Source organism: Pelodiscus sinensis, chromosome 1, assembly GCF_049634645.1.
Source record: "Pelodiscus sinensis isolate JC-2024 chromosome 1, ASM4963464v1, whole genome shotgun sequence".
Taxonomy (NCBI): Eukaryota; Metazoa; Chordata; order Testudines; family Trionychidae; genus Pelodiscus; species Pelodiscus sinensis.
Window position 1 is genome coordinate 149,301,436 of NC_134711.1, and position 125,858 is coordinate 149,427,293.

The 125,858-nt window shown below is 47.1% G+C and overlaps 1 protein-coding gene and 2 non-coding genes across 5 annotated transcripts; 1 reads left to right on the forward strand and 2 right to left on the reverse strand.

Moving 5' to 3' along the window:
- Positions 1-60,055: 60,055 nt before the first annotated feature.
- TRNAS-AGA (transfer RNA serine (anticodon AGA)) lies at positions 60,056-60,137 on the forward strand. The gene has a single exon. It is a non-coding gene; the product is annotated as a tRNA-Ser (tRNA).
- A 3,379-nt stretch (positions 60,138-63,516) lies between these two features.
- On the reverse strand, positions 63,517-63,599 carry TRNAL-CAG (transfer RNA leucine (anticodon CAG)). Its single transcript has one exon. It is a non-coding gene; the product is annotated as a tRNA-Leu (tRNA).
- A 7,091-nt stretch (positions 63,600-70,690) lies between these two features.
- On the reverse strand, positions 70,691-119,864 carry TTF2 (transcription termination factor 2). Of its 3 annotated transcripts, none has more exons than XM_075907078.1 (23): positions 119,721-119,864; positions 119,461-119,572; positions 113,543-113,629; positions 111,722-111,788; positions 110,252-111,172; positions 108,083-108,209; positions 106,893-107,090; positions 104,708-104,865; positions 100,602-100,683; positions 99,732-99,848; positions 97,916-98,066; positions 95,139-95,244; positions 93,526-93,716; positions 91,888-92,041; positions 89,640-89,731; positions 86,214-86,299; positions 84,738-84,880; positions 80,444-80,614; positions 78,593-78,651; positions 76,518-76,671; positions 75,382-75,464; positions 72,425-72,499; positions 70,691-71,075 (listed from the first exon to the last, which is right to left on the reverse strand). In XM_075907078.1, exons 1-23 carry the CDS (start codon positions 119,746-119,748, stop codon positions 70,931-70,933), a joined length of 3,507 nt encoding a protein of 1,168 aa, XP_075763193.1. In that variant the 5' UTR covers positions 119,749-119,864; the 3' UTR covers positions 70,691-70,930. The 3 variants fall into 3 exon arrangements, with proteins under 3 accessions (XP_075763193.1, XP_075763187.1, XP_075763199.1); XM_075907072.1 differs by having other exon boundaries at positions 119,740-119,848; XM_075907084.1 differs by lacking the exons at positions 119,461-119,572; positions 119,721-119,864 and adding an exon at positions 113,982-114,034.
- Between the last annotated feature and the right edge of the window lie 5,994 nt (positions 119,865-125,858).

Genomic DNA, 125,858 nt, shown 5'->3' on the forward strand with positions numbered 1-125,858 from the left:
GAAGCTTGATTTTTAAGGGCTAGGTTACGAAACCCAGCTTAATACTTGTGCAGTTTCACATCTGACTTCTTTCAGAACTCTTGGGTGGTGAATGGCGTCCGGTCCCGCTGACTTGTTACTGTGAAGTTTTCTCGCTTTGCTCCCAAACCTCCTCTAGGGACACCTCAGTCTGGGACGATGCCTCAGCTTTGTCAGCTACAAAGAATTGCTCGAGTTGGGGAATCTCCCTAACGCCATCGTCAGCCGTGAAGAGGAAAGCAAAGAATTCATGTGGTTTCTGCAACAACGACCTCATCGCCTTGCAGTGCTCCTTTAGCATTTCGATGGTCAAGCGGCCCCGCTGGTGGTTTAGCGGGCTTCCCGCTTCTGATGTACTGAGCCGAATGGCTTTTCTTAATTACTTTTTTGACTGTTTGGCTGGCTGTTCTTCAAACTCCTTTTGGCGGCGGCGGCGGCAGCTGCTTCTATTTTGACACTGAATTGGACCGTTTCTGCTCCTTTCTGTCTTCCCCACTTCTTTTTAAATGGTGCGCCTCTCTTCTCTCTCTGTCTCGCTGCTTCGGTTACTTGGGGGTTCTCTTACACTGTGTGTGTGTGTGTGTGTTTGGGGTGTACATTTCAGTTGGGCCTCTCTTACGGTGTCTTGGAAAAGTGTCCATGCAGCTGGCAGGGTTTTTCCTTTTGGCACTGTACCTTTTTGACCAACCTCCTCACTTTTGTCTAGTTCCCCTTTCTGAAATTGAGTGCGTGCCACAGTGTTGGGCGGCTGAGGTGCCTTTTCCCACCACAGGGAAATGTTCTATGTTATGGCCTTATGGTCGCCGTTTCCCAGCGCTCCACTTGTATTTATCCCTCGGACCACCAGATCCCGTGCTCGGCTTAGGACTGAGTCAAGAATTGCCTCTCCCCTTGCGGGTTCCAGAACCGCTTGCTCCAAGAAGCAATCATTTTAAAGTCTCAAGAAATGTTACCTGTGCATCCCGTCCTGAGGTGAGGTGTTGTTACCCAGTCAATATGGGGATAGTTGAAATCCCCCACTATTATTACTGAGGCTTTAATTTTGATGGCCTCGCTAATCTCCCTTAGCATTTCATAGTCACTATCGCTGTCCTGGTCAGGTGGTGGGTAATAGTTCCCTGCGGCCGCCGCCTTCTTCTTCTTCTTCTTCTTCTTCGAGCATGGATTTACTACCCCGCCCGCCCCCACCTCTTTTCCCCCCCACTGAGATTCTGGGGAACCTTTTGGTTCGTTCAAGATGTTTTTTTACTTCACTTGACTCTGCATTTTCTTTCGCGGCTAGTGCCGCCGCTCCCCCACCAGCACGACCTGTTGTGTCCTTCCGAGACGTACCCTGGTATGACACTGTCCCGTTGGTCGTCCTCCTTCTAGAGGCCTCCTTCCTCTCAGACTCTCTTGTCTCCGTGTGTATCCGTCTTCCCTGTGCCGTGTGAGTACGGGAGCCGTCTGGGGACTGACTGACCATGGGGCTCGAGTCCCCGCGGCCTGTGTGATTGGAATCTGCCCAATCGCAGCCGCACCACGCCTTGGATAAAATCCTTGGAGTGAACGCAAGGGCGATTGACGCAGTAGCCTGTGGCCTTCTTTTGCGTGTTGCACCCTGCACCGCTCTGACAAATCTGAGTCCTGTGTGTCTGACTTTGACAGTACCCTGGTATGACACTGTCCCGTGGGTCGTCCTCCTTCGGCCAAGTTTCCGTGGTGCCTATTGTATCGGTAGCCTCCTTTTGATACGAGGCGTTCTGGTTCACCCACTTAATATTTAGAGGTCTAGAAGCCCTTGCAAAATGTCACTTTGTCTGTCTGCCGTTTCCAGACACGTTAGACCCTTTTTCATGTGACTGTTTCTCGTCTGCTCGTACCCAGCCTCTCCCTTAATAGAGATGTCCCCTAAGAGATGTCTCTGTCCGATGCAGGTGCCCCTCCGCACCCGTCGGCTTTCCTTTAGCCTCCAGTTTAAAAACGGCTCTCCGCCCTTTTTAATGCTAAGTGCCGGCAGCCGGGTTCCCTTTTTGGTTTAGGTGGAGCCCATCCTTCCCGTACAGGCTCCCCCTTCCTCTAAAGTTTCCCCCAGTTGCTTTCACAGCTTGAAATCCCTCCTCTCCGCTCCATCGTCTCCTCCGTGCATGGAGACTCTGAAGGGCTGCCTGCCTGCCTACCTGGGCCTGCTCGTGGAACTGGAAGCGTTTCGGCGTTAGCCTGGGAAACGTCCGAGAGGAGCTGTGGGGTAAGTGTGGCTCTTTGGTGGGGGGGGAAGGTGGTGTTGGGGTGAGGGGGCTGTGCTGTGGGCTGGTGGGATGAGTGTGTGTGTGTGTGTGTGTGTGTGTGTGTGTGTTTCTGAGGATTTGTCTGACTGGCGCTAGTTGCGGGGACTGAGAGACCGTGTGTTTGGCCGTCGAGAGTGCTTTGATGCAGGTGGGGGCCTTCAGGGGCTGACTGGGTTGGAAGCAAGGCGCTTGGAGCCAGCAGCCTTATCCCGGAGGCAGCCAGAGCGAACTGAGTGAGCAGCCAACAGGGGACTTGCCCTGGGAAACGTCCAAGTGGAGCTCGGGTAAGCGTGGCTTTTTGGGGGGGGGCTGTGTTAAGATTGTAAGAACGGCCATGGGTCCGTCTAGCCCAGTCTCCTGTCTTCCAACAGCGGCCAGTGCCTGATGCCCCAGAGGGAGCCAACAGACGGGACTCGAGCGATCCCTCTCCTGTCGTCGGTTTCCAGGCTCTGACTGACAAACCAGAGGCTAGGGACGCCGCTGATGGCCCTGACCTCCGTGAATGTATCTAGTTCTGTTTTTGAACCCATGTAGAGTCCTGGTCGTCTCAACCTCCTGTGGCAAGGAGTTCCGCGGGCTGAGAGCACGCTGCGTGAAGGAGAAACTGCCTTTTTGTGTTCAGCCTCTGCTACCTGTTCGTTTCATGTGGCGACCCTTAGTTCTTAAGGGAACGCGTACATAACTTTTTGTTTCCTTGTTCCCCTTTTCCACCCCAGTCATGATTTTATAGGCCTCTATCGTATCGCCCCTGAGTCTCCTCTTTTTCTAAGCTTGAAAAGTCCCAGGCTTTTTAATCTCTCTTCCTATGGGACCCGCTCCAAACCCCTCATCGTTTCTGCTGCCCTTTTCTGAAGCCCTTCCAAAGCCAGTTGGTCTCTTTGGCGCGGAGGCGACGCCGTGTGCAAGATGTGGACGTACCGTGGCTTTATAGAGAGGCGATGAGAGATTCTCTGCGGTCTTCTCCTCTGTCCCATTTTTAAAGGATTCCTGACGTTATGCGCGCGTTTTTGGCTGCTGCTGCACGTTGAGTGGATGTTTTCAGGGAACGCTCCTCAGTGACTCCAAGATCTCCTCCTCTCCTGAGTGGTTAGAGCTTAAATTAGTCCCCGTCGTTTTGTATGTAGAGTCGGGGATGATTTTCTCTCCCCCTTCCCCCGCCCGCCCCCGTGTAGGTTACTCTCCATTCATCGACATCGTTAGCTTTCATTTGCCACTTTGTTGCCCACTGACTTAGTTTTGTGAGATCTCTTGGAAGCGCTTCACAGTTAAGAACAAAGCAGACCATCTCGAGCATCACCTGCAAATGTTGCCACCTGACTGTTTCCCCCTTTCTCCAGATGACTTACAAATAGGATGGGTCCCAGTACGGACCCTTTGGGGTGGCCCCTCTCTCCGTTCTGAAAACTGACCATTTATTCCTACCCTTAGTTTCCTGTCTCTCTCTAGCCAGTTGTCAGTCCATGGGAGGACCTTCCCTCTTCTCCCTTGACGACAACGTACTTGACGTGAGAGCCTTTGGTGAGGGAGCTTGTCAAAGGCTTTCTGGAAATCTAAGTACGCTGTAGCCACTGGCTCCCCCCTTGGCCGCATGTCTGTTGTCCCCCGTCACAGAACTCTCTAGTAGTAAGACGTGACTTCCCTTTAGAGAAGCCATGTTGGTTGGCTTCCCCCACACCCAACAAATTATGTTGAGCTGTGTGTCGGACAATTTTAGGCATGACCGTAGTTCCAAGTAACTTGGCGGGTGCTGCCGTTCGACTTACCGGTCTGTAATTGCCGGGAGGATGGCCTCTAGAGCCCTTTTGAAAAATCTTGGCGTCCCGTTAGCTGTCTTTCCGGTCATTAGCTAGGGAAGCTTGATTTTTAAGGGCTAGGTTACGAAACCCAGCTTAATACTTGTGCAGTTTCACATCTGACTTCTTTCAGAACTCTTGGGTGGTGAATGGCGTCCGGTCCCGCTGACTTGTTACTGTGAAGTTTTCTCGCTTTGCTCCCAAACCTCCTCTAGGGACACCTCAGTCTGGGACGATGCCTCAGCTTTGTCAGCTACAAAGAATTGCTCGAGTTGGGGAATCTCCCTAACGCCATCGTCAGCCGTGAAGAGGAAAGCAAAGAATTCATGTGGTTTCTGCAACAACGACCTCATCGCCTTGGAGTGCTCCTTTAGCATTTCGATGGTCAAGCGGCCCCGCTGGTGGTTTAGCGGGCTTCCCGCTTCTGATGTACTGAGCCGAATGGCTTTTTTTAATTACTTTTTTGACTGTTTGGCTGGCTGTTCTTCAAACTCCTTTTGGCGGCGGCGGCGGCGGCTGCTTCTATTTTGACACTGAATTGGACCGTTTCTGCTCCTTTCTGTCTTCCCCACTTCTTTTTAAATGGTGCGCCTCTCTTCTCTCTCTGTCTCGCTGCTTCGGTTACTTGGGGGTTTTCTTACTCTGTGTGTGTGTGTGTGTGTGTGTGTGTGTGTGTGTGTGTGTGTGTTTGGGGTGTACATTTCAGTTGGGCCTCTCTTACGGTGTCTTGGAAAAGTGTCCATGCAGCTGGCAGGGTTTTTCCTTTTGGCACTGTACCTTTTTGACCAACCTCCTCACTTTTGTCTAGTTCCCCTTTCTGAAATTGAGTGCGTGCCACAGTGTTGGGCGGCTGAGGTGCCTTTTCCCACCACAGGGAAATGTTCTATGTTATGGCCTTACGGTCGCCGTTTCCCAGCGCTCCACTTGTATTTACCCCTCGGACCACCAGATCCCGTGCTCGGCTTAGGACTGAGTCAAGAATTGCCTCTCCCCTTGCGGGTTCCAGAACCGCTTGCTCCAAGAAGCAATCATTTTAAAGTCTCAAGAAATGTTACCTGTGCATCCCGTCCTGAGGTGAGGTGTTGTTACCCAGTCAATATGGGGATAGTTGAAATCCCCCACTATTATTACTGAGGCTTTAATTTTGATGGCCTCGCTAATCTCCCTTAGCATTTCATAGTCACTATCGCTGTCCTGGTCAGGTGGTGGGTAATAGTTCCCTGCGGCCGCCGCCTTCTTCTTCTTCTTCTTCTTCGAGCATGGATTTACTACCCCGCCCGCCCCCACCTCTTTTCCCCCCCACTGAGATTCTGGGGAACCTTTTGGTTCGTTCAAGATGTTTTTTTACTTCACTTGACTCTGCATTTTCTTTCGCGGCTAGTGCCGCCGCTCCCCCACCAGCACGACCTGTTGTGTCCTTCCGAGACGTACCCTGGTATGACACTGTCCCGTTGGTCGTCCTCCTTCTAGAGGCCTCCTTCCTCTCAGACTCTCTTGTCTCCGTGTGTATCCGTCTTCCCTGTCCCGTGTGAGTACGGGAGCCGTCGCTGTCTGGGGACTGACTGACCATGGGGCTCGAGTCCCCGCGGCCTGTGTGATTGGAATCTGCCCAATCGCAGCCGCACCACGCCTTGGATAAAATCCTTGGAGTGAACGCAAGGGCGATTGACGCAGTAGCCTGTGGCCTTCTTTTGCGTGTTGCACCCTGCACCGCTCTGACAAATCTGAGTCCTGTGTGTCGGACTTTGACAGTACCCTGGTATGACACTGTCCCGTGGGTCGTCCTCCTTCGGCCAAGTTTCCGTGGTGCCTATTGTATCGGTAGCCTCCTTTTGATACGAGGCGTTCTGGTTCACCCACTTACTATTTAGAGGTCTAGAAGCCCTTGCAAAATGTCACTCTTTGTCTGTCTGCCGTTTCCAGACACGTTAGACCCTTTTTCATGTGACTGTTTCTCGTCTGCTCGTACCCAGCCTCTCCCTTAATAGAGATGTCCCCTAAGAGATGTCTCTGTCCGATGCAGGTGCCCCTCCGCACCCGTCGGCTTTCCTTTAGCCTCCAGTTTAAAAACGGCTCTCCACCCTTTTTAATGCTAAGTGCCGGCAGCCGGGTTCCCTTTTTGGTTTAGGTGGAGCCCATCCTTCCCGTACAGGCTCCCCCTTCCTCTAAAGTTTCCCCCAGTTGCTTTCACAGCTTGAAATCCCTCCTCTCCGCTCCATCGTCTCCTCCGTGCATGGAGACTCTGAAGGGCTGCCTGCCTGCCTACCTGGGCCTGCTCGTGGAACTGGAAGCGTTTCGGCGTTAGCCTGGGAAACGTCCGAGAGGAGCTGTGGGGTAAGTGTGGCTCTTTGGTGGGGGGGGAAGGTGGTGTTGGGGTGAGGGGGCTGTGCTGTGGGCTGGTGGGATGAGTGTCTGTGTGTGTGTGTGTGTGTGTGTGTGTGTGTGTGTGTGTGTGTGTGTGTGTGTTTCTGAGGATTTGTCTGACTGGCGCTAGTTGCGGGGACTGAGAGACCGTGTGTTTGGCCGTCGAGAGTGCTTTGATGCAGGTGGGGGCCTTCAGGGGCTGACTGGGTTGGAAGCAAGGCGCTTGGAGCCAGCAGCCTTATCCCGGAGGCAGCCAGAGCGAACTGAGTGAGCAGCCAACAGGGGACTTGCCCTGGGAAACGTCCAAGTGGAGCTCGGGTAAGCGTGGCTTTTTGGGGGGGGGGGGCTGTGTTAAGATTGTAAGAACGGCCATGGGTCCATCTAGCCCAGTCTCCTGTCTTCCGACAGCGGCCGGTGCCTGATGCCCCAGAGGGAGCCAACAGACGGGACTCGAGCGATCCCTCTCCTGTCGTCGGTTTCCAGGCTCTGACTGACAAACCAGAGGCTAGGGACGCCGCTGATGGCCCTGACCTCCGTGAATGTATCTAGTTCTGTTTTTGAACCCATGTAGAGTCCTGGTCGTCTCAACCTCCTGTGGCAAGGAGTTCCGCGGGCTGAGAGCACGCTGCGTGAAGGAGAAACTGCCTTTTTGTGTTCAGCCTCTGCTACCTGTTCGTTTCATGTGGCGACCCTTAGTTCTTAAGGGAACGCGTACATAACTTTTTGTTTCCTTGTTCCCCTTTTCCACCCCAGTCATGATTTTATAGGCCTCTATCGTATCGCCCCTGAGTCTCCTCTTTTTCTAAGCTTGAAAAGTCCCAGGCTTTTTAATCTCTCTTCCTATGGGACCCGCTCCAAACCCCTCATCGTTTCTGCTGCCCTTTTCTGAAGCCCTTCCAAAGCCAGTTGGTCTCTTTGGCGCGGAGGCGACGCCGTGTGCAAGATGTGGACGTACCGTGGCTTTATAGAGAGGCGATGAGAGATTCTCTGCGGTCTTCTCCTCTGTCCCATTTTTAAAGGATTCCTGACGTTATGCGCGCGTTTTTGGCTGCTGCTGCACGTTGAGTGGATGTTTTCAGGGAACGCTCCTCAGTGACTCCAAGATCTCCTCCTCTCCTGAGTGGTTAGAGCTTAAATTAGTCCCCGTCGTTTTGTATGTAGAGTCGGGGATGATTTTCTCTCCCCCTTCCCCCGCCCGCCCCCGTGTAGGTTACTCTCCATTCATCGACATCGTTAGCTTTCATTTGCCACTTTGTTGCCCACTGACTTAGTTTTGTGAGATCTCTTGGAAGCGCTTCACAGTTAAGAACAAAGCAGACCATCTCGAGCATCACCTGCAAATGTTGCCACCTGACTGTTTCCCCCTTTCTCCAGATGACTTACAAATAGGATGGGTCCCAGTACGGACCCTTTGGGGTGGCCCCTCTCTCCGTTCTGAAAACTGACCATTTATTCCTACCCTTAGTTTCCTGTCTCTCTCTAGCCAGTTGTCAGTCCATGGGAGGACCTTCCCTCTTCTCCCTTGACGACAACGTACTTGACGTGAGAGCCTTTGGTGAGGGAGCTTGTCAAAGGCTTTCTGGAAATCTAAGTACGCTGTAGCCACTGGCTCCCCCCTTGGCCGCATGTCTGTTGTCCCCCGTCACAGAACTCTCTAGTAGTAAGACGTGACTTCCCTTTAGAGAAGCCATGTTGGTTGGCTTCCCCCACACCCAACAAATTATGTTGAGCTGTGTGTCGGACAATTTTAGGCATGACCGTAGTTCCAAGTAACTTGGCGGGTGCTGCCGTTCGACTTACCGGTCTGTAATTGCCGGGAGGATGGCCTCTAGAGCCCTTTTGAAAAATCTTGGCGTCCCGTTAGCTGTCTTTCCGGTCATTAGCTAGGGAAGCTTGATTTTTAAGGGCTAGGTTACGAAACCCAGCTTAATACTTGTGCAGTTTCACATCTGACTTCTTTCAGAACTCTTGGGTGGTGAATGGCGTCCGGTCCCGCTGACTTGTTACTGTGAAGTTTTCTCGCTTTGCTCCCAAACCTCCTCTAGGGACACCTCAGTCTGGGACGATGCCTCAGCTTTGTCAGCTACAAAGAATTGCTCGAGTTGGGGAATCTCCCTAACGCCATCGTCAGCCGTGAAGAGGAAAGCAAAGAATTCATGTGGTTTCTGCAACAACGACCTCATCGCCTTGGAGTGCTCCTTTAGCATTTCGATGGTCAAGCGGCCCCGCTGGTGGTTTAGCGGGCTTCCCGCTTCTGATGTACTGAGCCGAATGGCTTTTTTTAATTACTTTTTTGACTGTTTGGCTGGCTGTTCTTCAAACTCCTTTTGGCGGCGGCGGCGGCTGCTTCTATTTTGACACTGAATTGGACCGTTTCTGCTCCTTTCTGTCTTCCCCACTTCTTTTTAAATGGTGCGCCTCTCTTCTCTCTGTCTCGCTGCTTCGGTTACTTGGGGGTTTTCTTACTGTGTGTGTGTGTGTGTGTGTGTGTGTGTGTGTGTGTGTGTGTGTTTAGGGTGTACATTTCAGTTGGGCCTCTCTTACGGTGTCTTGGAAAAGTGTCCATGCAGCTGGCAGGGTTTTTCCTTTTGGCACTGTACCTTTTTGACCAACCTCCTCACTTTTGTCTAGTTCCCCTTTCTGAAATTGAGTGCGTGCCACAGTGTTGGGCGGCTGAGGTGCCTTTTCCCACCACAGGGAAATGTTCTATGTTACGGCCTTACGGTCGCCGTTTCCCAGCGCTCCACTTGTATTTACCCCTCGGACCACCAGATCCCGTGCTCGGCTTAGGACTGAGTCAAGAATTGCCTCTCCCCTTGCGGGTTCCAGAACCGCTTGCTCCAAGAAGCAATCATTTTAAAGTCTCAAGAAATGTTACCTGTGCATCCCGTCCTGAGGTGAGGTGTTGTTACCCAGTCAATATGGGGATAGTTGAAATCCCCCACTATTATTACTGAGGCTTTAATTTTGATGGCCTCGCTAATCTCCCTTAGCATTTCATAGTCACTATCGCTGTCCTGGTCAGGTGGTGGGTAATAGTTCCCTGCGGCCGCCGCCTTCTTCTTCTTCTTCTTCGAGCATGGATTTACTACCCCGCCCGCCCCCACCTCTTTTCCCCCCCACTGAGATTCTGGGGAACCTTTTGGTTCGTTCAAGATGTTTTTTTACTTCACTTGACTCTGCATTTTCTTTCGCGGCTAGTGCCGCCGCTCCCCCACCAGCACGACCTGTTGTGTCCTTCCGAGACGTACCCTGGTATGACACTGTCCCGTTGGTCGTCCTCCTTCTAGAGGCCTCCTTCCTCTCAGACTCTCTTGTCTCCGTGTGTATCCGTCTTCCCTGTCCCGTGTGAGTACGGGAGCCGTCGCTGTCTGGGGACTGACTGACCATGGGGCTCGAGTCCCCGCGGCCTGTGTGATTGGAATCTGCCCAATCGCAGCCGCACCACGCCTTGGATAAAATCCTTGGAGTGAACGCAAGGGCGATTGACGCAGTAGCCTGTGGCCTTCTTTTGCGTGTTGCACCCTGCACCGCTCTGACAAATCTGAGTCCTGTGTGTCTGACTTTGACAGTACCCTGGTATGACACTGTCCCGTGGGTCGTCCTCCTTCGGCCAAGTTTCCGTGGTGCCTATTGTATCGGTAGCCTCCTTTTGATACGAGGCGTTCTGGTTCACCCACTTAATATTTAGAGGTCTAGAAGCCCTTGCAAAATGTCACTCTTTGTCTGTCTGCCGTTTCCAGACACGTTAGACCCTTTTTCATGTGACTGTTTCTCGTCTGCTCGTACCCAGCCTCTCCCTTAATAGAGATGTCCCCTAAGAGATGTCTCTGTCCGATGCAGGTGCCCCTCCGCACCCGTCGGCTTTCCTTTAGCCTCCAGTTTAAAAACGGCTCTCCGCCCTTTTTAATGCTAAGTGCCGGCAGCCGGGTTCCCTTTTTGGTTTAGGTGGAGCCCATCCTTCCCGTACAGGCTCCCCCTTCCTCTAAAGTTTCCCCCAGTTGCTTTCACAGCTTGAAATCCCTCCTCTCCGCTCCATCGTCTCCTCCGTGCATGGAGACTCTGAAGGGCTGCCTGCCTGCCTACCTGGGCCTGCTCGTGGAACTGGAAGCGTTTCGGCGTTAGCCTGGGAAACGTCCGAGAGGAGCTGTGGGGTAAGTGTGGCTCTTTGGTGGGGGGGGAAGGTGGTGTTGGGGTGAGGGGGCTGTGCTGTGGGCTGGTGGGATGAGTGTCTGTGTGTGTGTGTGTGTTTCTGAGGATTTGTCTGACTGGCGCTAGTTGCGGGGACTGAGAGACCGTGTGTTTGGCCGTCGAGAGTGCTTTGATGCAGGTGGGGGCCTTCAGGGGCTGACTGGGTTGGAAGCAAGGCGCTTGGAGCCAGCAGCCTTATCCCGGAGGCAGCCAGAGCGAACTGAGTGAGCAGCCAACAGGGGACTTGCCCTGGGAAACGTCCAAGTGGAGCTCGGGTAAGCGTGGCTTTTTGGGGGGGGGGGCTGTGTTAAGATTATAAGAACGGCCATGGGTCCGTCTAGCCCAGTCTCCTGTCTTCCGACAGCGGCCGGTGCCTGATGCCCCAGAGGGAGCCAACAGACGGGACTCGAGCGATCCCTCTCCTGTCGTCGGTTTCCAGGCTCTGACTGACAAACCAGAGGCTAGGGACGCCGCTGATGGCCCTGACCTCCGTGAATGTATCTAGTTCTGTTTTTGAACCCATGTAGAGTCCTGGTCGTCTCAACCTCCTGTGGCAAGGAGTTCCGCGGGCTGAGAGCACGCTGCGTGAAGGAGAAACTGCCTTTTTGTGTTCAGCCTCTGCTACCTGTTCGTTTCATGTGGCGACCCTTAGTTCTTAAGGGAACGCGTACATAACTTTTTGTTTCCTTGTTCCCCTTTTCCACCCCAGTCATGATTTTATAGGCCTCTATCGTATCGCCCCTGAGTCTCCTCTTTTTCTAAGCTTGAAAAGTCCCAGGCTTTTTAATCTCTCTTCCTATGGGACCTGCTCCAAACCCCTCATCGTTTCTGCTGCCCTTTTCTGAAGCCCTTCCAAAGCCAGTTGGTCTCTTTGGCGCGGAGGCGACGCCGTGTGCAAGATGTGGACGTACCGTGGCTTTATAGAGAGGCGATGAGAGATTCTCTGCGGTCTTCTCCTCTGTCCCATTTTTAAAGGATTCCTGACGTTATGCGCGCGTTTTTGGCTGCTGCTGCACGTTGAGTGGATGTTTTCAGGGAACGCTCCTCAGTGACTCCAAGATCTCCTCCTCTCCTGAGTGGTTAGAGCTTAAATTAGTCCCCGTCGTTTTGTATGTAGAGTCGGGGATGATTTTCTCTCCCCCTTCCCCCGCCCGCCCCCGTGTAGGTTACTCTCCATTCATCGACATCGTTAGCTTTCATTTGCCACTTTGTTGCCCACTGACTTAGTTTTGTGAGATCTCTTGGAAGCGCTTCACAGTTAAGAACAAAGCAGACCATCTCGAGCATCACCTGCAAATGTTGCCACCTGACTGTTTCCCCCTTTCTCCAGATGACTTACAAATAGGATGGGTCCCAGTACGGACCCTTTGGGGTGGCCCCTCTCTCCGTTCTGAAAACTGACCATTTATTCCTACCCTTAGTTTCCTGTCTCTCTCTAGCCAGTTGTCAGTCCATGGGAGGACCTTCCCTCTTCTCCCTTGACGACAACGTACTTGACGTGAGAGCCTTTGGTGAGGGAGCTTGTCAAAGGCTTTCTGGAAATCTAAGTACGCTGTAGCCACTGGCTCCCCCCTTGGCCGCATGTCTGTTGTCCCCCGTCACAGAACTCTCTAGTAGTAAGACGTGACTTCCCTTTAGAGAAGCCATGTTGGTTGGCTTCCCCCACACCCAACAAATTATGTTGAGCTGTGTGTCGGACAATTTTAGGCATGACCGTAGTTCCAAGTAACTTGGCGGGTGCTGCCGTTCGACTTACCGGTCTGTAATTGCCGGGAGGATGGCCTCTAGAGCCCTTTTGAAAAATCTTGGCGTCCCGTTAGCTGTCTTTCCGGTCATTAGCTAGGGAAGCTTGATTTTTAAGGGCTAGGTTACGAAACCCAGCTTAATACTTGTGCAGTTTCACATCTGACTTCTTTCAGAACTCTTGGGTGGTGAATGGCGTCCGGTCCCGCTGACTTGTTACTGTGAAGTTTTCTCGCTTTGCTCCCAAACCTCCTCTAGGGACACCTCAGTCTGGGACGATGCCTCAGCTTTGTCAGCTACAAAGAATTGCTCGAGTCGGGGAATCTCCCTAACGCCATCGTCAGCCGTGAAGAGGAAAGCAAAGAATTCATGTGGTTTCTGCAACAACGACCTCATCGCCTTGGAGTGCTCCTTTAGCATTTCGATGGTCAAGCGGCCCCGCTGGTGGTTTAGCGGGCTTCCCGCTTCTGATGTACTGAGCCGAATGGCTTTTTTTAATTACTTTTTTGACTGTTTGGCTGGCTGTTCTTCAAACTCCTTTTGGCGGCGGCGGCGGCTGCTTCTATTTTGACACTGAATTGGACCGTTTCTGCTCCTTTCTGTCTTCCCCACTTCTTTTTAAATGGTGCGCCTCTCTTCTCTCTGTCTCGCTGCTTCGGTTACTTGGGGGTTTTCTTACTGTGTGTGTGTGTGTGTGTGTGTGTGTGTGTGTGTGTGTTTAGGGTGTACATTTCAGTTGGGCCTCTCTTACGGTGTCTTGGAAAAGTGTCCATGCAGCTGGCAGGGTTTTTCCTTTTGGCACTGTACCTTTTTGACCAACCTCCTCACTTTTGTCTAGTTCCCCTTTCTGAAATTGAGTGCGTGCCACAGTGTTGGGCGGCTGAGGTGCCTTTTCCCACCACAGGGAAATGTTCTATGTTACGGCCTTACGGTCGCCGTTTCCCAGCGCTCCACTTGTATTTACCCCTCGGACCACCAGATCCCGTGCTCGGCTTAGGACTGAGTCAAGAATTGCCTCTCCCCTTGCGGGTTCCAGAACCGCTTGCTCCAAGAAGCAATCATTTTAAAGTCTCAAGAAATGTTACCTGTGCATCCCGTCCTGAGGTGAGGTGTTGTTACCCAGTCAATATGGGGATAGTTGAAATCCCCCACTATTATTACTGAGGCTTTAATTTTGATGGCCTCGCTAATCTCCCTTAGCATTTCATAGTCACTATCGCTGTCCTGGTCAGGTGGTGGGTAATAGTTCCCTGCGGCCGCCGCCTTCTTCTTCTTCTTCTTCTTCTTCGAGCATGGATTTACTACCCCGCCCGCCCCCACCTCTTTTCCCCCCCACTGAGATTCTGGGGAACCTTTTGGTTCGTTCAAGATGTTTTTTTACTTCACTTGACTCTGCATTTTCTTTCGCGGCTAGTGCCGCCGCTCCCCCACCAGCACGACCTGTTGTGTCCTTCCGAGACGTACCCTGGTATGACACTGTCCCGTTGGTCGTCCTCCTTCTAGAGGCCTCCTTCCTCTCAGACTCTCTTGTCTCCGTGTGTATCCGTCTTCCCTGTGCCGTGTGAGTACGGGAGCCGTCTGGGGACTGACTGACCATGGGGCTCGAGTCCCCGCGGCCTGTGTGATTGGAATCTGCCCAATCGCAGCCGCACCACGCCTTGGATAAAATCCTTGGAGTGAACGCAAGGGCGATTGACGCAGTAGCCTGTGGCCTTCTTTTGCGTGTTGCACCCTGCACCGCTCTGACAAATCTGAGTCCTGTGTGTCTGACTGACAGTACCCTGGTATGACACTGTCCCGTGGGTCGTCCTCCTTCGGCCAAGTTTCCGTGGTGCCTATTGTATCGGTAGCCTCCTTTTGATACGAGGCGTTCTGGTTCACCCACTTAATATTTAGAGGTCTAGAAGCCCTTGCAAAATGTCACTTTGTCTGTCTGCCGTTTCCAGACACGTTAGACCCTTTTTCATGTGACTGTTTCTCGTCTGCTCGTACCCAGCCTCTCCCTTAATAGAGATGTCCCCTAAGAGATGTCTCTGTCCGTTGCAGGTGCCCCTCCGCACCCGTCGGCTTTCCTTTAGCCTCCAGTTTAAAAACGGCTCTCCGCCCTTTTTAATGCTAAGTGCCGGCAGCCGGGTTCCCTTTTTGGTTTAGGTGGAGCCCATCCTTCCCGTACAGGCTCCCCCTTCCTCTAAAGTTTCCCCCAGTTGCTTTCACAGCTTGAAATCCCTCCTCTCCGCTCCATCGTCTCCTCCGTGCATGGAGACTCTGAAGGGCTGCCTGCCTGCCTACCTGGGCCTGCTCGTGGAACTGGAAGCGTTTCGGCGTTAGCCTGGGAAACGTCCGAGAGGAGCTGTGGGGTAAGTGTGGCTCTTTGGTGGGGGGGGAAGGTGGTGTTGGGGTGAGGGGGCTGTGCTGTGGGCTGGTGGGATGAGTGTCTGTGTGTGTGTGTGTGTTTCTGAGGATTTGTCTGACTGGCGCTAGTTGCGGGGACTGAGAGACCGTGTGTTTGGCCGTCGAGAGTGCTTTGATGCAGGTGGGGGCCTTCAGGGGCTGACTGGGTTGGAAGCAAGGCGCTTGGAGCCAGCAGCCTTATCCCGGAGGCAGCCAGAGCGAACTGAGTGAGCAGCCAACAGGGGACTTGCCCTGGGAAACGTCCAAGTGGAGCTCGGGTAAGCGTGGCTTTTTGGGGGGGGGGGGCTGTGTTAAGATTGTAAGAACGGCCATGGGTCCGTCTAGCCCAGTCTCCTGTCTTCCGACAGCGGCCGGTGCCTGATGCCCCAGAGGGAGCCAACAGACGGGACTCGAGCGATCCCTCTCCTGTCGTCGGTTTCCAGGCTCTGACTGACAAACCAGAGGCTAGGGACGCCGCTGATGGCCCTGACCTCCGTGAATGTATCTAGTTCTGTTTTTGAACCCATGTAGAGTCCTGGTCGTCTCAACCTCCTGTGGCAAGGAGTTCCGCGGGCTGAGAGCACGCTGCGTGAAGGAGAAACTGCCTTTTTGTGTTCAGCCTCTGCTACCTGTTCGTTTCATGTGGCGACCCTTAGTTCTTAAGGGAACGCGTACATAACTTTTTGTTTCCTTGTTCCCCTTTTCCACCCCAGTCATGATTTTATAGGCCTCTATCGTATCGCCCCTGAGTCTCCTCTTTTTCTAAGCTTGAAAAGTCCCAGGCTTTTTAATCTCTCTTCCTATGGGACCCGCTCCAAACCCCTCATCGTTTCTGCTGCCCTTTTCTGAAGCCCTTCCAAAGCCAGTTGGTCTCTTTGGCGCGGAGGCGACGCCGTGTGCAAGATGTGGACGTACCGTGGCTTTATAGAGAGGCGATGAGAGATTCTCTGCGGTCTTCTCCTCTGTCCCATTTTTAAAGGATTCCTGACGTTATGCGCGCGTTTTTGGCTGCTGCTGCACGTTGAGTGGATGTTTTCAGGGAACGCTCCTCAGTGACTCCAAGATCTCCTCCTCTCCTGAGTGGTTAGAGCTTAAATTAGTCCCCGTCGTTTTGTATGTAGAGTCGGGGATGATTTTCTCTCCCCCTTCCCCCGCCCGCCCCCGTGTAGGTTACTCTCCATTCATCGACATCGTTAGCTTTCATTTGCCACTTTGTTGCCCACTGACTTAGTTTTGTGAGATCTCTTGGAAGCGCTTCACAGTTAAGAACAAAGCAGACCATCTCGAGCATCACCTGCAAATGTTGCCACCTGACTGTTTCCCCCTTTCTCCAGATGACTTACAAATAGGATGGGTCCCAGTACGGACCCTTTGGGGTGGCCCCTCTCTCCGTTCTGAAAACTGACCATTTATTCCTACCCTTAGTTTCCTGTCTCTCTCTAGCCAGTTGTCAGTCCATGGGAGGACCTTCCCTCTTCTCCCTTGACGACAACGTACTTGACGTGAGAGCCTTTGGTGAGGGAGCTTGTCAAAGGCTTTCTGGAAATCTAAGTACGCTGTAGCCACTGGCTCCCCCCTTGGCCGCATGTCTGTTGTCCCCCGTCACAGAACTCTCTAGTAGTAAGACGTGACTTCCCTTTAGAGAAGCCATGTTGGTTGGCTTCCCCCACACCCAACAAATTATGTTGAGCTGTGTGTCGGACAATTTTAGGCATGACCGTAGTTCCAAGTAACTTGGCGGGTGCTGCCGTTCGACTTACCGGTCTGTAATTGCCGGGAGGATGGCCTCTAGAGCCCTTTTGAAAAATCTTGGCGTCCCGTTAGCTGTCTTTCCGGTCATTAGCTAGGGAAGCTTGATTTTTAAGGGCTAGGTTACGAAACCCAGCTTAATACTTGTGCAGTTTCACATCTGACTTCTTTCAGAACTCTTGGGTGGTGAATGGCGTCCGGTCCCGCTGACTTGTTACTGTGAAGTTTTCTCGCTTTGCTCCCAAACCTCCTCTAGGGACACCTCAGTCTGGGACGATGCCTCAGCTTTGTCAGCTACAAAGAATTGCTCGAGTTGGGGAATCTCCCTAACGCCATCGTCAGCCGTGAAGAGGAAAGCAAAGAATTCATGTGGTTTCTGCAACAACGACCTCATCGCCTTGGAGTGCTCCTTTAGCATTTCGATGGTCAAGCGGCCCCGCTGGTGGTTTAGCGGGCTTCCCGCTTCTGATGTACTGAGCCGAATGGCTTTTTTTAATTACTTTTTTGACTGTTTGGCTGGCTGTTCTTCAAACTCCTTTTGGCGGCGGCGGCGGCGGCTGCTTCTATTTTGACACTGAATTGGACCGTTTCTGCTCCTTTCTGTCTTCCCCACTTCTTTTTAAATGGTGCGCCTCTCTTCTCTCTCTGTCTCGCTGCTTCGGTTACTTGGGGGTTCTCTTACACTGTGTGTGTGTGTGTGTTTGGGGTGTACATTTCAGTTGGGCCTCTCTTACGGTGTCTTGGAAAAGTGTCCATGCAGCTGGCAGGGTTTTTCCTTTTGGCACTGTACCTTTTTGACCAACCTCCTCACTTTTGTCTAGTTCCCCTTTCTGAAATTGAGTGCGTGCCACAGTGTTGGGCGGCTGAGGTGCCTTTTCCCACCACAGGGAAATGTTCTATGTTATGGCCTTATGGTCGCCGTTTCCCAGCGCTCCACTTGTATTTACCCCTCGGACCACCAGATCCCGTGCTCGGCTTAGGACTGAGTCAAGAATTGCCTCTCCCCTTGCGGGTTCCAGAACCGCTTGCTCCAAGAAGCAATCATTTTAAAGTCTCAAGAAATGTTACCTGTGCATCCCGTCCTGAGGTGAGGTGTTGTTACCCAGTCAATATGGGGATAGTTGAAATCCCCCACTATTATTACTGAGGCTTTAATTTTGATGGCCTCGCTAATCTCCCTTAGCATTTCATAGTCACTATCGCTGTCCTGGTCAGGTGGTGGGTAATAGTTCCCTGCGGCCGCCGCCTTCTTCTTCTTCTTCTTCTTCTTCGAGCATGGATTTACTACCCCGCCCGCCCCCACCTCTTTTCCCCCCCACTGAGATTCTGGGGAACCTTTTGGTTCGTTCAAGATGTTTTTTTACTTCACTTGACTCTGCATTTTCTTTCGCGGCTAGTGCCGCCGCTCCCCCACCAGCACGACCTGTTGTGTCCTTCCGAGACGTACCCTGGTATGACACTGTCCCGTTGGTCGTCCTCCTTCTAGAGGCCTCCTTCCTCTCAGACTCTCTTGTCTCCGTGTGTATCCGTCTTCCCTGTGCCGTGTGAGTACGGGAGCCGTCGCTGTCTGGGGACTGACTGACCAAGGGGCTCGAGTCCCCGCGGTCTGTGTGATTGGAATCTGCCCAATCGCAGCCGCACCACGCCTTGGATAAAATCCTTGGAGTGAACGCAAGGGCGATTGACGCAGTAGCCTGTGGCCTTCTTTTGCGTGTTGCACCCTGCACCGCTCTGACAAATCTGAGTCCTGTGTGTCTGACTTTGACAGTACCCTGGTATGACACTGTCCCGTGGGTCGTCCTCCTTCGGCCAAATTTCCGTGGTGCCTATTGTATCGGTAGCCTCCTTTTGATACGAGGCGTTCTGGTTCACCCACTTACTATTTAGAGGTCTAGAAGCCCTTGCAAAATGTCACTCTTTGTCTGTCTGCCGTTTCCAGACACGTTAGACCCTTTTTCATGTGACTGTTTCTCGTCTGCTCGTACCCAGCCTCTCCCTTAATAGAGCTGTCCCCTAAGAGATGTCTCTGTCCGATGCAGGTGCCCCTCCGCACCCGTCGGGTTTCCTTTAGCCTCCAGTTTAAAAACGGCTCTCCGCCCTTTTTAATGCTAAGTGCCGGCAGCCGGGTTCCCTTTTTGGTTTAGGTGGAGCCCATCCTTCCCGTACAGGCTCCCCCTTCCTCTAAAGTTTCCCCCAGTTGCTTTCACAGCTTGAAATCCCTCCTCTCCGCTCCATCGTCTCCTCCGTGCATGGAGACTCTGAAGGGCTGCCTGCCTGCCTACCTGGGCCTGCTCGTGGAACTGGAAGCGTTTCGGCGTTAGCCTGGGAAACGTCCGAGAGGAGCTGTGGGGTAAGTGTGGCTCTTTGGTGGGGGAGGGGAGGGGGCGAGGTGGTGTTGGGGTGAGGGGGCTGTGCTGTGGGCTGGTGGGATGAGTGTGTGTGTGTGTGTGTGTGTGTGTGTGTGTGTGTGTGTGTGTGTTTCTGAGGATTTGTCTTACTGGCGCTAGTTGCGGGGACTGAGAGACCGTGTGTTTGGCCGTCGAGAGTGCTTTGATGCAGGTGGGGGCCTTCAGGGGCTGACTGGGTTGGAAGCAAGGCGCTTGGAGCCAGCAGCCTTATCCCGGAGGCAGCCAGAGCGAACTGAGTGAGCAGCCAACAGGGGACTTGCCCTGGGAAACGTCCAAGTGGAGCTCGGGTAAGCGTGGCTTTTTGGGGGGGGGGCTGTGTTAAGATTGTAAGAACGGCCATGGGTCCGTCTAGCCCAGTCTCCTGTCTTCCGACAGCGGCCGGTGCCTGATGCCCCAGAGGGAGCCAACAGACGGGACTCGAGCGATCCCTCTCCTGTCGTCGGTTTCCAGGCTCTGACTGACAAACCAGAGGCTAGGGACGCCGCTGATGGCCCTGACCTCCGTGAATGTATCTAGTTCTGTTTTTGAACCCATGTAGAGTCCTGGTCGTCTCAACCTCCTGTGGCAAGGAGTTCCGCGGGCTGAGAGCACGCTGCGTGAAGGAGAAACTGCCTTTTTGTGTTCAGCCTCTGCTACCTGTTCGTTTCATGTGGCGACCCTTAGTTCTTAAGGGAACGCGTACATAACTTTTTGTTTCCTTGTTCCCCTTTTCCACCCCAGTCATGATTTTATAGGCCTCTATCGTATCGCCCCTGAGTCTCCTCTTTTTCTAAGCTTGAAAAGTCCCAGGCTTTTTAATCTCTCTTCCTATGGGACCCGCTCCAAACCCCTCATCGTTTCTGCTGCCCTTTTCTGAAGCCCTTCCAAAGCCAGTTGGTCTCTTTGGCGCGGAGGCGACGCCGTGTGCAAGATGTGGACGTACCGTGGCTTTATAGAGAGGCGATGAGAGATTCTCTGCGGTCTTCTCCTCTGTCCCATTTTTAAAGGATTCCTGACGTTATGCGCGCGTTTTTGGCTGCTGCTGCACGTTGAGTGGATGTTTTCAGGGAACGCTCCTCAGTGACTCCAAGATCTCCTCCTCTCCTGAGTGGTTAGAGCTTAAATTAGTCCCCGTCGTTTTGTATGTAGAGTCGGGGATGATTTTCTCTCCCCCTTCCCCCGCCCGCCCCCGTGTAGGTTACTCTCCATTCATCGACATCGTTAGCTTTCATTTGCCACTTTGTTGCCCACTGACTTAGTTTTGTGAGATCTCTTGGAAGCGCTTCACAGTTAAGAACAAAGCAGACCATCTCGAGCATCACCTGCAAATGTTGCCACCTGACTGTTTCCCCCTTTCTCCAGATGACTTACAAATAGGATGGGTCCCAGTACGGACCCTTTGGGGTGGCCCCTCTCTCCGTTCTGAAAACTGACCATTTATTCCTACCCTTAGTTTCCTGTCTCTCTCTAGCCAGTTGTCAGTCCATGGGAGGACCTTCCCTCTTCTCCCTTGACGACAACGTACTTGACGTGAGAGCCTTTGGTGAGGGAGCTTGTCAAAGGCTTTCTGGAAATCTAAGTACGCTGTAGCCACTGGCTCCCCCCTTGGCCGCATGTCTGTTGTCCCCCGTCACAGAACTCTCTAGTAGTAAGACGTGACTTCCCTTTAGAGAAGCCATGTTGGTTGGCTTCCCCCACACCCAACAAATTATGTTGAGCTGTGTGTCGGACAATTTTAGGCATGACCGTAGTTCCAAGTAACTTGGCGGGTGCTGCCGTTCGACTTACCGGTCTGTAATTGCCGGGAGGATGGCCTCTAGAGCCCTTTTGAAAAATCTTGGCGTCCCGTTAGCTGTCTTTCCGGTCATTAGCTAGGGAAGCTTGATTTTTAAGGGCTAGGTTACGAAACCCAGCTTAATACTTGTGCAGTTTCACATCTGACTTCTTTCAGAACTCTTGGGTGGTGAATGGCGTCCGGTCCCGCTGACTTGTTACTGTGAAGTTTTCTCGCTTTGCTCCCAAACCTCCTCTAGGGACACCTCAGTCTGGGACGATGCCTCAGCTTTGTCAGCTACAAAGAATTGCTCGAGTCGGGGAATCTCCCTAACGCCATCGTCAGCCGTGAAGAGGAAAGCAAAGAATTCATGTGGTTTCTGCAACAACGACCTCATCGCCTTGGAGTGCTCCTTTAGCATTTCGATGGTCAAGCGGCCCCGCTGGTGGTTTAGCGGGCTTCCCGCTTCTGATGTACTGAGCCGAATGGCTTTTTTTAATTACTTTTTTGACTGTTTGGCTGGCTGTTCTTCAAACTCCTTTTGGCGGCGGCGGCGGCGGCTGCTTCTATTTTGACACTGAATTGGACCGTTTCTGCTCCTTTCTGTCTTCCCCACTTCTTTTTAAATGGTGCGCCTCTCTTCTCTCTGTCTCGCTGCTTCGGTTACTTGGGGGTTTTCTTACTGTGTGTGTGTGTGTGTGTGTGTGTGTGTGTGTGTGTGTTTAGGGTGTACATTTCAGTTGGGCCTCTCTTACGGTGTCTTGGAAAAGTGTCCATGCAGCTGGCAGGGTTTTTCCTTTTGGCACTGTACCTTTTTGACCAACCTCCTCACTTTTGTCTAGTTCCCCTTTCTGAAATTGAGTGCGTGCCACAGTGTTGGGCGGCTGAGGTGCCTTTTCCCACCACAGGGAAATGTTCTATGTTACGGCCTTACGGTCGCCGTTTCCCAGCGCTCCACTTGTATTTACCCCTCGGACCACCAGATCCCGTGCTCGGCTTAGGACTGAGTCAAGAATTGCCTCTCCCCTTGCGGGTTCCAGAACCGCTTGCTCCAAGAAGCAATCATTTTAAAGTCTCAAGAAATGTTACCTGTGCATCCCGTCCTGAGGTGAGGTGTTGTTACCCAGTCAATATGGGGATAGTTGAAATCCCCCACTATTATTACTGAGGCTTTAATTTTGATGGCCTCGCTAATCTCCCTTAGCATTTCATAGTCACTATCGCTGTCCTGGTCAGGTGGTGGGTAATAGTTCCCTGCGGCCGCCGCCTTCTTCTTCTTCTTCTTCTTCTTCGAGCATGGATTTACTACCCCGCCCGCCCCCACCTCTTTTCCCCCCCACTGAGATTCTGGGGAACCTTTTGGTTCGTTCAAGATGTTTTTTTACTTCACTTGACTCTGCATTTTCTTTCGCGGCTAGTGCCGCCGCTCCCCCACCAGCACGACCTGTTGTGTCCTTCCGAGACGTACCCTGGTATGACACTGTCCCGTTGGTCGTCCTCCTTCTAGAGGCCTCCTTCCTCTCAGACTCTCTTGTCTCCGTGTGTATCCGTCTTCCCTGTGCCGTGTGAGTACGGGAGCCGTCTGGGGACTGACTGACCATGGGGCTCGAGTCCCCGCGGCCTGTGTGATTGGAATCTGCCCAATCGCAGCCGCACCACGCCTTGGATAAAATCCTTGGAGTGAACGCAAGGGCGATTGACGCAGTAGCCTGTGGCCTTCTTTTGCGTGTTGCACCCTGCACCGCTCTGACAAATCTGAGTCCTGTGTGTCTGACTGACAGTACCCTGGTATGACACTGTCCCGTGGGTCGTCCTCCTTCGGCCAAGTTTCCGTGGTGCCTATTGTATCGGTAGCCTCCTTTTGATACGAGGCGTTCTGGTTCACCCACTTAATATTTAGAGGTCTAGAAGCCCTTGCAAAATGTCACTTTGTCTGTCTGCCGTTTCCAGACACGTTAGACCCTTTTTCATGTGACTGTTTCTCGTCTGCTCGTACCCAGCCTCTCCCTTAATAGAGATGTCCCCTAAGAGATGTCTCTGTCCGTTGCAGGTGCCCCTCCGCACCCGTCGGCTTTCCTTTAGCCTCCAGTTTAAAAACGGCTCTCCGCCCTTTTTAATGCTAAGTGCCGGCAGCCGGGTTCCCTTTTTGGTTTAGGTGGAGCCCATCCTTCCCGTACAGGCTCCCCCTTCCTCTAAAGTTTCCCCCAGTTGCTTTCACAGCTTGAAATCCCTCCTCTCCGCTCCATCGTCTCCTCCGTGCATGGAGACTCTGAAGGGCTGCCTGCCTGCCTACCTGGGCCTGCTCGTGGAACTGGAAGCGTTTCGGCGTTAGCCTGGGAAACGTCCGAGAGGAGCTGTGGGGTAAGTGTGGCTCTTTGGTGGGGGGGGAAGGTGGTGTTGGGGTGAGGGGGCTGTGCTGTGGGCTGGTGGGATGAGTGTCTGTGTGTGTGTGTGTGTTTCTGAGGATTTGTCTGACTGGCGCTAGTTGCGGGGACTGAGAGACCGTGTGTTTGGCCGTCGAGAGTGCTTTGATGCAGGTGGGGGCCTTCAGGGGCTGACTGGGTTGGAAGCAAGGCGCTTGGAGCCAGCAGCCTTATCCCGGAGGCAGCCAGAGCGAACTGAGTGAGCAGCCAACAGGGGACTTGCCCTGGGAAACGTCCAAGTGGAGCTCGGGTAAGCGTGGCTTTTTGGGGGGGGGGGGCTGTGTTAAGATTGTAAGAACGGCCATGGGTCCGTCTAGCCCAGTCTCCTGTCTTCCGACAGCGGCCGGTGCCTGATGCCCCAGAGGGAGCCAACAGACGGGACTCGAGCGATCCCTCTCCTGTCGTCGGTTTCCAGGCTCTGACTGACAAACCAGAGGCTAGGGACGCCGCTGATGGCCCTGACCTCCGTGAATGTATCTAGTTCTGTTTTTGAACCCATGTAGAGTCCTGGTCGTCTCAACCTCCTGTGGCAAGGAGTTCCGCGGGCTGAGAGCACGCTGCGTGAAGGAGAAACTGCCTTTTTGTGTTCAGCCTCTGCTACCTGTTCGTTTCATGTGGCGACCCTTAGTTCTTAAGGGAACGCGTACATAACTTTTTGTTTCCTTGTTCCCCTTTTCCACCCCAGTCATGATTTTATAGGCCTCTATCGTATCGCCCCTGAGTCTCCTCTTTTTCTAAGCTTGAAAAGTCCCAGGCTTTTTAATCTCTCTTCCTATGGGACCCGCTCCAAACCCCTCATCGTTTCTGCTGCCCTTTTCTGAAGCCCTTCCAAAGCCAGTTGGTCTCTTTGGCGCGGAGGCGACGCCGTGTGCAAGATGTGGACGTACCGTGGCTTTATAGAGAGGCGATGAGAGATTCTCTGCGGTCTTCTCCTCTGTCCCATTTTTAAAGGATTCCTGACGTTATGCGCGCGTTTTTGGCTGCTGCTGCACGTTGAGTGGATGTTTTCAGGGAACGCTCCTCAGTGACTCCAAGATCTCCTCCTCTCCTGAGTGGTTAGAGCTTAAATTAGTCCCCGTCGTTTTGTATGTAGAGTCGGGGATGATTTTCTCTCCCCCTTCCCCCGCCCGCCCCCGTGTAGGTTACTCTCCATTCATCGACATCGTTAGCTTTCATTTGCCACTTTGTTGCCCACTGACTTAGTTTTGTGAGATCTCTTGGAAGCGCTTCACAGTTAAGAACAAAGCAGACCATCTCGAGCATCACCTGCAAATGTTGCCACCTGACTGTTTCCCCCTTTCTCCAGATGACTTACAAATAGGATGGGTCCCAGTACGGACCCTTTGGGGTGGCCCCTCTCTCCGTTCTGAAAACTGACCATTTATTCCTACCCTTAGTTTCCTGTCTCTCTCTAGCCAGTTGTCAGTCCATGGGAGGACCTTCCCTCTTCTCCCTTGACGACAACGTACTTGACGTGAGAGCCTTTGGTGAGGGAGCTTGTCAAAGGCTTTCTGGAAATCTAAGTACGCTGTAGCCACTGGCTCCCCCCTTGGCCGCATGTCTGTTGTCCCCCGTCACAGAACTCTCTAGTAGTAAGACGTGACTTCCCTTTAGAGAAGCCATGTTGGTTGGCTTCCCCCACACCCAACAAATTATGTTGAGCTGTGTGTCGGACAATTTTAGGCATGACCGTAGTTCCAAGTAACTTGGCGGGTGCTGCCGTTCGACTTACCGGTCTGTAATTGCCGGGAGGATGGCCTCTAGAGCCCTTTTGAAAAATCTTGGCGTCCCGTTAGCTGTCTTTCCGGTCATTAGCTAGGGAAGCTTGATTTTTAAGGGCTAGGTTACGAAACCCAGCTTAATACTTGTGCAGTTTCACATCTGACTTCTTTCAGAACTCTTGGGTGGTGAATGGCGTCCGGTCCCGCTGACTTGTTACTGTGAAGTTTTCTCGCTTTGCTCCCAAACCTCCTCTAGGGACACCTCAGTCTGGGACGATGCCTCAGCTTTGTCAGCTACAAAGAATTGCTCGAGTTGGGGAATCTCCCTAACGCCATCGTCAGCCGTGAAGAGGAAAGCAAAGAATTCATGTGGTTTCTGCAACAACGACCTCATCGCCTTGGAGTGCTCCTTTAGCATTTCGATGGTCAAGCGGCCCCGCTGGTGGTTTAGCGGGCTTCCCGCTTCTGATGTACTGAGCCGAATGGCTTTTTTTAATTACTTTTTTGACTGTTTGGCTGGCTGTTCTTCAAACTCCTTTTGGCGGCGGCGGCGGCGGCTGCTTCTATTTTGACACTGAATTGGACCGTTTCTGCTCCTTTCTGTCTTCCCCACTTCTTTTTAAATGGTGCGCCTCTCTTCTCTCTCTGTCTCGCTGCTTCGGTTACTTGGGGGTTCTCTTACACTGTGTGTGTGTGTGTGTTTGGGGTGTACATTTCAGTTGGGCCTCTCTTACGGTGTCTTGGAAAAGTGTCCATGCAGCTGGCAGGGTTTTTCCTTTTGGCACTGTACCTTTTTGACCAACCTCCTCACTTTTGTCTAGTTCCCCTTTCTGAAATTGAGTGCGTGCCACAGTGTTGGGCGGCTGAGGTGCCTTTTCCCACCACAGGGAAATGTTCTATGTTATGGCCTTATGGTCGCCGTTTCCCAGCGCTCCACTTGTATTTACCCCTCGGACCACCAGATCCCGTGCTCGGCTTAGGACTGAGTCAAGAATTGCCTCTCCCCTTGCGGGTTCCAGAACCGCTTGCTCCAAGAAGCAATCATTTTAAAGTCTCAAGAAATGTTACCTGTGCATCCCGTCCTGAGGTGAGGTGTTGTTACCCAGTCAATATGGGGATAGTTGAAATCCCCCACTATTATTACTGAGGCTTTAATTTTGATGGCCTCGCTAATCTCCCTTAGCATTTCATAGTCACTATCGCTGTCCTGGTCAGGTGGTGGGTAATAGTTCCCTGCGGCCGCCGCCTTCTTCTTCTTCTTCTTCTTCTTCGAGCATGGATTTACTACCCCGCCCGCCCCCACCTCTTTTCCCCCCCACTGAGATTCTGGGGAACCTTTTGGTTCGTTCAAGATGTTTTTTTACTTCACTTGACTCTGCATTTTCTTTCGCGGCTAGTGCCGCCGCTCCCCCACCAGCACGACCTGTTGTGTCCTTCCGAGACGTACCCTGGTATGACACTGTCCCGTTGGTCGTCCTCCTTCTAGAGGCCTCCTTCCTCTCAGACTCTCTTGTCTCCGTGTGTATCCGTCTTCCCTGTGCCGTGTGAGTACGGGAGCCGTCGCTGTCTGGGGACTGACTGACCAAGGGGCTCGAGTCCCCGCGGTCTGTGTGATTGGAATCTGCCCAATCGCAGCCGCACCACGCCTTGGATAAAATCCTTGGAGTGAACGCAAGGGCGATTGACGCAGTAGCCTGTGGCCTTCTTTTGCGTGTTGCACCCTGCACCGCTCTGACAAATCTGAGTCCTGTGTGTCTGACTTTGACAGTACCCTGGTATGACACTGTCCCGTGGGTCGTCCTCCTTCGGCCAAATTTCCGTGGTGCCTATTGTATCGGTAGCCTCCTTTTGATACGAGGCGTTCTGGTTCACCCACTTACTATTTAGAGGTCTAGAAGCCCTTGCAAAATGTCACTCTTTGTCTGTCTGCCGTTTCCAGACACGTTAGACCCTTTTTCATGTGACTGTTTCTCGTCTGCTCGTACCCAGCCTCTCCCTTAATAGAGCTGTCCCCTAAGAGATGTCTCTGTCCGATGCAGGTGCCCCTCCGCACCCGTCGGGTTTCCTTTAGCCTCCAGTTTAAAAACGGCTCTCCGCCCTTTTTAATGCTAAGTGCCGGCAGCCGGGTTCCCTTTTTGGTTTAGGTGGAGCCCATCCTTCCCGTACAGGCTCCCCCTTCCTCTAAAGTTTCCCCCAGTTGCTTTCACAGCTTGAAATCCCTCCTCTCCGCTCCATCGTCTCCTCCGTGCATGGAGACTCTGAAGGGCTGCCTGCCTGCCTACCTGGGCCTGCTCGTGGAACTGGAAGCGTTTCGGCGTTAGCCTGGGAAACGTCCGAGAGGAGCTGTGGGGTAAGTGTGGCTCTTTGGTGGGGGAGGGGAGGGGGCGAGGTGGTGTTGGGGTGAGGGGGCTGTGCTGTGGGCTGGTGGGATGAGTGTGTGTGTGTGTGTGTGTGTGTGTGTGTGTGTGTGTGTGTGTGTTTCTGAGGATTTGTCTTACTGGCGCTAGTTGCGGGGACTGAGAGACCGTGTGTTTGGCCGTCGAGAGTGCTTTGATGCAGGTGGGGGCCTTCAGGGGCTGACTGGGTTGGAAGCAAGGCGCTTGGAGCCAGCAGCCTTATCCCGGAGGCAGCCAGAGCGAACTGAGTGAGCAGCCAACAGGGGACTTGCCCTGGGAAACGTCCAAGTGGAGCTCGGGTAAGCGTGGCTTTTTGGGGGGGGGGCTGTGTTAAGATTGTAAGAACGGCCATGGGTCCGTCTAGCCCAGTCTCCTGTCTTCCGACAGCGGCCGGTGCCTGATGCCCCAGAGGGAGCCAACAGACGGGACTCGAGCGATCCCTCTCCTGTCGTCGGTTTCCAGGCTCTGACTGACAAACCAGAGGCTAGGGACGCCGCTGATGGCCCTGACCTCCGTGAATGTATCTAGTTCTGTTTTTGAACCCATGTAGAGTCCTGGTCGTCTCAACCTCCTGTGGCAAGGAGTTCCGCGGGCTGAGAGCACGCTGCGTGAAGGAGAAACTGCCTTTTTGTGTTCAGCCTCTGCTACCTGTTCGTTTCATGTGGCGACCCTTAGTTCTTAAGGGAACGCGTACATAACTTTTTGTTTCCTTGTTCCCCTTTTCCACCCCAGTCATGATTTTATAGGCCTCTATCGTATCGCCCCTGAGTCTCCTCTTTTTCTAAGCTTGAAAAGTCCCAGGCTTTTTAATCTCTCTTCCTATGGGACCCGCTCCAAACCCCTCATCGTTTCTGCTGCCCTTTTCTGAAGCCCTTCCAAAGCCAGTTGGTCTCTTTGGCGCGGAGGCGACGCCGTGTGCAAGATGTGGACGTACCGTGGCTTTATAGAGAGGCGATGAGAGATTCTCTGCGGTCTTCTCCTCTGTCCCATTTTTAAAGGATTCCTGACGTTATGCGCGCGTTTTTGGCTGCTGCTGCACGTTGAGTGGATGTTTTCAGGGAACGCTCCTCAGTGACTCCAAGATCTCCTCCTCTCCTGAGTGGTTAGAGCTTAAATTAGTCCCCGTCGTTTTGTATGTAGAGTCGGGGATGATTTTCTCTCCCCCTTCCCCCGCCCGCCCCCGTGTAGGTTACTCTCCATTCATCGACATCGTTAGCTTTCATTTGCCACTTTGTTGCCCACTGACTTAGTTTTGTGAGATCTCTTGGAAGCGCTTCACAGTTAAGAACAAAGCAGACCATCTCGAGCATCACCTGCAAATGTTGCCACCTGACTGTTTCCCCCTTTCTCCAGATGACTTACAAATAGGATGGGTCCCAGTACGGACCCTTTGGGGTGGCCCCTCTCTCCGTTCTGAAAACTGACCATTTATTCCTACCCTTAGTTTCCTGTCTCTCTCTAGCCAGTTGTCAGTCCATGGGAGGACCTTCCCTCTTCTCCCTTGACGACAACGTACTTGACGTGAGAGCCTTTGGTGAGGGAGCTTGTCAAAGGCTTTCTGGAAATCTAAGTACGCTGTAGCCACTGGCTCCCCCCTTGGCCGCATGTCTGTTGTCCCCCGTCACAGAACTCTCTAGTAGTAAGACGTGACTTCCCTTTAGAGAAGCCATGTTGGTTGGCTTCCCCCACACCCAACAAATTATGTTGAGCTGTGTGTCGGACAATTTTAGGCATGACCGTAGTTCCAAGTAACTTGGCGGGTGCTGCCGTTCGACTTACCGGTCTGTAATTGCCGGGAGGATGGCCTCTAGAGCCCTTTTGAAAAATCTTGGCGTCCCGTTAGCTGTCTTTCCGGTCATTAGCTAGGGAAGCTTGATTTTTAAGGGCTAGGTTACGAAACCCAGCTTAATACTTGTGCAGTTTCACATCTGACTTCTTTCAGAACTCTTGGGTGGTGAATGGCGTCCGGTCCCGCTGACTTGTTACTGTGAAGTTTTCTCGCTTTGCTCCCAAACCTCCTCTAGGGACACCTCAGTCTGGGACGATGCCTCAGCTTTGTCAGCTACAAAGAATTGCTCGAGTTGGGGAATCTCCCTAACGCCATCGTCAGCCGTGAAGAGGAAAGCAAAGAATTCATGTGGTTTCTGCAACAACGACCTCATCGCCTTGGAGTGCTCCTTTAGCATTTCGATGGTCAAGCGGCCCCGCTGGTGGTTTAGCGGGCTTCCCGCTTCTGATGTACTGAGCCGAATGGCTTTTTTTAATTACTTTTTTGACTGTTTGGCTGGCTGTTCTTCAAACTCCTTTTGGCGGCGGCGGCGGCGGCTGCTTCTATTTTGACACTGAATTGGACCGTTTCTGCTCCTTTCTGTCTTCCCCACTTCTTTTTAAATGGTGCGCCTCTCTTCTCTCTCTGTCTCGCTGCTTCGGTTACTTGGGGGTTTTCTTACTGTGTGTGTGTGTGTGTGTGTGTGTGTGTGTGTGTGTGTTTGGGGTGTACATTTCAGTTGGGCCTCTCTTACGGTGTCTTGGAAAAGTGTCCATGCAGCTGGCAGGGTTTTTCCTTTTGGCACTGTACCTTTTTGACCAACCTCCTCACTTTTGTCTAGTTCCCCTTTCTGAAATTGAGTGCGTGCCACAGTGTTGGGCGGCTGAGGTGCCTTTTCCCACCACAGGGAAATGTTCTATGTTATGGCCTTATGGTCGCCGTTTCCCAGCGCTCCACTTGTATTTACCCCTCGGACCACCAGATCCCGTGCTCGGCTTAGGACTGAGTCAAGAATTGCCTCTCCCCTTGCGGGTTCCAGAACCGCTTGCTCCAAGAAGCAATCATTTTAAAGTCTCAAGAAATGTTACCTGTGCATCCCGTCCTGAGGTGAGGTGTTGTTACCCAGTCAATATGGGGATAGTTGAAATCCCCCACTATTATTACTGAGGCTTTAATTTTGATGGCCTCGCTAATCTCCCTTAGCATTTCATAGTCACTATCGCTGTCCTGGTCAGGTGGTGGGTAATAGTTCCCTGCGGCCGCCGCCTTCTTCTTCTTCTTCTTCTTCGAGCATGGATTTACTACCCCGCCCGCCCCCACCTCTTTTCCCCCCCACTGAGATTCTGGGGAACCTTTTGGTTCGTTCAAGATGTTTTTTTACTTCACTTGACTCTGCATTTTCTTTCGCGGCTAGTGCCGCCGCTCCCCCACCAGCACGACCTGTTGTGTCCTTCCGAGACGTACCCTGGTATGACACTGTCCCGTTGGTCGTCCTCCTTCTAGAGGCCTCCTTCCTCTCAGACTCTCTTGTCTCCGTGTGTATCCGTCTTCCCTGTGCCGTGTGAGTACGGGAGCCGTCGCTGTCTGGGGACTGACTGACCAAGGGGCTCGAGTCCCCGCGGTCTGTGTGATTGGAATCTGCCCAATCGCAGCCGCACCACGCCTTGGATAAAATCCTTGGAGTGAACGCAAGGGCGATTGACGCAGTAGCCTGTGGCCTTCTTTTGCGTGTTGCACCCTGCACCGCTCTGACAAATCTGAGTCCTGTGTGTCTGACTTTGACAGTACCCTGGTATGACACTGTCCCGTGGGTCGTCCTCCTTCGGCCAAATTTCCGTGGTGCCTATTGTATCGGTAGCCTCCTTTTGATACGAGGCGTTCTGGTTCACCCACTTACTATTTAGAGGTCTAGAAGCCCTTGCAAAATGTCACTCTTTGTCTGTCTGCCGTTTCCAGACACGTTAGACCCTTTTTCATGTGACTGTTTCTCGTCTGCTCGTACCCAGCCTCTCCCTTAATAGAGCTGTCCCCTAAGAGATGTCTCTGTCCGATGCAGGTGCCCCTCCGCACCCGTCGGGTTTCCTTTAGCCTCCAGTTTAAAAACGGCTCTCCGCCCTTTTTAATGCTAAGTGCCGGCAGCCGGGTTCCCTTTTTGGTTTAGGTGGAGCCCATCCTTCCCGTACAGGCTCCCCCTTCCTCTAAAGTTTCCCCCAGTTGCTTTCACAGCTTGAAATCCCTCCTCTCCGCTCCATCGTCTCCTCCGTGCATGGAGACTCTGAAGGGCTGCCTGCCTGCCTACCTGGGCCTGCTCGTGGAACTGGAAGCGTTTCGGCGTTAGCCTGGGAAACGTCCGAGAGGAGCTGTGGGGTAAGTGTGGCTCTTTGGTGGGGGAGGGGAGGGGGCGAGGTGGTGTTGGGGTGAGGGGGCTGTGCTGTGGGCTGGTGGGATGAGTGTGTGTGTGTGTGTGTGTGTGTGTGTGTGTGTGTGTGTTTCTGAGGATTTGTCTTACTGGCGCTAGTTGCGGGGACTGAGAGACCGTGTGTTTGGCCGTCGAGAGTGCTTTGATGCAGGTGGGGGCCTTCAGGGGCTGACTGGGTTGGAAGCAAGGCGCTTGGAGCCAGCAGCCTTATCCCGGAGGCAGCCAGAGCGAACTGAGTGAGCAGCCAACAGGGGACTTGCCCTGGGAAACGTCCAAGTGGAGCTCGGGTAAGCGTGGCTTTTTGGGGGGGGGGCTGTGTTAAGATTGTAAGAACGGCCATGGGTCCGTCTAGCCCAGTCTCCTGTCTTCCGACAGCGGCCGGTGCCTGATGCCCCAGAGGGAGCCAACAGACGGGACTCGAGCGATCCCTCTCCTGTCGTCGGTTTCCAGGCTCTGACTGACAAACCAGAGGCTAGGGACGCCGCTGATGGCCCTGACCTCCGTGAATGTATCTAGTTCTGTTTTTGAACCCATGTAGAGTCCTGGTCGTCTCAACCTCCTGTGGCAAGGAGTTCCGCGGGCTGAGAGCACGCTGCGTGAAGGAGAAACTGCCTTTTTGTGTTCAGCCTCTGCTACCTGTTCGTTTCATGTGGCGACCCTTAGTTCTTAAGGGAACGCGTACATAACTTTTTGTTTCCTTGTTCCCCTTTTCCACCCCAGTCATGATTTTATAGGCCTCTATCGTATCGCCCCTGAGTCTCCTCTTTTTCTAAGCTTGAAAAGTCCCAGGCTTTTTAATCTCTCTTCCTATGGGACCCGCTCCAAACCCCTCATCGTTTCTGCTGCCCTTTTCTGAAGCCCTTCCAAAGCCAGTTGGTCTCTTTGGCGCGGAGGCGACGCCGTGTGCAAGATGTGGACGTACCGTGGCTTTATAGAGAGGCGATGAGAGATTCTCTGCGGTCTTCTCCTCTGTCCCATTTTTAAAGGATTCCTGACGTTATGCGCGCGTTTTTGGCTGCTGCTGCACGTTGAGTGGATGTTTTCAGGGAACGCTCCTCAGTGACTCCAAGATCTCCTCCTCTCCTGAGTGGTTAGAGCTTAAATTAGTCCCCGTCGTTTTGTATGTAGAGTCGGGGATGATTTTCTCTCCCCCTTCCCCCGCCCGCCCCCGTGTAGGTTACTCTCCATTCATCGACATCGTTAGCTTTCATTTGCCACTTTGTTGCCCACTGACTTAGTTTTGTGAGATCTCTTGGAAGCGCTTCACAGTTAAGAACAAAGCAGACCATCTCGAGCATCACCTGCAAATGTTGCCACCTGACTGTTTCCCCCTTTCTCCAGATGACTTACAAATAGGATGGGTCCCAGTACGGACCCTTTGGGGTGGCCCCTCTCTCCGTTCTGAAAACTGACCATTTATTCCTACCCTTAGTTTCCTGTCTCTCTCTAGCCAGTTGTCAGTCCATGGGAGGACCTTCCCTCTTCTCCCTTGACGACAACGTACTTGACGTGAGAGCCTTTGGTGAGGGAGCTTGTCAAAGGCTTTCTGGAAATCTAAGTACGCTGTAGCCACTGGCTCCCCCCTTGGCCGCATGTCTGTTGTCCCCCGTCACAGAACTCTCTAGTAGTAAGACGTGACTTCCCTTTAGAGAAGCCATGTTGGTTGGCTTCCCCCACACCCAACAAATTATGTTGAGCTGTGTGTCGGACAATTTTAGGCATGACCGTAGTTCCAAGTAACTTGGCGGGTGCTGCCGTTCGACTTACCGGTCTGTAATTGCCGGGAGGATGGCCTCTAGAGCCCTTTTGAAAAATCTTGGCGTCCCGTTAGCTGTCTTTCCGGTCATTAGCTAGGGAAGCTTGATTTTTAAGGGCTAGGTTACGAAACCCAGCTTAATACTTGTGCAGTTTCACATCTGACTTCTTTCAGAACTCTTGGGTGGTGAATGGCGTCCGGTCCCGCTGACTTGTTACTGTGAAGTTTTCTCGCTTTGCTCCCAAACCTCCTCTAGGGACACCTCAGTCTGGGACGATGCCTCAGCTTTGTCAGCTACAAAGAATTGCTCGAGTTGGGGAATCTCCCTAACGCCATCGTCAGCCGTGAAGAGGAAAGCAAAGAATTCATGTGGTTTCTGCAACAACGACCTCATCGCCTTGGAGTGCTCCTTTAGCATTTCGATGGTCAAGCGGCCCCGCTGGTGGTTTAGCGGGCTTCCCGCTTCTGATGTACTGAGCCGAATGGCTTTTTTTAATTACTTTTTTGACTGTTTGGCTGGCTGTTCTTCAAACTCCTTTTGGCGGCGGCGGCGGCGGCTGCTTCTATTTTGACACTGAATTGGACCGTTTCTGCTCCTTTCTGTCTTCCCCACTTCTTTTTAAATGGTGCGCCTCTCTTCTCTCTCTGTCTCGCTGCTTCGGTTACTTGGGGGTTCTCTTACACTGTGTGTGTGTGTGTGTTTGGGGTGTACATTTCAGTTGGGCCTCTCTTACGGTGTCTTGGAAAAGTGTCCATGCAGCTGGCAGGGTTTTTCCTTTTGGCACTGTACCTTTTTGACCAACCTCCTCACTTTTGTCTAGTTCCCCTTTCTGAAATTGAGTGCGTGCCACAGTGTTGGGCGGCTGAGGTGCCTTTTCCCACCACAGGGAAATGTTCTATGTTATGGCCTTATGGTCGCCGTTTCCCAGCGCTCCACTTGTATTTACCCCTCGGACCACCAGATCCCGTGCTCGGCTTAGGACTGAGTCAAGAATTGCCTCTCCCCTTGCGGGTTCCAGAACCGCTTGCTCCAAGAAGCAATCATTTTAAAGTCTCAAGAAATGTTACCTGTGCATCCCGTCCTGAGGTGAGGTGTTACCCAGTCAATATGGGGATAGTTGAAATCCCCCACTATTATTACTGAGGCTTTAATTTTGATGGCCTCGCTAATCTCCCTTAGCATTTCATAGTCACTATCGCTGTCCTGGTCAGGTGGTGGGTAATAGTTCCCTGCGGCCGCCGCCTTCTTCTTCTTCGAGCATGGATTTACTACCCCGCCCGCCCCCACCTCTTTTCCCCCCCACTGAGATTCTGGGGAACCTTTTGGTTCGTTCAAGATGTTTTTTTACTTCACTTGACTCTGCATTTTCTTTCGCGGCTAGTGCCGCCGCTCCCCCACCAGCACGACCTGTTGTGTCCTTCCGAGACGTACCCTGGTATGACACTGTCCCATTGGTCGTCCTCCTTCTAGAGGCCTCCTTCCTCTCAGACTCTCTTGTCTCCGTGTGTATCCGTCTTCCCTGTGCCGTGTGAGTACGGGAGCCGTCGCTGTCTGGGGACTGACTGACCAAGGGGCTCGAGTCCCCGCGGTCTGTGTGATTGGAATCTGCCCAATCGCAGCCGCACCACGCCTTGGATAAAATCCTTGGAGTGAACGCAAGGGCGATTGACGCAGTAGCCTGTGGCCTTCTTTTGCGTGTTGCACCCTGCACCGCTCTGACAAATCTGAGTCCTGTGTGTCTGACTTTGACAGTACCCTGGTATGACACTGTCCCGTGGGTCGTCCTCCTTCGGCCAAATTTCCGTGGTGCCTATTGTATCGGTAGCCTCCTTTTGATACGAGGCGTTCTGGTTCACCCACTTACTATTTAGAGGTCTAGAAGCCCTTGCAAAATGTCACTCTTTGTCTGTCTGCCGTTTCCAGACACGTTAGACCCTTTTTCATGTGACTGTTTCTCGTCTGCTCGTACCCAGCCTCTCCCTTAATAGAGCTGTCCCCTAAGAGATGTCTCTGTCCGATGCAGGTGCCCCTCCGCACCCGTCGGGTTTCCTTTAGCCTCCAGTTTAAAAACGGCTCTCCGCCCTTTTTAATGCTAAGTGCCGGCAGCCGGGTTCCCTTTTTGGTTTAGGTGGAGCCCATCCTTCCCGTACAGGCTCCCCCTTCCTCTAAAGTTTCCCCCAGTTGCTTTCACAGCTTGAAATCCCTCCTCTCCGCTCCATCGTCTCCTCCATGCATGGAGACTCTGAAGGGCTGCCTGCCTGCCTACCTGGGCCTGCTCGTGGAACTGGAAGAGTTTCGGCGTTAGCCTGGGAAACGTCCGAGAGGAGCTGTGGGGTAAGTGTGGCTCTTTGGTGGGGGAGGGGGGCGAGGTGGTGTTGGGGTGAGGGGGCTGTGCTGTGGGCTGGTGGGATGAGTGTGTGTGTGTGTGTGTGTGTGTGTGTGTGTGTTTCTGAGGATTTGTCTTACTGGCGCTAGTTGCGGGGACTGAGAGACCGTGTGTTTGGCCGTCGAGAGTGCTTTGATGCAGGTGGGGGCCTTCAGGGGCTGACTGGGTTGGAAGCAAGGCGCTTGGAGCCAGCAGCCTTATCCCGGAGGCAGCCAGAGCGAACTGAGTGAGCAGCCAACAGGGGACTTGCCCTGGGAAACGTCCAAGTGGAGCTCGGGTAAGCGTGGCTTTTTGGGGGGGGGGCTGTGTTAAGATTGTAAGAACGGCCATGGGTCCGTCTAGCCCAGTCTCCTGTCTTCCGACAGCGGCCGGTGCCTGATGCCCCAGAGGGAGCCAACAGACGGGACTCGAGCGATCCCTCTCCTGTCGTCGGTTTCCAGGCTCTGACTGACAAACCAGAGGCTAGGGACGCCGCTGATGGCCCTGACCTCCGTGAATGTATCTAGTTCTGTTTTTGAACCCATGTAGAGTCCTGGTCGTCTCAACCTCCTGTGGCAAGGAGTTCCGCGGGCTGAGAGCACGCTGCGTGAAGGAGAAACTGCCTTTTTGTGTTCAGCCTCTGCTACCTGTTCGTTTCATGTGGCGACCCTTAGTTCTTAAGGGAACGCGTACATAACTTTTTGTTTCCTTGTTCCCCTTTTCCACCCCAGTCATGATTTTATAGGCCTCTATCGTATCGCCCCTGAGTCTCCTCTTTTTCTAAGCTTGAAAAGTCCCAGGCTTTTTAATCTCTCTTCCTATGGGACCCGCTCCAAACCCCTCATCGTTTCTGCTGCCCTTTTCTGAAGCCCTTCCAAAGCCAGTTGGTCTCTTTGGCGCGGAGGCGACGCCGTGTGCAAGATGTGGACGTACCGTGGCTTTATAGAGAGGCGATGAGAGATTCTCTGCGGTCTTCTCCTCTGTCCCATTTTTAAAGGATTCCTGACGTTATGCGCGCGTTTTTGGCTGCTGCTGCACGTTGAGTGGATGTTTTCAGGGAACGCTCCTCAGTGACTCCAAGATCTCCTCCTCTCCTGAGTGGTTAGAGCTTAAATTAGTCCCCGTCGTTTTGTATGTAGAGTCGGGGATGATTTTCTCTCCCCCTTCCCCCGCCCGCCCCCGTGTAGGTTACTCTCCATTCATCGACATCGTTAGCTTTCATTTGCCACTTTGTTGCCCACTGACTTAGTTTTGTGAGATCTCTTGGAAGCGCTTCACAGTTAAGAACAAAGCAGACCATCTCGAGCATCACCTGCAAATGTTGCCACCTGACTGTTTCCCCCTTTCTCCAGATGACTTACAAATAGGATGGGTCCCAGTACGGACCCTTTGGGGTGGCCCCTCTCTCCGTTCTGAAAACTGACCATTTATTCCTACCCTTAGTTTCCTGTCTCTCTCTAGCCAGTTGTCAGTCCATGGGAGGACCTTCCCTCTTCTCCCTTGACGACAACGTACTTGACGTGAGAGCCTTTGGTGAGGGAGCTTGTCAAAGGCTTTCTGGAAATCTAAGTACGCTGTAGCCACTGGCTCCCCCCTTGGCCGCATGTCTGTTGTCCCCCGTCACAGAACTCTCTAGTAGTAAGACGTGACTTCCCTTTAGAGAAGCCATGTTGGTTGGCTTCCCCCACACCCAACAAATTATGTTGAGCTGTGTGTCGGACAATTTTAGGCATGACCGTAGTTCCAAGTAACTTGGCGGGTGCTGCCGTTCGACTTACCGGTCTGTAATTGCCGGGAGGATGGCCTCTAGAGCCCTTTTGAAAAATCTTGGCGTCCCGTTAGCTGTCTTTCCGGTCATTAGCTAGGGAAGCTTGATTTTTAAGGGCTAGGTTACGAAACCCAGCTTAATACTTGTGCAGTTTCACATCTGACTTCTTTCAGAACTCTTGGGTGGTGAATGGCGTCCGGTCCCGCTGACTTGTTACTGTGAAGTTTTCTCGCTTTGCTCCCAAACCTCCTCTAGGGACACCTCAGTCTGGGACGATGCCTCAGCTTTGTCAGCTACAAAGAATTGCTCGAGTTGGGGAATCTCCCTAACGCCATCGTCAGCCGTGAAGAGGAAAGCAAAGAATTCATGTGGTTTCTGCAACAACGACCTCATCGCCTTGCAGTGCTCCTTTAGCATTTCGATGGTCAAGCGGCCCCGCTGGTGGTTTAGCGGGCTTCCCGCTTCTGATGTACTGAGCCGAATGGCTTTTCTTAATTACTTTTTTGACTGTTTGGCTGGCTGTTCTTCAAACTCCTTTTGGCGGCGGCGGCGGCAGCTGCTTCTATTTTGACACTGAATTGGACCGTTTCTGCTCCTTTCTGTCTTCCCCACTTCTTTTTAAATGGTGCGCCTCTCTTCTCTCTCTGTCTCGCTGCTTCGGTTACTTGGGGGTTCTCTTACACTGTGTGTGTGTGTGTGTGTTTGGGGTGTACATTTCAGTTGGGCCTCTCTTACGGTGTCTTGGAAAAGTGTCCATGCAGCTGGCAGGGTTTTTCCTTTTGGCACTGTACCTTTTTGACCAACCTCCTCACTTTTGTCTAGTTCCCCTTTCTGAAATTGAGTGCGTGCCACAGTGTTGGGCGGCTGAGGTGCCTTTTCCCACCACAGGGAAATGTTCTATGTTATGGCCTTATGGTCGCCGTTTCCCAGCGCTCCACTTGTATTTATCCCTCGGACCACCAGATCCCGTGCTCGGCTTAGGACTGAGTCAAGAATTGCCTCTCCCCTTGCGGGTTCCAGAACCGCTTGCTCCAAGAAGCAATCATTTTAAAGTCTCAAGAAATGTTACCTGTGCATCCCGTCCTGAGGTGAGGTGTTGTTACCCAGTCAATATGGGGATAGTTGAAATCCCCCACTATTATTACTGAGGCTTTAATTTTGATGGCCTCGCTAATCTCCCTTAGCATTTCATAGTCACTATCGCTGTCCTGGTCAGGTGGTGGGTAATAGTTCCCTGCGGCCGCCGCCTTCTTCTTCTTCTTCTTCTTCTTCGAGCATGGATTTACTACCCCGCCCGCCCCCACCTCTTTTCCCCCCCACTGAGATTCTGGGGAACCTTTTGGTTCGTTCAAGATGTTTTTTTACTTCACTTGACTCTGCATTTTCTTTCGCGGCTAGTGCCGCCGCTCCCCCACCAGCACGACCTGTTGTGTCCTTCCGAGACGTACCCTGGTATGACACTGTCCCGTTGGTCGTCCTCCTTCTAGAGGCCTCCTTCCTCTCAGACTCTCTTGTCTCCGTGTGTATCCGTCTTCCCTGTGCCGTGTGAGTACGGGAGCCGTCGCTGTCTGGGGACTGACTGACCAAGGGGCTCGAGTCCCCGCGGTCTGTGTGATTGGAATCTGCCCAATCGCAGCCGCACCACGCCTTGGATAAAATCCTTGGAGTGAACGCAAGGGCGATTGACGCAGTAGCCTGTGGCCTTCTTTTGCGTGTTGCACCCTGCACCGCTCTGACAAATCTGAGTCCTGTGTGTCTGACTTTGACAGTACCCTGGTATGACACTGTCCCGTGGGTCGTCCTCCTTCGGCCAAGTTTCCGTGGTGCCTATTGTATCGGTAGCCTCCTTTTGATACGAGGCGTTCTGGTTCACCCACTTACTATTTAGAGGTCTAGAAGCCCTTGCAAAATGTCACTCTTTGTCTGTCTGCCGTTTCCAGACACGTTAGACCCTTTTTCATGTGACTGTTTCTCGTCTGCTCGTACCCAGCCTCTCCCTTAATAGAGATGTCCCCTAAGAGATGTCTCTGTCCGATGCAGGTGCCCCTCCGCACCCGTCGGCTTTCCTTTAGCCTCCAGTTTAAAAACAGCTCTCCGCCCTTTTTAATGCTAAGTGCCGGCAGCCGGGTTCCCTTTTTGGTTTAGGTGGAGCCCATCCTTCCCGTACAGGCTCCCCCTTCCTCTAAAGTTTCCCCCAGTTGCTTTCAGAGTTTAAATCCCTCCTCTCCGGTCCATCGTGTCCTCCGTGCATCGAGACTTTGAAGAGCAGCCAACACTGAGTAGCGACCAGGGGAGTTTGCTTTGATGTAATCCTATAGCTGTTTCCTTTTTTTTGGTTTTTCTGTGTGTTCTCTCATGTCTTTAGGATTCAGTGGTAATAACATCGGATGATTTTTTCAGAAGGAAGGCATAATCGGTAGTGAAAGGTCGTCTTTTGGGAGGTGCACAGCATATCCTTTGTTTCTCTTCCTGTAAGATTGAAAAGACTTCATCTAGATATTGGGTTTTTATACTGCTGGCCCAGTATGTTCAATAAGCAGTGTGGGCAGATGGAATGAGGCATAAAATTGTGAACATGTGACTTCATGAGACAGTTCCCATATTCCCAGTCGAGGCAAGTATTTGCTTCCCAACTGTCTGCACATGTTGCACTGCACAGTGGGGAATGCTTTGACAGAGACCTGAGTCAAGGGGACAGGAGGAGACCCTGTTGACTAGGAGGCATGGGATTCCTAGACCTAGGAACAGGGAGTTCCATGACCACCAGTCCCAGGAGGAGGATTGATGTTGGTTGTCAGGGACTCGCTCTCAAGAGGGATGGAGTCATTCTTCTGCCATCTATACTGTGAATCTGTGTGCTGCTTACTTTGAGCTAGAATTCAGGATGTGACTGAGCCTTCTGCAATGATCAAACCTTTACATCACTATCTTTTTATCTATGTATGTTGGAACTAACGATACTGCCAGGAATGACCTCAAGCGGGTCACTGCCCATTATGCAGTGCCTAGAAGAAGAATCAAGGTGTTTAGGATGCTGGTGGTGGTCTTGTCCGTTGTCTCTGTTGAAGGACAAGGTCGAGGCAGGTATCTTCGAGTTTTGGTAGTAAATGTGTGCTTGCAGAGGTGGTCTCGGACTAAGGGCTTTGGTTTTTCAACCAGAGGATGCTGTTCTGTACACAAGGATTGCTAGTAAAGGATGGGATCCACCTAATGGAGAGAGCGAAGAGCATCTTTGCAGGCAGGTTTGCTAACTTACTGGGGAGTGTTTAAACTGGGTTCATCAGGAGGGGGTGACCTAAGCCCTGAGATAATTGGGCAAGTGCAATGCTGGGAAGCAATACAAGTAGGGAGGTACAACAGAAGACCCCTGATTTCCTGCAGGGAATGTAGAGCCATCAGCTAGTTATCTAAGATGTCTGTACACCGATGCAAGAAGCCTGGGAAACTAGCAGAAGGGATCGCAAGTCCTGGCACAGTCCAAGAACTGTAGTTTGACTGGAGTAACCGAGAGTTGGTATGATGACTGTCATGATTGGAATACTGTCATGGAAGGGTAAGAAGAGTGCAGGAAGGACAGTCAGGGAGGAAAAGTGTAGGAGTTGAACTGCATGTAAGAGCAGTAAGTGCTCAGAGCTCCAGTATATAGTGGGAGAAAAGCCTGTTGAGTCTTTGGGTTAAGCTTAGAGGCGGGAGTAACAGAAGTGGTGATGAGATTGTTTGCTATAGAGCACCAGATCAGATGGATGAGGTATACGAGGCTTTCTTCAAACAACTAATAACCTTCCAGATCTCAGGGCCTAGTTCTCAAGAGGGACTTAAATCACCTTGACACATGCTGGGAGGCCAATACAGCAGTACGTAGATGATCTAGGAGGTTTTTGGAGAATGTTGGGGACAACTTCCTGGTACAAGTGGTAAAGGATCCAACAAGAGGCCATGCATACTTTGACCTGCTGCTCACAAATGGAGGAAGTAGGAGAAGTAGAGGTGGGTGGCAGCCTGGGCAGCAGTGATTGTGAGATGGTCGATTTCAGGATTCTGACCAAAAGAAGAAAGGAGAGCAGCAAGATACACACCCTGGACTTCACAAAAGCAATCTTAGTTCTCTGAGGGAGTCAGGCAGGATCCCCTGAGATGCTAACCTTATGGAGGTAATACCTCTCTCCTAGAACTGGAAGGGACCTTGAGAGGTCATTACCTGAAGGGGAAAGGAGTCCCGGAGAGCTGGCAGTATTTTAAAGAAGCCTTATTGAAGGCACAGGAGCCTTATTGAAGGTTGGCCATCAGCGTGGCTTAGCAGTGAAATCCTTGGTGAGCTTAAACACAAAGGCAACTTACAGATGTCTAGGGAGAAGTAAAAATATCTTGCTTGAGCATGTTGGAGTGTAATCAGGAAAGCTAAAGCTCACTTGGAATTGCAGCCAGCCAGGGATACAAGAAGAGGCAGGACAATCCAGGGAACTACAGACCTGTCAGGCTCACCTCAGTCCCTGGAAAAATCGAGGGGATCCTCAATGAATCCATTTCAAAGCACTTGGAAGAGTCAGTCATCAGGCATAGTTGACATGACCAAGGGCAAGTCGTGCCTGACCAGTCTGATTCGCTTCTATGATGAGGTAACTGGCTCTGGGGGCATGAGCAAGTCAGTGGCTGAGACCTTGACTTTAGCAAAACTTTTGATAGGGTCCCCTGCAATATTCTTGCCAGCAAGTTAAATAAGTATGGATTGGATAAATGGACTGTAAGGTGGCTGGAAAGCTGGCTAGCTTGTCTAGCCCAACAGGTAGTGATCAACAGCTGGGTGTTTGGTTGGTGATTGCAGAAGGGAGCTTGGAGTAGGGGATAAGGGTACAGGAGAGGGTGTGGAATCTGACAAGTATGAGTGAAGGGGGGTTGCAGCATGCAAAGCTCCCCCTCACGTCAACTGGCTCAGGCAGATGAAGCAGCCACTGCCTCTGGGCCCTGGGGCTGCTCCCTGCCTATGGGTCCAGTGGGGTGAGCCATGAATCTGGTTGAAAGGCTTGGCAGACCAGATCTGGCCCCCTGCTCTACTTGGTCAGTTTACCTGAGTCTTAATAGATTTCACAGAAAAGAGTCTGTATAATGGGTCTGTGTAGGGATCAGTTATCTGACAGTTTAAAGCTACAGGAGAAATAAAAACTGGAATTTGCGCTGCAAATTATTTAAAATAATGATGCTCATGCTGGTTGGAGCTCAGATCGCAATAAATGTGGTGAGATTTTTCTCAAATTACATTTTAGTTCCAGGGCTGCCTGCATCACAAACCACACAGCCCTTGTGCACAAAGACTTTTGTTGTAATGCGAGTGCTAATCTCCATGTGAACAGACCCGTCATTCCCAAAGGCCATCAGGTGTGTTTCTTAAGTCATCTTTTAAAAAAAAAAAAAAAAAACTCATGGCAGGACCAAGCACTGTCTAGATCATCCCTAACAGGAAGTTTAACCTCCTCTTAAATATCTCCAGAGATGGAGATTCCACACACAGGCAATTTATTCCAGTGTTTTACCACCCTGACAGGAAGTTTTTCCTGATGTCCAACCTAAACTCCCCTTGTTGCAATGTAAGCCCATTGCTTATGTCGTCGTCAGAGGTCAAAGAACAATTTCTCTGTCCTCCATGTATAACAGCCGTTTTAGTATCTAGAAGGGTATCTTGTCCCTTCTGTCTTCTCTTATTTAAACTAAACAAGCCCAATTCTTTCCATCATCCCTCATAGCTCATGTTTCTAGATTGTTGAAGCAAAATATTCCCCCTGTGGTTAGATGGCTAACAAACAGCTTTACTGATCAATAAGGCACAAAGTGAGCCAAACTTGACTCCAGCAGAGCCGGGCCCAGTAAAGGCTGTTCAACACAATCAATCCTAGTATTTTATACCCTTAACCAAAAAAGTCTGATGTCAGGGCAAGAAATCAAAGCTAACTTCAAAGAGAAACTACTATCAGCAAAGAGAGAAACAGGTTTTAGGGAGTAGGAGCTTCAGCTCAAAATAGTTCATTAACACATTCCAACAGCTCATCCTTCTGACTTTTCTCACTTTGGTGAAGGTCAGTTCACTCGTGTGTATGTGCAGAAGCAGGGGTCTTAAATGGCTTCTGTTATATGAAGTGGCTTCTAGCTAAATATGAAATGGCTTCCACAAGACGTTTAATTTTTCTTCTTCTCTGTACTGTCTCCAATTTCTCCATCTTGCTTGAAATGTGGTGCCCAGGACTGGACACAATAATCCAACTGAGGCCTAATCAGCACAGAGTAGAGCAGGAGAATGACTTCCCATGTTTTGCTTACAACACTCCTCTTAATGCATCTAGAATCCTGTTTGCTTTTTCTGCAACAGTGTCATACTATTAGCTCATGTTTAACTTTGTTGTCCACTGTGACTCCCTAGATCCCTTTCTGCAGTAGTCCTTCCTAGACCATCACTTCCCTTTCTGTATGTGGAGAACAGATTGTTCCTTCCTAAATGGAGTACTTTGCATTTGTTCGTATTAAACTTCATCCTGTTTACCTCAGACCATTTCTCCAGTTTGTCCAGATCATTTTGAATTATACTGCTCCAAAACACTGTCCCCTGCAAATTTAATAATCAAACTCTGCCATAATCTAAATCAGTGATGTTCTTGAACAGAACGGTCCCACCCTTGCAGAACCCCACTTGTTATGCCCTGCCAGCATAACGATTAACTACTACTCTGAGAACTGTTACCCAACCAGTTATGCACCTACCTTATAGTAGCCCTGTGTAGGTTGTATTGCCCTAATTTATTGATAAGGTCATGCAAGACTGTTAAATGCCTTACTAAAGTCTAGGTATACCATGTCCACCACTTCTCCCTTATCCACAAGGCTTGATATGTTGTCAAAGCTGTCAGATTGGTTGGACATGCTTTATTTTTTTACAAATCCATGCTGGTTGTTCCCTATCACTGTCTTACTTTCCAAATGTTTGCAGATGAATTCCTTCATTACTTGGTCCTCTATCTTCCCTGGTACGAAGTTAAACTTGGTCTGTAGTCTCCTGGGTTATTTCCCTTTCTATAGATGGGCATTATATTTGCCCTTTTCCAGTCTTCTGGACTCTCTTCAGACTTCTTTGAAAAATCATGGATGATAGAAGAGGTATGAGCCTTTAGCTATCAGCTTCTTGAGTATTCTAGGATGCATTTGATCAGGCCCTGCTGTCTTGATGACATCTAACTTTCCTAAGCAATTTTTATTTTTTTATTTTAATTTTTAAACCTACCCCATTTCCACTAGCATTCCCTGTGTTAGGCATCCCATCACTATCAGTCGTCTTGGTGAAAACCAAAAGTCATTAAGTACCTCTGCCATTTCCAAGTTTCCTGTGGTTTCTGTCTTCGCTAAGCAATCGGTTTATATTCATCCTTTATAATTTGATCCAGTTCCCACTTTTTATGTGACTCCTGTTGGATATTTTTTTAGATCATGTAAAATCTCCTGGTTGATCCAAGGTGGTCTCCTGCCACTCTTCCTATTTTTCCTACTCTGGAATAGTTTGCTTCTGGGCCCTTAGTAATGTCCCTTTTAAAAACTGCCAACTCTCTTCTCTTGTTTTTTCTGTCTTGTTTCCCGTGGACCTTACCAGCTCTCTTGAGTTTACTAAAATCTGCCTTCCTGAAATCTGTTGTCTTTATCTTGCTGTTCTGCCTTCTACTGTCAACTAGTTCCTCCCTATTTGTTAAAATCAAATCTAGAAGAGCTTTCCCCACGGTAGCTTCCTCAGCCTTCTGAAATTGTCTCCAATGCAGTCCAAGACTAATCTGTGCCCTGCTGTTAGGTCCGAACAGATGTCTGGATAGTTGAAGTCCCCCATCACCACCAAATCCTGTGCTTTGGATGATTTTGTTGATTGAAAAAAAGCCTCATCCACCCCTCTGCCTGGGTAGATGGTTTGTAGTAAATCCCTAGCATGACATCACCCTTATTTTTACCCCTTTTAACCTAACCCAGAGACTTTCAACAAGTCGTCTATGTCCATTTCCACCTACATTCAAGTGTATAATTTTTTTAATATATAAGGCATCACCCCTTCCTTTTTTTCTGCCTAATGTTCCTGAGCAAGGTGTTACCTGCTATACCAATATTCCACTTGTATGTATTTTCCCACCAAGTCTGCGCTACCAACTATATCATATTTGTGTTGATTTATTAGCACTTCAAGTTCTTTCTGCTTATTCCCCATACTACTTGAACTTTTATATAGGCATCTAAGATACTGATCTGATTTCCCCCCCTCCAGTTCTGTTTAATCTCTCCTTTATCTCTACTATTACTGCCCTTGCTCCTTCCTATTTCTAAGCCATCTCCCAGGTCTCAAAGTCTTTCAGTTACCTGTGGGTTTTGGTCACCCACCAGAATGCCTTTGACAAGGTCCCTCACCAAAGGCTCTTAAGTAAGGTTAATTGTCATGGGATAAGATGGAATGTCCTCACAAAGATTGATAACTGGTTAAAGACAAAACAAAGGTTAGAACTAAATGGTCAATCTTCAGAATAGAGGTGTGTCCCCCTCACTGCTGTGCTCTCTCCCCCGCCCTCTCCCCCCAAGGGTCTGTTCTGGGACTGATCCTGTTCAACCTCTTCATAAATTATCTGGAGAAAGGGCTAAACAACGAGGTGGCAAAATTTGCAGGTGACACTAAACTGCTCCAGATATTTCAGAACAAAACAAAGTGAAGAGCTTCAAAAAGATCTCACAACTACATCAGTGGGCAACAAAATGGCAAATAAAAGTTCATGTTGATAAATGTTAGATACATTGGAATTACTTTTCTAACTATATATCCAATACGATGGGGGCTAATTTAGCTGTAGCCACTCGTGGGATCTTGGTGTCATTGTGGAGAGTTCTCTGAAAACATCCACTCAATGTGCAGCAATATAGTCAAAGCCCACAGAATATTAGGAATAATTTAAAAAGGGACAGAGAAGAAAACATTTGATTGCCTCTATAGAAAACTATGGTACGCTCACATCTTGACTAGTGCATTTCAGGCTACGTCTAGACTACGGGGTCCGGTATCCCGAAAAACTCTGCTGCATCCAGGGAATGCATCTGCTCTTCTGCCTTATTTGTGGAAGAGCAGACATGCTCTCTTGGAAGCCCTGTCTTCCTCCTCCCACAAGAGAAAAGGGCTCTTCTGAAAGTTTTTTTCCAAAACGTGTTCCAGTGTAGACGGGCCAAAGTTTAGCAAATGCTCTTCCGAAAAAGCTATCAGAAAAAGGTACACGAATTGTGGCACACAATTTGTGTACCTTTTTCCAATAAAGCACCATAGTGTACACAGCTTCATCTCAAAAAGGTATATTTTGACATGGGAAAGGTTCAGAAAAGGACAAATGATTAGGGGTTTGGAAAAGGTCCCATATGAAGAGAGATTAAAGATTATTTCATCACATTAGAAAAGGAGACTGGGGGGGGCGGATATGATAAAGTCTATAAAAACAAGAATAGGGTGGAAAGTGAATAAGGAAAAATTATTTACTTGTTCCCATAAGAACTAGGGTCACCAAATGAAATTAATAGATAGCAGGTTTAAAACACAAGGAAGCTGTTTCTTCACACAATGCAGAGTCAGTCTGTGGAACTCCTTGCCAGAGGAGATTGTGAAGACCAGGACTTTAATGGGGTTCAGAAAAGATCTAGATAAATTCATGGTGGTCAGGGCCATCAATGGCTATTATTCAGGATAGGCAGGAGTGGCATTCATAGCCTCTGTTCGTCAGAGGCTGGGAATGGGTGACTGGAGAGGGATTGCTTGATGATTACCTGTTCTGTTCACTTCCTCTGGGGCATCTGGCATTGGCCACTGTAAGAAGACAAGATGCTGGGCTAGATGGACCTTTGGTCTGACCAGTATGGCTGTTGTGTTGTTTTCAGTCATTAAACCTATAGCAAGTACTAACCAAAAAGATTAAGTGCCAGTGTAGTGAAAATTAGTTTAGCTTGAAGTTTTCCTGTTTCAAAATACTCTTGCACACTAACATCCAGGAACACAGCCCTAATCTTATACCAAAAATTAAAATGTTAAACCATTGTGAAAGTTGACAGTAGTACAGTAAAACTCCATTAGTCCGGCATCCAATGCTCCGGGACTCCTGATAGTCTGGCACCATCAGGAACCCGGAAGTGCTGGGGCAGCCGGACAGGCTTCCCCCATTCAGCTGCTGCTGAAACTGACCAGCAGCTGAATTGGGGAAGCGGGGAGTAGAGCAGCTGGGGTACTGCCCGGTTGGTCCCGTAGCGCTGCCCCTCGGGGCTGTGGGACCAACCCGGCAACACCCCAGCTGCTCTTGGGGATGCCTGGGGCAGAGCAGCTGGAGTGCTGCCGGGTTGGTCCTGCAGTGCCAAAGGACAGCGCTGCAGGACCAACCCGGCAGGACCCCAGCTGCTCTGCCCCAGGGGTCCCCGATTCAGTCGCTGCTGAAACAGATCAGCAGCTGATTCCAGGAAGCCCCGGGCAGAGCAGCTGGGGTCCTGCCAGGTTGGTCCCGCTGTGCTGAGGGGCGGTGCTACGGGACCAACTGGGCAGTACCCCAGCTGCTCTGCCCCAGGCATCCCCAAGAGCAGCTGGGGTGTTGCCGGGTTGGTCCCACAGCCCCGAGGGGCAGTACTATGGGACCAACCGGGCAGTACCCCAGCTGCTCTGTCCCAGGCATCCCCAAGAGCAGCTGGAGTGCAGCAACCCGGCAGCACCCCAGCTGCTCTATCGCAGGCATCCCCGATTCAGCTGCTGCTGAAACTGACCAGCAGCGGCTGAATCAGGGACGCCTGGGGCGGGCGGAGCTATGAGGGGTCTGGGGTGGCATCCCCTCCCACCCCACTCCAGACCCCTCATAGCCCCCCTTCGGATAGTCCGGCATATCTGATAATCCGGCACCCCCTGGGTCCTAAAGGTGCCGGATTATTTGAAGTTTACTGTACTTCCCTTTCCAAATTATTTCACTATCTGAGGAAATGTTGTGTTAACTGGGATATTAAAGGTGATGATGGGAGGGAGAGTTAACATGTAACTGACTTTTTCAGCAGTTACACATTTACATGTCAGGGGCAGTTGGTATGTGTGGGGAATCTTCTTTTAATCCAGCTGTCTGCACACATCAGCTCTCCTCCCTCCCTCCTCTCCTCACTGTGTTGCTGCCTCTGATCCAGAGGAGCAGCGGGTGGGGGCTTGTATATAACTCAAGGTTCTGTACACTATCGTGGCCCTAGTTTACAACGCACGTTTTAAACATCCTCCCAGAATATCCCCCTGCACAAAACTACATGATAGTCCAGAGTAACTGCTGCAACTATTTGTCAATATTTAGTGCTAAGCCAACCACTTACAATATTGTGGCATTCTAAGTCATTTAAAAATACCTGACATATTTCACGTTAACAGTGAACATGTGCATTATTTTTCCAAAACTTTCCTAATGTTATATGAAGAATAAAAAAGTTAACAAAGCTATGTAATGATGAAAAAATCGTCTAATATTTTGCATCAGTAGGTAGCAAAGTTATTCTGCATATAGAAATGATTAAAATTTTGCCTAAAGTATAACATGAAAACCAATTGTTCAACTCATCTGTAAAGTTACAGCCATAATTTGTGTTCTGGCTGATACTTTCTACATGCTGCATATAAAGTTCATCTATCTGTTTACATAGTCTATATGCAACAATTTGAGAGAAGTAAAACTTTCCTTCCCCAACAAATGGAAACAACCATTTTCACTACTTGTTTACCAAGGCCTATTCTGTTAAATCATATGAGCTTTGAAGTTATTTACACAAATCTAATTCACAAATACCACAGTAACTTCTTATTCCTGCAAAAAAGTAGTAACCTAATTTACCTGTTCATTGGGATTGAGTCATAAAAAAGTGAAAATGCAATCATGCAAAAAATGCCCATTTAAAAAGTAGTAAAGAAATACAAGGCTTGGAATGAAGAAATTCACTAGTGACTTTTAGGGAGTGATGCCCAACCCCACAAAATGTATTGGCTAAACGAAACGCATTAGCTAGATTTTTTTTTTTTTTTTTTTTTTTTTTTTTTGCGCGCCTCCATCCCTCAAAGAAACCACTACAGGCCACAGCTACATTTTCCATCTTACTTTTCCCATAAAATAATTAAGATGTAGAACTAGATGGCAGTATTTCCAGGTGTTTCCTTTCTGGAGACAGAGAATTGGTCCTTTAAGTATAAATGTAACTTATTTCCTTCTGTCAGTCTCATTTAATATTTCCAAATTGAAGAGGTTCTATTTCTTCGGCGTTTAAGACAAATCAATACTTTCAAGATAATTACTTGCACCATGCAGAAATGGCTCATTTTGTTTAGTGTCAATCTGTCTCCAGTTAATTTGGGCAACCAATACTATTAGTCTTTTTATGTTTGTAGGGTTTTTTTTACAAGTTCAAAAAAGTTTGGTGATCTGGGCATTGGTATCACTTGTGGCCATTTCATCTTCCACAATAGTTCCTGCTACAATGTCATAAGCTATTCTGTTGAAAACAGAGCAGTATAATGAATGCAGGAAAAAAGGAAGCAATAGAAAAATTCTTGATCAAAGCTTGTATGGTAGGCCTAAATGAGAAGGAAATCAGTTCAATTTTCAATCCCTGCCCACAATAGTTTTGCCACTAATTAATGGTACTTCAAATTAATGTAGCAAAGTGAATCACATGGATTTAAAATCGAGTATTTCTAAGTGAAAAGCTAAAATATGCCTTTAAGTGACTAGATAAGCAGTACGTGATTCTTGGTCACCTCAACAGATCAGTCCAGTTTTTATCTGATAATCCAGTATCATTAACTAGACTTTAAAACCATAAAGGACCGCTGTGATCTTCTAGTCTACTCTGACCTCCTGCACACTGCAGCCTTCAGAATCTTGTCCACCCATCTTGCAACAGACCCATATCTCAGAAGGAATGGATCCCCTCAATTCTTTGGTGGAAAGAGGCAGACCACTCATTACCAAGTATGTACTGATAGATTTCTCATGCAACATGTTTGCTTTAATAAAACACATTTACAAGAGACTTGTAAAGTAATCTTATTTTAAATTATGTAATTACAGTAATATTTATTTGTTAGAGGCAATAAGAAAATACTTAGCAATACCCTCCTCCAATGTTAGCATAACCGCCTGACACAAGATTTGGTGCAATAACTACAGAGTATTATTTGTCACAACTCAAAGTCCAAGCAGAAACTGCTCTGGGATTGCCCCATCTGCTCCCTAAATTAAGAATCTGCAAGATAAATCAGTGCTTTTTATTCTGCACTCCATCACTGTTGGTTGCTCATGATGTATATAGCTTAGTCAGATCTGTGACATTTGGATTGCTTTTATAGAAGTCTTAGTCTTAATACATAGAATAATTTGCATTCTCATACAGTAAGTTTACTTTTAGAGGATAGTTTTAAATTTAGTTTAGCCTGAGTACTAATTACCTGTGTGTTTAGTAAATTGTCAAGAGTAAAGCAAAAGGAACCAGTCCTGGAAAAATCAGTGGTGCAGATGTTACAACAGAATGTAACATCAAACAACATAATCATGTCAATATTTCCTTGCAAAACTTGAGAACTTCAGTAGTTTGGTTCTAACAGACCGAGAGAAGGGTTGTATTGTGATGCATTATAGTAGCCACCAAAATGCCAATATTTTAAAATATGGGCTTGTGAAAAGAGATAAGACTAATTGCAGCTAGCTTTGACATCCATAAAATCGAAGGAAAAGGCCCATCTGGTCTTAGCCAAGGTTGAGGAAAGACTAAGAGATGTGTAACCCCAGACTGCCCAAAATTAGTTCTTAGGGGAAGAAAGCAATTGACAACTAAATCACTTGTTACATTGTGTAAACCCATCTTTGCCTAAAGAGTTGTCATTCCTCTCTGATTACACAGGTGCCACTGACAATGAGGGGTGTTCATAGGATCAGCTTTGTCAGTCACTGAACAAATACTTGTTTGCTACTGCATCTGTGGATTGATTGCTTATTTACATTTTTAGAACAAGTATATAATTGGCCCTTTACATTTAATACAATTTATGGTTAAGTACATTTCTGGTAATCTGCAATAATTCCAACTGCATCTATCAGACTCCAGTTGGTACATTTAGAGTAGAATGCTTAACCAGTTCATCAGTTTTCAAGTATTTGTTAGTTTTGGAACACTGTGACCTAGCTAACCAATTGATCAGTTAGTATTTAATATTCATGGCTAGTTCTTTCATAGAAGCAGGCTAAATCTGTACATAAGGGACACTAACATCATTTCCTGCAAGTCTTCGATGGATGTCTTCATCTTTCTTCTATCATACAATGTATTAGAAATGTCCCTCTACAAAAGATTTGTTGACCCAGTCTCATAGCCTGAGTCTACACTACACCATGATGTTGACCTCACTTATTTGGGTATACAGCTACTGTCTTGTTAGATCACGGGTGTGCATGCACTTGGCTCTTTGGTTCAGCAGTGTCTCTCCTTCCAAGAGTGCTTGTATGTCTGGTACTGGCAGTGCTGACCATTGTTGGAAGCTCCTAGCAACAGTCAACACAAGTTGACCTGCAGGGGTGCTGACTCTGCATTATATTAAGAACGGCCGTACTGGGTCAGACCAAAGGTCCATCTAGCCCAGTATCCTGTCTGCCGGCAGTGGCCAACACCAGGTGCCCCAGAGAGGGTGGACCTAAGACAATGATCAGGTGATTGTCTCTTACCATCCCTCTCCGGCCTCTGTCAGAGGCCAAGGACACTATTTTATCCCCTGGCTAATAGCCTTTTATGGACCTGACCTCCATGAAATTATCCAGCTTCTCTTTAAACTCTGTTATAGTCCTAGCCTTCACAGCCTCCTCTGGCAAGGAGTTCCACAGGTTGACTACACACTGAAGAAGAACTTTCTTTTATTAGTGTTAAACCTGCTACCCATTAATTTCATTTGGTGTCCTCTAGTTCTTCTATTTAGGGAACTAATAAGTAACTGTTCTTTATCTGCCCTCTCCAAACCACTCATGGTTTTATATACCTCTATCATATCCCCCCTCAGTCTCCTCTTTTCTAAACTGAAAAGTCCCAGTCGCTTTAACCTCTCCTCATATGGGACCTGTTCCAAACCCCTAATCATTTTAGTTGCCTTTTCTGAACCCTTTCCAAGGCCAAAATATCTCTTTTGAGATGAGGAGACCACATCTGTACACAGTATTCAAGATGTGAGCGTACCATAGTTTTATACAGGGGCAGTAAGATATTCTGGGTCTTATTTTCTATCCCTTTCTTAATTCCTAGCATCCTATTTGCCTTTTTGACCACCGCTGCACACTGTGTAAGTTTTCAGAGAACTGTCCACAATAACTCCAAGATCTCTTTCCTGATTTGTCGTAGCCAAATTAGCCCCCATCATACTGTACGTATAGTTGGGGTTATTTTTCCCAATGTGCATTACTTTACACTTATTCACATTAAATTTCATTTGCCATTTTGTTGCCCAATCACTCAGTTTGGCGAGATCATCTTGGAGTCCCTCAGTCTGCTTCTGTCTTGACTATCCTAAAGAGTTTGGCATCATCCGCAAACTTTACCACCTCACAAGTATACTATATCTACTGGATCCCCCTTGTCCGCATGTTTGTTAACCCCTTCAAAGAACTCGAATAGATTAATAAGACAGGATTTCCCTTTACAGAAATCATGTTGACTTTTATCCAACAAATTATGTTCTTCTACATGCTTCACAATTTTATTCTTGACTATTGTTTCAACTAATTTGCCCGGTACTGAAGTTAGACTTATCGGTCTGTAATTGCCAGGATGGCCTCTAGAGCCCTTTTTAAATATTGGTGTCACGTTGGCTACCTTCCATTCATTAGGTACGGAAGCTGATTTAAGGGATAGGTTACAAACCACAGATAATAGCTCAGCAATTTCCCATTTGAGTTCTTTTAGAACTCTTGGGTGAATGCCATCTGGTCCCAGAGATTTGTTAACATTAAGTTTTTCTATTTGTTCCAAAACCTCCTCTAATGACACTTCAATCCGGGACAATTCCTCAGATTCATCACCCACACAGGGCGGTGCAGATTTGGGAATCTCCCCAATGTCCTCAGCCATGAAGACTGAAGCAAGAAATCATTTAGTTTCTCCGCAATGGCTTTATCGTCCTTGATTGCTCCTTTTATAGCTCGATCATCTAGGGGACCCACAGGTTTTTTTAGCAGGTTTCCTGCTTCTAATGTACTTAAACATTTTGTTGTTTCTTTTTGAGTGTTTGGCTAGCTGTTCCTCAATCTTTTTTTGCTTATTACATTTTTACATTTGATTTGACAGTGTTTATGTTCCTTTCTATTTATCTCACTAGGATTGGACTTCCACTTCTTAAAAAAAAAATACCTTTTTGTCCCTCACTGCTTCTTTTACATGGTGGTTAAGCCACGGTGACTCTCTTTTAGGTCTCTTGCTATGTTTTTCAGTTTGGGGTATACATTTAAGTTGGGCCTCTATTATGGTGTCTTTAAAAAGTTTCCATGCAGCTTTCAGGGATTTGGCTCTAGTCACTGTGCCTTTTAATTTCTGTTCAACGAATCTCCTCATTTTTGTGTAATTCCTCTTTTTGAAATTAAATGCCAGGGTGCTGAACTGCTGAGATGTTCTTCCCACCACAGGAATGTTGAATGTTGTTATATTATGATCACTATTCCCTCGTGGTCCTGTAATGGTTATTTCCTAGACCTCATCCTGTGCTCCACTCAGGACTAAATCGAGAATTGCCTCTCCCCTTGTGGGTTCCTTCACCAGCTGCTCCAAGAAGCAGTCATTTAAGCCATTGAGAAATTTTATCTCCGCTTCTCTTCCTGAGGTGACATGTATCCAGTCAATATGGAGGGTAGTTAAAATCCCCCATTATAGAGTTCTTTATTTTGGTAGCCTCTCTAATCTCCCTCAGCATTTCAATGTCAGTATCGCTGTCCTGGTCAGGTGGTCAGTAATATACCAGTAGTGCTAATTTCTTCTTATTGGAGCATGGAATTACTATCCATAGCGATTCTATTGAACATGTTGATTCACTTAATATTTTTATTTCATTTGATTCTACATTATCTTTCACATACAGTGCCACTCCACCACCCACCCAGCCTGCTCTATCCTTTCAATATATTTTATATCCCAGTATGATTGTGTCCCACAGATTTTCCTCATTCCACTAGGTTTCAGTGATGCCTATTATGTCAATCTCCCTCATTTAATACAAGGTACTCTAGTTCTCACCCATCTTATTAGTCAGACTCCTAGCATTTGTGTAGAAGTACTTTAAAAATTTGCCACTGCTTATTTGTCTGCCCTTCCCTGATGCATTGGATTCCTTTGTAGGCGGCAGTTTGTCTGCTCTGGCCCATGATTTACCCTCTCCCCTCCTCTTTCTGACTACAGCTTAGAAGAGAATCCATTGGTAGAGATTCTCTAAGAGAAGTCTCCCTCCGATTTACATGCATCTCCCCACCAATCGGCTTTCCCCCATCTCTTAGTTTAAAAACTGCTCTACGGCTTTTTTAATGTTTAGTGCCAGCAGTCTGGTTCCACCCTGGTTTAGGTGGAGCCCATCCTTCCTGTATAGGCTCCCCCTCTCCCAAAAGTGTCCCCAGTTCCTAATAAATCTAAACCCCTCTTCCCTACACCATCGTCTCATCCACGCATTGAGACTCGGAAGCTCTTCCTGCCTACCTGGCTCTGCGCGTGGAACCAGAAGCATTTCCAAGGATGCCACCATAGAGGTCCTGGATTTCAGTCTTTCCTAGCAGCCTAAATTTGGGCTCCAGGACATCTCTCCTACCCTTCCCTACATCATTGGTACCTACATGTACCACGACCACCAGCTCCTCCCCAGCACTACACATAAGTCTGTCTAGATGCCTCGAGAGATCCACAACCTTCACACCAGGCAGGCAAGTGACCATACGGTTCTCCTGGTCATCACAAACCCAACTATCTATGTTTCTAACGATCGAATCACCCACTACTAACACCTGCCTTTCCTAACTGGCATTACCCTCCCTCTCAGAGGTATCCTCAGTGCGAGAGGATACCGCAACATTCTCTGGGAGGAGGGTCCCGACTACGGGATGGTTTCCCTCTGCTCCCATTGAATGCTCTGTTCCCTTGAGACTTACATTCTCCTTAAGAGCATTGGGGCTTCGACCGGAGGTGGGACATGTCCTGGAAAGTCTCATCAACATCTCTCTGCCTCCCTTAGCTCCTCCAGTTCAGCCACCCTGGCCTCCACCATTTACTCATGTAAAACCTGCAAGTGACCCATGCCTGATGCTGCAGGAGAAGGTGAAAACCCCCCGAGTCTCTAACTTTACCTAAGGGAAAATTCCTTCTTAGTCCCAAATATGGTGGCCAACTGGACCCCGAACATGCCAGCAGGATCCAAACATTCAGACACCTAAGTAAAAAGGCATGGCAGTAACTCAAAGCACTCCACCATTAGAGTCTCTCACTGGCTGCGAGGGATATTTGCTATTAGCAGTTGCAGTATGGCTACATGCCACCCTCTTCATACAATTACTAAGCACAGTCTTGAAGCGAGTTAAGTTTTATGACCTCATTGCTTTCCCTGAGAGGCTATTCCAAAAGTTCACTCCTCTGATTATTAGAAACCTTTGTCTAATTTCAAGCCTAAATGTATCGATGGCTAGTTTATGTGCATTTGTTCTTGTGCCCATGTTGATGCTTAAATTCAACATCTCTCCCTCTCTATCTATCCCTCTGATGTATTTAAGGAGGGCAGCCGCATCTCCCCTCAGCTGTTGTTTGATTAGGCTCAGCAAGTCAAGCTCTTTTAGCTTCTCTTGCATAAGGTAGGTTTTCCATTCTTCTGATCAGTCTAGTGGCCTGTTGCTGCACCTGTCCCAGTTTGCACTAATCTTGCTTAAATCCAGGAAACCAGAATTGCACATGCTATTCCAGTTGCGTTCTCCCCAATGTCTTGTATAATGACACACTTCACTAGGGCTATTGGCAATACCTTACCTGATGTATCCCAGCATTTCATTAGCCTTTTTCATGGCTGCCTCACATGGGCAACTTTTAGTCATCTCATAACCAACCAGTTTCCTCCTCTGTTGCTTCCAACTGACACGTCCCCAACTTATAGCAAAAATTATTTTTACTGTACTGCTAAATTTCATTCCATTCCAGCTTTGAAGGTCATCCCTATCTGACTGCATGATATTGCCAATATGGAGAAGGGCCAGAACACCTTTTTTGTCATCTGCAAATGTTAGGACACTTCCACTTCTTGTGCCATGGGCATGAATACAAATGTTAAATAATATTGGTTCCTTAAGGAATTTCACTAATAACCTCACTCCATCCTGACAGTTCACCATTCGTTATAACCCACCAGTTCTTTATCCATCTGCCAAGTCTCATTCATTCCCATCTTCTCCAATTGAATGATTTCCTTTGTGGAAATGTATCAAATGCCTTACTGAAATCCAGGTAGATCAGATTTATTGCATTGCCTGCATCTAAACTCAATTTTCTCAAAGATAAATCAGGTTGGTCTAGCACAACCTACCTTTTGTAAAACCATGGTCTAGATTATCTGTTACCTTTTAACCTATGTTAACTACTTTCAAAATTTGTTCCAAGATCCTACATATAATCAAGGTCAAACTAACCTTCCTAAAGTTTTAGATCATTGTTTGTTTTGTCTTAAAAAAAAAAAAAAAAAGGCACAAGTTGAAAATCTCTCAGCTGGCACATGCTAGTCAGGCACAACTTTGGCTATTGCTAGGCTAGCGAGCCTGTGGACCAGAAAGTCAGGTTCACGGGACTGGTCGCAATGGCCCCGGGGCAGCAGTCAAGGCTGGCTGACAGAGCCAGCAGCGGGGAAGTTTGTCAGCAGAGATGTAGAAGTGACCTCCCCAGGTCTAGCAAACTCCTCATTCAGGACCAGTCACGTCCCAAAGGTGCCACACAAGGGAGGTCCATCCTGTGTTCTATTAGCAATTCTCCAGTCAGAGTACAACCCTGAGCTCCTCATGGATTAATTTTAAATCCTTGCTATTGGGTTTTGCAATTTCATGTGTTACTCTTGTGCATGCCAGTTCCTGCAGAGCCATCTGCCTCCACCCCTCATGTCTTCCCATCCTCATGCCTTCCCCCTTCATGTCGAAGTATTTTAACATTTCTCGTTAAGAATGCTTCCTCTGTAACCAGTTACTGTTTAACATCCCTATTTCCAGTCCTGCTATCAGCAGTGGCATGGAAAACCAAACCATCACTGTCTACTCAGGTTCTGAAAATCTTGGAGCCAATGTAGGAAAAGCCCATCTCAGCACCAACTCCTTATCTGGTATCAAGTTTGTGTCTATTTTCCCTTGCCCAGTACCTTTGTGGTGTTACTGCAGCTGCCTATCACGTTAAAAAAAAAAAACATACCTTTCCACAAGATACATAATCAACCCTTTCCTCCTTATTATCAACCAGGACTTGGGGAATCTTGACAGATGATCAGCTAAACAGGTCTGCCTGAGATGCTGTAGCCAGAAGGATAAATGCAATCCTTGACTGTATGCACAAAGGAATACCTAGGCACTGTGTTGGGGATCACTGTTCTATGTGTGTCATGGTTCCTACTGAATGATCAGTGCCAGCCCAAGCCATTCGTGTTCCCCTGTCTCATATCCTGCACTTCAGGAAGGATTTTGATAAATTGGAGAGGATTCAGAGAAGAGCAGGAGAATGAGTGGAAAACATGTTCTAGTGAAAGGGTCGAGGAGCTCAATCTTTTATTTTAACCAAAAGAAGATTAAGGGGTCACTTGATCAGTTTAATTGTTTCTCATGTGGGTACTTCTAAAGAGACAGCTCTTCAATCAAGCAAATGTATGACAAGATCAGATAGCTGGAAGCTGATGCTAGTTAATTCAATCTAGAAAGCACAAAGTACTAGTTTTAAAAATAGTGAAGGTAATAACCATTAGAACAACTTACCACAGGCTACAATGGATTCTTTGCTGCTAGCTAGGCTTTTTTTTTCCCTTCAAATGTTTCTAATTCGAACAAGAATTAGTTCAGGAGGTTGTACTAGATCATCCCTTTGGTCTCTTCTGATTTTATAATTTATGAATGTTCTCATTCAACAGGTTCTCAAGTAGCATTTAAAATTATATTTTATACGAGTAATGAAATCTGACAAAGTTGACTGGCTTCATATCTCACTTATCTTTCTTCCATACTAAAGAACTGCAAACAAGTGTTTGCTTTTTTAAAAAAAAATAAAAGTTCCTTTGCCTTTTTTAAAAAATGTTAAATGTTTTTTAAAATGTGACTTTGCCTTTTTTTTAAAATAAATAAAAGTTCCACACCAAATCATGGAAGAAAATAGTCAAATATTTCAGTTTTCAAAGTGGATTTTAAAAAAATCCTCATCCTGGGTTTAATTTACTTTATTCTACTGCCATGCATAATACTGCAGACGGCAGTTAAAATGCAGAGGCAAAATGGTCCTGGGGGGCATAAGCTTAGACTGCTTAATTTCAGCTCTCACTGGGTCTGGGGTCGACCCTGGCTGTGGTTCTGTATTTTAAATTTAATTTAAAATGCAGAGCCACAGTGTTCGTGGGCCCCACCAACAGCCTCAGCTGGGCTTGCTCAGTGCCTGCAGGTGATATGACAGCGGCTTGCTCCAGGTCCAGCAACCCTTGTCTGCAGTGGGTCCCACTGGAGACCCTCCCGCGGGACAGGGGCTGCTGCCACAGCAGCCTGTGTTCAAGGCCAGCCCCATTGGGGGGGGGGCAGGGCCCCGCTTTTGGTGGGTAACATTTTCTTTGCATATGTATTACTTGCACAATAAATAGCAAAGAGAGTTGAGTGACCCGCTTCCAGCAGCTTGTCACACACGCCCCTCACACCCCGGCCGCAAGGCCCCTTGACCCTGCCTCCTCTGGGCCGCTTTCAGCGGGGGGCGGAGGGAGCAGAAGCGGCCCCAATGCACCCGCCGGCTCTTGGAGGGAGGCAGAAGCGGCTCTTGTCCAGTCCGCGGTGACCCAGCCCCAGTCACGGGACCGGCCCTGCCAAGCCACGGGGGCAGAATCGGCTTCAGTCTGGCTCCAGTGGCCCATCTGCCGTGCGAGGGGCTGGCCGCGCCCGGAGCAGCAGGAGAGGTGGAAGCAGCTGCGGCGACCCTGGATTGTCTCTCCCCACCAGCCGCGGCTGCCCAGTCCCGCCTCCTCCCCCACGTGCCTTCCCTGCCTCCTGCAAGCCCCCCCCCTGCCCTGAGCCCCCCCCCCCATGCACTCCTGCCACAGCTCCCTGCATCCCCACATACTCCCCACCCCTCTGCCCTGAGCGCGCCCCTCCCGCACTGCTCCCCACCCTGTCTTTACATGTCTCACAGGCAGGTCGCACTGCAGCCCCTGCCCGGAAGCCCAGCTCAATGGGGAAGGGCGGGTTGTGATACAGCAGCGGTACTTGTAAGAAATTTAAATTGCTTTCACCCTTGATTGTAGTGAGCACAATTAGTTACCAGAGACGCTGGGGGACAGTAATAATGGCTGACAAGAAGGGAAAGCTCTGGTCTGTTGTGAAAGTTTGAGAGAAAATCTTCATGAAATATAGTTAAGATGCAAAACAGTTATTGGTGTGTCACACACACACACACACACACACAGATTTTAAGAGAAGATGGAAAAAATAGAGCCTTAAGTTCTTATATGTAGTCGTGGCCGAGTGGTTAAGGCGATGGACTAGAAATCCATTGGGGTCTCCCCGCGCAGGTTCGAATCCTGCCGACTACGGATGTTGCTTTTGAGCTAATTTCTCTTTTGCTTACATGTATTGAGACATTTCTCAATATCCTCCAAGTTTATCCTCCCAACACCAGTAAAATGACACTGTAGACTGGGGGGGAATGCATCTACACAGTACCCATAGGTTGAAATAAGCTCTATTCACATTTTGTAGCTTATTTTGAGTGTATTTAGAAATATCTTAGTTAATAATTTGGCACTGTCTACACAGTGCCAAATTTCAAAATAAAGCATTTTTCCAAAACATCCCTTACTCCTCATGGAATGAGGTTTCCAGGGACGTTGGAATAGTCAGCCCCTTATATTCAGAAATAAGGGGCTTGCTGTGAAGATGTGAGATAGCTATTTCCAGTACAGCCTGTCTCCGACTTACGAAGTGGTTACAGACCAAGCAATTGCTCGTAACTCGGTTTGTTCATAAGTCGGACTCCATACAGTTACACTTGACCGTGCTGTTCATAAGCGCGGATCGCGTTCGTAACTCGGGGTCCTCCATTTACGAAATTTTTGGTCATAACTGTGAACAGTTGTAAGTTGATCATTCGCAACTCAGGGACCAGCTGATATCCCAAAATAGTATTGCAGCATAGACATAGCCACAGAGGGACTGTGTTAATTTAACCCCTCCAAAGAGGGGCAAAGGGAGCCCCAAAATTCAATGGAATACAGAGGTATGGATGTGAGTTATTAATACAGTCCTCCCTCTACCCGCAGGCTTCATTGGGTCCACTAGCACAGGAAGGGGGAGTCCCAGAGAGAAAGTACAAGGCCCCCCACACACACACACTTCCATTCATGTCATCCGGGGTGGCTAGCAGCCTGATTCCTTAGTCTGATTTTCCCCACTTTAAATAAATTTCATTATTTCCCCCATGTAGGTGCGTTACAGTAGCCACCCTACCATCTCACTGTTTAGGGCTTTAAACCCTCTGCCTGGCCCTCAGCTCACCTCTGCAGGACACAAATGGTATTTGCCACCTTTATTACATCCTGCCGGAGTTTTGCCTAAGCAGACAGAGTGATGAGTTATTAGAAGGGGATCATGTGCAAAACCCAGGGCATTTTGGCACTATCTCTGGGTAACATCTGTTAGCCTGAAATAGCGTTGTGTGCATCTTAACTGTACTCCCGTTATTTTGAAATACATTTGAAATAATGGGCTTCCTGTAAACCTTGTTGGACAATGAATATGGAAGACACCGGAATAGTGCTCTATTTAAAAATAAGCTACACGATTTGCATAGCTCAAACTGTGTACCTTATTTTGAGCTTTGCGCGACTGTGTAGACACACACTTCTTGGGTAAAGTAGCCTTAATTCTTCGGCATCGGAATTAGGCTACATCTACACTGCAACACTATTTTGGGATACTGGAGTAGCCCAAAATAGCTATCCCACATCTCCACAGCAAGCCCATTATTTTGAAATGTAACGGGCTTACTATTCCGATGTTCCTGTAAACCTCATTCCATGAGGAGTAAGGGACGTTTCAGAAGAGCGATGTATTTAAAAATAAGAAGATAGTGCCAAATTTTGAAATAAGCTATTTAAAAATTGATTTGAAATAAACTATGCAATTTGTGTAGCTTAAATTGCATAGCTTATTTCGAGTGACTGGTGCAGTGTAGATGCACTCTCAGCTACAGCCAGGCAATGATAGAGCTTTTCCACTTCTTGAAGCTCATTTGGGGCACATCTACACAACAGGGCTAAGCTTGACATAAGCATTGCAGCTGGAACTATGCTAATTGCATAGTGTAAATCAAAATAGATTAGTTTGGCTTTTGGCCCTTTCTACGCAGACTTATTTCAAAATAGAGGACTCTTCCCCTGACTTTCCTTACTCCTCATACAATGAGGGTTACAGAAGTCGGAGTAAAACACCTGTTATTTCGAAATAATGGGCTTGCTCTGTAGATGCACACGATGTTATTTCAGAGTAAGTGACGTTATTCAGAAATAACGCTTCTGTGTAGTCATAACCTTGTAGCCCAGTCCAATGTTACTGAGATTAGACACCCTTCACAGTTTACCACATTCAACTTGACAAGCTCCCCAGCCCACCTACTTCAGATCGCCTTCCCTTTAAGATGGCACTAGGTCAGGTGCCATTATCCAATAACCTTCCTCTGTGGGTTATTAATACCATCACCTTGCAAAGAGCACCTTGGGCTTTGAATAGGCCTGGCTGCATGCCACCCTCCTTGACCACAGCGCTGATCCCGCTCCAAGTCCCTTACCTATTGCAGGCCAGCACTACCATCGGGTTTCTTAGTCTTGCTTCATAAACACAGCCTGACCTCTCACAGCCATTTCCCAGCTTTAAAGCAGCAACCGCACCAGCTCTCATCTTACCATCTCCCACTGCCATCTGGATAACCCCGGCGCCTCCCTTGCTCCCTTGGGTATGGCTAGACTGCGTTGCTATTCTGGGATATTAGAAGCACCCACTATGTCCCGAAATAGCAAGCACACTATTCCCCGGCCCTCCTTCCATGAAGGTTAAGGAATTTGTCTGAATAGTGCCTTCTTTTAAATGTGATTCTGTCTATGCAGTGCCAAATTTCAAAATAAGCTCTTCTGACCTAGACACGGAATAAGCAGCTTATTCGGACAGCAGGGGCTGTCTAGAGTAGACGTACCCTTGGCTACACTGCTCACGTTACTTTAGTGATCTAATTAGACCAAAGCGAACACTGACTAACGCTAAGCTGCACGTGCACCTCTGTGCTGCTCCCACCAGCGTTAGCTGCGCTGGGAAAAGAAGAACCCCTATTGCAACCAGTGTGAGCCACCTAACATCAAGCGATTTGCCTGACTCACTGATGAAAATACTGAAACGCAATACAATGTAGCACTTTAAAGACTAACAAGATGGTTTATTAGATGATGAGCTTTCGTGGGCCAGACCCACTTCCTCAGATCAAATAGTGGAAGAAAGTAGTCACAACCATATATACCAAAGGATACAATTAAAAAAAATGAACAAATATGAAAAGGACAAATCACAACGCAATGTACACTAGTGCCCCAGCAGTGGCACTGCTACACCATTTATTGGTCATTGTAGGAAAAATTACTAACATTGCTGTTGTAAAAAGGCCAGCTGAGAGCTAGGGAAAGGTAAAAGTCTACTTCATCTGCGTGACACACAATTAAAAGCAGAGCAGTTCGGTCTCTTTTTCCACTTTTCTTCTTTTACATTAAATATGTTCCTTTAGCCAAGAAGCCTGATGTGCGGGAAATTTTAATTAATGAATGTCATGAGAGTTTGGAAGAGAATTTATAGCGACAGATTTATATATTCAAAACACTTGAAACATAAGAATAAACCGAGACAACTTATTTAAGAGAAGAAAAAATGTATTGTCAGAAGTGGGATTCGAACCCACGCCTCCAGGGGAGACTGCGACCTGAACGCAGCGCCTTAGACCGCTCGGCCATCCTGACAGCTGTGAAAACCTACTTCTCCCTTCAGATATATAATGTTTGCTCTGTTTCTTCTCAGTGGAATTATTAGCATTTAGGTGGTTGAGTGATTTACCTAGGTTTCTTTGAGCATTCTCCCCCACCAACACATTCTAGCAGCACAGATTACTGGGTGTTGCTACCACCTTGTGGCCTTCTCTTACACATTTCCATGCATCTGCCCTAGTTACACATGCTGGATATTGCATCACTTTGTAAACATAAGACGAAAGCTCATTGTGGGTTCCCAGAATGGAAGATCTAGGGATGGTTTTGTCACATTGGATATATCCACACTGCAACCTTATCTTGGGATACCGGAATATCCTGAAATAGCTATCCCCATTATTTTGGGCTTGCTATTCCGGCGTCCCTGTAAACCTCATTCTATGAGGAGTAAGGGACTATTTGGAATAGTGCTTTATTTTGAAATGTGGTGCTGTGTAGACAATGGCAAATGTTGAAATACGCTACAGCAGTGGTCCCCAACCTTTAGAGGCTCCCGGGCGCCCAGGAGGTGGGGCCACTCACGCACCGGGCGCCCGGGGGCAGGGTCACGCGTCCGGGGGCACGCCAGGGGACTGGGATGCCCTTGCACCCGGCGCCGGCATGTGCCTTAGGGCCGGGGCTGGGGCCGCCCGAGCGCCTTGTGCTGTGGGCCCAGGGCCGGCGCTGCCACCCGAGCCACGCGCCTGGGGCCGGCACCGCGCACCCGAGCGCCCGCATTTGCCCCGGGGCTGGGGCCACCCGAGCGCCGTGCACCCAGCGCCGGTGCATGTTGCACGCCTGGGGCCGGCGCCTCCCATGCGCCGGGGTGGGGCCGGCCCAGGTTGTCGGCGGGCACACACGAATGCCCCAGCAGGCGCCATGGCGCCCGTGGGCACCGCGTTGGGGACCACTGCACTACAGTAATTCCTTGCTTAACATGTTTTCATGATAGCACGATTTTTGGGGGGGAACATTTTTCAAACAACATGACCCGTCCCCGCAATAACACGATTTCTTCTAGGGCCAGCCAGTGGCCAGCAGCTGCGCGAGGCTTTCCATGCAAAGCGGCAGAAGTTCTCCACTAGCTGTGCTGTTCCCTGGTGACCCCCTCTGGCCGAATGCCTCGCTCCCTCTCCTCTGCCCCCTGCTTGCAGCGGGCGGCTGGGTTTCCCCAGCTCGCAGGTAACCAGCAGCTGCGTGGGGCTTCGTCTGCCTCCTTACAAAGCGGCAGAGGTTTGCCGCTTGCCACGCAGTTCCCTGGTGATCCCCTCTGGCCGGACGCAAGGCACCTGGCCAGAGAGGGTCACCGGGAAACTGCGCGGCAAGCGGAGACCCTCCACCGCTTTGTAAGGAGGCAGACGAAGCCCCGCGCAGCTGCCGGTGACCAGCCAGCTGGGGAAACCCACCCCCTGGCTGCAAGCCCTCTCCCCTGTCCTTCCCGTCCCTTCCCCAGAGCCAAACACCTCCCCTCCCTGCTATAACCCAGTCCTCTTTCTTCCCCAACCTTATGTCCCGGTCCCAGCTGCTAACAAATGCAGGCTGGAGCTGCAAGCGCACGTGCGCTTGAAACGCAACCCCCACCTTTTCCATTATTTTCAATGGGACAATGGACCCAGCATAACATGTTTTTCATTTAGCACAATCATTTTCTGAAACGTTTCTACCGTGTTAAATAAGAAATTACTGTATTTCAAAATAGCGTCCAACTAAGATATGCAATTTGCATAGCTCAAATTGAGTATCTTATTTCGAGTTAGGGTGCAGTATAGATGCACCCTCAGATAATTGAAACAGGAGACCTGATTGGCATTCCATGAAAGCACTTTTTCTTTAGGGCAAGACTACTTTCTTTTGTTCAGCACAATAGGGACTCAGTTCATCATCTAAATACAATAACCAGCTTCTTGCTGGCACATATTCAGTCAGCTCCACCTGTGAATCCCACTTGAAATTGTTACTTTGTATAAGATTTTGTACTGATTTAAAATGTTGACATAAGATATTGAGGGCACAGCAGGGCTAAAGTTGAATTAAGCTATGCGACTTCAGCTACATCACTTGCGTAGCTTAAGTCAAACTAGCTTAACTCAGCTTTCGGTGCGGTCTACACAGCAGAAAGTCGAAGAAAGAACACTCTTCCTTCCACTTCCCTTACTCCTCATGAAATGAAGGTTACCATAAATTGGAGCAAGAAGTCCTCCAGCTTGATATTATTTCCAAATAATAGCTTGTAGTGTAGATGCACACTATGTTATTTCGGAATAACGTTAGTTATTCCAAAATAATGCTGCTGTGTAGACGTACCCTCAGTGGTTGTGGCCCTGGTTACTTACTGCTTCTTTTTAATTAAATCTTGAGTTCTGAATGGGTGAGTGTGTTCTTTATTATTTCTAATTAATTTGTAGGAAAAGATTCCAGGGGAGTATAATGAGAATTGCTACTAGTGAGAGATCCTTTATTGACCATGTCATAAAGAAAAATGAACACATAGCCATTTCAAACCTGCAGTTAACTCAGCCTTTTGTTTTAAAAGTAATAGTAAAATATGAAAGCAAGATCACATTCATAATTTTTCCACTATTGTTCATTACAATAACTAGATAAACACCACAGCGCCTACACATGGATTAAAATTTGTGTTAACAATAGTTAGCAAATAAATACATTGGGCCCACCCTTTGTGCCTCTAACGGTACGTCTATCAGCAGTGTTATTTTGGAATAAAATCAGTTACTCTGAAATAACATAGTGAACATCTATACTACAAGCCATTATTTCAAAATAATGTGAAACTTGAGGACTTCTTACTCCGACTCCTGGTAACCCTCATTTCACGAGGCGTAAGGGAAGTGGAAGGAAGAGTGTTCAACTTCAACTTCCTGCTGTGTAGACAGCACCAAAAGCCGAGTTAAGCTATTTCAACTTCAGGTACGCAATCGACATAGCTGAAGTTGCATAGCTTAATACAACTTATGGTACATCTACACAGCAAGACCTAACACAAAAACCTGTTTTACCATAACCACTAATGGGGGAAAAATATTGCTGAGTCCCGTACAAATATTTACTCTTTACTGCTCCTTTAATGATATTCAAAAGGTGCTCTTTATATTTCAGTTTATAAAACAAGCAGGTTAAAAAAAAAGAAATATCACAGTCTCAGGTCCCTTGCTGCTGGAGGACTTCAGCATCTTGGAAAATATAACTAGAAGTATCAGCCACAGCTCTGACTGCACTTGAAGGCTTTTCTACCACTAACTAAGTAGGGAAGGGTTATCATCTATTGTGACATCATATTCCGTTCCCCCCAAAACTTGCAAAACCCCTCTATGAAAGAGGTGAGGACCTGACCAAATAGGAAAAGATACTAGAATTATACTGTAGTTATATTGTATTTACACTGGGTGATGTAAAAGGTCCAATAGTGCTTGTCCTTGCGTCCTTACCACCACCTTTAATCCTATTTTGGGGCTCAGGCCTCAGGTAATTCTGGACTAATTTTAAGTCTGTGTCTGCCCTGGTATAGAGTAGTGCCCAACAGGCAGGTCTTTCACCCTAGAGACTCTAGGTCCTGCCTTCACTTGAACCTCTAAATAAACCGTATGTCCCTTCTTGTGGCTTAGGCCACCCTGGGTCCTAAACCTGCCCATTTCTCTGGGTCCTGACCTAGGGACCCTACAAATATTAGCCCCACACTGCCTCATTAAGCTCTATTGCTGCTGCATTCACATAGCCCTGTCCCCTTCACCCTTATTTCAGGGCTGAAGTTCTCTCTCACAGAACAACAGTCAGATCAGAATCCATCTTCAGCTCCAGCAAGGAGCCCCTTCCTCACTCCTCTGATCTCTGCAGCACCTTTTAGCTGAGTCTGCATAGAAAGCTGCGAGGAACCAATCTTAGGGGGCCCACCTTCACTGCTCCTTTTCGAAAAGGGTCATTGCAGGCCCAGAAGGCTTCTAGCATAGGCCCCAAAGTACACCCCATCACAAATTGTTTTTAGAAGAGCCCACCTAGGTAATAGAGAATTGTAATGAATACAACTTAACAAAAGATTTCATGTGTATAGCCAGAAACATGCCCATTAGATTAGTGAACAGCCTTTCCAGAGAAAGGGCTGGAAGCTCCATGATGGGACATTTTTAGTTCTCCCTGAAGAATATACCATTTGAAGTCAGTGGTGGTAGGAGTAGAATCAGACCTGCTAAGTTGCTGCGATTTTCATCCCTCATGCAGTTTTCATCCCTCATGCTTCATTTTGCTGGAGAGCATATGCAATTTGAAACAAATTGAAACATTTTCCCTACAGACTCTGGAAAAGTCAAGTGAGAGATGGATTGTGCTGCCAGTGAGGGATTTAGGGAGGTCATAGAAGGCATTTTCCCATTTCTAACCCTATAGAAATCCACAGCCATTCTGCAGCCAGGTGAGGTTTTTTGCTATGGATGGAGCTATGAGCACATATTCAATGTGGCTGCATCTAGACTGGCAAGTTTTCTGCAAAAGCAGCTGCTTTTGCAGAAAAACTTGCTGTCTACACTGGCCGCCTGAATTTCCACAAGAACACTGACTTCCTACTGTCTGAAATCAGTGCTTCTTGCGGAAATACTATGCTGCTCCCATTCGGGCAAGAGGGCCAGTGTAGACAGCTCAGATTTGTTTTGCACAAAAAAGCCCCAATCGCGAAAATGGCAATTGGGGCTTTTTTGCAGAAAAGCGCGTCTAGATTGGCACGGCTGCTTTTCTGCAAAAAGTGCTTTTGCGGAAAAGCGTCTGTGCCAATCTAGATGCTCTTTTCTGCAAATGCTTTTAATGGAAAACTTTTCAATTAAAAGCATTTGCAGAAAATCATGCCAGTCTAGACGTAGCCTATGTGTGAAAACTGACAAGTGTTTGCCCCCAATTCCCTCAAGTATCTTTGAGGCAGAATGGAATCACAATGGATTTTTTTTCCAAACCTCATATTATACTGGAACTGATGTGATCACCTCTCCTAGTACCTCCCGGGTTCTGAGGACTCTCTAAAGGACCAAGAAAGGGACTGGAGCCAAAGCCATCTTAGATGCTCCAGAAACAGCACACCTTCTGAGAGATAAGGGGAACAAACACTTACTTGACAAGATCACATTGCAACATATCTGATGGAACAGGGATTACTCAAAACAATCGATATTGCCCACTCTCATGTGTCATCGTATTAATCTTTTATCACCTAGACTTATGCAAGGAAATGAAAGCCCCGTTTCTTACCAGCACTCCTGTGCATCACACCCTTATTACATTGTATCAGAAATAAAGTTTCTTTGTTAAAGTGGAGACAAAATAGACTGAAGAATTCAGTAGATAAGAGAACCTGTTGAGAGTAGCAGAGGTGATGGTTGCAGGTGTCCTTGGAAGTTGAATCCCAAAAGAAATGTGCAGTGGAGAGGAAATAAGTGTATGGCACATGCGTGGCTTTGGGGGTGAGAAAGAAAGAACAAATATAAGGTACTTAGAGTGCTAATCCAGATAGAAAACAAACAGCAAACATTTTACTACTACAAGTATCTTATTACTGGCACCTGCCATAAAGTGTGAAGGACCTAGGATGTAAGCTGATCAGTCCTCAGGGAGGAACCTTGGGAGCAGCCAAGCCTGGGGAGGTCTGGAGTTTGCATTTCATTCTGATCTCTTTGAAGTGTAACTGAAACCCAAGGAAGGAGGTGAAATTTCTACCACCTGCATGCATCCTGTTTTGAGCAGGATGGAGAATCCACTTGTCACTTAGGGCAGTGATCTCCAACCTTTTTAAGCACAAGATCACTTTTTGAATTTAAGTGCAATCCAGGATCTACCTCAAAACCAAACACTCTTGCCCCATCTCCTTCACGCCCCTTCTCTGAGGCCCCGCCCCTGTTCACTCTGTCCTCCCTCCCCCATTCTCCCTCCCTTTCACCAGGCAAGGGCAAAGGGTTGGGGCATAGGCTAGGGGTTTGGAAGGGGGGGACTCTGAGCTGATCCTGGGGCAGGGGATTGTGGTGCAGGAGGGGGGTGGTGTAGGCTCTGTAAGGGAGTTTGGGTCCAGGGGGCTCAGGGCTAGGGCAGGGCTTGGGTTGTAAGGGGGGGGGTTCATGACTGGGGCAGGGGTTTAGAGATGGCTCCAGCTGGATATTGCTTACCTCAGGTGGTGGCGCAGTGGGGCTAAGGAAGGCTGCCCCCTGCCCTGTGGCCCTGCCCCACTCTCAAAAGCAGCCAGCAAACTCCCTCCATCCCAATACAGTGTGGGAGAAGGGATCAGCACCCCCTTCCCTGCTCTGTACCGCAAGCAGGAGGCTCTGGGCAGAGGCGAGGGGGGGCAGCTCCAAAGCAAAGGGCAGGAGGTGCACAGCAGTGTGGGGAAGAGCAGCTGAAGTGCTGTGTTTGATCGCCTCTTGGCCAAACCAGTCAGGATCACCTGTCAGAGGTTCCAAGATCTACCAGTAGATTCCAATCCCAATCTACTGGTTGGTGACCACTGATTTAAGGCATGTCTACACTAGGCAGTTATTTTGAAATAAGGCAAGTGTCCATACTACCAAGCTCGTTATTTCAAAATAAAGGGCTTGTTATTTTGAACTAACTCCTGCTTGCAAAGAGAATTAGCACTACTTCAAAATTGTTATTTTGGGAGTTATTGTCTCTAAATAACTTATTTAGAGACAACTCCCTAATGTAGACATGCCCTTAGATATAAACTATGCACTCAAGAAGTACAAAGGAATATATATACCATTTATTAACAAAAAATGTATTTTGAAATCTATTTCTTCTATTGCTTTATTCTCCTCCTCTTCCGTTTTTTATTCAATTCTACCCATTTCTATCATTTTCCTTTTTGGTATTTTTCTCTGAAAAACAGTTCTTTCCTTCACTTTCACTCAATTCCTTTAACCAACCTCTTGCTCTTTCCTATCTCACAGTCTTTTCCCTTTTGCTACACTCTTCTTCGGTCTTATTTGCAGCCAAGTTCTCTCCCATTCTAATAAAGGAGAAAAAGATCTTCAACTATAGAGAATATGCTTAACCCTCTTCCCCCGGCTCAAAATAAGACAAAGCAGAATCTACTTGACTCAGGATTACAGACATGATTTATTTATAGTTTCATTAGTCTTTATTGCATTCAGCTTCTAACTTAAATATAAAACCATTCCAAAAAATCCAGTTGTTTCTCCTCCTGGATCAGTTTTTATAACAACTTGAATTAGTGCTCTAATAAGAACTAGCCACTTTAAATACAAGGCTTTTGTTGAAAATGCCCTGGTTGTCTCCAGGCCCTGGATGGCTTTTAAGCTGTTTGCTTTAAGAAGCAGTTAGAGGCCAAAGAGAAGCTTGAGGTCAGCCAGTGTGAGTTTGGTGAACGAGTCTCCTGTGCCCGATAGCACTTGCTGAGCCAGATCTTTCTTCTTGGTTTGAAGCTGTGAGATCTTTTCTTCCACTGTATCCTCACAGACAAACCTAAAACCCAAAGCATCACATCATCCTAATGTCTGAAAACAATAGCATTTCAAGTTTGCATCCCTTTCCAACTTTCAGTGACTCACCTTGATTTCAAGAAGAGATTAAATAATTTTTATAGTACCATTCACCCAAGATTCACATAGCAGCCACCATCATTTATCCTATTAAACATTTATGTTTTCAATTTGAAACTTACCATTTTTAATTATAAGGAAAGAAATTTGAGTTCTTAACCAATCCCTCCTTGAGCCATAGTTCTTACTAAGGATTTCCAAACGCAGATGGCCACAAGTAGAACCAAGAGCTTGAAGGCCACATTAAACACATGTAACTATATGTTTGTCCTTACGAGTGTCTTGCTGAAAGCAAACGGGTTGATCACTGAACTGCACTCAGCAGTGAAAAAGACCCAAGGCATTCATCAAGCCATTGAAGGAGAAGAATAGAACTGGGTTTTGTCTTATACAGACATTCTCCTTTATAGATTAGATTTACGTTTGTGCTCTAATAACTTGGACACTATAAGAGCTACCACAACCAAACTTTGCAAGGGATAACCTTTTCTCCAGAAGGTTTTAAGGTACTTTTGGACCCGATTGGGCCCGATCTCAACCTGTAAAAATAAAAAATAACCCGTTGAGCTGCAGGGGCAGCCCCACCCACCGCAGGTCACGTGCCTGCCGCCTGCAGCCCCCAGCACCATCCGGGACTCACCCCACCCCCACGATGGCTCAGGAACCCGTCCTGCCCCCTGCGGCTACGGTCACCAGGTAATCTTTAAAAAACAGACACACTTGATCAGGGGCAGGAGGGAGAAGGAACCAGCCAGGAGGGGAGCAGGGCTGGGGGGCCCTGAAAGCAGAGCTAGCGGGGGGGGGGGGGGGGGCAGGGGCAGCAGGGCTGGCTGGGGGAGACTGGGTGAGGGGTGGCCGGCGGGAAGCAGAGCTGGTCAGGGGTGGGGAGGCTGTCGGGGGCAGCAGGGCTGGCCAGGAGAGATCGGCAGAGGGGCGGCTGGTGGGAAGCAGAGATGGCGGGGGGGAGGGAGGGGGGGGAGGCGGTCGGGGCAGTGGGGCTGGCCAGGGGAGATCGAGGAGGGATGGCCGGCAGGAAGCAGAGATGGTAAGCGAATCGGCCAGCAGGGAGCAGGACCGAGCAACGCCGGGTAATTTCAGATATAACAACCAGGAGGCAAATTCCAGAAACATTCTTACAATGCAGCTTCTGTATTCTGTGCACAGCCCAGACGTTCAGAAACAAGCCTCAAAACAAGCCCTTAGTTGAAGCCAAGATTTTATAAGACTGTTGCCAGTCATGTGCACTGCTAACTAAGGTGTAGAAGAGCTGACCTGTGTATCACCACATCATTCTTTTGCCCCACGCGATATATGCGGTCACATGCCTGGTCTTCAAGTGCAGGATTCCTGAAAAGCAAGAAAACTGCTCAATCTAGTGGCTTATTAACCTTAGAAACAATGAAGACATGTATCAGTTGTCCTTGTTCTCAGCCATCTGTCCCACACATTGTGATGCTACTTATTCCCTCTAGCCAAGAAACCTGATCTCCTCCTAAACTCCATTACAATTCAGCACATCAAATAGCCCACCTAAAATGAGATGCGCCCCAGGCCCCGGCCCCTGTTGAAGATCTGCTACCTCTTCCAGTGAAGCTTGCATTGCGCACTGGAACTGCTATACCAAATCAAACTAGAGGTCCAGCTAGTTTTTCTGTCTGATCATGGCCAGTGCCAAGTGCTTCAAAGGAAAGAAACTGCATAACAAGCAAAGGCTTGACCCTCTGCTTGACCAACTCTAGTGAACAGCTCAATTGCTCATGACAGAAATGTCTCCCTCACACCTACGGCTTCGTACTTGGCTTCTATTCTGAAGAGTTTGTGTTTTAAATCTAGCTACTACAACTATGGATGCTGCAATTATCCACATAAATGTCTAATAGTTTGGCATCCTACTAAGCTCTTGCCTCAACATCTAGTGGCAGAGCATTCCAGAGATCTGCACGTTGTACTTCTGTTTGTCAGTTTTAAATTTGATGTCTTTTCAATTGCATTGACTGCTCCTTTGTTCTTGTACAGGCAGTCCCCGGGTTACGTACAAGATAGGGACTGTAGGTTTGTTCTTAAGTTGAATCTGTATGTAAGTCGGAACTGGCGTCCAGATTCAGCCGCTGCTGAAACTGACCGCCAGTTCTGACTTACATACAGATTCAACTAAAGAACCCCAGGCGTCCCCAAGTCAGCTGCTGCTGAAACTGATGAGCGCTGATTCCAGGAAGCCTGGGGCAGAGCAACTCTGCCTCGGGCTTCCTGTAGTCAGCGCTGGTCAGTTTCAGCAGCGGCTGACTTGGGGACGCCTGGAGCAGAGCAGCTGGAGTGCTGCTGGGTTGCTCCAGTAGCACCGCTCCTTGGCGCTACTGGACCAACCCAGCAGCACCCCAGCTGCTCTGCCCCAGGAGTCCTGATTCAGCCACTGCTGAAACTGACCAGCAGCGGCTGAATCAGGACCTGGGGCAGAGCAGCTGGGGTGCTGCCGGGTTGGTCCAGTAGTGCCCAGAGCGGGTGCTGCAGGACCAATCCGCAGCGCCCCAGCTGCTCTGCTCCAGGGTCCAAAACAAAAGCCTGGTCTGCTGGGGGGCGGGGCACACTATCCGCGCCTCCCCCCCCCCCCAGCAGACCAGGGACACGGGGAGCAGAGCAGCAGCGGGGTGCCGCGCCTCTGAGGCTTTGCTCTGGCAAAGTCTCAGAGGCGCGGGACCTCCCCCCCCTCCGCGGCTGCGGCTTCAGTCCCGGTGCCTGTGGTCTGCTGGGGACCGTCCCCAGCAGACCACAGGCACCGGGACTCAAGCGGCAGCAGCGGCGGTTCCCGCGCTTCTGAGGCTTTGCTCTGGCAAAGCCTCAGAAGTGCGGGAACCCGCCCGGTGCCCCTGGTCTGCTGGAGACGGTCTCCAGCAGACCAGGCGCACCAGAGCAGCTTACAAAGGGGGCTTTCTCGCCCCGGAGCTCGCAGGTAGCAATCCGCTACCTCGACCTCCGGGGCGAGAAAGCCCCGTTCGTAAGTGTGGATCCGACGTAAGTCGGATCTGCGTAAGTCGGGGACTGCCTGTAGTATGAGAGAATGTAAGACAAGACAGGTGGATTTACCTTCTCTATACCTTCTCTTGTATCTGCTGTCATTTCTTTCTCTAAAAACTGAAGAGTACAAATCCTTCCAGTTTCTTCTCACACAGGATTTCTTTATGCTTCTAATTATTTTCTGTTTAGGTATCTACAAGATCCTCATCATCATGAGTCTCCGTAAACCATCTCTGAAACCCATCTATTTCTTCTCTATCCCCCGTCCCTCCCCCTTTTTCTGGGATGGCCAGAGAAGGTGCCACAGATTTATGTAACAGAATTTAAATATTCCTAGAGTTGCTTTACACTTTCTTCCTTATATACCCTGACATTTGGATGCAGACTTTCTGTCACTGTGGAAAGCATAGTTCTTTCCCTGCAAGCATTTAGAAACTTTAGAACCCTGCAATAAGTCTAATTATTGGTACTAATGCATGTCACCTCACACTTGTGAATATTAAATTTCATCTATCAATGAGTTACCCATTCACTTCACTTTGTTAGATCTCGTCAAAGTTCTTCAATAGTCTTTAATTCCTACTACAATGGGGCCCTAATCCATGAATTTAAGCACCACCATAATACTAACAATAATTCTATTAAAAGTTAGAATGATTGCTCCCTTATAATTCTGCAATATAAGCAGCTAATTTTTTTTACACCAAAGACTGCATACATTTTTGTTATGAAGACTTTATTCTCACTTTCCCACAGAACTCTTGAAAATATGCTATTCCAGTCATGGTGACTGGTTGCTCTCTAAATTTAATCATTTATCGACTTGTTTCATAACAAGCTCCATAACCTCTGACATTTTTATTTTCAGAATTGATGGCTGGGATGGGCACCTCTCTCTGTGGCAAATACTAAGCATTTAGCCTTCATGTTGTTCTTATGGCACTTTATTAGTTTGCTTTGCCTACCAAGTGGCGCTTTGCTGCCATTTTCATAGTAATGGGGGGTCAGGCTGGCCACGAGTTGAATTATTTTTGAAACTTTCATTTTAAAAACCATTTTGCCTGATAGGCAAGTAATTTCAGGAATGGAAAAAGCAGGACCATGTGTTTTACATTCAACCAGACATATCCTTCCCTCATGCACAGTTTGTAAGCGCTCATGTTATCCATGCTGAGGTACAAAGCCAGTCTACTCTAAAAATTTCCATCTCACTTTACCAGTGCATGTCAAGAAGAAAGAGGTGGTTTCCGCCAGTTAAGTTTAGGCCAACGCCTCCTGCCAGGAGCGAGAGCAACATCACCTTTAACAACGAACAAGAAGATAAAAAGACTGGTTACTTCCAGAGATTCACCTGTTCCAAGGCCAAGTCTGATCATCTAGTCTGACTTTCTGTATGGCACAGGCCATGGAACTTCCCAAAAACAATCCCTAGAGTGGATCTTTTAGGAAAAAAAACATTGAATCTTGATTTTAAAATTTTTCAGTGATGGAAAATCTAACACAGGAGTGGGCAAAAGAGCCTCCGCAGGCCAGATGAGGACCGCCAAGCAGGTGGCTCCAGCCTGTGAAGGCCCTGCCACTCTCCTGCCCCCAGGCCAATTAGGGCCTGGCGGCAGGAGAAGCCTCCTTGAAGCCAGGGGCCTGGGCACCTAGGAGGAAGGGGGGGGCGGTGGGCGGGCAAAGGTGCTCTCCCACCCCCAGACCAATCATGTTCTGGGGGTGGGGAACCCGGAAGTATCCCAGCCCTGCCCCTTTCACCTGAGGCCCCACCCCTTCCAGTGTGGCCCGAGGCCACTTCAGAAATGTTTGAAGTGGCCCCCGGCAAAAAATTATTGCCCACCCCAATCTAACACAACCCTTGATACACTGTTCTAACGGTTAATGACTCTCATCATTCAAAATTTACACTTTTTTCCCCAGTCTGAATTTGTTTACTCATAGACTTTAAGGTCAGAAGGGACCATTATGATCATCTAGTCTGACCCCCTGCACAATGCAGGCCAGAATCTCACCCACCCCTCCCAGAATAATCCTCTCATCTATATCTCAGATATTGAAGCCTTCAAATACTTTGAAGACCCCAAGATGCAGAGAATCCTCTAGCTGTGATCTGTACCCCATGCTACAACATCCAGTTTACCTTCAACATCCAGCCTTTAGATCACGCCTTTCTCTGCTTAGTATGGAAGATTATGTCTATACCAGAACTGCTCCAACTTCCTGATATTTGGCTTTTACAGAAACACTCCCACACTCTTAACACACATCTTGATCCCTGATATAGAATCAGACCCAGCAAATTCAAGCACAAAGAAAAGTAACTATGAATAGTTTTCCTGATCCCATTTCATACCCGTGGCCCTTTGGGATTGCTATTGAACTCTTCTACCACATCCATCCTTTGCTTAGGATTGACTGAGCCATCCACCGTAGCATACTTCACCCCCTGACGCTCGAGGTGCGCTGCCACAACCTTCAACATGCTAGTCCACTGAGACACAATGACACTGAAAAGAGACAGAGTCCAAAACAAGCATCAGATATATTGTAACAACTTTGCTATGAGAATGTTTTGCCCCTTGATACATTAATAGTGAACTAAATCTGTAGATCTCTTATCTATACTATCTCAGGGTTTAATACTGCTGCCCATTACCATAGTATGGGAGTGTTTTCCACCACAACTAACAGGAAAGTCCATAGACTTTGTGGAATATGGCTCTCTTCCTTTTGGGGTCAAAATTCTGCTTGGGATAGGTCAGGTTTTGGGATTTGATTGGTTGGAGGTTTCGGGGATGGAGGGGAGGTTAGAGGTAGAAGGGGGTCTGTTGCATGTATCATTCATATACTCAAAAGGCTTTTTCAAAGAAGGCTTTGCAGTGTTCCCAACACCACAGTCGCACTCTGGATTCACCCATTTCCTCTGGCTTACATTCAAGATTGAGTTGAGGTATCAGCTCAGCGGCTGGCGCTGTGCATTCTAGCAATCTAGAACGGTATTATCAGATCTGGCAGATGCTTGATTTGCATGTGTAATTACAATAATTGAGCAAGCAAGTCAGGTAAGCACAGGGTATACACAAACTGATTTATTCCTCATACATTTGAGGATGCTTCTTGTACACAAATTGTCAAAAAATCAGACACCAGTTTTCAGCTGGAGCAGACTCTTTTTCTTTATTAACTCTTTTGCAACATTTTTTTCTTTACTAACAACCTGACCAAATAGCAACTAATAACTAACTGGCAAACTCCCTTCCTGCAAATGGCCATTTGAGCACAGTGTGGTGCTCTGAGGCAGAAAAACTAAGCAAGAGATTTCTCGCTGCAGTTAGAGATCCTTTCACAAGACTATTCTGACAGAGTCTGGAGATTTCCCCCATGCCTGCATAAAGGGGACATTAACTGTTATGAAATAGACCATTGCAAAGTGTTTCTCTGAGCATTTTCTCTGTGCGCACAATTTTCAAATGTGTGACTCAACTGAATGTCCAAATCCTGCATGTAGATATTTATATCAGCTCTTGGGAGCAACAGTCAGGTATTCAGATGTGCGTGCTACTCTCAGAATACAAATATATATTTCTGAAAAACCTTTATGATTGCTCCTACATTTGTATCAGGTTCACAGTGTGGTACCTGAACTCTGACATGCACCATTTAGACATTAAATTGAGCTGACCTTCCCTTCTCACACCTACGCTCATTCTTTGGCCCTTTGTCTAATAAAGAAAATTACCTTCCACAAGTTATTGAGAGAGCTCCTCTCTCCCGAAGGTCTCTCACATGAAAGTAAGCCATCTGATTCATGACAGAGAGTCTTCTCCACCCTGTCTTGCAGTCTTGTGTCCTCCCACACACCAGACCTCGTCTCATGTCTGACTTAAATCATCATTTCCCCAAGTAGGAGACATGTCAGTTTCCCTGGGATGTGTGAAGGACTGGCTCAGGGGCCCATGGAGACTCACACATTATTTGCAGAAGTTTAGCAACACAGTGAAGTTGTAGGGGCATGGGACTGTTTTAATTTCCCTGAAGCAGGGCTCAGCTTTCAAAAGTGTGTGAAATGCCACCTTAAGCATAGATTTACACATTCCCATGATTTATTTTATGTTTTAACTTTCTTATCCCATATTCTTCTATCATATTCAAGAGAAAACTGCTCACCTGGTTTTCAGATCTCCTCAAACTCTCTCCACACTTTGACCCTGACCTCACATCCACCTAATTACCTAACTGCCTTCAAAATTGCCTCTTCTCCAAAACTCCTCGTTAGCTTCTTGACTGCTTTCACACATATCCAGCAATTGTAATGTTGCAATAGTGTGGAGATTTCACTATGAGGAATTTTGATATTTGATCATCTTACCTAATTTTCCCTCTGCCCACAAAAATGCACCCCAGAAAGAGAAGCATTATCATACTTACCTCTTCTGGGACTCTGGGTGGCTTTGGATAGTCTTCAGTTCAGCCAAGAGATGTGATAGCTTCAGGAGAAGAAAATTAGTTTACTTGCTATGAAGCCACAATGCAACCTGAGTCACTCTACCATGAGATCTATGCAAAAGGCTCAACCCAGACTTAAGTGAGGCTCTCACTCTGGGCTGCATGAGGTAGTTACACAGGATGTAATCCTGATTTTGCCATCATGTACAAACATGATATTTTCAAGAGTCAGTAATTCATAGATACTTGGTTTAGACAAGTCAGTGGCTTTCAACCTTTCTAGACTACTAAACTTCTTACAGGAGTCTGATTTATCATGTGTACCTCCAAAATTCACCTCACTTAAAAATGAATTGCTTACAAAAGTCAGACATAAAAGTGTCACAGCATGCTATTACAATGAAATTGCTGACTTGCTCATTTTTACTGTACAATTGTAAAATAAATGCATTGGAATATAAATATTGCACTTACATTTCACTGTGTAGTGGAGCAGTATAAACAAAAGCGGCAAGGAGTCTTGTGGCACCTTGTAGACTAACTGAAGTGTAGGAGCATAAGCTTTCGTGGGCAAAGACCCACTTCGTCAGATGCAGGTCTTTGCCCACGAAAGCTTATGCTCCTACACTTCAGTTAGTTTATAAGGTGCCACAAGACTCCTCGCCGCTTTTGCAGATTCAGACTAACACGGCTACCCCTCTGATACTTGACAGTATAAACAAGACATTCTCTGCATGAAATTTAAGTTTGTACTGGCTTTGTTAGTGCTTTTTGCTACAGCCTATTGTAAAATTAGGCCAATATCTAAATCAGGGGTGGGGAACCTCAGACTCAGGGACCAGATGCGGCCCTTGGCTTGCCTGGATCCAACCCCAAGGCTCAACCATAGTACTGGGGGGCCTGCATTGACACTCCAGCCCTCCCCTCCCCCCATGGGGCTGGAGCACAAAAAACCTACTAGCCTGAGACCTTCTAGGCTCTGGTGTGCAAGGGGAATGTTGGGAGTGTCTTTCTCCTCCTCTGTCTGGGGCCACCTCAGTGAGGGTTGTTTTTTTTGTTTTTGTTTGTTTTGCTTTTTGGCTTCTTACTTGTGGGCGCCCCCAACTGATTCTTCTGTGGATTAGCAGCCCCCCACCTAAAAAAAGTTCCCCACCCTGATCTAAATTAAGTTGAGGTACTCCCTGGAAGATCTCTGCATACCCATAGGGGTACACATACCTCTGGGTTCAGAACCAGAGAGGTAAGTTACTTTTTTTACTCAGTGTAAGTGTTCACCATAATATGTTGCAAAGGGTAAATTAAGTCTGCAAAAGCAATGGCATTGTAATTTGCCCCTCTAACTTTTTACTGTGATTTTTCAGATAAGTCTCAGCTAATAACAGTAATAGGATCACAAGACATGGAAAGCAAGTTTGTAACTTTTGCTCTCTGAACAAGTTTTGTAGGAATCACACTTCCTGTGTGGATCCAGACTAACAGTTTCCTTTCTTCCACCCATTTTCTTAAAGGTTTTTGATGCCCTTTCTCTTCCTTTACCTGAGAGGTCTGTACTGTCTCAAGAGTCTGATGACTGAGACGGGCATTGACAGTCAACCAACGTGGTAGATTTTGTTGCAGGTACTCTTATCCTACCGCTTCCTATGAAGTTTGGAAGGTTGGAATCTCCCTGCGATAGGTTCATCTGTATATTCATCTACCCATATCCAAGCTGCCCACCTGCCCATCTATGCAACTGCAAATATATCAGGCTGTCAACATTTACTTAAAATAAACAAATCAAAATGCAGCAATGTAGGCCTCCCAAGAGATGTCACAGAGCCACAGCTAGCATACTTTGGTGCTTTCTCTGCTGATTTCAAAGAGATCCATGCTGAAAGCCTTGCCATTAAGATAGACGGTAGATTCTGGGTCAGGAGTTTGGAGTTCCAGCAAAGTCAAAGCACTGAGGTGATCTTCCAGAGAGAGAGAAAGGCCTTCGCTGTTCAAGTTAGCTTGGTCCAGAGCCTGCAAAAAAGAGTAAATGGCAGGTCTAGTGAGGAATGAAAGCCACATGCACAGCTGCAGACAGTAAACAGAGCATCGCTGGTATGCTGTTAGAAGATCTTCGAGCTTGCCTCAAGGACCTTTCTCCCTGGGCTGTATGCCCAAAAGACAAGGTGCTTCTTATAATCAGTAGATAGAGCCATGCTCTACCTCAAAATCCCAGTTGAAACACACAGTTTAGAGGGGGGTGAAGCACAGCCTAAAGCACTTCCCCTGGAAGCTTTTGCCCTGTTTTACAGATAGGGAAACTAAGGGAGAAGAGAAAACTTGTCCAGCATTCAAGGTGGTTGGTACTCGATTTGCGAATGGAACTCACAAATGTGGCCTACAGCGCTTTACCATGTGGCCTGTGTTGGTCACTTATTTTACATCTGACAGGTGAGAGCTACAAGGAAATATGGCCCAGCGTGAAAAATGCTGCAATCTGGTCCATAGTATGCTGATCAGGTGCAGCACCTGGCAAGATGCCAGTTATGGAGGCCTCATTTCCAATGTTCAATGCCTCACCAGCTCTTTAATGAAGCCTACTGCAGACCCATTAACTCTTTGGTGCCAGGAATCACTAAAACAATGCCCCCAATGTATTTTGCAACACATGTGCCCACCAGTTCAAGGATCGTAGCATTCACAGGCATGACACTTCTGTAAGTGACTGTGATGGATGGGAGGAGTAATACTCTTTTCTAGATATCCCAGCAAATCAGTTAAATTTTCTGTAAAGGGTTAAACCCAAAGACAGTGGGTATCCAGAAAGCATTGGCAGGGAGCCAAGGGAGCTAATGGGAAGAGAGTGAGAGATCTGAATCAAAACAGGTTCTGCCTGCTTCAGTCTTTTGTCTAAATTCAGAGCAGGAGCTGGGGAAGAGATGGTCTGAAGCAGGAATTGGCATGGATTTTTCAGCGATGTCCATGCTCAAGGAAAGACTGAAACTTGGAACAACAGAGATGCAAGTAGAACAGGGAATGTTTAGACAGACATAATCAGGTTATTTTCTTTATTTTGGGATTTGGTTAAATTCTTTTGTGCTGAACCCATGTGCCCTCCTGTACATTGTAACTTTTAAACTGAATCCCAGGGAAGCAAGTCTCTGTGCTTTAATCTAGAATAGTGATAGAAATGTAGCCGTGTTAGTCTGGGGTAGTTGAAGCAAAATGCAGGACAATGTAGCACTTTAAAGACTAACAAGATGGTTTATTAGATGATGAGCTTTCGTGGGCCAGACCCACTTCCTCAGATCAAATAGTGGAAGAAAGTAGTCACAACCATATATACCAAAGGATACAATTAAAAAAATGAACAAATATGAAAAGGACAAATCACATTGCAGAACAGAAGGGGGATGCGGGGGGGGGGGGGGGGGGGGGGGGAGGGGGAGGAAGGAAGGTAAGTGTCTGTGAATTGCTGATATTAAAGGTAGGGAGAGTGGGATGTTTGTGAGTTAATGGTATTACAGGTGATAATTGGGGAAACTGTCTTGGTAATGGGTGAGATGGACTTAACAAGAATTTGAACTATCTCACCCATTACCAAGACAGTTTCCCCAATTATCACCTGTAATACCATTAACTCACAAACATCCCACTCTCCCTACCTTTAATATCAGCAATTCACAGACACTTACCTTCCTTCCTTCCTCCCCCCCCCCCCCCCGCGCATCCCCCTTCTGTTCTGCAATGTGATTTGTCCTTTTCATATTTGTTCATTTTTTTAATTGTATCCTTTGGTATATATGGTTGTGACTACTTTCTTCCACTATTTGATCTGAGGAAGTGGGTCTGGCCCACGAAAGCTCATCATCTAATAAACCATCTTGTTAGTCTTTAAAGTGCTACATTGTCCTGCATTTTGCTTTAATCTGTTTTTTTCCCCAGAAGCTCTGTAACACTTAGCAATCAAGTATGCTTTACCAAATATATCTTTGTTTTGTTAATAATCACCTTTTTAAGACTATGACCTGATTCTTGTATCCTAGAAGGCAGGATGTTCTGTGTGTATGTGCCTGAGACTGAAGGTCAGTTATTAAGAAATTACAGCTTGTCATCCTGGCCTCTCAAGGGGTTTTTGCATTTGGTTGGTGGCAGCGTACCACCCAAGGTTAGGGAATCTGTGACTTTGGGGAGTTTTTTAAGCAGGAACCGTTAGTGGCAGGATATTTTAAGGTCTCTTGAGGCCCCCACCTCTGAACTCCAAGTGGCAGATTGGGGAATAGCCTTGACAGTGACCAAACTGTCATTTTGGGACCGCAAATAAAAGATCCCATTATGGATTAAATATATGACACTTTATATGAATTTGATTAGACTGCTTCTACAATGCAATGTTCAGGCCTCAATACAAGAAAGAGAAACTCAGATAGATTCAGAGAAGGAAAAGAAAGTGATTAATGCAAGGAAAAAATTTAGTAACCAACTAAATCGGCTAAGACTAGGAGAGAAGAGAGGACACCACAGTCTATGAAATATTTGCCCAAGTAAATACCCAGAATGGAGACAAATTTACCATGAGGCCTGTAAGCATAAATAAGATCACCGGGAGAAATTTAAAAGCATGGACTGAACATCAGAAAATATTTCCTATTAGGTTGCCACTAGTTTCTTTAAAATATTCTGCAGTTTGGTTCTACCATGCACCCTTCTCCCTCACCTCATGTGAATTTGTGGTGACGCTGGCCAGACCCGCTTCCAGCTCATTTCAGTCACGCCTCCCTGAACACTGACAAAAGCATAGCTGGAAACCAGTTTGGCTCACTCACATGTTCCTATAAATCTAATGCCAATTTTCACAATAAGAATGTGTTTAGAATAACGAAACACTCACAGGATGCTGCGTGTATTAATTGTATTTATTATATCTGCATGACACACAAGGTTATATTAAGTGTCTGCATTGTAACCCTCTGCAATTGTGCAAGCCAAACAGGAAAGGAGCATTAATGTAGAGATGCCAGTTTCCTACACAAGGTGCCCATGAAGAAGATCCACTGAACCCAAATGAGGCACAGTGAAACAAAGTCTTTGTTGATTTCTCCCCTATCCCCTGAATAGAAGGTGGGTTTGTCCAATCAGCTTGAACTCTGGGAGAAGGGAACACCACAAAAAAATCTCTGCCAAGACAGAACTGTCTCTATATGCTGCTTGAACTCTGAGGAGTGAAGATTTCTAAGCAAGGAATCCCCAGCTGGTTAACTACAATGGACTTATAGAGCTTGCTTATAATAGCACCAATTGCTTTTTGAAACCCAAGACTGCAACTCATTTTTGTGTGTATGCTTACCTGGTAAATAACTAATTTCTTTTTCTTAATAAATAAACTAAAGATTTATTAACTATAGGGTGGGCTACAAGTGTGGTCTTTGTTACAGAATCTAAGGTGCAACTGACCCAGAGTAAGTGACTGGTCTTGTGGGACTGGGAGTGACTTGAATATTATTGTTATATTTGGAGTAAGGGAGTATCCATCAAAAGGCAATATTGCTTGGGTGACACTTGATATTTGGTTGGTGAAATCTAAGTATAAAACTCAACTAGTTTGGGACCGGTACCCTGATTCTTCAGTCTGCCTTCAGGTTGGTTCTCATGCTTGTGAGCCACTCCAGACAGCTTGGAATTTGCATATTAATATGAATCACACTTAAAAAGTACTCTGTCCCAAACCCTAATCCTACTGCAAAACGCTACAGTCATGACTTACTAATAAACTAACCACTTAAATGCAGCCACCTCTGGGTTGGACAGCAACATTATACAATATTTTAAGCTAGCCACTGACAAATAAGGTGGCCAATTAAAACGAGAGAGGAAAATAAATAATATGGACAGGATGCTGGCCCTACAGCCACCCACACACAGTCAGGCCCAGTACCATGATCGGGGACTGGACTGACCTTGGAGGGAAGACGACTCCCAAATGAGTTACCAACATAACATCCTCCAGTACTCGTGATTTATTTTGGAAGTTCCAATCAAGTGACTGGCTTAGAAATCGGACAAGAATAGCCAACATCGCTCTGTGCCATAACCAAGTGCTTCTAACATGATTAATTCTATACACTACATTAATCATAGTATTAGGCTGTATGGTTACCACTTTTAGCAAGGAAAGATGGCAGCAGCACTGGCGCAGTCTCAGGAGCATGGACAAGACGTGGACAGCACTTGAGACACGTGAGTCACTTTGGGAACCCACTGCTAGGGAATCCTTTTGACTGGCTCCAAATTCTTGTGCTACTATTATTAAGAAGAAAACAGAGAAAGCAATCAGAGGCATATCAGAGCAGCAGCTTTACCAGCCAGTCATATTTCATCAAGAGGAACTGAAAAGGAATCATTGTTTAGCATGCAGTTTGTATAGGAATACATCAAGCCCAGCAAAACACAAGACGCAAGAGATTACAATATGTTATACTAACAATTTGTTTTTCTCCTAAACCTTTTGTTAATTCTCCATGCCCTCGCTCAGCAGATATTATACCCTGCCCAACACCTCATAGTGAGAACAGGATGTGGGAGGCCAGAATCCATCCCCTTTTCTAACCACTACAATACATTGCTCACAACCCTCCTATGATGCCAGTACTTCCTTGTAACCTGGCACCTTGCCTCTTCTCTTATCCAGAGCAAACAGACCAGTGGTGAACAGAGCCCATCCTGTTAAGGGGAGACAACAGAACTGCCAGAAAAAGGCTTTGCAGACACATGTCCTTCAGGGCTGAAAGCCTCACTGGGGCCCTAGGCAAGGCGCAGGCAGGAAGCCCTGTTCCATGACCCCGGAAGGGGTGGAGCTGGGCAGCCTTCAGCATGACAGGGAGCAGAGAGTCTTCCCCCCAGGTATCCCTCAATACTGCTCAGAATATTAGCAGAGATTTAAAGGACCCAGGGTTGTGACCAGGGTGGCCAGGAGCTCCGGGCCCTTTTGTATCGCTGGGGCCTGAGGCAGTTGCTCCCTCCCCACAATCATAGAATCTTAGGGCTGGAAGAGCCCTCAGGAGGTCATCGAGTCCAGCCCCCTGCCCAAAGCAGGACCAATCCCAACTAAATCATCCCAGCCAGGACTTTGTCAAGCCGGGACTGAAAATCCTCTAGGGATGGAGGTTCCACCACCTCCCTAGGTAACCCAAACAGCAGGCCTGAACACACCATGTCACACACCAAGCTTTCCCTCCACATATTTTAGGGCTGTGGTGTCCAACACTCTAGCCACATGTAGCTATTTGACCTGCTGAGTGTGGCTAATTGGCTTGATCAAAGTGGATAGTTGGCCGGTTGAGTGTGGCTAGTTCACTATATAGCAGTAGCCACTATTAGTTCACCATATAGAGGTAGTCACTATAGTGGCGACTGCTTCAGAACTGGATGGACACCACAGTTCTAGAGCAACACTCTTCTCAAAGGCAGCAGTCCAGCTGTTTTCCAAAAAGCTCCAAGGAGCTTGGAATTCAGGGGTGGCTCCCATTCTCTGCTCTGCACTCTCTTAGTTTTAAGGGGGCATGTCCTAATAATGTAATAAACCACTCCCCACAAAACATTTCTGCTGGTGTCAAGGCAAAACTTTGATCCTAACCTTTATCGAATGGATTCCCACCAGAGTAATATCTGTAATCGCTCTTCTGCTCTTCTTGTCTCTTTAAGTAGGACTGTAGTGTTGATCTGGCAAAAATGAAAGAGACAGCAGGGTGATGCAAAGAACAAAAGAGTGACACATCCCCACAAACAGCTTACCATCTAATCCAGTGGTCCCCAAGTTGTTTGCTTCATGCCCTCCCTCACCCTTCGTCCTTGTGCTGGATGTGAGGCTGAGGCTCCAGAAAGGATAGAGATGACCAGGGTAAGGAAACAAGGCTGGGGCCACAGTCAGCAAGCGGGGGCTCTAGGCCAGCAGCCAGAGCTGGAGGGCACTCCCTGTGAAGGCTAGCCCAAGCCCCCTGAAAGTTCCTCTGCACCCCCTTAGCAGGGTGTGCCCCATAGTTTGAGGACCTCTGACCTAAGAACTAGGGTGAGGAAGGAGGAACAAGATGAGTTTCACCAGCAAGCAATGTTTCTAGTTAATATTATTATTTTGTGATTCACCTTTAAGGGAATCCCCTGTGTCAGAGTTTTGTCCAAATAGGTACAGATAGAATGGAGATTTACTTTAGAAAGCCTGTGAAGAAGAAATCTCACCATCAAAAAACCCCACTAGCCTTATCTTAATAGGACTGCAAAGTCCAATGGTCAATGTTTTATGCAAAACATGAGTGAATACATCTGGAGAAAAAATGCTTAACTGGAGGGGAAAAAACCTAAAATGTGGTGATGCTGAAACAGAGGTAGGGGCACTAGTGGTCAGCAAATTATGAACTGGTTTGTGGTACGGCACAATCAAAAATGCTAATCAAAATGTAGGCTTGTCCACACAGAAGCTTGTCTAAGCATGAAGATAAACTCCCTTGTACATATAGCTCTTTAGTGCAATAACATGGACTTGAACAAAGATTTAAAAACCTAAATATTTATAGCTTGGGTAAACAACAAACCCAGGCAGCTAAAGAATAATCTTCAATTATTTAATAAGTATAAAGACCGTGAATTGTGAGAAATTAGCCTGTGGAAATGTCACAAAGTAAAAGTCCTCCAAACCAGGAAGGACCAGGAAGACTTTCAGATCATCAGTAAGAGTGTGGGAGAGAGGAACTGAAGGATGTCACCCGCAGAGTTGTGGAAGTCCAAGAGGTTTTTGTATACATTGGGAAGGGCAAAATATGTCCCACAGCCAAGCAAGAGCCTTGAGAAGGATCCCTGAACACCACTCAAAGCAGCCAGCTGCAGGAGCCATGAGCTCTCTGTGCACCAGAAGCTTCTAGAGGAGGAGGGCTTCAGGTGCTGTCCCTGCCTCCAGCACAATCCTCAAAGCTGTCTGAGCTGTCTGAGCTGTGTTTGTGGCACAAGCAGTATGTAAAGTCCCCACCCCAAGGGGTGTGCAGTGCAGACACACACACGGCCTCAACAGCCAGCTGCTTTGAGCAGCACGTGGGGCCACAGCAGGCAGGGAGTCTGCCAGAGGGTCCTGCTGGGCTGCTGATACCCCAGCCCCTCCCTCCCCCTGGCTCTCCTTACCATCTGCCTCTGGCACCCCCAACCCATCCTCCCCCAACTCTCTGTTCCCCTTCCTGCACTCCTGCCCTCCTGCCCCAGGTCACAACCCAAACCCTCTGTACATCCCTTGCTCCTGCATCCATGCCCCTTCCCAAACCCTGCCCCACGTCACAACCCCCTTCCAAACCTTGCACACCCTCCAAAACCACTCCTCCAGGTAAGAATCCTCTCCTGCACCTCTATGCCATCACAGACCCTGCACCTCAATCCCCTGTCCAGGTCACAACTCCCTCCTTCATCCAAATTCCCTCCCAGACCCCACATCTCCTTATATACCCTAATCCCCTCCCCCAAGCTCCCTTATGCATCCAACCTCTATCCCAAACCTCACACCTTCTCCATTAATATCTCAGAAGAGTGCAGCCCTTGACCACTTACCAATATCTCGGCGTGCACCCCATCAAAAATTGTGTCCCACCCCTGGGCTACACTGTACTTTTTCAGGAAATTGTGACGTTCTGTATTCTTATGCTTATCATTTTTTATAAAATTAGGATAAAACTTGTACCTCATGCGAGGTATCATTTGAAAGCTCACAATCTGGTCAACATTACTAACCTGATAAAGTTATGTATAACAACATTGTATGTTGTTACACAGTTCTATTGGATGACTTAACTAAGACACATTTCAAGTCTATGGAAACAGCTTCCAGCCTATTCCCCAGACACAGGCTAGACAGCACTATCAAATAGGTTAAGTTGCCATTCTTTGGCAGGGAAAACAGTGAGAGCAAGAAACTTACCACTTGGCAATGGAACAGCTGGGGGATCCCATGGAAACAGTTATAAAAATGAGGAAAAGTTATAAAAATGAGTAACAGAAGCATCAAACCACCTCTCCCCCGCTCATCTCCATTCAGGACATCAACAATGCTTCAAAGACCAAAGAAGCATAAATGAATTATGGGAGGAGTCCTGCCTGCAGGTAGCTAACCAAACTGTCATATACATGCTTACAAGAGAAACCTTTTTGCTTTAATTTATTTAGCTTGCATTTAACCATTTATTTCTTTGTAGCCTATTTTAACTTAAATGCCTCATTATTTGCAATCACTTTAAATCTACCTTTCTGTAGTTAAAACAAAACAAATGTATTATCTAAACTAGCATGGTTGGACTGAAGTGTCTGGGAAACACCATTTGAGATAACAAGATATGTGCATATCATTCTCTATTAATGAAATGATGGCCTTTACGTGAGCTCGTGTTGTCCAGATGCAAAGAGTTGGGCAGTACAAGATGCACATTTCTGGGGACAAGCCTGGGACTGGGAATTTGCTGAGGTCACACTGCAATATAATTCAGAAGTGGCAGGCTATAGCTCTCCTATAGCTCAGCTGGGAATAGCTTACATGCTAAAGACTGTGCGTGAGCCCGTCAGGAGTGGCTGTCTCACAGAAAAGCAGTGTAAAAGGCACTGAAGTTGGAGAATTGAGGGGGGACAGCTGTCTAATAGTCCAGTACCCTGCATTATATCACTGAATTCTCTCATCATTTTACATTAACATTCAGGGTGGCAGTACAAAGGGCACAGGTAGCCACAGGAATTTATAATCACTGTATCCACTCAATCTGCTCCTAGCAGAGTTTAAGGACATGGGGATAAAAACACCAATTTTCTGTTTATATTAGTGATCCCATTGTTATAACAATGGTGGAGCTGCAACGATGGGAGTGCAAAGATAGGAGATTTCCAAAAGGCATCTAGCGTGTACAGAGGGAAACAAATATTTGGAAAGCAGCATTTACTTAGACTGTCCACTCCTGGTTTAATCAGATTTCACTGTAATATGAAAACATGAATTGGAAAGGACAGGAAGTCATGATCCTCGCTCCTTCTCAGACATTCATACCTTGATCTTGCAAAGAGCACATTGTATACGGACTGCTCATCTTCTGAGAGTTTTAACCGGTGCAACCGAGTATGTCGCTCAGGCAGAGATACCTTACATAAATACATAAATACATAAATAAATAAATAAATAAATAAAATAAATAAATAAAACAGATTCAGCCATTTACTATGTAAAGATTTTGCAAAGCACCAAGATCACTGCTGACTCGTTCGGTTCTGTGAAGCTGTAGATCACATAACACTGTATGGGAGACACTGCTGTCTCAGAAATCAAACAGCCTGGCATCCTCCAGGCCAAATGGTCCAGGGTTGCTGGGCAGGCAACATGCTCAGTGCCTAGGGAGGCAATCTTTCACAATGGTTTATCCAAAGCAGTGAAGCCCCTTTGTCCTTCTATAGAATAGTTTCCCATAGTCCTCCCTACAATGTTGCTCGGGTCCTTAACTCAATTAAGTTTTTTGTTTCTCAGTGAGACACGCCTCTCTACGGTTGCTACAGCTCCAGCGAGTACAGGAATGCATGTCCCCCAGCTGGGGCAGGCCCTCTTCATCTGCCCCTAGTGCTTCCCATCCAGAGTGAAAAATTGAGCAAAGTATACTACTGAGCACTTTACCCTAGCTCCCTGACAGACAGGAACAGCCAGCAATGCTCCTGTCCATCCAAATCAGGGGAAGGGTGGGGAACTTTAGCTCCCGATAGAAGGTTTGGAGCTGGGGCAGTCCCAGATGGAGGTAGGGACCCAGATAGCCGCTTTCACTTGCCTGGTGATTGTCTGTCTCTTTTCTGATTGGTTTCATGTGGCCCCGTACAAATCCGGAGGGAGAGAGGGAAATCTTCCGTGCCTCCCCAATTAACTAAACCCTTATCTTGCTTTAAATTGTAGGAGGAAGCTGCATACCAAATTTGGTGTTCCTAGCTCTTACTGTTTAGGAGTTCTTGAACAAATGGACAGACGGACAGGCAACTTGCTCACTCAGAGAAACGCTCTCAGACAGATAGTAGATTAAAGCTGAGGCTCTTATGCACTATGACAACTCCAGTTGCTGGGGCTTTTGGAAAAACTACCTACTACAGGCCTCAAAAAATCAACAGAGTTGACAATACTCAAAGCTATAAAGCAATCATGGTACAACTGGATGTTTACAGAGCTGTTAAGCTCTGTTTGACTTCCGTTAAGCCTAAGTACTAACTAGGGATGTAAGCAACTAGTCAAGTAATTGACTACCCAATAAGCATATGCTTATTACGTAGCTGAGTCACTACTTGACTAGTCGCTTCTCCCACTTCCCTTGCCTCTATCACAGAGAGACAGCAAGGGGGAGGGGAGCAGGAGCCCATGCTGGGGGAGCCGACTTAAAAACTGAATCCCTCTGCGGCTCTTACTACATTTAAAAGGTAGAGCTGCAGCGGGGTTATCTTCTGGAGCCAGGAGTTAACCCTGCTGTGGCTCTGAGGTTTCCCCCATTATTGATTAATCGATGAGCTGATTACATGCAATTTAATATTTATCAGTCAGTATTAAAAGACAAAGCTAAGCCTCAATTGCTACATGCTTACTAGTGCATAACTGATTTCTGGGGTTGGAAAAGCAGCTACTTGATATATCATTCACAGACACAAGGAGCTAGCTGCACAACCTCATAGGAATGGCAAGCCTGAATAAGCGACAAGGAGTCCTGTGGCTCATTACAGACTAACAGATTTATTGGAGCATAAGCTTTCATGGGCAAAGACCCACTTCATCAGATGCATGTGAGGAAGTGGGTCTTTGCCCACAAAAGGTTATGCTCCAATAAATCTGTTAGTCTATAAGGTGCCACAGGACTTCTCGTCGCTTTTGCAGATTCAGACTAACATGGCTACCCCTCTGAAGCCTGAATAAGAAATCTGACACTTGATTATTTCTCTCCTCAGAATTCTCAGGCTCACCATCTTGACGTGGCTGTTTGTTGGATGTAAGAGTTCAGTTCATTGACTCTCTGCTCTGTAGAACATTTTACTTGACAGGAAAACAATATATATAAGCAGCTTACGGGGAAGCAGCGTTGCTTTCCCCAAAGGAGAAGCCAAGCCTCCTAGCTGGTGAATGACAAAGTCTACTCTTGCATCTTAAACTGTAGAATGGTGGGGGGAAAGGGGACACCCAGAGAATTACAAGCCCATATATGAATGAAACTACCATCTGATAGCTATATGGAGGGCACAGCTCCCTTTCCAAGCCCCCGGAAGAGGCAAAAGGTCATTACCAGAGGCTTGCCAGTCGAGTCCAACTGGTCCTTGGTTCTCCGCAATAAGAGACTCCTGGTTAAGATACTCAATCTCTCTCCCCCTTTCTTTGTATGGTTATCTACCTGGGTCTTCCACAGCTTAAATTCATCAAAGGGAGAACAACGCAGAAACCTACCAAGAGAGGAAAGAAAAGACAATTAATACTGGGAATGTTAGGGTATGTCTACACTACCACCCTAGTTCGAACTAGGGTGGTAATGTAGGCAACCGGAGTTGCAAATGAAGCCCGGGATTTGAATTTCCCAGGCTTCATTTGCATCTTGCCGGGCGCCGCCATTTTTAAATGTCCGCTAGTACGGACTCCGTGCCGTGCGGCTACACGCGGCACGGACTAGGTAGTTCGGACTAGGCTTCCTACTCCGAACTACCGTTACTCCTCGTTACTCCTAGCGGACATTTTAAAAATGGCGGCGCCCGGCAAGATGCAAATGAAGCCCGGGAAATTCAAATCCCGGGCTTCATTTGCAACTCCAGTTGCCTATATTACCACCCTAGTTCGAACTAGGGTGGTAGTGTAGACATTCCCTTAGATAGTGGTTATTTTAGTAAGTGTGTAGCCACAACAATTTTTAGCAGGATTACTAAAATACCCTCCCCTAACAGGGTGTGGGGCTGGCAGGCAGTGCATTCCCAGCCCCACTCATGGTGAGTCCCCTGCCACCCTGTGCCACAAGTCAGCAGCACAGGGTGGCAGGCAGAGCCAGTCTGCGAGGGGAGCCAGTTTAAAAACTGGTGGCAGTGACCCCTGTCCACAGAGGGCCCAAGCTCCTCGTGGACTGAAGCTGCACCAGTATCCTACCTGACCCTCCCCCCCCCCCCCACACTGTGCAGCTGCTTCTGATACAGCATTTTTTTTTTAATGGCAAAAGAAAAATAGCATGTTTGCTGAAAGCCATCGCATTTAATGCTTCAAACCCCATCTCTCCAAAATCAGATTGATAAACTGTTCATCTCAACTTTGGGCAACAGTTCCCCTCCAGTCACCCAGCTTGAAGCTAAATTCAGTGATTAAATCAGATATTTTGATAAGCAATTAAAAAAAATAAGTGTTCAACAAGCTTATGACACAACTAGAGTCATTTTTTCTTTGCAGAGCCATTACATTCCTAACTCATTTGGACACAAAACTAATAGGGACATGCTCCCTCATTTTCACAAAGTCCTAGGAATGCCCCAGGAGAGAAACAATGACTCCTGAGTAAACACAGCTGTTAATTAAGGTCAGTGCCATGGTCAGTTCAATCCTCATGTAAGAGCATAAAGTAGATTCATAATCAAGGGAGTTATAGTTTTTATTTAATAATAACCCTAAGCAACAGGTCAATGGGCCAGGATAAAGAGCAAGTAGGCTATAGACCACCTTATCTGCAAGCATAGAATCTACTGACATATAAAGTACTAACCTAGACAAAATCCATTCATCTGAGAAGTCTGCATTACCACAAGTTGCTTGGTGGAACTCTATTACTTAAAAAAAATTGGATTTGAAGCACCGCCCCCCTACAATAGCAAAGTTACTCTATACCAACTGGATGATGCCTACAGACAAAGCTACAGATACCAGCATTACATTGTTTCCCACACGGTCAGCTCACCTCAGCAGTGAATACATATCCAGCAAATTGTTCTGTATCGGTGTCCCGGTGACCGCCCATCTGGCAGTGGCTCTCAGTTTGCACACAGCTATAGAGCTCTGAACTTTGGGGTTTTTGATATTGTGAGCTTCATCCAGTATAATCCGAGCCCAGGCTACTCGGAGCAGAGGAGAGCAGGGACATGATGTATCCTGGAGGAGAAAGCAGGTTTAATTTTATAAAATTCTATATCAGGCTGGTGTGGAAAAGGGGAGCAGGAGAGGTAGAGAGACATCCTGGAGAGCCACAAGTAAATAAGATTTTTTTTTTTTGGCCAGGAAGTCTTTCCTTAGAGGAAGTGCTCACAAATTTGAGCAGAAGTCTTGCCACTGACCACTCTGAGTGTGGGGTTCTCTCCACCCTTTTATCATGTGGAATTGTTATTTCAATCAATTTTTGGTAAAATTGTCAAGGAAGTCTGCTAGTTCAGAACCAATGTGTATATGTCTGTGCTTTGCTGTGATAGTGACAAAAAAGCATATTTTAATCTTCCGCCCAAAAATATATCCATTTTGGCCAAGCAGAATTTGCATCAGGTCGCCACAAAAGGTTAAATGGGATTTATCTTTTGGGATACATTACATCTCATTAAAACACAAGACATTAAACCAGCTTTATGGGAGAGATTTAAGTGTCTGGAAATATAATGAACCTATGGCTATGGGAGCCTGGTCCCTTGTGTACACACATGTAAGGCTTGAAAGTGAATATCTTACACAAAGTGTACCCAGGAAACTGAAGGGTATTTCATCTATCCCATACAGCCAACTGAAAGTAATTTTGACTTTAAAAATTATTTTCAGTTGGCAATATGGTATAGATGAAAAATGCATGGCTGGTCTGTATCAACTGACTCAGGCTATAGATCTATAAAATTGCAATGTAAACATTCAGTCTTGGGCTGGATCCTGAGGAGGAGGAAGGGTCCCAGAGCTTGGGCTTCAGCCAAAACCCAAATACTAATGCTTCAGTTTTGTAGCCCTATAAGCCCACATCAGCAGATCCAGGCTGGGGTGGGGCTGGAGGAGGGGGAGAGGGAGGATTGGTTGCATGGACATACTCAGTTGTCACATTACCTATTTCACAACCAAATAGAGGTGATTATTCCCTGATTTTTAAAAATCTGTATTTAAAGGGCTTCAGTTCCAGAGTTAAGAATAAACCAAAGACAGAGATGTTCATGTGTTAAGGAGTAGGCAAAAATACCCCCCAGGAAATTGTACTGTAGATGCATAAAGCTTATTTAAAAAACTGTTAACTTTAAAAAAATCACTGCCATCCGATAATTAGTTGCTATCATTAAAAGTAACATGGCTGTTGTAACAAAAATTAGGCTACATACTCTGCCTTTTCTATTTACTTTCTACACTTGACAAACACATGGTGTCTCCAGTTGGTTTTTCTGATTTGTACAACAGTCTCACAGCAATAGGGGGTTGAAAAAAATATTTTTCCACATACAATAATCTTAGGTGTTACATGCAACATTAACAGATTGAACAACTTCTCAATCAAGTACAATTTTTAAGTCTCTCTGTGTAAAGCAGCCTGCTTGTCAACTGCATGCATCTCACCCCCACATCATGGTCCTCAGCAGGGACCTCTCCCTCTTCTTTCTTTGTGGGAATCTCCTTGGAGAGAAGATTGTAGGTGGTGACAACAATGTCATAGTGAGGGAGGCTGTACAAAAAAAGCAGAGATGTGCTTGTCAGCAACGAGACTTATCAGAAACCCTTTCTGCAAGGCAGGCAGAATCACTCAAGGATTAATATGTAGAATGCAGGTCTGTAAAAGTCAATACATCTAAATACATGGAGATATACCTATTTCATAGAACTAGAAGAGACCTTGAGAGGTCATCGAGTCCAGTCTGCAGTCCTTATGGCAGGACCAAGTACCATCCCTGACAGATTTGCCCTAGATACTTAAATGGCCCCCCTGAAGGATTGAACTCACAACCCTGGGTTTAGCAAGCCAATGCTCAAACCACTGAGCTATTCCTTCCCTGAAGTCAGATCCCAAACTCCAGTGGGCACCAAAACAACATAATACGATAAAAGGTAGTATTGGCTCTTTCAGAACCAGAGGAGCTCAAAGCTCATGACAAACATTACACTTAACAATACCCCATGAGACCGGCAGGTATGATTCCCATTTTACAGATGGAGAAAGTGGAGAAGCTGAGTCACAGGCATTTGATAAGCCCAAAATAATACAGTAAATCTGTGGCACAGCGTCTCTTGACTCCAAGTCCATCCCTCAAGAGCACACTCTGCAATGATGTTGGTAGCTTCTGCCCCACAAACATCACTGCTTAAGCTGTTTCAGCATAAGTGCAGGACAACTCATTGCTGGCAACCATTATGAGCAAGAGATGTATTTGAGAGGATATACATGTCTTTGGATTCAGGTGCATTAATAGCCTTAGCAAGAGCAAGTCAGCGTGGGTAGGGGTTGTGCAAATTTTCCCTACTGTTACCTACCAGCCCTGTGCTTTAGGAGCCAGGGAGTGACATTCATGGAAAACCATTCTCCTCCCTTCCCCAAAGCCAGTGGTCCCCAACGCGGTGCCCGCGGGCGCCATGGCGCCCACCGGGGCATTCGTGTGCGTCCACCGACAACCTGGGCCGGCCCCACCCCGGCGCACGACACGAGCTGGGTGCGCAGCGCTCGGGCATTAAAGATGGAACAGAGGGACATCTCATTAGCATACAGAATGGAGAGCAGCTCTTCCAAGGCAGGAACCGCAGTGAACTATGGGACACCGAAAGCAGAGAAGCACTGCCTGATGGGAAATCCCTGCTCCAGATGCTAATGAACCCAGGCCTGCTCACACCCAAATTAGTCATTATCAGACTAATTCTAGTAATAATCCTATTGACATCTAAAATACTGAAACTGCCTAGTTGCATTGTGAGCTCGTTCAAAGAACATCTCCCATAACCAGGGGTGATCAGTCTCTATTGTCTCTCCTCTTTCTCTTTGAACTATCCCTATAAAAACTCCTATCCTTGCCCCAAGAAAACTGTTCTGATACCTGGACTTAAACTGCATCAGTTCCATTGAGACTTCTTCATCTCCTGTCTGATCGTGCTGAGGGCTCTGTCCTGCTTTTCTCCTGCCCTCTGGACCCCCGGCTACCATCATCATCTGGGAACCCTGATCAGTGCAAGCTCCGTGGAGTGGTGAGGTCTCTCTCTCTCTCTCTCCCTCTCCCTGCCCCGCCCTGTGTAAACTGTTATATGGTTACCTAACATTTGTAATCAGTTTCAATTTAGATTTAATATTCTAATTGTTAGATTTAATATTGTAACTCTTTGATATCTATTCACTACTCAAAAATAAATCACTTTCATTGTTAAGCTGGTTGCTTCTCTCTCTTTCTTTCTCTTTTGCTCACTCTTCCTTAAGGGGTGTTGTTTTGGCTTCCCCATTCGCTCTGCAACAACGCTTCTTGTACCCAAGCAAAAGATCCCTGTAGTGCCCAAAATCCTGTGGGGTTTTCTCATCGTGTGGTTTACCAGTGAATTACTGTGGTGTGAAAGTGGGGATAGGGGGTGCTGAACCTGGGGGATTATGAGGATGGCAGCCTAAAGTGCTGTTTAATCCAGCCCACGGAGTCCAAAGGCACATGAGGGTGCAGTGTGGCACTGCTGTGAAACCCAGCCAGCTGAGTCCAGGGACATATGAGGGGGTCAGCTTGTGAGTGCTGAGTACCCAGTCCTCTCAGACGTGCTCTGATTAGTGGGTGTGAGTGTCTGTGTGTGTTGCCAAGGTGGTAAGAACCCCATCCTGAGGAACCTAGTTCCTGCAGGAGAGCTCCAGTGGGAGGGGGAATTGGCAGCAGGGAGAATTCAGCTCCATATGAGAGCACAAGCAAGCACCAACAGCACACTGATAGAATTAGAGGGGTAGCTGTGTTAGTCTGAATCTGCAAAAGCGACAAGGAGTCCTGTGGCACCTTATAGACTAACTGAAGTGTAGGAGCATAAGCTTTCGTGGGCAAATTTCCACTACATGCATCTGACGAAGTGGGTCTTTGCCCACGAAAGCTTATGCTCCTACACTTCAGTTAGTCTATAAGGTGCCACAGGACTCCTCGTCGCTTTTACTGATAGAATTGTTAACCTTCCCCCAGTCCCATCAGGGTAACCCTGATAAATGAGCATACCCCAGAGTATTGGGCAAATCTGGTAACACTACTCTACTCTGACAGACTTCAGTCAGTCCTGACTCCCTAGGCCTCCCACATTTCTACTATTGGCAGTCTCTCCCAAGACAGCTCAGCCAACGAGCCATCTGCTTAATGCTTTGCTTCTCCTGTGCAGAGCTGTCATAGCTTTCCACTTACGCCTCTGGACGCTTGCTCCGGTTGGGTCCATGGTACAGACAGACACGCAGTTTACCATTGCTTACATGTCTCTCAACCTCCTTTTTCCAGTGGTGGATCAGGGATGCTGGGCAGACAATTAAAGTACCTCGGGAGAGGATGACAGAGGAATCTTAAATAGAAAGAGCAGAAAAAGAAGAGATTTCAGGGTCTTCTAAGCAGATTGCGATCGGGATGGGATTTCCTAGCCAGCTGCCTTGACTTCACAAATCTTCCATTTTTTTAGAGGAGCAGGCCCACTTTTCCTATGCATATGGCTCTGCAAAGTAGATGGGAGTGTCATTATGTGTTTCAGTGCCTCAGTATATTCCTGCAGTTTCACATTTTAGAGAAAATCTATGTAATATTAAAAAAACATATGCAAACAAAACTTTCTAAACATCAGCTTATTTTTCACACATACAATGCTAAATAGCAACAAAAGCATGTTAACAAAAATATCGCGCATGAAACCCAACTAGTATAATAAATAAGGATTTTAATATGAAGCACCAAAAGACTAAAGTGCCTTATTACCACACTTCACTACAGCTGTTTCAGCATGCTGAAAGTCTGGAAAAAAATGTAACAATGTGACATCTCATGAAAACAGTCTATGCAAAACTAAGTTTTATCTTAGGAAAAACTATTACTGATAATAAGCTACTAGTGACCTCATGCACCGGCTTCCTTGGGCTTCAGAATGCAGAGCTGCAGCTGGGGGGAAGCGATTAGTTGATAGTGCTAATTGATAAGCTTCTGCATATTGATTAGTCAAATAATTAACTAGACACTAACATCCCTAAACTGAAGATGGAGCCATCATTCTGAGGAAATAAAGTTTCTATGTAAAAGTGCTTATGAACACACACACAAAACCAGATACACCAGTGTTATCAGAGTTAAGTGTGCAGGGTTGGGGTTTTTTTTAACTGTAGGAGGGCATATGCAGCCTCCATTTGGCTTTAGAACAAGACATGTATCACATTATCTGGCTTCTATGCTTCAAAACTAAGCATAGATTAAATACTAACAGGGGATTCTTTCCCTCGCCCTCAGAAATGGAACAGTTTTTGTGGTTCTCTGTGTCTCACAATGCTGGCAAAATCCTCCGTACTGAGATTCGGGGGGGAGGGGGGGGGGGGGCGCTACACTAAACAAAAAAACAAAAAAAAGTCAGACAGTCATTTGGATCCCAAGAATATCTCCATATGTAAATGGTAAGAGTTCTATCACAGTACTTGGATTTCTAACAGATGCATCCCTTAACACTCTTGCTTAGACTCTAACCAACCAAACATAACCCCCAAAGATTTATGAAAGACCTATAGTTCCTCATTACTGGGCAGGCAGGCAGGCAGGCAGGCAATGACACTGTACTGCCCCTTCTCCCCACCCCCAGAGTTTATGAACTCCACTTTACCCAGGGGCACATTTAATAACTTGAAGAAGGCCCAGGGGCAAAATGTAGCCTTCTGATGTTCACATGCAGCTCACTGCATAGGGCAAGGCTCTATATTGCCTGCATATAATGAAACAGAATGCATCTGCCTCGATTCTAATTACAAATCCCACCATTCACATCTCTATCCTGATGAAGTGAAGCACTATAGTCCCAGCACACACTTTCTGCTGGGCTTTATCCTCAAGAGCTAAGTATAGAGAAGTCACTTTGTAGCCCATTGTGGGTCAGACTTTGGCTATCCAGGTATCACAAAGCATGTTGCCTACACACAGCGCATATCTTTTTGAGAGACCGGACACTCAGCTTTTGTGTTGCAGGGTAATTATTCAATACCATGTTTGGACATCCGCATTTCTAATTTCTTCTCCTTTCCTTCCCCCTTCTGTAGTCTTTTCTGGGTCAGAATGAGAGCGATCATTGTTAGAGTCTTCCCCAGGCCCATATCATCCGCTGGCAAGAAAAAGCAGAGAGAAAGGTCACGATTACCTCACAGAATCAGTCTACATTAGGGATGTAAGCAAGTTGTTGAGTCACTAGTCAACTAGTCACTTCTCCCCACCCTTTCTGCCTCTATTAGCAAAAAGCAGCAAGGGAGGGGAGCAGGAGCTGGAGAGCCAGCTTAAAAGCCAGTTTCCCCCAGCACCTTCTCCACAGGAGAGCAAGAGAGGCAGAGACATAAGGGGGAACTGGATGCAAGCCGGAACTCAGCTGTCCCGGTTTGCGCCTGGTCCTAGGTGCTACACCTCTGCCTTTTAAATGTAGGAACAGCTCTTCCTACATTTAAAAGGCAGAGCCACAGAGGGGTTAGCTTCTGCACTGGGAGCTAACCCTGCTGCAGCTCTGCCGTTTCTCCCTTATCAACTAACTGAATAGTCAATGGAAATTCCATCAACTACTCAATTTAGTTGATAAAACACAATTTAACATCCTTAGTCTACATAGCTCAAATCTGTGCTAATGCATGTCAAACTTATGAGTAACATAGTATTTGCTGATCCTGCAGGATCTTGCTACCAAAAGCTATAATTTGCTGTGGGCTGCTCATCCATATTTGGATGGGAGCCATGGAAAACAGAATTCTCCAAGAAATGGATCCCAGCCTAAATACAGCTGTCACCATTGCTGCCATGGTGGAGAATTAATTTCAAGGCAGGTTTTCGTAGGTACACTCAAAAAGGTACACTGCTTCATTATGTTGCTTACCCAGAATTCCTCCACATGGTCTCTGACTCTCCCTCCAGAGTAGCCAAGCAAGTGCCTGCTTCTGGTGCAGCAACAGAGGCACCTGCAAAGATTAGGTACAGGATGTAAAATGTAATGGTCTTTCAGAGACATACTGCTCTCAGATATTTCTGTTCTCAATGCCATGTTGTTTGATTGAGCAAGTTCTGTTTTAGTGGACAAGTGCTAAGCATACAGTTGCATCAGCCTTCTTTCCAAGACAATACAAACATTGCAGAAACTGGCACCAGCTACTCTGGGCATGTCTACACTAGGAAATTATTTTGAAATAACTATTTCAAAATAGTGTGTCCACGCTACAGGGAAGCCTTGAAATTAGTCTGAGGCAGGCTCCCTTAATATGGACGCGCTACCGCACATAGAGTCCCAGGAAGCACTGAGGAGTAATTATTTTGAATGACTCTGGGGAGTAAGCATTTTGAAATAGCAGTAGTGGACCATCCACACTAATGCTATCTTGAAATAAGTGTTTTATTCCTCATGGAAAGCAGGAGTTATCTTGAAATAACCAGTGCCTTATTTTGAAATAACAGGCGTGGCATTATTTTAAAATAACTCCCTAGTGTAGACCAAAGGTCTGAGGACATGTCTACGCTGGGGAATTATTTCAAAATAACTCCTCTTATTTCGAAATGCAAGCATCCACACTATCAAGTCTGTTATTTTCAAAGTAACTGCTGCTTGTGAAAAGGAATAAGCTTATTTTGAAATAATTTCCTAGTGTAGACATAGCCTGAGATGATGCCTTCTGCAACAACAAGATGCTATAAACATGATAAAACATCTTAACTTATACTAATATTTCCCATACAAACTGGAAGGAATTTTTAAATGTATGATATTTCCAAAGAAATCTGAAAGACCTTTTATGAGAACAATGCCATTTTAAAAGTTTTATTTTACTATAAAAGAGATCACCTTCTGAAAAGCAGATCTATTCAGTGTAGGAAATTTCCCAATAAACGTGTTTTTATCCTTGGCAATGATGTTTAGCAAATACTGCAACTTTCAATCCAATATGTTATATTAATTGCACAAGCATCTAAACTAGTTCGTCATATGAAATGGAGTGGAAATCTGAAGTTTTATTTAGGATAAAGGGAATTTTTCATAACTAACTGCATACAGCACAATCATCAACTCCTAATAATGTTGGAGGAGGAAGTTTGACAATTAATTTAGTCTCTCTGTATTCCTCTACTGCCTACTGCATAGGACTAATTACCGTACCTGTGTAACGTAAAAGTTGTTTTTAATAATGAAACAGTCTAGATGATTATGGCAGAGAGCTGCCAATAACATAGCTACCAGCATTTTTATAGATTAGCTGGCTCTGTAATATCTAGGATCTACATGAGTCATTAAAGAATGACAATTAAATCTGGCCAGCAGGGACACATTTTCTTTTTGATCCCCATATGGGATTGTGCAATATTGGAAAAAAACGGCGAATATGATCTTTGGCTATATAAAGATGGGAGTAGTGAGTAAGAGGATGATTTTATCTCTATGAATATCCTTTGTAAGACTGATACTAGAATACTGGTATTCACATTTTAAAGAGACTGTTCAAAAATTATTTTAGCAAACAGATTAAGAGGAGACTGGATTACAGCATATAAATTACCTCCATGGGCAAAAAGTGCCAAGTACAGGCAGTCCCCGACTTACGCGGATCCGACTTATGTCGGATCCGCACTTACGAATGGGGCTTTTCTTGCCCCGGAGCTCACGGGCGGCGGGTCGCCACCCGTGTCCTCCGGGGTGAGAAAAGCTTCTCCCGGTCTCCCTGGTCTGCTGGCTGGACCCCCCCCAGCAGACCAGGGACACCAGAGCAAAGCCGCCGCCTGGGCGGGCTTTGCTCGTTTGCCTGAGAGCAAAGCCGCCCACTGCTGGACCCCCCCCAGCAGACCAGGGGGACAGGAGCAAAGCCGCCCAGGCGGCGGCAGTCCCGCCGCCTGGGCGGCTTTGCTCCCGGTCAAACGAGCAAAGCCGCCCAGGAGGCGGCTTTGCTCTGGTGTCCCTGGTCTGCTGGGGGAGTCCAGCAAAGCCGCTGGACCCCCCCCAGCAGACAAGGGGGACAGGAGCAAAGCCTTGGAGCACACCCGCAGCGGGACAGCCTGTGCCTGGGCTGTCCCGCTGCGGGCGTGCTCCAAGGCTTTGCTCCCCGTCTCCCTGGTCTGGGAGCAAAGCCTCGGAGCACGCCAGCAGTGGGACAGCCGCGGCGCGCCTGGACTGTCCCACTGCCCGCATGCTCTGCGGCTTTGCTCCGCGTCAACCTGGTCTGCTGGGGGCGGGGGGGAGGGGGTGCAGCTAGTGCCTCCCCCCCTCCCCCCCAGCAGACCAGGCTTTTCTTGCCTACCTCTGGGGTAGAGCAGCTGGGGGCTGCCGGGTTGGTCCCGCAGCACCGCTCGGGACCAACCTGGCAGCACCCCAGCTGCTCTGCCCCAGGCATCCTGATTCAGCCGCTGCTGGTCAGTTTCAGCAGCGGCTGAATCAGGACGCCTGGGGCAGAGCAGCTGGGGTGCTGCTGGGTTGCTCCAGTAGCGCTGAGGAGCCACGCTACTGGAGCAACCCAGCAGCACCCCAGCTGCTCTGCCCCAGGCGTCCCCAAGTCAGCCGCTGCTGAAACTGACCAGCGGCTGACTACAGGAAGCCCGAGGCAGAGTTGCTCTGCCCCGGGCTTCCTGGAATCAGCCGCTGATCAATTTCAGCAGCAGCTGACTTGGGGACGCCTGGGTTTCTTAAGTTGAATCCATATGTAAGTCAGAACTGGCATCCAGATTCAGCCGCGGTTGAAACTGATCAGATTCAGCTGCGGCTGACGCCAGTTCCGACTTACATACAGATTCAACTTAAGAACAAACCTACAGTCCCTATCTTGTACGTAACCCGGGGACTGCCTGTATATAAGAGCTCTATATCCTAGTGGAGAAAGGCATAACAAAGAACAAATAGCTTAAAGCTGAAACCAAACTAAATTCAAATTAGAAAGAAGGCACTAGCTTTTAAACCAGAGAGAAAGATTAACCTCTGGAATAAACTACAAAGTTAAGGGGGAGGAGTCCTCCATTTCTTGGAGTCTTCCAATTAATGCTTTTCTGGAAGATGTGCTTTAGCTAAGTCATGTTTTGGACTCAATACAGCAATAACTGGGTGAAATTTAATAGTCTGAGATGTGCTGGAGATCAGACTAGATGGTCTAATGATCTTTTCAGTCTTTATATGAAACTATGAATTGCTAAAAGTTGTGTGGCACACAGTTGCAAAATTTTGCAGCTAACTGCAGCTACACCCTTCACAGACTATTCAACAGGGAATGCACTAATCTACAGTACAGCTTGGGCTAAATTCTATGGTAGGCTAGAATACATACAAAGAGCATAGGAATTGGGCAGCCATGTCTGAGACCAACACAGAGAATTGTAATTAAGGTGATAAATCAGCAGAAGACTGAGGAGTAGAACTGTGGAGAGGAATGCACTGTACTTCCCATGCCACGTACAGACAGAGGACTTCAGCCACAGGCCCATCCGCCTGACATCTTTCACTTTAATCTGGCATTTCCTACCTGCTGAATGAGTGACTTTCCACCCTAACTTTCTTTCAACATAGTTTCTGTATGTAATATTTAGACTAGAGCAACACACAGAGAACTCAATTAGGGCCAGAACCTCATTGTATAAAGCACTCCATAAATACATACGTAGACATGGCCTCTATTCCTAAGACTTCCAACCTTGAAGAAAAATGATAAGGTTCCCATATAACTGACAGAAGAATAAAAACTGCTGGTAAAACTGAAGACTCATACTTTCCTCACAGTACTGAATTTAGCTTCTATCATTTTTTGCAGGAGGAGCAGAGGACATAAGTTCTGCTTTTTACTTATGCTCCTCTTGGCTTACGTGGTACAGGGTACATTACTGCAAGGAAGTATATTTGTCTAGCAATAGACAATATGTCATCATGACCCATTTTATACCATAATCCCTGACATGTTTCATAATGGAAATTACATGAAACTGAATCAAATTGAGTATTGCCCTCCCTTGCTATTGGCCCACCTTCAACCCAGATGGATCCTCAGCTACAGACTCCTCTGTGGGGCAGGACTCTAGAGATCTATGAAGATGGTTAATGGCATCACTTGTGGCACTGCGCACAGCCCTGAGTCGATCTTCAGTCATTCTGCCTCCATACAGACCCTGTGCATTGGAGTTCGCTGGGAAGAGACAACATAGTAAATGAGAACAGTTATAGAGGTAATTCTCACTAACAGGCTCAGAGGCTAAAAGACGTGGTTAAATGCTTGTAGACTCCCAAACCACAACTAAACAGGGTGTTTGCTTACAAAAAAATTATCCACACTTTTTAAAATAGAGGTTTATTTTTTTAAAAGTTAAATGTGAAATTGACAACCTAGGTTAAAGCTTAAATCTATTAAAATCACATAGAATTAAATACAAAAATGTTAATCGGTACATGTCTGCTGCCAAGTTTCAAAGAAAAAAATCAAGTTATTGAACTAATGCAAGTTACTGGCCAATCCCCTGAAGCCAGAGTTTACTGAAGTGCTAAAGCAGCTTTTGTCTGTAGTAGCTTCTGCTATAGGTGCAGATGAAAAATACAGCCTCTCTCCAACTTACGAACCGGTTATGGACCAAGCAATTGGTCGTAACTCTGTTTGTTCATAAGTCGGACCCCATTGAGTTACACGCGACTGCGCTGTTCGTAAGCGCGGATTGCGTTTGTAACTCGGGGTCCGTCATTTACGACAGCTTCGGTCGTAACTGCTATAACAACTTGGGGACCGGCTGTATATTTTTTATTTTCAGTTTATTCAACTAACTCATTTCAGTGATCATTTCATTGAAATCTTCATTCAAAAACCAACTGGGAATTGAAAAAAGGAGATAATTTGTTTTCCTCTTCCAATCCATGAATAAAAACTAGGTGTGAGAGGATTAGCTCTATTAGCTTTAAAATCTAAAAGGATAAGGTGACCAGAAACTAAATCAGTTCAACTCACTATCTACAGAAAATCTTTCCTTTATGGATCACTTTCAAATGCAAAACATGCTTTAATAAACTTGTTGATGCCGCTTCTTATGTATCTTACTTTTATTAAAATAAAAAAATAAAATGGTGCCTTTGTGTATTTTTGACTAGATTTGAATTTCCATCCACAGCAAAACACAAATCATAAGTAAAAATTCATCCTAATCTAGTAAATAAGAAATGCATCATTCACCATTTTAATAAAATGTAAAATTAAGAATCTGAATATAAATTAAGCTATATAATTGTTTAAAGAAATATATATAGCTATATTATTCTGGTTAGCAAAACAAAAAGTACAAAGTGTAGTGCAAAAGTGATAGTGGCAAACAAACATCTTATTGGTTACTACCCAATAAGAATCCTTTCTTTAGAAAAATCTAAAAAGTGAAATGCAAAAAAAAAAAAAAAAAATTCAAAATGATTATTTAAACAGATTTAAATCAATCCATTCTGTAAGGATTGATCTGTTCACACTGCCTAATGCCTATGGGCAACACAGAGTTAAGTGTTTTCATATACCTTATAAGTTGCCAAACACTCACCTATAGAGTTCTCTACTTGGTTCAGGATGGAGAATAGCATACTGAGATATACACTCTGCTTAATGAAGGAATACAACAGCAGCTTGACAGAAACCAACAAAACAAAGTTTCTGACTCCCTGGGTGCTTCTACACAGCAGGGCTTAACTCAAAATCAGCTACGCAAATTGAGCTGTGACAATTTGCGTAGCTTATTTCAAAATTGAGAGCATCTACACAGCACTTATTTCGAAATAGAACACTCTTTCTCCAACTTCCCTTATTCCTCATACAATGAGGGTTACGGGAGTCGCAGTAAGAAGTCCTCCAGCTTGACAGTATTTTGACATTATTTTGAAATAACTGCCTTCTGAGTAGACTCGGACTACGTTATTTCGAAATAAAGTTGCTCTGTAGATGTACCCTCTGATGCATCTAGATATTCCTTCTGACAGAATTTACTCCACAAGATACCTCACTGTACTTTTCTCTATACTAAGATTCTGCATAAGAAAGCATCTAGAAATTTACTGGAATAAGAAGTTCTTGCTCATCCACAGAAATTAGGATTCCCTCCAAACTGGTGATTGATTATGCTATTTAATATGAAAAAAGTCCATTGCAAGCCACTAGGTAGGCCTAATTTCTTGTTGCTCACCCAACTTTACCTCCGTAGACATGACTGTAGTATTGACTGGGTCCCAGAGAGGGAGCTGAGCTGCACCCATGTAGTTCTAGAGAGCTTTTAGCAAGCGAATCCTGGAATGACTGTGGATTTTTCAAATGCACAGTCCTTGATTCAGTGGTTGTCCTACTGAATGGGTTGCACAGAGATTCTTCCTGATTGTCACTGCTCACATTGTTCCCTGTGTGAGAAGGGAAACATTCAATATTAATGGCTTGGGAACAGACTTCAAAGTATCTCACCTATAAGCCACTATTGCACAGTGGAGAAGGCTGAAAACATTTCACTTAACCAAGTGACCTATTTGAGACATGGGACTCTCAGTTCTGTTCCCAGTGGATCCGTCCATGTTACAAGGCGTGCCCTTCTTGACACTCTGAGCATGCACAAGTGCACAGGAACAAGTGGCCTGGTGAATCCGAGCTACCTTCTGCCTCCAGTAAGTGATCTTTCCAGCTCAGGGCTGGAACTACCTCCATGGAAAGGATTGTGCATACTAGCTGGCTCTGAAGCTACCCATTTTGCTGTTACAAAACTATAATTTCTGGAGCTGTCAATCTGGCTCTTTTCATTAATACAAATTAAAAATAGAACATGATGTAACTATAGATATTTGATAGATATTGAGGTGGTGACACATACTTATCTCATCCACAGGCAATTAATACTGTTAACTAGATTAGTGAAGAAACTCCAGAAATATCTACTTAGCCACATCTGGCAACAAAATGACAGTGGAAGTTTAGCACGTTGTACACTTGAGGCAAAATAAGGTAAATATCTTGTACAAAAAAGTAAGGCTCTCATCAGAGAGAAAAAGTAACTCTTAGGATACTGGTCAGACACAGCCAGCATATAAAACTTGACTTAAATCATACAGTCAAGTTACTGGCAGAGCTGGAACAAAATCCAGAAATTCTGGAGTCCAGTCAGTCATGTGCTCTAGTCACTAGAGAAAAATGCCTCCCAATTTAAAAAAAAAAAAAAAAAAAATCAACACTAACGAACAAGAAAAATTTAATACAATCCTTAATTGATTTTCAGTTAATATGGTGCGTTCAGCTTCTTAGTATTCCAATGGGTCTATATGTGCAAGCCACATATGAACTTACACTTTTTATAAACACCATGGCTGGACATAACACTTTACAAAATTCTGACAACCCATCTTACCCTCCTCTGTACTTTCTGCTGTTGAGAGGCTGAGATCACTGAGTGCAGCTTCCAAATCCTGCACTTGCTTTAATAGTCTTTCACCTTTATCTGGTAGGGCCTGAACATTCACAGTCTTCAATGTGCTCTGAAAACAAAATCCAGAATCCATCTCTTATCTGCTCTTTTACCGCTATCCACACCCAAATACAGTAGACTTCCGATAATCCGGCACCTTTTGGACCTATGTGGTGCTGGATTATCAGATTTGCTGGAGAATCAGGAGGTCTGGTACAGCCCCACGGTTTAACAGCTGGCCAGGAAACAATCTCCCCCACTCTCTCCTCTTCTCCATGCTGTAACCTGATCCTTCACCCTCTCCCCGCCCCCCCCCCCCGCCCTCCCCTGAAGCAAAATGCTCTTCTCCCTACTGTAACATGATCCCACTCCCTTCCCCTCTCCCCCAACCTTATGCTCCCTCTGGTTACAGCCAGCATGTGTGCTGAGCAGCAGGCTTTTTAATCAGCCGGTCAGGAGCGCTTGGCATTTTGATGCCGGAGTATTGGGAGTGCCGAACAGTTGGATGCCGGACTATCAGAGTTTTACTGTACTTCTAATCAGTCTCCTTTCCATAGGACAATTAAAAGGTAACAAGTAAAAAAAGGTCAGACTTGCATTCTAGGAAGTCAGATACTTTCACCTAATTCTACGATATCCAAAATTGTAACATGATTTTTACAAAGGTTATATTAATCTCCAGAGCATCTTTAACCAGAAAATAAGTTAACTATTATTAAACTTCATGGGAGAGGACTTGGGAACTTTTGATTCCCTAAGATCATGAGAAGGGGGACACAACAGTATAGCCTAAGGATCATAACAGCTCTCTCAAGCACAGTCTAGACTGCTTTATTATTTTTACTTCTGTTGCACAACATGGTTAAGAAAGAAGCAATAGTTCTACTAGAGAGATCTAAATTCTATTCTGACCTGTGTGTGATTCACAGAATTTCTAATTAAATTTTCAGGTGTTTATTATTAGTGAACAAGACCAAAAGAATACAGCTTGTTTTTGACACCCCAGAGTAAGCTTGCAAAGCAGAAATCATAAATGTTCTCCGGGGTGCCTTTTTAAAGAGAGTCATTTTTCCAAAGTATTACTGCACTTTTTACAAGTGCTCAAGCTTTCTATTTCTAGTGGGCAATGCGACTACAACGCTCAGGCTCATCTCCCAATAAAATCCTGCCTAATCCTGGTACTTATTTGGTGGACTAGCCCTAGCTATCACCCTTCCCACTGCTATTTGAAGTCGAGTAGGTCAAGCAGTGATATACAGTGAACCCTCGTTTATCGCGGTAGATAGGTTCCAAACCCGACCGCGATAGCTGAAAATCCGCGAAGTAGGCTTTGAAAGCCGCGGAGGGGCTCCGGCGGGGGAGCAGCCCAGGCGCGCCTGGGATACCCCCCCGCCGGCTTCCCCCGAGGCTTTGAAAGCCGCGGAGGGGCTCCGGTGGGGGAGCAGCCCAGGCGCGCCTGGGATGCCCCCCCGCCGGCTTCCCCCGAGGCTTTGAAAGCCGCGGAGGGGCTCCGGCGGGGGAGCAGCCCAGGCGCGCCTGGGATGCCTCCCCACCGGCTTCCCCCGAGGCTTTGAAAGCCGTGGAGGGGCTCCGGCGGGGGAGCAGCCCAGGCGCGCCTGGGATGCCCCCCCCGCCGGCTTCCCCCGAGGCTTTGAAAGCCGGAATATACAGTAGTACTGTTAACAAACCACCCTTTAATGTACAGAAAAAAGTCCGCGAAGTCGTGAATCCGCGATGGTCGAACCGCGAAGTAGCGAGGGCTCACTGTAGCACTTGTCTATCCATTCTAGGAAGCAGCTGCTATGAGACACAGCCTAAGGTGCAGCCCATATGTTCATATGTTGCTGACATGGCCCTCAAAAAAGAGAAGACTAGGTATCCCCACTCTAGAGGATATGAAGTTCTCTCATGCTCTGCTTTAAGTTTACATAGTTCCAACTAATTATGTCTAGCCTGAGTTTTCAGAAGCATGAAGCTGTCACCTTTCTCTACGCACTTGAGAGAATTAAGCTTGGACAGGCTTGATTCTGCAGCCTGACATGGCTGGTGCAAACAGCTGCCTCAAGGATGAGGAGAGCAAAAGTGAGGCAGGCATGTAATAAAAATAACAACCTTCTTCAGTTTCAGCTGGACTGTAAGATGGTTCTGAAGGGCTTTGGGGTCCAGCCTTTCTTCCTTTTGCAAAGATGTTGCAACTCCTAGAGAAGAAGAGTAAATCCTTTGCTCACTCTTTCCAGATGTTCTCACATGAACCTCTCCCTGCTGCAAACCTAATACTGACCCATCAGGTTGGTCTTTGCTCAACTTGGAAGAAACAACCACAACTTCGTCTTCATCACTGCTAATAGTTTGACTGGCATATCTTCCCTCCTGGGAAATCACACACTCTCTGGATGTCAGGTCCTTCTCTCCAGCATCTACCTTCATTTTTATTCCTTTGTCCCTGCTGCTTTTTGAGTCTCCCTTTCTGAATTGCTCTTCTCTCGGTGGCTCAGTATTTGCTTTTTGGCTGTCAAGGCTTGGGGACGACAACTTTAGTTTCCTTTCTCTGTGTAAGGCATCTTTCACTGGCTTAATGCAAGCTCCCTCCTCTATGTTCTCAGAGGATTTCTCTGACTCCCTACTAATGCCATATTTCTGTTTATCCCCAAAAAGGTCTCTCTCTTTCTGAGTCTCCAACTGACTTGACTTAGCTTTGGATTCTGTGCCCTTCCAAAGTTGTGCGTCACTCCTCTTCTCCTCAGACTGCTTTTTCTTAATCTTCATTTCCACTGGAAGCTCTCTTCCCATCTGGGATTCAGGTGTCAATTTCTCCTCCTCCTTTTTATCCAATGCCTGCTCTCTCTTTTCCTTCTGTTTCCCTCCTTCAGTGGTATTTTTCTCCCTATTGTCTTCACTAAGTAGTTTCCAGGAGGACAGTTCACAATTCTTATCTAGAACTCTGAATGGATTTCGCTGACCATTGGGATTAAGGAATAGTTGTGATGCATGCTGAGGTTCTGTATCTACTGACAGTTTGGTGGCTTTGGGATCCTGCAAGAGATTCAAATAAAATTAATTCTTTAGTACATGACTTAGGAAAGAACATTACCCAATCAACAGCCTCAACCCTACTATAACCCACTCAAGCAAAATATTCACTTCTATGATCACCCTTCCCATAACGCCGACTGGGCTACATCATAGCCATCATCTTTCTGTTTGAGTACTATTAAGCCCTTGACTGTAGAAGGCACTAATGAAAAGCATAAGGCTGATGCCATGCACCCACTGCCCATCTACTCCACACCAGGAAGTAAGCAGGATGTCTCATCAGCCACACAGCCGCTGGAAATGAGGCTAAGGGAAAAAGATGACAGACCATGGCTGGATTCAGAATTCAAGTTGCCTACTTCACAGATTACTCCCTGTACATTGAACCTGAGGCTGTTAGTTTTATCTAAGGCAATAAAGACCCCAACACTGCACTATAGAACCCACAGCTCTTCACAAGCTGAACTAGTAGGTGCATAATGAACAAATGTAAACAATCGCACACTGCGTGAGCAGCACGTAGCTTACGTATAAATGACAAACTTGTACCTGCCATGGGATTCTCCCACACCATCTCTTCCCTTGCATCTTACTTTTAAGGCATCGATAATGCAGCCTTTTGGACAATAAAAGAAAACATGAGCTGATAAGGTCGTATATGTATTATAGCTGGTTATGTTCTGCTACAGAGGATTTTTTAAATTTTAGTTTGTACAAGCAGTTGTCCCTGAATCTCTGGATCTGCACTTTACAGGGCTTTGTATGCATTTAGTACATCCCTCTTGATCTTTAGAAAACACAAGAGATCAAACTTATTAACTGACAATGCACAACTTTCTATAATATTAAAATCCTCTGGATATATTCGCTTCCTCTGCTTATAGTTCCTCTATTGACTTGAAAACTCAAAGCGTGGTGACAGAGAACATGCAACATGATTCAGTCACTGATTATGATCAAAGTGCTGGGGACTCGTCATGGTTTATCAAAACCCAAATTTATTATTTTTAAATGCACTGAACAGCCCATCTCTTCTTTTAAGCCTTCTGGAGAAAGGGATGGAGAGGAATTAGGCTGTAGAATAAAAGGGGGACTTCTTTTTATAAATTGGCAGTTGACAAACAGAGCTCTGTGAGACGCTTTTACTGGATTGCGGCTGTTTCCTATTTATTGTGAATTTTAACTGAATGCATATTAAGAGCTTATGTGGGATCACAAACATAAAACTGTACCAAAGTCAAGCCCTGTTTGATAAAACAAGGCTGCTTTCTAGTAAACAAGTGGATCACTGAATAAAAGGAGTTGGCTCTTAATAAGAAAGGAACCAACATTCTGAAAGATACTGAATAAATTAATCAAAAGATGGAAGAACAATTATAAGAAAGCCTTGTTAACATTTTTCAAGCAAGACATTGGGGGTATGTCTAGACTATATGGCTCCGTTGACAGAGCCATGTAAACCAGTGTACCTGGCATAGGCAAAGCAGCAGGGATTTAAATAATCCCCGCTTCATTAAAATAAACATGGCCTCCGCGCTGTGCTGACGATCAGCTGATCTGGCACAGCACAGCAGTCTAGACACAGATCAGTCGGCTGGGGAAACTTTTGCCGACCGATCCTGTAAGCCTCGTTTAAAGCTCCACATCTCCCTGGTCTGCTGGGGGGGGGGGGGGCGGGATGGAAGGGGGCAGCTAGTGCGCCCCCCCCCCCCCCCCAAGCAGGCCAGGCTTTTCTACCCGACGCCTGGGGTAGAGCAACTGGGGGGCAGCCAGGTTGGTCCCACAGCGCCGAGGTGCGGGACCAACCCAGCAGCACCCCAGCTGCTCTGCCCCAGGCGTGTCCGATTCAGCCGCTGCTGGTCAGTTTCAACAGTGGCTGAATCTGGACGCCAGTTCCAACTTACATACAAATTCAACTTAAGAACAAACCTACGGTCCCTATCTTGTACGTAACCCGGGGACTGCCTGTAAATCGAAAGAATGCGGCAGTTTTTTTGACTGTGGAAAACCTCGTTTTACGAGGAAGAACTCCTTGTTTTGAAAGTGCTCTTTTGAAAAAAAGGCGCTACATAATGCAAACTGTGCCTCTTCAAAAGAGAACATCCAGACTGCCTGGGTGCAGTCTTTCAAAAAAACCGGCTTGTTTTTTCGAAAGAGGCTTGCAGTCTAGACATAGCCTTATTTACATTTTATGCCTTTAGGAACTGGAACCTGCCATATTTAAAAAACAATGTGAAAACCCCTAAAAGGGTATACACAAAACACTATAAATAGTGATCAAGCTATGATGCCACAAGAAAGAAGAGATAACCCAGCCTTTCAAATAAACGGGAATTACATGCTGTACTTATTCCCTTTGGACAAACTTACCAGTATTCTTCTTTGTCTTGTTGCTGTATCAGAACTTGCAGCTCCACCATGTACTTCTCATGGATCAAGCAGTAGGAAGCAGGGAGACTGAAGGTGGGGGGGAAAGACATTTGAGCTGGCTAAGTAAGAACAGCAGAAACAAATGCCCAAGGCAAAATCCTTAGAAAAAGGCTTCAAAGACTGCTTCCCTCAGAGACATGTAGGTAGTTTGGGTTCACAGAATTAATAGTTCATTGGCAGGTCTCCTCAAACAGCCCCAAATTCACTTAAAATTAATAAGAAGGTCATTTAAAGCAGGCAGTCAAAGCAGGAGACAGATTAATCTCTGTTATTACATAGAAAAATTAAGTGTAAGGCTACGGTTTAGTCACTGGTGGTTTTAATATAAGTAATGAACAGCCTCTGGATTTGAGGCCTGTCCATGACTTTTACTATGTACCTCTGTGTAGCCAGACAGCCCGCCCCCATCACATCCATCTTATTTGCCTCTCTGAAGCATACAGGGCAGAGAAGGAGCAGTAAAATCAGCATAGTCTATGCTGGCTCATCTGATCCTGAGAAGCTGAAAACACAGATATGTGGAGAGAGAGCGATTAAGTCAATAAGCTGGCCTCAAGGCTGCAAGAAGTGTCAGGCTGGCACCCATGTTGATTCGAACACACACACAGTCCCTGGAAGAGGAATTTCCCACTGAGAAAAGAATCCCCAGTAATTCCAATTTAGTTATCTCTCTTACAAGTGTAAATTAAGTTCACAACTCCCTTGTAAGAACTGGTCTCACAAAAGACAGACCAGCCCCATTTGGCATGACAGACAAGAAAGAGAAATACGTGACCCCATGAGTATAAAAGATAGGTCCAGCACACACTCACTTTGAGTGTCATTCTACCCTCTACCTGCTGGTCGGGTTAGGTGTTTGACTTCCCGAGGTTCTATGGGGACGCCCACCTCATATTTTCGTCTTTCCTAGGAATTGAGGGACCAGCCCTGGCCTGACATGCTGGAGTCGAGAGGCACAGAAGGGGGTAAAAATTGTACCTCATAGACTTTAAGGTCAGAAGGGACCATTATGATCATCTAGTCTGACCCCCTGCACAGTAGAGGCCACAGAATCTCAACCACCCCTCTTAGAATAATCCTCTCACCTATATCAAAGATATTGAAGCATTCAAATACTTTGAAGGACCCAACATGCAGAGAGTCCTTCAGCTGTGATCTGTGCCCAATGCTACAGAGATAGAAATGTAGCCGTGTTAGTCTGGGGTAGTTGAAGCAAAATGCAGGACAATGTAGCACTTTAAAGACTAACAAGATGGTTTATTAGATGATGAGCTTTCGTGGGCCAGACCCACTTCCTCAGATCAAATAGTGGAAGAAAGTAGTCACAACCATATATACCAAAGGATACAATTAAAAAAATGAACAAATATGAAAAGGACAAATCACATTGCAGAACAGAACGGGGAAGCGGGGGGGGAGGGGGAGGAAGGAAGGTAAGTGTCTGCGAATTGATGATATTAAAGGTAGGGAGAGTGGGATGTTTGTGAGTTAATGGTATTACAGGTGATAATAACTGTCTTGGTAATGGGTGAGATAGTTCAAATTCTTGTTAAGTCCTTGTTGGCAAGTGTCGAATTTTAACATGAATGACAGTTCAGAGGATTCCCTTTCAAGTGCAGATGTAAAAGGTCTTTGTAGCCGAATGCAGGTGGCTAAGTCATTGAGAGAGTGTCCTTTCTGGTTAAAGTGGCAAGAAACTGTTTTCTCTTTGTGATCTTGTCTGATATCTGTTTTGTGGGCATTAATCCTTTGGCGAAGTGTCTGAGATGTTTGTCCAATGTACATAGCAGACGGACACTTTCGGCACATGATAGCATAGATTATATTTCTGGATGCGCAGGAATATGTGTTCTTGATCTTATAACTCACTTGGTTAGGTCCAATAATGGTATCAGCAGAATGAATATGTGGACAAAGCTGGCAACGGGGTTTGTTGCAAGGGAAGGTACCAGGGTTGGTATTAGTGTGGTATGTCCTGTGGTGGTTGGTAAGAATCATCTTGAGGTTAGGTGGTTGTCTATAGGAGACTATGGGTCTGTCTCCCAGAGCCTCTTTGAGTATGGTATCCTGTTCCAATATAGGCTGTAGTTTATTGATAATGTGTTGGACAGGTTTAAGTTGGGGGTTGTAGGTGATGACAAGTGGTGTTCTATTGTTGGTTTTCTTGCAAACCCCGTTGCCAGCTTTGTCCACATATTCATTCTGCTGATACCATTATTGGACCTAACCAAGTGAGTTATAAGATCAAGAACACATATTCCTGCGCATCCAGAAATATAATCTATGCTATCATGTGCCGAAAGTGTCCGTCTGCTATGTACATTGGACAAACATCTCAGACACTTCGCCAAAGGATTAATGCCCACAAAACAGATATCAGACAAGATCACAAAGAGAAAACAGTTTCTTGCCACTTTAACCAGAAAGGACACTCTCTCAATGACTTAGCCACCTGCATTCGGCTACAAAGACCTTTTACATCTGCACTTGAAAGGGAATCCTCTGAACTGTCATTCATGTTAAAATTCGACACTTGCCAACAAGGACTTAACAAGAATTTGAACTATCTCACCCATTACCAAGACAGTTTCCCCAATTATCACCTGTAATACCATTAACTCACAAACATCCCACTCTCCCTACCTTTAATATCATCAATTCACAGACACTTACCTTCCTTCCTCCCCCCCCCTCCCCCCCGCATCCGCCTTCTGTTCTGCAATGTGATTTGTCCTTTTCATATTTGTTCATTTTTTTAATTGTATCCTTTGGTATATATGGTTGTGACAACTTTCTTCCACTATTTGATCTGAGGAAGTGAGTCTGGCCCACGAAAGCTCATCATCTAATAAACCATCTTGTTAGTCTTTAAAGTGCTACATTGTCCTGCATTTTGCTTCAATGCTACAGAGTAAGGCGAAAAACCTCCAGGGCCTCTGCCAATCTACCCTGGAGGAAAATTCCTTCCGGACCCCAAATAATACCTGGATGTGGTCCTCTGTCTTAAGTGTACACATAGAAAGAGTAAGCTGTTACTTGGTACCATTATTTCTATTTTTCTATCTTTATCTTCTTTGTAACCATTTTTAAGATCTATATTTTGCTAGTAGTTAAGAAACAGAACAATAGCCATTGCAACCATATGATTTATAAGCTTCCTCAAATAAACCTGTAACTGTTTAAGTTTTAACCTGACTCCTTCAGTTGCTGTAATAGAACCAAGCACAATTTAAAAGAACTTCAGCCGGTCATAAAGGGACAGACATAGGGAGAGCTTGGGCGTTTGGATCTGTGTCACTCCCAGGTGACAAGATCCATTGGGGCACCTTTTCAGCCTTTCCTAGGCTGCCCTCTGCAAAGGAACCCCTGTGTTCTAGCAGCTAAAATCTAAGGTGTAATAAGCTCTTCCTATATAACGGGGCGTCCGTTGGCCTGCTGGCCACCCTCTGCGATGGGACCCCGGTCCTAGCAGTAAAGACACGGACGTTAAACCTTTTCTCGGAAACGTACACACACACACTGCCCTGACCGTCGGCTGACACTCTGACAAAAAACTTGAGGAGGGGAGGAGCAGCTGAGGGGGTGCGTGGCCTGGGGGATGTCAAGGGTGCTGAGGGAGACAGCTCAGAAGGCATCGCAGATGCTTGAGGAGCAGGGGCTTGGCAGGGCTGAGGTGACTCCCAGGAAGTAGCAACCTCCAGCTGTTACCTCCAGGCTTCACATGCTGCCTTCACTCTGCCATAAGCCCTGGTTCTGCAGCTCTTACTGGCTGGGAACCGCAACCATCAGGAGCTGTGAGGATGGTGCTCATGGGCAGATGCAGCAAGTAGAGTTAAGCCCAACCATGTAAACATCAACCCACACCCCAACCCTCCCCAAACGCCTCCTGTGCGGTAGATGGGTGTACCTGAGATTACCCCAACGGTGGCTGATGTGATTGATCATTGCCCAAGTAGTCCCTAAGGCAAGCACATTGGCTACTGCAAAAGTCAAGGAAAGTCACTGAATCTGTGACCTTCGTGGTATGATATTGATACTACTAGCTAATACTAAGTGACGTTATTTCGAAACAACATAATGCGCGTATACACAGCAAGTCATTATTTCAAAATAATGTCGAGCTGGAGGACTTCTTATTCTGACTCCTGTAACCCTCATTTCACGAGGAGTAAGGGAAGTCGAAGGAAGAGTGTTCTTCCTTTGACGTCCTGCTGTGAAGAAAGCACAGAAAGCCGAATTAAGCTATTTTGACTTCAGCTACGCAATTGACGTAGTTGAAGTTGGGTAACTTAATTTGACTTCTGCTCTGCTGCGTAGACATACCCAGGGTAAACTGCAGGATGATCTACAGCTACATCAACAATCCACAAATGTTTTGCAGCCCACATAAAAGTATATATGTTGTATACGGACACCGGAGTTGCAGGTATGTAGTTAATTGGAGATGCAGGCTGACATTTTACATCCTTATACATCTTTTACCATATATACGAAAATCTAATAACTGTACATCAGTTGGTGTGATGAGCTGCTGCCTATCATGATGACAAGTATTATCTCATTGTGCCCTTGTCTTTGTCCCACTTATCTATATTTCTAAGCTTAGTTTTAGACTGACATTTTTGGTACAGGGTGGGGTCCTTGTCTATAACTAGAACTTCTAGAAACTATGATAATACAAATGATAACTGGTGAAAGATTTATACCACCTGAAGATAAACTAATACAATACTGTGCAGACTCTCTAAAGCAGAGGTGGACAAACTCAGATGCAGGGGGCCGGACCCAGTCCACCAAGCATTTCTCTCTAGCCAGCCCAGCTGATTAGCAGAGATGCAGCTGTCCTTCCCCCCCCACCCATCTTGCTCCAAGAGCTGCTTCCAGGATTCTCCTGCTAACTGTGCAGAGTGTGGGGTGAAGGCGTAAGGAATGTTGAAGCCATGGTGTTCCCCTGCCCCTGTACTCCATCTCAGCAGAGCAGAGGTTGTAGACAGATGCTATGTCTAGACTACGCAGAAGATTCGAAAGCGAAAGTAGTCGGGATGCGGCTTTTTCGGCAACCCCCCCTTTTTCAAAAAGCTGCATAAACCTCATTTTTGAGGAAGAGCAGCTTTTCAAAGAGGGGGGGAGGGGCTGCTGAAAAAGCCACGTCTCGACTACTTTCACTTTCGAAAGCTCCACTTTCAAAAGTGAGATCAGAAGAAGATTTGCAAATTATCGCAGAATTTGCGTATTCTCTTTCGAATCTTCCGCGTAGCCTAGACAAACCCAGAGACACACAGGGATGTAAATTAGACACTTTGAAATTGCAAATGAAGCTGGGATTTGAATTTCCCGTGCTTCATTTGCATAATCACGTCATGGCGCTCTTTCAAAAAAGTGCTATTTTGAAATTTAAACTGCAGTCTAGATGCAGTTCTTTCAAAAACAGAAGCCTTTTCCGAAAGATCCTGTAAGCCTGAGGATCTTTACAGGATCTTTTGAAAAAGGCTTCTATTTTCGAAAGAACTGCGACTGTGGGTGCAATTTCAAAACAGCGCTTTTTCGAAAGAGCGCCATGACGCAACTGTGCAAACGGAGCACGGGAAATAAATTCAAATCCCGGCTTCATTTGCCATTTCAAAGTGTCTAATTTACATCCCTCTGTCGAAAGAGGGATGCAGTCTAGACAGACCCTTCCCGCAGAATTTGCATATCCTCTTTCCAATCTTCTGCATGGCCTAGAGGAGCCCAGAGACACACAGGCAGCAGAGTTGCTTCAATCTGAAGCCTGCCACCCAGGGAAGGGCAGAACTGGGCATGGGGGGGGGGGGGGGGCGCTAGGCGCAGATCAGGAACATCCCCACCCCTGAACCTACTGTACAGGGAGGGTGAATCCGCAGCGCGCCTGCTCCTGGACCCCGCACACGTAGAAGCTTTTCCCTTTGTTCGGCCCATCCTTAACGCCCGTCTTGAGGCAGCAGAGAGACCCTGGCGGGGAAGAGAAGCAGCCTCGTGAGACTGGTCCCAGCCTCGCCCCCCGCAGCGCGCGGCCCCCAACCCCGCCCCCCCGTCTGGGCCCCCCCCCAGGGCCCCGCGCGCAGAGAACGGGGGCGCCCCCAGACCCTCCGCCCCTCACCGTGCCCCGCGCAGCGCACCGCCTCCATGCCGCGCCCCAGAGCCCCCGCCGCCTTCCCTGCAGAGTCTCCGGGGGGGGGGGGAAGGGGGAAGGAAACAACCCACGCGTTCCATAGGCCCCGCCCCCTTCCCCGCTCTCGGAGCCAGCCAATCCCCTCTCCTGTTCCCGCCCCTCGATGACACAGTGACCAATCAGATCGGGGCGGGAGGATGCCCGGCCAATCGCAACAGGGCCTTGCTCCTGACCCGCTCCCTGTCCGCGCGCGCACTCAACGGTTGGGAGGAGGCGGCCAGGCCCAGGGGGCAGGTCACTGGGCGGGAGGCAACCAATGGGAACAAGCGAGAGGTGCGCCCGGCCCGCCCACCACCTGCGGGCTCTGCTGCCGCTGCCAGCGCCCCGCGTGCGCCCGGGGCTCCGCAGCCGCCCCCAGCTGGGGGAGGGGCGCAGACATTGTCCCAGCACTGCCTGCCCCGCCCCCCGGCTCTGAGGAGGAGGGGCTGGCCCTTGCGCCCCTAGAAAAAGTGATGCCTCTCTCCCATACTGTGCAACCCGCCTGTCTGCTGCCCAGCTCTGCAGACAGTCCTGCAACAAACGTAGCACAGCAGTAACGGTGGCAATACCGTGACCCCCCCCCCCTATAAAAACCTTACAACCAGGGCCGTCCTTAGGATTTATGGTGCCTTATGCGGGATTATTAAACTGCTGCCCCTATGCCTAGGTTTGTCAAGCAAAAAAAAAAAAAAAACCAACCAACCCACCCACCAATACATTAAAATCACATTCCTTCCCCAAGACTCCACTCTTTTGAGGCCCCATCCTCTCTGTTCCCCATCGCTCCATCACTTGCTATCCTCAGCCATTATACGCTCTCACTTGGTTGAGAAAGGAGGTGCAGGCTGTGGGGTGGGAATGAGGGATTTGGATGTGGGAAGGGGTGAGAAGTGCAAGCTCTGGGAGGAAACTTGGATGCAGGAGAAGGGGATGCTGGCTCGGGGAGGGGGCTCCAGGCTGGGGAGTGTTGGGCTCAGGTGGAAGGTTGGGGTGCTGAGCAAGCCACAGGCTTGTGGATGTGAGGGTGCAGGAGTTTGTGTTGGATGTGTGCAGGGCTCAGGGCAAGAAGGTTGTGAGTATGATGGGTCAGGATATACATTTGCCATGTGTGGATGGTGCAGGAATGTTGTGGCAGAAGACAGGATGTGGGGATGCAGGAGTTTGGGGATGTAAGAGGCTCAGGACAGAGTATGATAGGGGTTAGCACCTTCATTGATAAAGGTTCCACCACTCCAAATCTTAATTAAGTCCATAATTAATTGAATTGAATTTGCATAAGAATTGTAATTCCAAGATTTGGAGTGGTGGAACCTTTATCAATGAAGGTGCTAACTACTTTTTGAATGAAAGACAGCACTATGTAGCACTTTACATAGTTTAACTACATAGTTCTGTCTTTTGTTTCAGCTACAGCAGGCTAATAGGGCTGCATCTCTATCACTATTCTACTTTTGAATGGTATCCTTCCTGCCTTATCCATCCACTAACTTTGATCTTTATCTACTCAGGTTTAGCACCCTTTCTCCTGATACTTTATGCATAGAGGTAGCAGTGTGGGCAGCAGAACATCTTTCTCCCCCCCCCCCCCTTCCCTTCTCCTATTTATTTTGTGTTTTCTTACCCCCTAATCATAACTTCGGTCATTTGAAGAAGTGGGTTGTGCCCACGAAAGCTCATGATACCATCTACATGTAAGTTAGTCTATAAAGTGCTACCAGACCATTTGTTTCCTGTTTTTTTCTGTAAGGGTACGTCTAAACTACATGGCTCCGTCGATGTAGCCGTGTAGATTTGTTTGTTCAGCAAAGGGAAATGAAGCCGCGATTTAAATAATCGCGGCTCCATTTAAATTTAAATGGCTGTCCCGCTCTGCCGATCCGCTGTTTGTCGGCAGATCGAGGCAGTCTGGACGCTCCCCTGCTGACATGAAAGTCCTTTATCGACCTCCCGGTAAACCTCATCCTACGAGGCATAACGGGGAGGTCGATAAAGGGATTTCAGGTCGGTGCGGGAGCGTCCAGACTAGCACGCTGTGCCAACAAACAGCTGATCAGCTGTTCGTTGGTTCAGCGCGGCAGCCATTTAAATTTAAATGAAACCGCAATTATTTAAATCGCGGCTTCATTTCCCTTTGCCGATCAGCCTAATCTACATGGCTCCATCGATGGAGCCATGTAGTTTAGACACACCCTAACAGACTAACTCGGCTAACCCCTGAAGCTTTAAAAACAGTGTAACTGAAATTGGCCAAAATGTACTGTGAATTTGGTAGGGTTCTGCTCATAGATCAGGTTCTCTAAATCTTTTGTTGCTCTCCTCTGGGCTTACTCCAATTTATTCACATCTTTCCTAAAGCGTGACACCCAGAATTGGACATAGTTCCACAGCTGAGGTTTCACAATTGTCAAGTAGCCTCCCTAGAAACACTCCCAACCTGCAGACACCTGCTGGGATATTCTCCCCACCCCGCAAAAAAAAAAACCCCAATGACCTGACCCCCACCCCGAGGAATGCCTATACCAGGGCTCTGCCCCTCACCGTGCCCCTTGCACCACACCTCCTCTGTGCTGTGACAATTAACTCTTGGGATATGTCTACACTGGCATGAATTTCCGAAAATGCTTTTAACGGAAAAGTTTTCCGTTAAAAGCATTTTCGGAAAAGCGCGTCTAGATTGGCAGGATGCTTTTCCGCAAAAGCACTTTTTGCCAAAAAGCGTCCATGGCCAATCTAGACGCTTTTTTCCGCAAAAAAGCCCCAATCGCCTTTTTCACGATCGGGGCTTTTTTGCGGAAAACAGTACTATGCTGTCTACACTGGCCCTTTTGCACAAAAGTCTTTTGTCCAAACGGGAGCAGCATAGTTTTTCCAGAAAAGCACTGATGATTTTACATGAGATCGTCAGTGCTTTTCCGGAAATTCAAGCGGCCAGTGTAGACAGCTGGCAAGTTTTTCTGGAAAAGCAGATGATTTTCTGGGAAAACTTGCCAGTCTAGACACAGCCACATGGTTTGCATACAATAATCCTGTTAATATACCCCAGAATGTTGCACTTACATCGCATTGTTGATGCATATTCAGTTTACGATCTACCTAGATCCTTTTCAGCAGTACTTCTGCCTAGCTAGTTATTCCCCATTTTATAGTTGTGCATTTGATTTTTTCCTTCCAAAGTGTAGTGCACTTGTCTTTATTGAATTTTGTTTTGCAGAGGTGGATTATTAAGACGACAGGAGACTTCTCACCTGTTGGCTTAGAGCATCTCCACAAGATTGGCTGAACCACGGTAGTACATGTACATTTTGTACTGTAGATCTGCCCATCGGTTTAGTTAAAATTAGGAAACAGGAGTAATCACAAACAGAATGCTGCTGGCAATAGGATCAAGCAATGAGAGTGGATAAAATAAATGTAGTATAATTTGTGGCCATTTTAAAGTAGATTTCATACTGCTGAGGTGCCAGACTGAGAACCTTTGCACAGATAAGGTACAGTATGAACAGCAGCAGCAGGCCTTCCTGTATGTTATTCCTTACTACTGCCTCAAATGTGACCCAGGCCATGTTTTCACTGCCAAGAGATGTGTAAATAACACGTGTGAGCTATCCTGAGGTAAAAACAGTGAAAACCAGGCATTTCAGTTTTACCATGAGGTAATCTCACTGAGCTCAACCTCTAGGGTCCGCATAGGGCTGTTTATTTTATACTTTACCTCTTGACAATCCTAAATATTTTAAATCAGAAGATTGTTTGCAGTTCCTGGGAAGTAAGTGACAAGTTTTGGAACTGAAGAACAACGGAGCACATCCCGAGGAGACTGTGAGATAATACTGGCAGACTCTCCAGATCTGAATCTGATGATCTAGAGTCTAGATTCTAGACTAAAGCTTTGTCCACATTGCAAAATTTCTGGGCTCTGACCTTGCATTACAGCCGGACCTGTGACCTGGTCCACCCCACCCCACTCCAAGCAGGGTCTGCAGGCCTGCATCAAGAGGAGTTACTGGCCTCAGTGAGACTAATTTCTACATGGACTGAAGAGGGCTTCAACCTGAGTCTTAGCTGGGTTTTAGTGTACTATGTAGATGTGCCCTATGATAAGATTCCTAGAGTGTGGACCATTTAGTACCAATTGTGATGTTGGTTTATGTAATGTAGATGCAATTTCTCCACTGAGAAATGGACTTCAAGAATTCAAATTCATTGAGGTCTTGTCTACACTGACGCAAGCACTGACTTTCCAATGTGCTGTGGAGGGATGGTGCTTGATCCCCGGCTCTGCCCCAGACTCTTCCCTGACTCCATCCATTCCCCCAAGACTCCACCCCTCCCTTCCCATCCTCTCCCATTGTGCCCCCTCCCCTGGGCATGCCATACACTCACTCTTACCTCCCTGCCTGTTTCTGGCATGTCGCAAAACAGTTGATTGCAGTGTGTGGGAACGTGGGTGAGAGAGGGGATAGCACTGATCAGGAGAGGAGGGAGCTGATACGGAGGCTTCTGCACTCTCCATTTTTTCCCTGCACCTCTGGAGTCAGCACCTATGATGACATTTCCCTTAAAAATTCCCATTTTTGCATGCATTAGTGAAGTTCAGTCCACAGGATCTAATAGTAAGTGCACTTGAATAGACTGGACACAGGCATATTTATCACTGTGTTATTTATCCTTGCCAGGGGCCAAACCATTAAACAGCCAACAGAAAGAAACTTGAACACCAGTGGTGGATTGTATTTTCATGAGTGACATGGCAGTGAAAAGCTCCATGTTCCATTGGCACACCTTTACGCTATTCAGTTCCACCATGTTTCTTGTTTTAAGATACTTTACCAGTGCCAAACTACCATCAATCAAATGCCTCTTGTTATTGCTGAAACCGTTTTAAGTGAGAACAATTTCAGTGTACATCCACTTTTATTTTTCAAAGTATTAACAAAATAATGTATCCATTTTAACACTTAAAGTTAGGGGAGGAGAGAAATACAAAATGAATATAAAGATACCAAAACTTTTTAGTCAGAATAGTGTTTCAATTACACAAACCTGTGCCTGGTAATAACATATAGTACCATGAAAATTATACAAAAATGGGGTTAACATTAGCCAACACTGACTGCAGCTATTTTTGACTGTCCTCTAATCTACTTCTGTAAATTTACAGTCAGAATAGCACCTCTGATTTGAAACAATCAAAGCTTTTTAAAAAATATAGCATTCAGAGTCCGATTCTCCTTTTGCATCAATGTAACTCCACTGACTCCACTGATTGCAATGGAGTTACCTCTGATTTATGCCAGTGAGAGAGGTAGAATAAATGCTAAGAATATCTGTTCTTCTCTGCAGAAAGGTTTTAAACAGGGAGTGCATATTTTGAACACATTTATCACATATATAACACTTAATGACTACGCTCACAGTAAACTGAAATTAATTATATAATAGAATAGAAATAAACTGACAGTTTGAAATAAACATATTCATAATTTTTTCAGCATTAATTGGGAGAGGGGTCAGATGGAGAAGAGATATGAATGAACCTATGCATGCTTTGTGCTAAATTCTGCTGTCAGTTATACTCTGATGCAGCCCCACTGACTTCAGTGCATTTACACATGCCAAACATGACATATCCAATTTGTTACTTGCTTGTTCTCATGGAAACGATGACTCAGATGTCAAACTCACTGGGCAAGATTCTGATCCCACTAACAATGGTGTAAATCTGCATTAACTCCACTGAAGCCAACCATGTTTCTCTGGACTGAGAGGGAGGGAACTGAAAGCAAAATCTGTACTCCTGGGCTGTGTCTACACTGGGCCACTTATTCCGGAAAATCAGCCGCTTTTCCGGAATAAGCTGCAAGCTGTCTACACTGGCCCTTGAATTTCTGGAAAAGCAACGATGCTCTACTGTACAAAATCAGCCGCTATTCCGGAAAAACTATTCTGCTCCCACTCGGGCATAAGTCCTTATTCTGGAACACTGTTCCGGAAAAGGGCCAGTGTAGACAGCCCAGTAGTCTTTTCCGGAAAAAAGCTCCGATCGCGAAAATGGCGATCGGGGCTCTTTTCCGGAAAAGCGCATCT

What these genes read in the sequence shown, in the direction of transcription:
- TTF2 (XM_075907072.1), bottom strand. Translation starts at nt 119,833, where the DNA reads ATGGAACGCGTGGGTTGTTTCCTTCCCCCTTCCCCCCCCCCCCGGAGA. An exon ending in AGGATCCATCTGGGTTGAAG is followed by an intron (nt 100,684 to 104,707) that starts GTGGGCCAATAG and finishes TAATCTTTGCAG; the next exon opens with GTGCCTCTGTTGCTGCACCA. An exon ending in TCAGCAGAGAAAGCACCAAA is followed by an intron (nt 78,652 to 80,443) that starts GTATGCTAGCTG and finishes CTTCTCCTGAAG; the next exon opens with CTATCACATCTCTTGGCTGA.